Source organism: Chlorocebus sabaeus, chromosome 18 (assembly GCF_047675955.1).
Source record: "Chlorocebus sabaeus isolate Y175 chromosome 18, mChlSab1.0.hap1, whole genome shotgun sequence".
Classification (NCBI taxonomy): Eukaryota; Metazoa; Chordata; class Mammalia; order Primates; family Cercopithecidae; genus Chlorocebus; species Chlorocebus sabaeus.
Window position 1 is genome coordinate 16481688 of NC_132921.1, and position 144179 is coordinate 16625866.

The following is a 144179-nucleotide window of genomic DNA, read 5'->3' on the forward strand; positions in this document are numbered from 1 at the left end:
TTGTATAAAAATCTTACTGATTTTTGTAAGCCAATTTTGTATCCTCCAGCTTCACTGCTTCATTGATCAGTTTTAACAGATATTTGGCGGAGTCTTTAGGTTTTTCTAAGATTATGTCATGTGCAAACAAAGCTAATTTGAGTTTTTCCTTTTCAGTTTGGCTGGCTTTATACTTCTTTCTCTTGCCTAATTTCTCTGGCCAGGACTTCCAGTAAGGTATTAAATAAAGTGGGTGAAATTAGGCATCCTTGTCTTGTTGCAGATCTTATTGAAATGTTTTCAATTTTTCCCCATTCAGTATGATATTAATTGTGGATTTGTCATCTATAGCCTTTATTATTCTGAGGTATATTTGTTCTATACTCAGTTTGTTGAGGGCTTCTATCATAAAGGGATGTAGAATTATATGAAGTACTTTTTTAGCATCTATTGAAATGATCATATAGTTTTTGTTTTTGGTTCTGTTAATGAGCTGTATTGCATGTATTGATTCATGCACATTCAACCATCTTTGCATACCCGGGATGAATCTCACTGAAGAAAGCTTTCCCAGAACTTTCCAGTTTGGTAATTCTACTGCAAAAAATCCCCAATTAAATCTTAGGAAATGGAATTGGGCAGCAATAATTTATAAAGCTCTCCAGGTGATTTCAGTGTGGAATCCTAAAAGTAACTGTTCCCAAGAACATCTCCTCAGTAGTCTTGATGCAGGATTCACCCACATCTTTTCTCCATGATTCTGAAAAGCCCTCTCTGTAGTTGCTAAAGACTCACATTTGAACTCTGCCCAAACTTTCCTGCTCTTACAATTGGAAAATGCCAATATCACTTCCCAGTTGTGTACCAATTACTCCTTGTTGTTCAGATCTAGCTCCAGACTTTGGGCCCAACTTCATTCATCCACTCCTTTTTCTCCTTGACCAGCTCAACAAGTTAAAATATGATAAATACTTTTACCTTATTCCCACTGCCTAGTTGTTTCAAAGTTGTTTATTAAGGACATAATTTGGTAACTGAGAGTTTCATTATAAACACAAGTGTTCCAGGTTGGAAAAATAGTGCATGCAAGTGCAGAGAGGGCTATGATGGCACCATGATGTTGGATAACTGTGACCATTTCAGGCCTTCAGTGGCACAGACAATTGGAATGAGGCACCACAGAAAAGCCTCTGTTGTGTCTACAGGAGCAGATCATGAAGGGCCATGTCAACTCTAGGGGGAGTTTCTTCATTCCCTGTGGACAATGGGAAATCACTAAAATATTTTAAGCTGATGAGAAACATAATCATATTTGTATTTTACAAAGATTCCTTTGACTGCATCATGGAAGATATTGTAGGAGGTTGCCATCGCATGTAGTGAGGTGTTAGGGGGACACAGCATGGGTGAGAGATGAGGGAAGCTGAAATGAGGCAGAGTCAAGGGAAATGGAGAGGAGGGATTTCTAGGACATTGATTAGGCATCACTTCTTGGGCCATGAAAGGAGGAGGGGGTGGGAAGTATCAAAGATGAATCCAAGAAAGAATGAAACTAGTTTTTGTAATAGTGCAATGAAATGTGAAAATGATCAGTCTTCCTAAGTGAGAAATCTGTCTGCAAATCTATATTTATGAGGATTAATTGTATTTATTTTCTGAGTATGGACAATTTAAATGCTGGGCCCTAAAGGGGAACCCATCCCTCTAGGTAACTAGAGGCTAATTTCAGACAACCTGAACAGGATCTCCACTCACAAACCCTTCTGCCTGCCCCACTAGGGAGGTGACAGGTACCTGTTAAGGTTCTGGACTATATCATTCAGTGTCTCAGAAATTGTGCTCAGCTTCATCTTCTGTCTTCCAGCCTCATACCTAATTTTCAGCTCTTCAGTCAGTACTGGGGAGTATCTGCTGGTTCTCAACTACCAACTCAACCTTAACCTAGTTTTGTCTGACTCCCTTGGCTCCGGACTTTGTGGACCTCAGGAAGAGCACACTCCTAGGTTAGTCTCAGGTTGAGCTACCAGCGTCTACAAATTAGACTTCCACTTGTCAAGAGGGAACTAGAGTCCAAATGTAGTTGGAACTTCCTAGCATGGTTTGAGATCTCTGTGCTTCTTATTGTTAAATGAACAAATGCTCCATCTTAAAGAGGCTTCTTGGTCTTAAAAATGTTTCCACTCAGTGACTGACCATATTCACCAGCAACAGCCACTCCTTACACACCCTGCTGCACCTTTCAGTTTCCTCATGAGATTTCCAGCAAGTCTTCACGGTTTTGAGGAAGTGGGAGGTAAAAACAAAAAACAAAAAACGCCACTTGCTTCTGATAATCAAGTCCAGAGACACAGAGAAAAATGTAAGCATTAGAAAGACTCATATTGTGGCTGCTACGTTTACAGAGAAGGATGGTGAAATAGAGGTAGTTTGTGTGATTTGCCAAGAGTCCCATGAAGAATTCATGGAAGAAGTGAGACCAGAGTCTGTATGGCCACATTCCCAGAGCACTGCTTTTTCTGCCATACTCTGCAGTAATATTATAATATTGTTATAATACAACTGAAGAATGTTCCACATATTCAGTGATATAAGAGAATTTTAATTATAATGAACAAATGTCAACAAAGTTAATCTGATTGTTGATAACACTTAAGGAATGGAGTTTTTACTCTCTAGGAGAAGCTGGGCTAAAAGACTAAATAGAGTCTCCTTGTGTGTGATCTGCGATGCTATTTTGCTGAAGGTAAATTCTTATGATTAACTTGAAATTTATTCTGACTGCATTAACGCCAATTCTTTTGAGCCCGGTGTGCCTATCCAGTTGGGTACATTCTGTTTACTCAGATACATTCTCTTTCCAGTACTCCCATCACTTCTCTCTATTCAAACAATTACAAAACTTCTTGAATATTATTTGGCCAGTCCTTTGAGTTAATGAATCACTATATAGGTTCTTCTTCTGTCCCTTTTCATTAACATTCTCCAGCCAAATTACTACTGCTTAGTACCAACACAATCCTAAATTTGATTAGAGTACTGAGACAAGTGGACGTCTAAGTCATTCAGAATACTCTGGCTGTGGCTTAGATATGGTTTGTTTGTTCCCAGCAAAACTCACGTTGAACTTTAATCCCTGGTGTATTGGTGTTGGACCTAGTGAGATGTTTTTGCCTTAAGGGAATGGGTATCTCAAAGAAGGCTTGATGTGCTTCTCCTGGTAGTGAGTGAGTTCTCATTCTGGTGAGGCAGAATTAGTTCTCTCAGAATGGATTAGTTCCCCTGGGAATGGGTTGTTATAAAATGAGGTGCGTCCTCCTGTTTGGTTTCTCTTTGCACACATCCACATCCCTTTTGACCTTCTTCACCATGTTAAGACACAGCACAGAAGCCCCCACCAGAAGCCAGGCACATGCTGGCATCACACTTCTTGAATAGCCTAGAGAACCCTAGGCCAAAGAAGCATCTTTTCTTTATAAAGCACCCACCCTCAGATATTCCTTTATAGCAACACACACACATACTAAGACAATGTTTCTATTAAAATGTCTAGAATATTATCAAAACAAAGGCAAGCAATGAAACATAAGTATTGTAGAGCATCTGCTAACCAAGGATATACAGAACCCAGCAGAATTAAATTTGAAAAGCATTACATTAATCAGTATGCCTGGTTTTGTATTTTAATGAACTTATGAGAGAGAAAAATATCTCCTGATATGGCATTGCCTGGCAACTCTCATTAGGGCCATTAGAGCATCTGCTGACCAAGGATATGGAGAACTAAATAGAATTAAATTTGAAAACCATTACATTAGCAGTATGCCTGGTTTTGTATTGTAATGAAGTTATGAAAGAAAAAACATCTCCTGATATGACATTGCCTGGTAACATTCTCTCCATTAATTTCAAGGCTGTTATCAGGAAGTATTAAAGGATAAGGAACTGAATGTCAATTACGAAGAATTCTTTGGCATTTGAATGCATCTTTTCCTTTCAGGGATTCTTGACTGGTTGTACTGCAGATAGGAAAATTGAATGGGAAATAGAATTTCTGATAAATCCCAGCACTTTGGGAGGCCGAGGCGGGCGGATCACGAGGTCAGGAGATAGAGACCATCCTGGCTAACACAGTGAAACCCCGTCTCTACTAAAAATACAAAATATTAGCCGGGCCTGGTGGCAGGCACCTGTAGTTCCAGCTACTTGGGAGGCTGAGGCAGGAGAATGGTGTGAACCCGGGAGGCAGAGCTTGCAGTGAGCCGAGATTGTGCCACTGCACTCCAGCCTGGGCGACAGCGAGACTCTGTCTCAAAAAAACAAAAAACAAAAAGCAAAAAAAGAATATGGCATATCAGTAGAGTGGCCATGGATGATTTGCCTGAAACTGTGCCAGTTCATTCCAGTTGTCCTAGTGTCCTTTCTGGTGCAGCATTAATCTCAGAATTTTCAGTTTTTAATGGAGTAATTTTTCTAATATCTGTATTAACTCAAGCCAGGATGGGATTGGTAGACCTGCACTTCATACTTCAAGCATCTGTCACAGTCTTTCCTGATAGTGTGTGAGAAGCACATTCTGTTACTCCAGCCAGGGTTCACACTGCAAACAGAAACTAACAGTAAACTGCAAACAAAGCTGCAAACAAAACAAACATCAGTATTTGAACAGGGGAGAGTTTATATAAAGAATTATTAACTAGCAATAGGAGCTTTTTTATTTTTAAAGACTCTAATGAGAGCAGAAATAGAAGATATTAAAGAGAAATTGCTACCTAATGGGTGGGGTGAGTAGAAATGAAAGAACTAAGGGTTTAGAGGGGACATAGGCTATAGACTGATTTGTGTCCCCACAATTTTATTATATGAAAGTCCTAAACCCCAATATGATGGTATTTGGAGAAAGGGCCTTTGGGAGATAATTAGGGTAAAATAAAGTCAAGTGGGTGGGGCCCTCAGAATGGGATTAGTGGTTTTATAAGAAGAGGAAGAAAGAGATTGCTCTCTCTGCCATGTGAGGACACAGCTAGAAGGCAGCCTTCTACAAGCCAGGAAGACAGTCCTCACCAGAAACCAAATCTGCTGGCACCCTGACCTTGGACTTCCCAGCCTCCAAAACTCTGATAAATATCTGTTGTTTAAACTACTCAGTTTGTGATATTTTATTATACCAACCTGAACAAACTAAAATGACTGAATGCCCCAGGGCTGAGATTCGGAGTTCTTTGGAGCTGTGGCTGCCACGGAAACATGCAGTCTGCGGTGGCAATGAAACTTGCCAGAGGGCCAAAGCTGTTCACAGAAGCCATCTGCCCTTGCTGGAGGGTGTGGGCAGGCAGGGGCTGGTCTGTAGAAGTAAATGCCTAGTGGGGATACACTTGCTAGAATTTGGGTCTTGACCAAATGTGGAAATAGCCATTGTGTGGAGAAAGCATGGCCTGAGAATGTGGCTACAGATGACCAAGTGGGCTGCTGGCCACTTACACTGAATACGAAATTCTAGGAGGACCAGAATCTAGAAAGAGCATTTCTACTGCTATCTCCTTAGAGTGTCCCTCCAGCTCCCTCTATTGGCAAAGCCTAACACGGGGCTAACCAGTTCAGTTTTTGCTATAAGATTCAGGTTCATTATCACAAAGTAAGTCCACAAAGGTAGGTTTAGAGCTGACAGACAATAAATTGATACCTGGCACAGTAATGAATAGAGTTCCCAGTTGAACTTGCCATTAAATCTGAAAGGCAACTACTGAATCTGTCTCTCTTTTCCTAACCCTTTGCAGAACCCTCCATTTCAAGGACAATATGTAAGGAACTAAGAAAGCATTATATCCTTTGTCAGAAACAACTAGGGACAGTGAACTCCTTTTGGAGGCAACGCTAGCAAGGGTGGGAAAGGAATCTGATGCTTCTTTCACCAATAGCCACTAGATGTGCCAAACAGGTGTGGATGGTCCATGCCCTGACCTGTGAATGTCAGATCAGGGTCAGCTTGTGCAGCAAACCCACTGGACTGGAAGCCTCCCTCTAGTCCTCTGCCCCCTCCATCACCTTCATTGCAGAAGCTGCAGGTCAGGAAAGGAAAGGTCACCTGCCGCATGCAGAAGGGCATCAGCTCCTTTAGGGGTATTTCCTGCATCCCTGGCTTTGGAACCCTCCTTTGCAACTGTGGTCCTACAGCCTTTTCTTAGAGAATAGTGATGAGAAAGCCTTAAGGTTTCCTCTTATTCATGCTTAGGAAGAAGGAGGGCTCTCAGGACTTCCACCTATGACTCCTGGAGAGGGCAGTAACCCTTGCAGAGTTCGTATAGCCTAGATGAACTTGACCTTAGCTCTCTGTTCCAGGAACCTCATCCCCGGGTCCAGGATGATGTGTTTTTGGTGCTAGGTTTCCAAGCCCCACTTTTTAGATAAGAGTGTTACAGACCTAGAGAAATGAGACTTCATGTCAAAGGGAGAGAGGTTTCTGGTCCCTGCTCCTCCTGCACTGTGGTGACAGCTGCCCTCTGGTAGGACTGAAGTAGCAGCTTGGCCTCTAATACAGAACCCAGTCTTTGGTGGTATTATCATATATTGGATCCAGGTTCTATCCCCTTGCTAGCTACAGGAACTTGCTCAAGCTACTTAACTTCTAAGTCTTAGATTACTCGTGGGTTTATTATCCCCATGGATTAAATAAAGTAATCTATTTAAAATACCCAAATGCAAAGCAGCTATCCAGTAAACATCTATGAATAGGCTTATGGAGAGGTGACATCAACTGTTTCCTAGAATTAAATTCTAAATGGAATTCATTTTGTGGACACTTACAAGAAACACTGCTCAGCATAATGGAAATGTCTTTCGGTGCAATTTCATAATAGACATGGAATCATTATTTGGGTGACTGGATGGTCCACTGAAGTGTAGTTGTTTTGATCATCTCATATTCACCTTGTTGGTGAAGGAGGGATCTCCCCCACTAAATAGTAGGAGAGAACCAGACACACAGCATGAGACACTGGACAGATGAAACTGGCAGCAATTTATTAGTCACATCTGCTCACAGCCCAAGGAGGGAGGTCACCGCATGCCATGCAGGGTCACAGGAGAGCTGCATTTGGGAAAAGAGTGAATCAGCAGGGGCTGTGGAAGGCAGGCTTCATAGTAACAAGAGGAAGAGGCAATTCCTGGTTCCTCCGGATGTGACAGACTTATTTGAATAAGTTTCCAGGCTGGCAGGAAAGTGAGCCAGGTTGAGACCCAGGTGGGGTACAGCTGACTGGCCGATAGGGGAACTTAGAAGGGCAAGGAGGCTTCCTGCTCAGTGGGTGAACAGGGTGCACATATCTGACAAGAGCAGGGGACTGCATGGCCAGGCCTCTGAGGCCCTAAGTCCGTAGATGTCAAGGCAGCACATAGATTTCAGGTCTTACAAGACAGAAATAAAATATTCAGTGATAACTCTTCAAAGAGAATTTGATAAACATATAATTTTACAAGACCCTCTTGGCCAATATGCTTATTGTTACCTTTTATGTATTGTGATTTACATGGCTAAAGTCTGATTGTATTATAGGTCTGTAACAGATCAAACCAATATCATTAACTTTTATAATTCACTATTGATATGATCTGAATATACTCATCCCAGGAACAATTTAAAAAACGTATTCCCGGCCAAGTGCAGTGGCTCACGCCTGTAATCCCAGCACTTTGGCAGGCTGAGGCGGGCGGATCACAAGGTCAGGAGATCGAGATCAACCTGGCCAACATGGTAAAAACCCTTCTCTACTAAAAATACAAAAATTAGCTGGGTGTGGTGGCACGCACCTGTATTCCCAGCTACTCAGGAGGTTAAAGCAGAATTGCTTGAACCCGGGAACCAGAGGTTGCAGTCAGCCGATATTGTGCCACTGTACTCCAGCCTGGTGACAGAGTGAGACTCCGTCAAAAAAAAAAAAAAAGACACATTCCCACATGGATGGTAGGCAGCTACTCTATTTACACTTCCAGCTCCCAACTACTAACCCACTTAACTGGACTTCCTGCAAGGCTGTGCAAGAAGGCATGCCTTTCCATAAGGAACGGGGCGCCAGACTATTGCTCCTGGCTATAACACTCAGAAGCTCTCTCCGCAGTGAAAGAATCACATTAACTGATTATTCCCCACCTAGGATTATTCTTTCCAAGTGCAAGTGTTGGGCAGAGGAGGCAGCAGAATGAGAATGATAAACCCGGCAACCTCTGATACTCCCTCTTTCCTCTCTCAGCCCGCACACAATGTGGATGTTTCCTTGTACTCCTCAGTCCTATTCCCTTCCTGCAGCTAATTCGCCAGCTTGGGTCAAAAGGGAAAAGTGAACTAGCTGTGGAATGCAAATATAAGTGGTGTCAGTGAAATAAGGGGCTGCCCAGGGTTCTTCTAACTGCAAGGGTGTTGATGGAATAAGTCCTTTTTGCTGTCCCCTAGAAAAGAGTACCAATCTCCCTCTTCAATCTAACTAATCAGTGTATTCTCTTAACACTGAACAATGTGATTTCATTTCAAGCTGTAATACAAATGGCAACAGAAACCTGAGGTGCCTTTCCAAACATATTTGAAATAAAATAGAAAGACATGTTCTGTATACCCATGAAGCTGTCTCAAACTGTGAACAGAACATTATCTACTCATCTCTGCCTCCTGATAACAATTGTAAATTTTCAGAGAAAGTGAATAGTTACATGTTTGAACAGGTTTGTGATCTACTGATCCCTATGAATGCAAACTACAAATAAGGCAGAAACATACAGGAAATTGGACTGATTTCTCACTGGTCTGAATTAACTGCTCTCTCATCCTCTGTGCTGGCCTTGGAATTGCTGGTAAAGTTCTAGACTAGAGGTTGCTTGTATGGATTTCTGAGACCTCCTGCCCACATCTTCTACCCATTCTCCATTTCACTCTCTATTCTCTCATTAAAAATGGGTCTACATGTCAATACTATTCAGCAGAGAAGAAAGAAAAGTAGCAACAAAGGAGAGGGAGACAGCTCGGTCCAAGCAGAGTGGTTTGGCTGAATGGTTAGAGGTATCACTGCCGAAGTGACCACAGGATCCTTGGAGAATGTCAACTTCCAACTTTAGAAAACATTTAACCTACAAAAATACACAGAAGGGTTCTGAACAAGGAATTTCAAATTAGGCTCCTAATATCTCATTTTTGACCACTGCAATAATAAAGTCATTTTGGGTTTGCAGGCACACTATGAAGTGTAGAGAAAAAGTCAGTCAGTTAGAGAAAAGAGGACTACATTCAATGACTACTGTTTCCTTATGGAGAAGAAAACCGGCGACAGAAGAGAATACCATTGGTTTTGCTGTGCTGGATGAAGAAAAGGAAGGGATGGTCTGCACAGAACCTGAGGGAGTAACTGGCACAACATAAAACCCTTTTTGGTGTGGTAGCTGCTGCTGCTTCTGTACCTTCCTCATTGACCTCCACAAAGGACTTGTGCATGACCTTGGACAAGTACAGATCCTTCAAGTCTGCCCTGTCCTGTTCTAAGGCATCGACCATGTCCATACTGCGAAGGACATCCTCCATGTTGTAAGTTTCCTCTAGTTTAAATTTAGGAAGGAAAACTTCCATCTCTCGTTCATGCATGTTGTCTGGCTTTGTCCATTCTATCAATCTCTCATAAGAAAGTTCTTTTTCCACCTAAAATAAGAGAGTGGGAGATTTGAAAATCTAATCAGTGTTGTCCAATGGGACTGTTTTCTACGATGTTAACGCGCTCCGGCTGAGTTGCCTAATGTGGTAGCCATGAGCCATATATGGTTACCGAGCACTTGAAATGTGGATAGTGCAATAAAGGCCTGTTTTGTAAATTTAATTTTTTAATGTAAGTGTACATCATCACAAATGGCTAGTGGCTACCATATTGGACAGCACACATATGGAAGAAAGCACCTTCATGCGAAACCATTCGAGATGACTTTACATTTCAATGCCTTGATTCCTGGATTCAAGACACTTAGTCAAACCTTTTCCTTCATGCAGAAACTTACAACTTAGAGTATATTTGTAGGAGAATGACTGTCCTCTTAAAGTGTGGTGTTCTATCTTAATAAAAGCATGCTGGTATCTCAGACCTATCTTCTCTTTTACCCAAATTTCCTTCCAATGAATCCATCACCATTTTCTGTTCTTTTAACTTCCAACATCTTTCGGCCCTTCCTCTGCCTCTGTTGCTGCTGCCTTCATTCAGGCCCTAATTGTGTCTTGTTTAAAATGTCATAGCAGCTTCCTTTCTTATCTCTCTCCATTCTTACTTCTTTCAATTTGTCCGTTGCAGTCGTAAGGATTAGCTTTCGAGAGAAGCAAAATGCTACCCTGCTAAAAGTCTTCACTGACTCTCTAACACCTTGCTACTCAGTGTGCTCCGTGGGTCTGCCACCTCAACATCACCTGGAAGCTTGGTGGAAATGCAGCTTCTCAGGCTCCATCCCAGTCCTACTAAACCAGAATCTGTATTTTAACAAGATCCTTGGGTGATGTATAGACTCAGAACAGCTCTTCCCCATATGACTGCTTTCTGAAGGGAAAACTCACACCTAGTGGGCAAGGCTGGAGTGAAGACTACTAATATTAGTCAATGTCATATTCTGTGCATTGAAACAAATGCCTTATATAGGCAATCTCTTTTATCCTGCAATAACCCTTATAGAGAGGTACGGATATCATTTTCCACAGGAAGGAAAAGGCTAAGAGAAAAAAAAGTCAAAATTGTAAAGCAAGATTTTGAGGGCTGACCTGATATGGCCCCAACCTGAGTCTTTTCTGGAATAAGAGTATTTTCTTTTCTTTTTTCCTTCTTTCTTTCTTTTGTTTTTAATTTGATGGAGTCTTGCTCTGTTGCCAGGCTGGAGTGCAGTGGCACGATCTCGGCTCACTGCAACATCCACTTCCTGGGTTCAAGTGATTCCCCTGCCTCAGCCTCCCTAGTAGTTGGGACTACAGGTGCATGTCACCATGCCCAGATATTTTTTGTATTTTTAGTAGAGACAGGGTTTCACCATGTTGGCCAAGATTGTCTCGATCTCTTGGTCTCATGATCCACCTGCCTTGGCCTCCCAAAGCCCTGGGATTATAGGCGTGAGCTACCGCGCCAGGTCAAGAATTTTCTACATTGTGTTCAGCACTTAGAACAACATCCCGCTGGACATAACCATAAAAAGAGAAAAAGGCATGTGACCAAATATGTCAAGAAAACATTGGTAAAACCAAATTTTCGAAGTTTTTTTTTTTTTCCTAAAAGCTTGTGAGAGCATTCACTATGAGAAAATGCATACTTTGGACTCTCATTACCATTTTCAAATCAGTGTTTTCATCTGGAAGCATATTCAGCTCCTTTCCAACATAAGGAAGCACCAGAATTTTGTTTAATATTTCTTTTGCATAGGTCATTTGAAAAGTTGATTTCTTAAACATCATTTGCACAGGTTTTTCTTTGTTCTATAAAAGAAACAGGTAAAAATTAACTTGAAACACAACCATTAATACACTGTACATACATCAACAGAGCTGGCCACTCTCTGCCCTTGGAAACACTTTCTTCCCTCGGTCTCTAGATTCCCATATTGGCCTCTGCCTTTACCAGCCCTTGATTGTTGCCTCAGTTTCCAAACACTGGGGTGTCCATGGTTCAATCCTTAGTTTACTTTTCTTGGTGGACTTCAAAAGAATCAGAATATATCACTCCAAAATATGCTACTTTCGTTTAAGAATTATTTTGAGGTGAAGGCATTTGAGTTCCTGAAATATGTTATCTGCCTAAAAGCAGAGCCTCCCAAAAGGACTCAGAAGCCCTCAATTGTCATAAATTTGCTTTTTGGGAACAACTTTAATTTTCTCAAAGCTGAGAACTCTGTATACACTCAGCCAGACATTACGACTCGACTATTACATCAGCTATCCATTCTACCCTAAAGGATCCATTGATCTCTTAAAAATGTCAGTTTTTTCCATAAGTTCCCTTTTCCCCCTCCTTTTCCCATCCTAAATTAAGTAAATACACCACCAATTCTAACCACCCATTTGAGTTACTCATAACTGAGGTCTCCCATGTGTATGTGTGACACACAGGTTGATCAATTTCTGTTTGCTTTTCTCTTGTAAATTCTCTTTTGTTACACTATAAGGTCCTAGCCAGTGATCCCAGGAAGATAGAGGAAAAAGGCTTTTTTCTCCCCTATAATTTCATTTAGTCTCTTGAATTGAAATATGAAACCAAATTTGCACCCCTGCCCTGGAACTCACCCCTGTAGTCTAGACTCATCAATTTTGCTGCCTACGCGACATCTGCACCTGAACATACAACGTATAAAAGAAACCTCCAATTTAACATGTAACACTGGGTCCCTCACAATCCATTCCAAATCTGCTCCATCTCTCATCCTCCCTGTCTCAGTTGATGTGGACACCATCCTGTAGGTAACCTTGACTCCCGTCTTTCTCTCACAACACATATCTGACCCATTTAAATTATATCAGCCCCATCTTTAAAATGTAACCAAAATCTAACCCATGCTTCCTTCCTCCACTGCTATCATCCTAGTCCTGGATGTTGCAGTAAACTCCCAAGAGATTGCCCTGTCTCTTCCCTTATCCTCTCCATGATTATTCTCAGCCCAGGAGCCCGAGGGCTACTGTTAAAACACAAGTCACATCATTCTTCAACTGAAAACCCCTTTGACTCAGAGTGAAAGCTAAAATCTTTGAAATGACTTGCAAATCGTACGTCAATATGGTACTCAAAAAGTTTCAGATTTTAGAGCATTTTAGATTTCAAGTTTTCAGATTAGGGACTTGTTCAGATTAGGGACAAATTTTCAGATTAGGGGAGTTGTTTTCCCCTAGCTTTTTCAAAAGGTTTAATGCAAATGTGCCATTTCCTTCTGATAGAGCATCCATGACAGTGAGCCTGAAACAATGGATTTTTAAACAATATTACATTAATATAGGTTTACATGTGTATTTACTTTTCACTCTATCTATTACCAGTTAAATGGATACTTGTTTTCATATACACAAAAACTATACGAGGGCTTTTCTTACAAGATGTCATTTAATCCATACAAGCTGATGAGGTAGGTGCTGTGAGTGAATGTCTGCACTTTACAAGCAAAGAAATTGAGCCTTCACTTTTTAAGTCTGTTTCCCCTGAGATCACTCAACTACAAACAGAAGAGCAGGCATTAGAAACCAGGTCTTTGTGGTTCTAGGGCTCCTCTTAATCACCACAGTATAACGACTTCCAATAAAAGACGCAGCAGAAAGCAAAAAAGATACTTGCTTAAAACATGAAATTTGTAAGTAGAAAAACTATTGATTTCCAATACTGGTAAAATAGGTATTCCTTCCTATATTCCATATGTGATCAAGTAAATTAGGACACCAATATTTTCAGAATGTAACTTAGGACTATGTTTTTATAAACGAAGGAAGGAACACAGGGAAGGTAGAAGGGTAGGAAAAAGAAAATGCCATGAAAATATTTATACCTTTAGGATAAAAAATTCCATTTTAAAGAATTTCACTAAAGATAAAGCTCACAAGTACTGATAAAAACAGTATGCAGGAAGATGACTACTGAAGCACTCTATATGCTGCAGAGAAAATATTTAAATACCCAGCAACAGAGAACCAGTTAGATTCTGTCACATCCATGATTGAATATAAATGGAGATATTAAAAATCACAGTAATGCCATGAGAAAATATTAAGTATAAATTAAGAATAAAGTTACACATAAGTATAATTCATAGATAAAAGACTACAGGGGAGCACTGAACATCACATATTTCTGGATAATGGGTAATTCTAATTTTATTTATATCCTTTGCTACTTTCCCTACAATGTGCCTATATTTGTTGTAGTGTCATTTGGTAATTTTGCTTTTATGAAATTGATGGACTTGCACTTAGTTGAAAAGTGAGATAATACTAGGCAAGATCTTACACAAATCAATAAGTGTCTTCCCACTAGTCCCACCTCCCCAGAAACAATAAACCTCAGTGCACCCCTTCTCTTGGTATTTACTTTCATATTTAGAAATAATTGTGTATACGACTATTTTTAACCCCACAATTTTTGACATTATAAATTGCCTTCCTAATTTAGGGCTGATAATTAATTTTCTTTTATCACTTACCACACTTCACTTCCTCTCTCCAAGTGTTTGCTTTCTTGTGACTAAATAGTATTCACTGCTAAGCCAATGAATGAATAATGGATGTATTTCTTTTCTTACGTGTCTGTTTTTCCTTATGTTACTATTGCTTTCACCCCCTTTTTTGTTTTCATTTTTTAAAAACCTATGGCAAATTCCCCTCCCACTAAATATTCTACAGATCACTCAAGCCCTTTCAGTAACTTCTTCATATGCTCGACCACATATGGTAATCTACCAGTCCCATTTCTCATCTCCCACAGTTTCCCCCCTGCTGGTGAGTGCAGGTTTATTTAGTCTGTTAAGATTTTCATTCCCAAAGCAGAATTTTCATAAACCGAGAACAACTTTTTCTACTATTATACCTTATTTAGTCAATGATCAATTAATTTCTTATTAATTTGGTAAACAAATCGTTTTCCTTAAACTTTAAAGCACACTGCTAATACAGCAAATAGGTTATTTTAAACATTTAAGCATTGATGATAAAGCTTAATGTATCAGATGTTTTAAAGTTGTAATCACTTTAAAGAACAAACTTACGAAGTTAACAACAATATCATTAATATAAGCATTTGTACAATAATAAACTGAATAAATCAACACTTATAAATCTGGTAAACTAAATTCTCCTAAGACTTTCAAACATGTTTTAAAATACACACAACTGTACAACAGTGATTATAAAACTTATTTCTAGCACACCACTAGTAATACTGTGGGTTTTATTCACTTTATCTTCACTCTATCTTTTTATATTTCCTAGGGTGACGGTAATGCTTATTTTAATACTTTTCTGGGGTTAAATTAATAACAGACCATCTCCTATTCACAAAAACAATAGGATGGGGCTGCCAGACTGATGATTAGGACATGGGGTCTGACTGACCTGACACTGCTACTTTTCAGGTCATACTGCTATTTATTTTTATAGCCAAACAATATTTTTAAAGCCAAATAAATGTAAGGACCATTTTATGGTTTGGTCCTATATTGGGATTTCGCAAAGACGACCATGAAATTTCCTTTTTTTTTTTTTTTTTTTTGCCAAATGCCTTTCCTTGAAATGAAATACTATTTGAGGTTTTCGTGCATCTGGTTTGCGTAACACAAAGTTCTATCACACAAGTTGGCTTTCAAGGTCTCCTGGTTTAATACTTAGGCCTTCAGGTTGGTTTATAACCACTATGCCTGTCAACCTATGTGCCTATAGTCACAATTCCTACACAGCAGTCGTATATGAATCATCACACGCATCACACAGCATTTCCTGTAAACATTATTGAAATTATGTCCTGCTTCCTTTAAACTCATCTTCCTCTTCTTTTTTTTTTTTTTTTTTTTTTTGAGACGGAGTCTCGCTTTGTCCCCCAGGCTGGAGTGCAGTGGTGTAATCTTGGCTCACTGCAACCTCTGCCTCCCAGGTTCAAGCCATTCTTCTGCCTCAGCCTCCTGAGTAGCTGGGACTACCCCACGTCATCACGCCCGGCTAATTTTTGTATTTTCAGTAGAGACTAAGTTTCACCATATTGGCCAGGCTGGTCTCGAACTCCTGACCTCGTGATCCGCCCCCCTCAGCCTCTCAAAGTGCTGGGATTACAGGAGTGAGCTACCGCGCCCTGCCCATCTTACTTGTTTTATCTGAATTTACTCAAGGACTCTTTCTTGGCTTTGTAGTAACATGTATTTCAATTAACATATGATGGTTTTCGTTCTTGAGCAAATTCTCTCTACTTATCTACTGGGAATCTCTTTAAATTGGATACTTTCTTTTTACACTATCCCAACATTCTTGCTTTCTGGCAACAGTATCGTCCTCGTTTTGATTTTTTTCCACTCCAAAAACATACCATCAACGCCTCTCCTGGTTTCTTTTAAAGGAGGAGGAATGCCAAGTACAAATTCTGAATACTGAGAGCATATGAGTTTCGGCACCGACAAATAAATACTGTTGCTCTTGTTATTCCTGGAGGTCCCAGGCCTCACAGCCCCCTCCAGCCCCCAGCGGAAACTTCACCAGGGTGGGAGGCCTCATTGTCTGCACCTACTTCCAGCTCCGACAGGAGGCGTGGAGCCCAGGCAGGACTTTCACCCCCCAGCTCCTCGCCCATTCGCCGTGGCCTCTCCTCCCCGCGCCTGGGCCCACAGGGCACACAGCCAGGTGCAGCCAAGTCCCTGCCCTTAGGGAGGCCCCGCCAGAGACCAAGTGAAGAAGGACAGCCCCAGGGAAAAGTCTGGACAACAGGCGCCCTGAGCACTTCACTGGGCTTCCCTTTCGCGGGTTCCAGCCCTTTTCCTGGGCTCAGCAGATAATGGGAATCCCGCGTGTGGGAACCGCTACGAAAGCCAGACACCTACCCCAGTTCTCCGCGCAGCTGCCCGGGAGCGAGGTGAGACCTGGTCGGAGAGGCGGGAATAGAGCTGTCGGAGCGGCGCGGGGTATCTGTTTTTAGTGAGTGGGGAGGCGTGGGGAGGCGTGCGGAGTCGGGCCCCGCCAGGAACCACCCAGCGGGCGCTGGGCAGGAGGGCGGGGCGGGTCCCGCAGGCCGCGGGATTTCCTGATGTGCGCGAAGCGGCCAATCTCTCTGCGGATGAAAAACCGCAACTGCCTGGGAGTTTTCAGTCAAGAAGCGATAATGCGCTTTGGCTATTTGGGGCTTTTCGTGGTTCCGTATAGATTGTAGGATTTTTTTTTTTTCTTCTGTTTCTGTGAAGAATGACGTTGGTATTTTGATAGGGATTGCACTGACTCTAAATTGTTTGGGTGGCGTTGTAATTTTAACATTAATTATTCCAACCCATGAGCATGAATATGTGTCCATTTTCTATGTGTCCTCTTCATGTTTTTCTCATCAGTGTTTTATAGTTGTCCTTGTAGAAGTCTTTCATTTCTTTGATTAAATCGATACTAGGTATTTTATACATTATATTTTTTATAGGTATTGTGAGTGGGATTTCTTTCTTGATTTTTTTTTTCAGATTGTTCACTGTTCATGTATAGAAATCTTACTGATATCTTATATCCATTTTGTATTCTGCAACTTTACTGATTCATTTATTAGTTCTAGCAGTTTTTGAGGGGAGTCTCTTGGTTTTCCCGATTATAAGATTATGCCATTGGTGAGCAAAGCTAATTTTATTTCTTCCTTTGCAGTCTGGGTGTCCTTTGTTTCTTTTTCTTGCCTAATTGCCCCGGCGAGGACTTCCAGTCAGATACTGAATAAAGGGGGCGAAATTGGGCATCCTTGTCTTGTTGCAGATCTTATAGGAAAGGTTTTCAATTTTTCCCCATTCAATATATTAGCAGTGGGTTTTTCATTTTGGTTTTTATTATTTTGAGGTATATTCCTTCTATACCCAATGTGTTAAGGATTTTTATCATAAAGCGATGTAGAATTTTACTGAATACTTTCTCGGCATTTATTGAAATGATCGTGTAGTTTTTGTTGTTGGTTCTGTTAATGTAATGTATCGCATTTATTGATTTGTGTATATTGAAACATACTTGCATACCCTGGTGAATCTCACTTGATCGTGGTGAGTGATCTTTTTAATGTGTTGTTGAATTGGAGTTGCTAGTAATTTTTTGAGGATTTTTTCTGTTTTTACCTGTTGATGTGATGGATTCCTTTATTTGATTTCCAAATGTTGAAGTAGCCTGGTACACCTGCAATCAATCTTACTTAGTCACAATGTATAATCCAACTATTTTACACATAGTTGGATATCGTTTGTGAATATGTTGCTCAGGATTTTACACCTATACTAATGAAAGATACTGGTCATTAAGTTTCTTTTCTTCTCATTTCTTTGTCTGGTTTTGTTATCAGAGTAATTCCAGATATAGAGAATGAATTAGAAAGTGGTTCTTCTGCTTCTATCTTCTGAAAGAGACTTAGAGAATTGGTGTAAATGTTTTCTTATTTATTTTTATTTTTTTAGAATTCACTAGTGAGTCCATCTAGGTCTGGTGATTGTTTTAGAGGGCTATTAATTATTGATTAAATTTTTTAGTAGATATAGGCCTATTCAAATGTTCTATTTCCTGCTGTGTGACTTTTGGTGGATTGTGTCTTTCAAGAAATTGATCCATGTCAGGTAGTTTATCTAATTTGTGGGCACAGAGCTGTCCCGAGTATTCTTTTATGATTTTTTTATTGTACATGGGATTTTTAGCATGTCACCACTTTCATTTCTGAAATTTAGGCTTTTCTTTTTTGTTTAGCCTGGCTACTGTCACATCAATTCATTGATCTTTTAAAATAATTAGCATTTGTTTTCATTGATTTTTCTCTCTGGATTTCATTCATTTCTGCCCCCATTTTTATTATTTATTTTGTTCCGCTTAGTTGGGTTTAATTTACTCTTTTTTTTCTGATGTTCTAAAGTAGAAGCTGTGCTGACTGATTTTAGAGTTTTTAAAACAAAGTTTCTACTTTTTAAATTTATCCATTCAATGCCATGAATTTTTCTGGAGAGGTGACTCACATTGTCCAGTAAGTCAAGAAATGTTAAGTGTCTAAATAGTAAACTCTAACCTTAGGTGAGTAAAATATGGAAACTAGTGGATTAAATAATCTGTGATTGAATCTATTGTTTAACTCACTAAACTAAATTAGTTAAGCAAATATTTACCTTCACTCCTTCATCTTTAACCCCTTCACTTTTTTGAAGTCTTATCCCATAATTATGCTCAATATCTTAAAAACACACTTCTTTACTTAAAGACACACTTCAACACACTTAAAAACACTTAAAAACACACTTCTTAACACACTCAAAAACACACTTCTTAAAACACAATATCTTAAAAACACACTTCTTTACTTAAAAACACACTTTCTTTACTTTTATATATCATATGATTTTATTTACATAAATTTCAAGAACATGCAAACTGATCTATAGTGATATAAGGTAGATCAGTAGTTACATGGAACATGGAACTGAGGACAGGGCAGAGAGAGGTGGGTGAGAGGCAGTATAAAGGAGAAGGGGATACTTTGGAGTGATGGATATGTTCATTATCTAGATTGCTTTTACAGATGTACATATATATACACATAGATCCAAATGTATCAGATTGTATATTTTATTTTTTAATTAATTAATTGATTATTTTTAAATTAATGTTAATTATTATACTTTAAGTTCTGGGGTACATGTGCAGAACGTGCAGGTTTGTTACATAGGTATACATGTGCCATGGTGGTTTGCTGCACCCATCAATCCGTCATCTACATTAGGTATTTATCCTAATGCTACCCTCCGCTAGGCTCCCACCTCCATGACAGGCCCCGGTGTATGATGTTCCCCTCCCTGTGTCCATGTGATCTCATTGTTCAACTCCCACTTATGAGTGAGAACATGTGGCGTTTGGTTTCCTGTTCTTGTGTTAGTTTGCTGAGAATGCTGGCTTCCAGTTTCATCCATGTCCCTGCAAAGGACATGAACTGCATAGTATTCCATGGTGTATATGTGCCACATTTCCTTTATCCAGTCTATCATTGATGGGCATTTGGGTTGGTTCCAAGTCTTTGCCATTGTGAACAGTGCCACAATAATCATACATGTGCATGTGTTTTTATAGTAGAATGATTTTTAATCCTTTGGGTATATACCCAGTAATGGGATTGTTGGCTCATATGGTATCTCTGGTAATAGATCCTTAAGAATCGCCACACTGTCTTCCACAATGGTTGAACTAATTTACACTCCTACCAACAGTGTAAAAGCGTTCCTATTTCTCCACATCCTCTCCAGCACCTGTTGTTTCCTGACTTTTTAATGATTGCCATTCCAACTGGCGTGAGATGGTATCTCATTGTGGTTTCGATTTGCATTTCTCTAATGACCAGTGATGATGAACTTTTTTTCATATGTTTGTTGGCCACATAAATATCTTCTTTTGAGAAATGTCTGTTCATATCTTTCACCCACTTTTTTATGGGTTTTTTTTCTCTTGTAAATTTGTTTAAGTTCTTTGTAGAGTCTGGATATTAGCCCTTTGTCAGATGGATAGATTGCCTAAATTTTTCTCCCATTCTGTAGGTTGCCTGTTCACTCTGATAATAGTTTCTTTTGCTTGCTGAAGCTGGATCCCATTTGCCAATTTTGGCTTTTGTTGCCATTTCTTTTGGTGTTTTATTCATGAAGTCTTTGCCCATGCCTATGTCCTGAATGGTAATGCCTAGGTTTTCTTTTGGGATTTTTATGGTTTTAGGTCTTATGTTTAATACTTTAATACATCTTGAGTTAATTTTTGCATAAGGTGTAAGGAAGGGGTCCAGTTTCAGTTTTCTGCATATGGCTAGCCAGTTTTCCCAACATCATTTATTAAATAGGGAATCCTTTCCCTAGTGCTTGTTTTTGTCAGGTTTGTCAAAGATCAGGTGGATGTAGATGTGTAGTGTTATTTCTGAGGCCTCTATTCTGTTCCATTGGTCTACATCTCTGTTTTGGTACCAGTACCATGCTGTTTTGTTTACTGTAGCCTTGTAGTATAGTTTGAAGTCAGGTAACATGATGCCTCCAGCTTTGTTCTTTTTGCTTAGGATTGTCTTGACAGTGTGGGCTCTTTTTTGGTTCCATATGAACATTAAAGTAGTTTTTTTCTAATTCTGTGAAGAAAGTTGCTGGCAGCTTGATGGGGATAGCATTGAATCTATAAATTACTCTGGGCAGTATAGCCACTTTCACAATATTGATTCTTTCTTTCCATAAGCATGGAATGTTTTTCCATTTGTTTGTGTCCTCTCTTATTTCCTTCAGCAGTGGTTTGTAGTTCTCCTTGAAGAGGTCCTTCACATTACTTGTAAGTTGTATTCCTAGATATTTTATTCTCTTTGTAGCAATTGCGAATGGGAGTTCACTCATGATTTGGCTCCCTGTTTGTCTATTATTGGTGATACGAATGCTTGTGATTTCTGCACACTGACTTTGTATCCTGAGATTGTGCCGAGGTTGCTTATCAGCTTAAGGAGATTTGGGGCTGAGACAATGGAGTTTTCTAAATATACAATCATGTCATCTGCAAACAGAGACAATTTGACTTCCTTTCTTCCTATTTGAATAAGCTTTATTTCTTTCTCTTGCCTGATTGTCCTGGCCAGAACTTCCAATAATATGTTGAATAGGAGTGATGAGAGGGGGCATCCCTGTCTTGTGCCAGTTTTCAAAGGGAATGCTTCCAGTTTTTGCCCATTCAGTATGATATTGGCAGTGGGTTTGTCATAAATAGCTCTTATTATTTTGAGATACGTTCCATCAATATCGAATTTATTGAGAGTTTTTAGCATAAAGGGCTGTTGAATTTTGTCAAGAGCAGTTGCATTTCAAGCCTGTAACACAAATGGCTACAGACAGCTTACCTGCCTTTTCAGTAAATATTTGAAATAAAATAGAAAGACATGCAATGTATACCCATGAAGCTGTCTCAAACTACATTACTGTAATAGAACGTATACAATCACCTCTTCCTCCTTATAGCAGTTTTAAATTTTCAGGGAAATGGGATACTTCCACATTTGAAAAGGTTGTAACCCACCAATTGCTATGAATGCAAACTATGATTAAAACAAAAATACCCAGGAAATTGGACTGAATCCTCATGGTCTGAGTTAACTGCTCTCTCACCCTCTGTAATGGCTTCTGAAGAGCTGGCAACGTTCTGGAATAGAGGACACTTCTGAGAATCTGAGGCCTGCTCACCACACCTCCTCCCTCATCTCCATTTCACTCTCTATTCTCCCTTTAAAAATGGGTTCCTATGTCAATACTATTGAGCAGAGAAGAAGTAACATTTACATCTATCTTGTGCTTGTAAGAAGAACAGCACAGCTGAACATGTGGGTGACACCTTGCACAAAGTAAAGACACAGGACTTAGCTCTGACAGTTGGAATGTGGGAGAATAGTGAGGACGGGGAGACACTTTATTTTAAGGTGAGTCATTTGGGTAAATGTTTAGGAATACCACTGCCAAAGTCACCACAATATCCTTGGGGGATGTCAAGTTCAGGGCCTAGAAAAAATGTAATATGCAAACACACACAAGCATTCTGAACAAGGAATTTCAAAATCAGGTTCCCAATACCTCATTTTCCACCACAATAATAGTAATGTCACTTTGAGTTGCAGGCATACTGTAAAGCATACAGGAAAAGTAGATCAGTTAGAGAAAAGAGAAGGACTATATCCAATGACTACTATTTCCTTATGGAGAGGAAAACTGGCCACAGAAGAGAATACCATTGGTTTTGCTGTGCTGGATAAAGAAAAGGAAGGGATGGTCTGCACGGAATGTGGGGATGATTCGTGAGCCCTGGCGAACTACCCTGCAGACAGTAGCAGCTGCTGCTTCTGTACCTTCCTCATTGACCTCCACAAAGGACTTGTGCGTGACCTTGGACAAGTACAGATCCTTCTTAGATGACATTCCTGAGAAGTCTGCCCTGTCCTGTTCAAAGGCATCGACCATGCCCATACTGCGAAGGACATCCTCCATGTTGTAAGTTTCCTCTAGTTTAAATCTAGGAAGGAAAACTTCCATCTCTCGTTCATGCATCTTGTCTGGCTTTGTCCATTCTATGAATCTCTCATAAGAAAGTTCTTTCTCCACCTAAAACAAGAGAGTTGGAGATTTAAACATCTAGGTCAGTGTTGTCCAATGGGACTGTTTTCTATGATGTTAACACTCTCCAGTTGAGCTGCCTAATGTGCTAGCCATGAGCCTAATATGGCCACTGAGCACTTGAAATGTGGATAGTGCAAGAAAGGCCTGTTTTGTAAATTTAATTTTCGTTAATATAAGTGTACATCATCCCAAGTGGCTAGTGGCTACTATATTGGACAGCACACATATGGAAGAGAGCACGTGAATGCTGAACCATTCAAGTAGGAGATGGCTTTATATTTCAATGCTTTGATTCCTAAATTCCAGAAACTGCCAAACCTTTTCCCCGAGGCAGTAACTTACAACCTGGAGTACATTTGTAAGAGAATGACTGTCCTCTTTAAAGTTGGTTGTTGGCCAGGTGCAGTGGCTCACGCCTGTAATCCCAGCACTTTGGGAGGCCGAGGCAGGCGGATCACGAGGTCAGGAGATCGAGACCATCCTGGCTAACAGGGTGAAACCCCGTCTCTACTAAAAATACAAAGAATTAGCCGGGCGTGGTGGCGGCGCCTGTAGTCCCAGCTACTCGGGAGGCTGAGGCAGGAGAATGGCGTGAACCCGGGAGGCGGAGGTTGCAGTGAGCCGAGATCACGCCACTGCACTCCAGCCTGGGCGACAGAGCGAGACTCCGTCTCAAAAAAAATAAATAAATAAAGTTGGTTGTTGTATCTTAACAAAAGCATGTTGATGTAGGGCATCTCAGACTTGTCTCCGCTTTCACCCAAACTCCCTTTTAATGAATCCATCACCATTTTCTGTTCGTTTAACTTCCAAAACCTCTAGGCCTTTTGGCCTTTCCTCCACCTTTGTTGCTGCTGCCTTCATTCAGGCCTTTGTCATGTCTTGTTTGAAATGCCACAGCACCTGCTTTCTGATATGTCTCCTCCATTCTCGCTCCTTCCAATTTGTCCGTTGTAGCCATAAGGATTAGCTTTCTTTAAAAAGCCAATTACTGCCCTGCTAAAAGTCTTCATTGACTCTCTACAAACTTGGTACTCAGTGTGCTCCATGGGCCAGTAGCTTCAGCATCACCTGGAAGCTTGGTGGAAATGCCGTATCTCAGGCTCCACCCCAGTCCTACTAAACCCAAATCTACATTTTAACAAGATCCTTCGGTGATACATGGAGTCACAGCAGCTCTTCCCCAATGACTGCTTTCTGATGGAAAAACTCACAACTATTGGGCAAGACTGGAGAGAAGACTACTAATATTAGTCAATGTCATATTCTGTGCATTGAAACAAATGCCTTATATAGGCAATCCCCTTTATCCTACAGTAACCCTCACAGAGAAGTACTGACATCAATTTTCATGGAAAGGAAAAGCTAAGAAAGCACACATTTCTAAATTGTAAAGCAGGACCTTGAACTCTGACCTGGTTTGTCCCCAGTCTGAGTCCTTTCTGGAATAAGACTATTTTCTAAAAGGTGTTCAACACTTAGAAACCATCCCACTGAATGTAACCATAAAAACAGAAAAGGGCATGTGGCCAAATATGTCAAGGAAACACTGATCAAAGCACATTTTCAAAGTTTTTCCCTAAAAGGCATCATCTGAAAGCCTTTACTATGATACAATGCATACTTTGAACACTCATTACCGTTTCCAAATCAGTGTTTTCATCTGGAAGCATGATGATCATATTCAGCTCCTTTCCAACATAGGGAAGCACCAGAATTTCGGTGAATATTTCTTTTGCATAGGTAATTTTTAAAGTAGATTTTTGAGACATCATTTGCACAGGTTTTCCTTTGTTCTATAATGAAAACAGTTAACCATTTAAGTTGAAGCACAAGCGTTGAATATTGGACATAATCAACAGAGTTGGCAAGTGTCTGTCTGCAGTAATGCTTTCTTCCCTTGGTCTCTAGAACCTTGTATTAGCCCCTGCCTTTACTGGGTCATGTTCATTACCTCGATCTCCAACCGCTGGGGTTCCCATGGCTCAATCCTTACCTTACTTTCTCTTGGTGATCTTGAAGGGAATCAGGATATGCCACCCCAAAATACACCACTTTGGCTTAAGAATTATTTTGAGCTGAAGGCACTTGAGTTCCTGAAATATCTTAACTACTTAAAAGCAGAGCCTCCCAAAAGGCCTCAAAAGAACTCAATTGTCATAGGTTAATTCCTTGGGAACAACCTTAATTTTCTTAAAGATGAGAACTCTGCACACACCCAGCCAGGCATTGTCACTTGACTGTTATATCTGCCATCTATTCTACTCTGAAAGATCCATTTCTCTTTCCCCAAAGTCATGTCTTTTTCCCTAAGTGCCGTTCCTTCCCCTCCCTTTCCCCTAGTAAGTTAGGTAAATACACCACCAATTCTAACCACCCACTTGAGTTACTCATCACTGAGTTCTCCCATGGGTATGCGGGATGCACATGTTAATAAGTTTCTGTTTGTTTTTCTCTTGTTAATTGTCTTATGTTATTCTAATTTATTAGGGCCCCAGCCAGAGAAGCTGGGAAGATCAAAGAAAAAGATTTCTTTTCTCCCCTATAATTTCATTGAGTGTCATGAATCTAAATAGGAAACCCAAATTTGCACCTCTGGCCTGGAGCTCACCCCAGTAGTTCAGACATTCCATTTTGCTGCCTACTCAACATCTGCATCTGAACATATAAAAGAAACATCCAGTCTAACATGTAACTCTGGGTTCCCCCATTCCCTTCCAGGTCTGCGCCATCTATTTTCTTCCCCATCTCAGTTCACAGGGACACCATCCTTCCAGTTGCCAAAAGCCCTGGGGTTAACCTTGACTCCTGTCTTTCTCTCACACTACAGATCTGACCCATTAGCAAATTATGTCACCCCATTTGTAAAATGTAACCAAAATGTAACCAAAATCTAACCTGTGCTGCCTTCACTGCTATCATCCTAGCCGTGGGTACCCTGTTTCTGTTCTTATCCTCCTTGTGGTTATGCTCAGTACAGTAGTCTGAGGGACTTTTAAAACTTAAGTCACATCACTCCTCAACTGAAAACCTGTCTGAGTTTTTCAGTTGGAAAAAACTCAGAGCAAAAGCCAAAATCCTGGTAAATTGTGCATCATGATGGTATTCAAAGAGTTTCAGATTTTGGAGCATTTCAGATTTCAGATTTTCAGATTCAGGACCCCCAATCTATGCTTAACTCTGCTGTTGTGGGATTAAAACAACCAGAGGCAATATGTAAACATAGGAACATGGTTGTTTGAATAAAATTATATGCATAAAAATAGGTGGTGGACTAGATTTGACCGTGGTCCATAGTTTGCCAACTCCTGGCCTAGAGAATTCCTCTCCTCACCTCCAAACCTCTAGCCTTGCAATAGAAAAGGATCCATTCTTGGTCTTCTATATTAACTGAATTATTTAGTAAATATGCATTTGTGTAGATGTTTTGTTTTATTTAGGAAGAGAAGTACTAACTAGAATTAAAATGAAAGAAGTAATGTCAAATCAAAATCTGTGCTCTTTGAGGAACCAAATAGGTTGGTGTTCTTACACCCATTGCAACTACTTTATATTGCCTTTCTCTAGTATAGAGGCTAGAATGGAAGATATAATTATTCACCTCCTTAAAGCGTAAAACAATTCTGGCCAGTGAAATATAGAAAAAGTTTCCTTTTATGAGTAAAATGGTAGAGCCTCAGGAGGAGAAGACTTTTGCACCACCCCTTTTGTTCTTCTAACTTCTTTATTATTATCATACTTTATGTTCTAGGGTACATGTGCACAACGTGCAGGTTTGTTACATATGTATACATGTGCCATGGTGGTGTGCTGCACCCATTAACTTGTCATTTACATTAGGTATATCTCCTAATGCTATCCCTCCAACCTCCCCCCACCCCACAACAGGCCCTGGTGTGTGATGTTCCCCTTCCTGTGTCCAAGTGTTCTCATTGTTCAGTTCCCACCTATGAGTGAGAACATGCAGTGTTTGGTTTTCTGTTCTTGCAATAGTTTGCTGAGAATGATGGTTTCCACCTGCATCCATGTCCCTACAAAGGACATGAACGCATCCTTTTTTATGACTGCATAGTATTCCATGGTGTATATGTGCCACATTTTCTTAATCTAGTCTGTCATTGATGGACATTTGGGTTGGTTCCAAGTCTTTGCTATTGCAAATAGTGCCACAATAAACATACTTGTCCATGTGTCTTTATAGCAAACAGACAAACGGAGAGCCAAATCATGAGTGAACTCCCATTCACAATTGCTTCAAATAGAATAAAATACCTAGGAATTCAGCTTACAAGGGATGTGAAGGACCTCTTCAAGGAGAACTACAAACCACTGCTCAATTAAATAAAAGAGGACACAAACAAATGGAAGAACATTCCATGCTCATGGATAGGAAGAATCAATATCGTGAAAATGGCCATACTGCCTAAGGTAATTTATAGATTCAATGCCATCCCCATTAAGCTACCAATGACTTTCTTCACAGAATTGGAAAAAAACTACTTTAAAGTTCATATGGAACCAAAAAAGAGTTCACATTGCCAAGACAATCGTAAGCCAAAAGAACAAAACTGAAGGCATCACTCTATCTGACTTCAAACTATACTACAAAGCTACAGTAATCAAAACAGCATGGTACTGGTACCAAAACAGAGATATAGACCAATGGAACAGAACAGAGCCTCAGAAATAATACCACACATCTACAACCATCTGATCTCTGACAAAAACAAGAAATGGGGAAAGGATTCCCTATTTAATAAATGGTGCTGGGAAAACTGGCTAGCCATAAGCAGAAAGTTGAAACTGGATCCCTTCCTTGCACCTTATACAAAAATTAATTCAAGATGGATTAGAGACTTAAATGTTAGACCTAAAACCATAAAAACCCTAGAAGAAACCTAGGCAATACCATTCAGGACATAGGCATGGGCAAGGACTTCATGTCTAAAACACCAAAAGCAATGACAACAAAATCCAAAATTGACAAATGGGATCTAATTAAACCAAAGAGCTTCTGCACAGCAAAAGAAACTACCATCAGAGTGAACAGGCAACCCACAAAATGGGAGAAAATTTTTTCTATCTTGTCATCTGACAAAGGGCTAAGATCCAGAACCTACAAAGAACTCAATCAAATTTACAAGAAAAAAAACAACCCCATCAAAAAGTGGGCAAAGAATATGAATAGACACGTCTCAAAAGAAGACATTTATGCAGCCAACAGACACATGAAAAAATGCTTATCATCACTAGCCATCAGAGAAATGCAAATCAAAACCACAATGAGATACCATCTCACACCAGTTAGAATGGCAATAATTAAAAAGTCAGGAAACAACAGGTGCTGGAGAGGATGTGGAGAAATAGGAACACTTTTACAATGTTGGTGGAACTGTAAACTAGTTCAACCATTGTGGAAGACAGCGTGGCGATTCCTCAAGGATCCAGAACTAGAAATACCATTTGACCCAGCCATCCCATTACTGGGTATATGTTCTTCTAACTTCTTGCCTGCGTTGTGGGCTTAATGCCTGATCTATCATGAGACCATGAGGAAATAGGTAATGTTCTAAAAATGACATAGCGGAAATAGAGAGGTTTGGTCCCTGGAAGTTTCACCAACATCCCACATCAGCCCTGGCCTCTGACCACCTCCAGACTTCCTGTTAAGGGAGATGAACTTCAGGAGTGTAAACACTATGAGCAGGGTTTTCAATGACATCCTAACATACATCTTATTAAAATAAATTTCAAGGAGAGAAATATTTTGCCAGGAGAAAATATGACAGTTCATTTCAAAATAAAGCTAGAAAAAAAATACATTTCTTGAGAAACTGAAGACTTTGGCTTACATTGGCCTGAAAGATTTAACTAATGGTCAATGATCAGTAATTACCTTAATTAACATATTCTGTCTACTTTTGTGTATGTCCAAACACTTCTAGAGTTAAACAAGAAAGAATAAACACGATTTAGAGAAAGATAAAGAGCCTTCTGCAAATAATATATTCAAAATTGGAGGTAGCTAAACTCTGTCTGTCCTGTGTATGTGTTTTTGCTCACTTGGTTTTAAGCAAAAATTTGTGCTTGTTTAATATCTTTATTATTAAAAAAAAGACTGAACATAATTCATTGGTTCAGTACTTACTGAGTACATGTGTGTGTTAGGCACTTGTAGCATTCTCTACACTCAAACAGCAACAAGCAGAGCAGGAAAAGAAGACACCTGATTCAGCCACTCCAATGCCACCAGGGAGACAGGCAGGGGTCACTGTGACAGCTTAGAGGAGGAGACAGCTTGGGGAGGTGCATTGTCAAGAAAGGCATCTCGGAGGGAACGCTGGCAGAAAGAAAGGAGCATGAAGGTACAAAGGGAAATGAAGATAGAGAAACAGGCAGGATCCGGATCATGAAGGATCACATCATACCATGGAGTTTGAACTTTATCTCACAACCTTTGGGAAGCCAGTGGCTATACACTCTGTACACTCAGATTTGTGGTATAGATAGTACCCAGTATAGATGAGATGAGATAGGGTGCTGGACCAGAGGCCTGGGAGTATGTGACCACGTTGGTTGAGACACCAAACAGAGATAAAGGGAAGGAGAAAAGTCTCAAGGTTTGGAGGGGAGTCCAGCTGCTGAACTACCGAAGGGTCATGTCCAGTCAAAGTTATTGAAGTTAAGCTTCTTGCAGGTGTTAAAGCCAATAGGACAGTTTCTAAAATCACCTTTGATAGTGCAAAATACTCACCTTGCTGATTTTAAAAGGCATTTCCCTAGTTTTGTATTTCTCAAATGAATGATCCCAGTTTCCTTTGAAGTAGATGGCATTCACGAGAATCAGCTTAGTCGATGAATCAACTGAACCTCGAGGCAGCACCTCTGTAATTTTACCTGTAAAGAAGAGTTAAAGAACCATTTACCTAAATGTATTCCTTGATGCTTGTATCAGGAGGGATATTCAGATTGTGTGGTCTCTTTGAGAAGGCAACTATGCATGAAAGGAGTTCATGGTGTCATGAAATATAACCATGTAAAGGGATGCTTGTCCTTAAAACAACCAGAGTAACAACACTGCAACAAACAGTTGAAATTGAATATAAGCTCTAGGAAGAAGAATTCCACAACTTGAAAAGAGTGTATAAAACAAACAAGCAGATATTTATAGGCAGAGGATGAACTGATAATAGATTAGGTAGAAAGGAGTAATTGGTGACTATGGCATAAAGAAAGAAACAAAGAATTGTCAAAAAAGTGAGCAGTTGTAGCAAGTGTAAAGAACAGTTTAAATTAAGAAGAAGGAAATTTTATTATTATTAATGAAAATAAAACCTACTTAGTACTAACCAGAAAAGAAGTCAATTGAAATGTAGATTGTTCTAGAAGAAACGTACTGAATATTGAGAAACATCAGATACTTGGTAAGAGTGGGGATAAAGCTAGAGAAAATTTCTATCCATTGGCAATATTTCAGAAGCAAATTTTTAAGATTTGCATAGTTAGAGAAAAAATCACTCCTTTTATATTTGACAATTTTGTAAAGAAACTAACTATAAAACTGTTAAAATATTATTGAAATAGAATAACGATATATTTTCACCTTCAGTCTTATCAGCAACCCAGGCATTTATGTGTCTTCTGCAAGTCTCTTTATCATTAACAAAGTCAAGGTTTTCTATTTTTGCTTGGTAGAATTTGCTGCAAGAATCTGTAAAACACTAGGATAAACCAAGCAACATAATTTTATAGCTACAGAAACAAGACCAACAGCTTACTTCTTCATTGTGCCACATCATAAAATCAATAATATTATGATTTAGCATACATTTACAAATATAAGGAATTAACCAGAAGTTCAAATTCTTTTCAGCAATATTTACTCTTAGCTTGTAAACTAAGTAATATAGTGGTCTGCGTATCAAATAATTTTCATGACCTGCTAGATCCCTGAAGATAATAGCAGTGCATCAGTGACATGATTAAAGACACAGAGAATTATTCAAGAAGACCTAGCAATCCTTACCTGCATGCTCCTAATAATTGAACATCAAAATACTTCAGACAAACACTGATAGAACTAAAAGAAGAAACAAATAAATTCACTTTTATAATTGGAGATTTCAACACTCCTTTATGAGAAATAGACCAATCCTGCAGGCAGAAAATGAGTAAGAACATAGTTGAACTCAACTTTGTTTTTCAAGGCTTTGAGATTCTGTGACTATAAAATCTGACACTCCTACAAACTATTAAATTTGTTGAGTGAGGATTAACACAGCAAGTGCTATGGCTGCCTCTTCATTTTAGAACAACAGAATATAAATATGAGTCTACCGTTCCATAAATTATATTGGAAAAATATACAATTCTAGACCAGCAATCTCCATCTGAACCTTCTGGGATGATGAGAATGGTGTAAATCTGCAATGTCCCAAGTAATGCCACATCAGCTATTGAGCACTTGAAATGTGGCTAGTTGGACTGAGGAGCTAAACATTTAATTTTATTTAATTTTAATTAATTTCATGGAAACCTTAGTAACCACATATAGATAGTGAATGTTTCAGACTACAATCAACTTTGCAAAAAAAGTTCATACTATGCCGGGCGCGGTGGCTCACACCTGTAATCCCAGCACTTTGGGAGGCCAAGGTGGGCAAATCGCGAGGTCAAGAGATCAAGACCATCCTTGCCAACATGGTGAAACCCTGTCTTTACTAAAAATATAAAAAATTAGCCGGGCATGGTGGCAGGCATCTGTAATCCCAGCTACTTGGGAGGCTGAGGCAGGAGAATGGCTTGAACTCCCCTAGGCAGCAGAGGTTGCTGTGAGCCGAGATTGTGCCATTGCAGTCCAGCCTGGGCAACAAGAGCGAAACTCTGTCTCAAAATAAGTAAATAAATAAATAAATAAACTATATTTAGTTACTATAGTCTGTAGGATTATGATATTAACAAAAACCTACATTATGTCATACAAAAGCAGGAAATTTGGTGGAAATTAAATGGACTGAAATAACTAATTTATTGATCATGCACTATAGAATTGTTTTCCAAACTTTCCCTTAAACTACTCACAGCTAACTATTTAATTCCCCTTTTCAGAATTTTGTGGGGTTTTTTTGTTTTGTTTTGTTTTGTTTTTACAGAATTTTCTACTTCTATTTCAGCATAGCATTGGAGAGGAAATGTGACAGTAGTTAGGAACACAATTTCTGCAACTTACTAGCTGTGTGACCTTCAAACATTTTCTTAATCTCTTTATGCCTCCATGTTCTCTCCTGTAGAACAAGGAAGCAGTAATAGCTACACCTCACAAGATAACTGAATTCCTATGAAATATCACCTTTTCATGTAGCATTTTTGAATTCTTGGTATGTTTCAAGCACTACGTAACTGATTTATGTACATTATTTCACGTAACCCTCCCATAATTCATGCCTTGCCAAAATTGCTGGCTCTGCTTGTTTTTCAGTGGTTTGGAAATTGTTTACATCTCTCAATATGAGAAATAATCTGAAAATAAACTGATGAATCTCCCATATTGATGACTTGTTGCACCCCAGGTGATCTTTTTATCTATTAAACATGTTTTAAAATAATTGTTTGCTATTTTAAGTTACTATTTTACAAGCCATCACTAGTCAAAGTAAAATAACGTCTAATTATATATTGCTATTGGTGCCAGATTCTTGGAAATAAGAATAGTTAATTAATTAATTAATGAGAAACAGATGACAAATAATTCTCATCTCTTGATTTTACATTTCAGTATCAAAATAACATTTAAAATATCAATGATTTTCTTAAAATAGTCACCAAAAATGGATATTTGTTTGTTAACATTTTGGTTGTCTTTATATAGAAAACTAATAAAAAGCTGGTAATAAAGTTAATAGTAGCTAAGACTACAAAAATAAGCTGTAAAAATCATAATACCGTACACAAATCTTATAAATATTTGACTTTATGCCTTACAACCTTCACTTTATACCAATTCGTTTTGAAACAATTAATTTAGAGTCTGAAACAAGTTTGAAAAATAATGAATAAAACCATATAACACAGTAAGACTGATATCCTAAACATAAATGATTCTTATAAATCAGTAAGAAAAAGACATCCATCCCCATGGGGAAATGTGTAAAATAATACATAAATAGGTAATTCACAGAAAATATAGAAATGCTCAATAAACATAAGAAAAATTGTTTAGTTCCACTAACAACCAAAAACTTTAAAAGTTAACAATATGTGGTGTTGCTGATGGTGGGTGGAAATGAACACTCTACAAATATGCCTTCGGGATCGTAAAATGGCGACAGTACTGTGGTGAGCAGCTTGGCAGTATTTATTAAAACTTCAAAGCTTCATTCCTTTCCTTCTGCAAATCCATCTTAGACAGTAACTTACACACATATGAACACAACTGTGATATTACTGTCTGTGATGGCCCCGGTTAAATACAGCTGAAATGTTCATCAAGGAAAGAAATGTTTCCTACCTCAAGATACGACCGTACTTAGGAATATCAGACAATGGTTAAAAAGATTGATGCAGATTCACATAGACTGAGGTGGAAAGAATTTAAGACACATTGTTAAGTAAAAGACCACAAAGTATAAAGCAATATGTATAGTATAATAATATTATATGGGGGGAAAACACAAAGCAAAATTTCTGGATGTGAAGGAAGATACACCTCAAATCTACAAAAGCTCTGACATTGAAAAGGAGAGTAATGGGGTTGGAAATATGTTGATGAGGACTCTTGGTTTATATACATTATTTGTGTTTTCATATATCAAGAAATCACTTGAGCAGTTTTGGTTTTTAAAAATAAAAATGTCGTGGCCAGGCGCAGTGGCTCACACCTGTAATCCCAGCACTCTGGGAAGCCAAGGCGGGCGGATCACTTGAGGGCAGGAGTTGAAGACCAGCCTTGCCAACATGGTGGAACACCATCTCTACTAAAAATACAAAACTTAGCCAGGTGTGGTGGCACACACCTGTAATTGCAGTCACTTGAGAATCAGAGGCAGGAGAATCATTGAGCCAGGGAAGTGGAGGCTGCAGTGAGCCGAGATTGTGCCACTGCACTCCAGCCTGGGCAACAGAGTGAGTGAGACTCCATCTCAAAAATAAATAAATAAATAAATACGTTTAAAAAATAAAATTAAAATTTAAATGTCATAAAAGCACTGTCAGCAAATACGACCAGTATAATTAGCCAAAAGTAAGCTTTAAAAGATTTTCAGTGTCTAAAAAGTAAATCAAAATATTAAAATGTGTAAACATTAAGAAAGTGTCACAATGCACAAAAACGTTAACAATATCTGCAAAGCAAATACCAGAAATACTCATTTTGATCATTTCTTTGTTTGGGCTGATTCTTTTCCAATTGTAAATGTGTGTAAATTCTTTTATAAAGATTATCTCATTAAAGCTTCACAAAACTCTGGGCAGTATTTGCTCCAATACCCATTTTATAAATGATAAAATGGAATCAGATGAGTGTGTGAGGTTCCTGAATGGAGTTCTGGATTCAGGCCCACCTGTATGAATTCATAGCCCACATTCTTTCTACTACTGTCCATCACCCATTACTATCTTTATTTTCTCCAATGAAAAACAAGTATGACTTACTGAGAGGAAATCATAAGACTTTTCTCCAAAGAGCTGGTTAGCAGTTCTAAGCAAGTACTGGGTGCCAGTTCTGTTAATTTCAGTGAGAAGTGACTGAAAACCTTGGTGAATATCTCCATCTTCACCTCCAATTTTACTAAAAGAAAGTGCCTGAAATTAAGCAAACAAACAAAAAAACCCAGGAAAATAACATTTTCAGTATTCCCTGACTTCAAGAAATAGGCACAACACTAAACTTAGCACTAAGAGGTTTACAGATCCTTATTGTAGCTTAAATGATGATTAATTACAGATGAAAAGTGTCTTGAAAGCCACCCAGTCTCCCTACCTATAGCTCTTCTCAGTCCTGCCTATAATTACTTCCTAAAGGAAACCAAAGTTTTCTAAGTATTAGTGTGAGTGGAAATGCCTTTTGCAAATCCTAACAAAATGTATCTAGTTATTTGTGCTCACTATTTGTGGTAGTTTGTCTGAAAACACAGCTGCCAACCATATGTTCCATCTCTGCATGCACAGGCTGCTCCTGACATCAAAAGATGGAGTCTCTCTCCCCTCCTGTGGGATCTGGGCTGGTCCTGTGACTTGCGCTGAATAACAGAATGCAGACATGATACTGTCCTTAAAAAGCCTAGCAGCTTCCATTTTTGCTCTCTCATAACCCAGCTACTATGGTGTAAGGAAGCACAAGCTGTCCTAAAGCAAGGATACACAGAAAAGCCTGGAGGAATGGGAAGACTTGCTTGCAGGGAACTAAGGCCCCAGCCACCAAGCAGCACCAAGACCCAGACAAGTGAGTGAGACCTTCCTGGACCTTCTAGCCCAGTAGCCTGCAGAAGCACCCACATGAGTGGCCCCAAGTCACCACGGATGGTCAGGCAGTGGTAACATGCTCCATCCTGCCAACTCTCCATCCACATCCTATGTTACTATCAAAGTTGTCTGTTAAAAGAGGAATTTCTTTGGGACTTGAAATGTAGAAGAAGAGCTCAACTGAGTAGTAGCATTTATTGTTGTCTTGAAGTGGCTCTAGGTACCTGAGACATCTGGGCTGCAGTGTTTCCCTTCGCTCCCATGAAGACCATGGCCAAGGCTGACGACATGCTCATGGGTGAAAAAAATATGTTGTTTGAGTTGTTTTCCCCTAACTTTTTCAAAAGGTTTAATGCAAAGATGCCAGTTGCTTCTGATAGAGCGTCCATGACAGTGAACCTGAAACAATGGATTTTAAAACAACATTACATCAATGTGGGCTTACATATGTATTGTATTTTTACTCTTATTTATTAATAAATATGGTTAGTACTTTTGTTCAGTGAGCAAATAGGTACATATGCAAAAACTACACTAGTGCTTTTCTTGCAAAATTTCATTTAATCCATACAACATGATGAGGTAGGTGCTGTAAATATCTGCATTTTACAAGCAAAGAAATGGGGCATTAGCTGTTTTTCCTTATGTTAATATTGCTTTTTCTTCATTTCTTTAGTTTTCCATGTATCTCTGGCAAATTTTCCCCTAAATTTTCTACAGATCAGTCAAACACTTTTAGTAATTACTTTATATGTTCAACCACATATGAAGAACCTATCAATCCTATTTTTCATCTCTCAGTCTTTCAGTCTGCTGATGAGTGCAGCATTCTTTAAAGTGTAAAATTTTCATTACCAAAAAAGAATTTTCACAAGCAGAGAACAACTTTCCCTACTATTATACTTTAGTTATTGATCAACTTATTGTTTTCCAATATGATAAACCTAATTTTTTTCTTAAACTGTAAAGCATACTGCTTACACAGCAAATAAGTCATGTTTTTAATGTTTAAGCATTAATTACGAAGTCTAATAATCAGATGCTTTATTTATTTATTTATTATTTATTTATGTATTTTGAGACAGAGTTTTGCTCTTGTCACCCAAGCTGGAGTGCAATGGCGTGATTTCGGCTCACTGCAACCTCCACCTCCCGGGTTCAAGTGATTCTCATGCCTCAGCCTCCTGAATAGCTGGGATTAACCGAGGCTGGAGTGCAGTGCTGTGATCATGGCTCACTGCAGCCTTGACCTCACAGGCTCAAGCAATCCTCCTGTCTCAGGTCCCTCCATCCATCTGAGTAGCTGAGGCCACAGGCATGACCACCATATTTGGCTAATTTTTGCATTTTTTGGCAGAGACGGCGTTTCACCATGTTGCCCATGCTGGTCTTGAACTCCTGGGTCTCAAGTGATCTGCCCACCTCAGCCTCCCAAAGTGCTGGAATTACAAGTGTAAGCGACCACACCTGGCCTCTATTAATTTTTAAAATTTAAGCTAGTAAAATTTTGATTTCCAAAAAATCCTACTTATGCCCTGTTATTCCTTTTTCACAGCATTCAGTTTTAATTCCCTAGAGAACGTCAATTATAGTTTTATTGTGCTGGCTTCTGCTTCTGGTGCTGCCTCACTTTCTCAGATGTCTTTGCCATGGTGGTTAGTGTTTGCTCTTACTATTTAGATCTCTCTCTTCATACATGGGCTTTTCCAGAAATGCTGAACTTTCCAGTCCATGTTTACAATGAAAACACTGATTAGAAATTCTCTTTACATGGGTAGGTCATTTTGGTTGTAAGGGTGGAGGCTATGGGAGGGAAAGGTGATTCACTGCAATGCGATTTTGTTAAGGAACCAGGAAATGAAGGTCTTTTTTCTGAGACCAGTGGGTTTTTCGAGACACTAATCTTCTGGTGGTATGGAAGCAGGTGGGGTCGGGGACTGAGGGGACTTTCACTTGGCCATTAGCTGGTTTCCAACCTGGTGCCTTCCTCCTTCCCCTCACAGAACCTGTGGGTCCCTGCGTTTGAGCATCAGATCCTGTAGGGGTGAGACACTGGTCTGCTATTGGGTAGCTGGCTAGGGGAGGGAGGGTGGTTGGTTGCCAAGGTGGGTACTGGCATCAGGGGAATCAAACCATTCTGTAAACAGATTTAGACCAAGGCCCGTATTTCTCAGCCCTGCATTTCCCTCCTGTCATTTCAGGTAATTAGTGCCCCCAACGTGAAGCCTCACAGCTCTTTATAGGTTACTTCCCACCCCCACCCCACAAAAGGCACTGAGGGCACCAGTCTCAGTCTTCTATCCTCTTTCCTCCTCCGAAAATCTGCGAAAATCTCTTGCCCACTGTTTGCTTCCTCTCTTAGTTTCACATCAATCACAGTGCACATTGCGTGACTTAACACATCAGCCCTATGAACTACAACAGGGAGATTACAGCTCTCAGTCACACTTCTGTCGCCAGGCCCAATTAGACCCCTACAGTGCTGAATATTAATTTACTATAACTTATGTTTTCCAAAACTGAGTTTTAAGGGATGGGTGAGAAGAAACTAATTCCAGTGCCAATTTTATCTTACACGACAAAATCTAAATACGATTAAAATGCACCCCCCTTCCCCCCGCCACACACACACCCAATCTTCTCTTAGCTTAAGGATAACGAATTTGGAAATATTTTATCTTGCAATGAGTTCATTTAAAACAGATGTGGAATGTCCCTCACAATTATCTTTGCAGGCCTGGACGACCTCAAAAGTGCTGTGGTGTTCGCCAAACTCTGGAGACCAGAGAGGGCTGTGAAACCCATGCGCTCATTCTTGGAAAAGGTGTTGGGGGAGGCGCAGGGTCCAGGCTGCCTTTGGGACCCGCCACTAGTTCTCTCTCGAGTGTCTCCATTCTTCTCAGAAAGTTCCAACGCACTGCTCTCTGCAGGGTCACCTGTGGCCAGGTGGCCCCAGGCTACAGACCTAGAGGCTCCCCGACGCCCCCATCCCGCAGGCGGCCCTGCCTCCTCCTGGGCCTGCAGGTGCACGGCCCGAGTCCTGGGGTCCTAGTGGTCCGAGGAGTCACAGCCTCCTCCCGCCCCCAGTGAGTACTTCAGCAGGGTGGACTGGGCGGCCTGAATGTCTGCACCTGTTTCCCAGCTCCAGCAGCGTGAGCCGAGACAAACCCAGACAGGCCCTCCCCAGATCCGCACCCATCCTCCCCACTCGCGTCGTTGTCAGGACCGGCAGGGGTCTCAGTCAGGCGCAGCTACGCCCCTGCCGTCCGGAAGCCCCAGGAAAACGTCCCAGGTCCAGGAAGGCGTGCTGGACCTATCCCCGGCTTCACCTTCGCAGCTTCCTGCTCCTTTCTTAGGCGCAATAGCGGATAACCTGGTGCCAGGGTGTGGAAGCCGCTCCCCAAACCAGGCACGTACCCCAATTGTAGGCGCCGCTGCCCAGAAGCGAGGAGAGACCGGGTCGGAGTGGCGGGGACAAGACGTCTGGCCGAGGCGGCTGTCAGATCCTAGCGGGGTAGGGAGTCCAGCACCCGGCCAGGCACCTCCCCAGCCCAGCTGGCGCGTAAGTAGGAGGGCGGTGCGAGTCCCGCAGGCAGCGGGGGCTTCCTGTGCGGCGCATTGAGGACGCTCACGCGAATAAAAGGAAGACGCTGCTCTCTGGGAGTTTTCAATCAGGAAGCAATACGACCCCCCCATTCCCACCCCGAGTTAATGTGTCCTTGAAAATAACTGTCAATTATTACTTCAGTGACCAGAGAAGTGCCAATTCTTGGTACATGGAAGTAAGCAGCACATTGCAGAACGACAATTAAAAATAAACAAATCTATGCAGCTGTCTAGTGATATGAATAAGCTACACGTTGCAGAACGAAAGTCAAAAATAGACAAATCTATGCAGTCGTCTAGTGATATGAATTGGACTTCAGGGCATTGACAAATTATACAAATGACTGTGAAAACCCTGTTTACCTTTTTGGAGCAGGCATGGAGAACAGAAAGGGTTCAGATGACTGGGGGTAGGGAGAATAATAGCTGGATTTTACTTTTTGTTTTTATTTTTTATTGATAGATAAAAGCTGTATATACTTTCAGGTACATGTGATAATTTAATACATTCATACAATTTATAAAGATCAAATCAGTGATGCTGGGATGTCCACCACTTTAAATATTTGTCTTTTCTTTAGGCTAGAAACATTTAAATAATTATCTTCTAGCTATTTTGAAATATGCAATAGACTATTGTAAACCATATTCACCCCACTGAACTATCAAACGCTAGGTCTTATTATTCTATCAAACTGTATATTTCTACCATTAATCTTCCTTCCCAGTCTCTGATAACCACTAATATACTCTCTATTTTAATGAGATACACTTTTTCACTTCTCACATATGAGTGAGAACATCTGATAATGTTTTTCTTTCTGAACCTAACTTATTTCGCTTAACATAATGGCCTCCAGTTCCATCCATGTTGCGGCAAATGACAGGATATCGTTTCATTCTTTTAAAATAATGTTTAGAATATTTATGGCTGAATAATATTCCCTTGTGTCTATATACACCACATGTTCTTTACCCACTCATCCACTGATGGGCACTTAGGTTCATTCCATATTTTGGATATTGTGAGTAGTGCTGAAATAAACATGGAAGTTCAGTTAGCTCTTCAACATATTGATATCCTTTCTTCTGGATATATACCAAGTAGTGGAATTGCTGGGTCATAATGATAGTTCCATTTTTGAGGAACCTCAGTGCAGTTTTCAATAGTGACTGTACTAATTGACATTCCCACTAACAGTATAAGAGGGTTCCCCCTCCTCCACATTCTGAGTAGCATCTGCTATTCCCTGTCTTTTTGATAAAAGACATTTTAACTGGAAGGAGATGATAGCTCATTGTGGCTTTGATTTGCATTTCTTTGATTAGTGATGTTGAGCATTTCTTTATATAGCTATTGGCTGTTTGTATGTCTCTTGAGAAATGTCTATTCAGATCTTTTGCCGATTTTTAAACCAAATTATTATTATGATTATCATTTTTGTTATTAAGTCATTTAAGGTCCTTATACATTCTGGTTATTAATCCCTTGTCAGATGGATAATTTGCAAATACTTTCATTCTGTGGGTTATCTCTTCCTTTTATTGATTGTTTCTTTTGCTGTGCAGAAGCTTTTTAGCTTGATACAATCCCATTTGTCCATTTTTGCTTTGGTTGCCTGTGCTTTTAAGGTCTTATACCTTTGCCCAGACCAATGTACTCCAGCATTTCCCCAATGTTTTCTTCTATTAGTTTCATAGTTTCAGGTCTTACATTAAAGAACTTAATTCATTTTTATTTTATTTTTGTGTATAGTGAGAGATAGGGCTCTAGTTTCATTGTCCTGCCTATGGTTATCCAGTTTCCCGAGCACCATTTATTGAAGACACTCTTTTCTCCATTGTGTATTCTTGGCACCTTTGTAAAAAATGAGTTGCCTGGGCTGGGCACTGTGGCTCCCACCACTTTGAGAGGCCAAGGCAGGTGGATCGCTTGAGGCCAGGAGATCAAGACTAGCCCGGGAAACATGGTGAAAGCCCATCTCAACAAAAAATACAAAAATTAGCCGGTCATGGTGGTGTGCACCTGTAGTTTCAACTACTCAGGAGACTGAGGTGGGAGGATCACCTAATCCCAGGGAGGTCGAGGCTGCACTGAGGCATGATTGCGCCACTGCACTCCAGCCTGGGCAAGAGCAAGACACTATCTTGAAAAAAAAAAAACACAAATGGGTAGGCTATAAATGTGTGGATTCATATCTAGGTTTATATCTAGGTTATTTATATCTAGGTTATGTTCCGTTAGTATGTATGTCTTTATGCCAAACTATGCTGATCTGCTTATTATAGCTTTGCAGTAAATTTTGAAATCAGGTAGTGGTATGCATCCAGCTTTGTTTTCTTTGCTCAGAATTACTTTGCCTATTCTGGCTCTTTGGTAGTTCCATATAAATTTTAGAATTTTTTTTTTCTATTTCTGTGAAGAATTTCATTGGTATTTTGATAGGGATTGCATCGAATCTTTAAATTGCTTTCAGTAGAATGGATATTTTAACAATATTAGTTCTTCCAGTACATAAACATGAATATCTTTCCAGTTTTTGTGTGTTCTTGTCTATGTTTTCATTACTGTTTTGTGGTTTTTCTTGTAGAGATCTTTAACTTATTTGATTAAATTGATTACTAGTCATTTCATATTCTTCGTAGCTATTGTAAATGAGATTATTTTCTTGATTTTTTCAGATTGTTCATTGTTGATGTGTAGAAATGCTATTGAGTTTCGTATGTTGATTTTATATCTTACAACCTTACCAAATTCATTTATCGGTTCTAACTATTGTTTTGCTGGAGTCTTTAGGTTTTTCTAAATATAAGACCATGTCATCTTCAAACAAGGCTAATTTCACTTCTTCCATTCCAATCTGGGTGCCCCTTATTTCTTTCTCTTGCCTAATTGCTAATTGCTCTGGCCAGGACTTCCAGTACTGTATTGAATAAAAGTGATGACATTGGACATATTTGTCTTCTTCCAGATCTTGTAGGAAAAGCTTTCAATTTTTCCTGTTCAGTTTAATATTAGTTGTTTGTTTGTTTATCACATGGCCTTTATTACTTTGAAATATGTTCCTTCTATACCCAATTCATTTTTTTTAATCACAAAGCAATGTTGAATTTTATCATATGCTTTCTCAGCATCTATTGAAATGATCATATGGTTTTTGTTCTTGGTTCTGTTAATGTGGTGTATTGCATTTACTGATTTATATATTATACATTGAACCATCTTTGCATCCCTGAGATGAATTCCCTTTGATAATGGTGAATAATCTTGTTAATGTGTTGTTAAGTCTAGGTTGCTAGTAATTTTTTGAGGATATTTTGATCTATGTTCATCAGTGATATTGGCCTATAATATTAAAACCTTATAGATATAACAAATTATTTTAAAGAGGTGACAACTCAGATTATAAAGGAGAGAATAGATACAAAGAAAATAAAAAAATACACTTTAATTCTATCCCCCAATTTTTAGTTTATGTTGTCTCAATTTACATATTTTTATATTGCCTGTCTTTTAACTGGTTGCTGTAGCTATTGTTGTTTTTGATAGTTTTACCTTTTGGGCTTCATACTAGAGTTATGAATGAATTACACACCACAACTACAGTATTATTCTGAGTTTGTCCATGTACTTAATTTTACCAGTGGGTTTTATATCTTCAAATGTTTTCTTTTTGCATGTTAGTGGTTTTTGGGGTTTTTTTTCCCAGATTGAAGAATTCTCATTAGCTTCCTTTTGTGTGTGTGTGGTGGTGAATTCTCTCAGCTTTTGTTTTTCTGGGAAAGACTTTATCGTTCCTTCATTTTTGAATGATAGCATTGCTGGATATAGTATTCTTAAATGGCAGTGTTTTGAACAATGTCTTTCCACTCCTTCCTGGTCTGTAGTTTTCCATTGAAAAGTCTATTGCCACATGAATTAGAGCTCCTATAAATACTGTTTGCTTTTTTCTTGCTGCTTTTGGGATCCTCTCTTTGTCTTTCACTTTTGAGAGTTTATTATGTGCCTTGGGGTAGTCTTAATTAACTTGAAACTGGCTTTCTCTAACCTTCCTGCATCTGGATGTTGATCTCTTTCTCAAGTATTGGAAAGTTTTCTATTGTAATTTATTTGAATAAACTTTCTACCCCTTGCTCTTGTTCAATTCCCTGTTGAACAACAATAGTTCAGTCATCTTTTTATTGTCTTGAATAGCTTTTCCAGAATGTCATGTAATTAGAATCATACAGTATGTAATTTTTTCATATTAGCTTTTTATACTTAGTAATATGCATTTATATTTCCTCCATTTTGTGACTTGATAGCTCATTTATTTATTGCATGAGTAATATTCAATTGTCTGGATGTAGCAAGCTTTCTTTATCCATTCACCTACTGAAGGATATCTTGGTTGCTTCAAAGTTTTGGCAATTATGAATAAAGCTACTATAAAATCTGTGTGCAGGTTTCTCTGTGAACATAAGTTTTCAAGTCCTTTGCGTAAATACCAAGGAGGATAATGGCTGGAGTGTGTGGTAAGAGTATGTTTAGCTTTGAAAGAAACTGCCAAACTGTCTTCCAAAGTGGATATACCATTTTGCATTCCCACCAACAATGAATGAGAGCTCCCGTTGCTCCACATTTTCACCAGCATTTGGTGATGTCAGTATTCCAGATTTTGGCCATTATATACGTAGTCAATAATGATATATAATGTGGATAATATTTTCTTAACCTTATTTGCCTTCTGTATATCTTCTTTAATGAGGTGTCTGTCAAGATTTTGGCCCCTTTTTTCATTGGGTTGTTATTTCTTTACTGTTGATTTTTAAGAGCTCTTTGTATATTTTGAATAACAGTCCTTCATAAGATGTATCTTTTGCAAATATATTCTCTGAGCCTGTGGTGTGTCTTGTATTCCCTTGATAGTGTCTTTCATGAAACAGAAAATTTTAATTTTAATGAAGTCCAGCTTATCAATTCTTTCTTTTATAAATCATGCCTTTGGAATTGTGTCTAAAAAGTCATCACCAAACTCAGAATTATCTAGATTTTTCCTATGTTATCTTCTAGGCATTTTATAGTGTCGTATTTTGAGTTAATTTTTGTGAAGGGTGTAAAGTCTGTGTCCAGATTCATTTATTTTTGCATGTGGTGTCCAGTTGTTCCAGCGCCATTTGATGAAAAAACTATCTTTACTTCATTGCATTTCCTTTGCCCCTCTTATAAAAGATCAGTTGACTGTAGTTATGTAGGTCTCTTTTTAGATTCTCTATTCTGTTCTGTTGATCTATTTGTTTATTCTTTCACCAATAACACACTGTCTTGCTAACTGTAGCTTTAAAGTAAACCTTGAATTTGCGTAGTGTCAATTCTCCAACATTGTTCTCCTTCAGTGTCATGTTGACTACTTTAGGTTTTTGTCTTTCCACATAATCTTTAGAACCAGTTTGTCAATATCTGTAAAATAACTTGCTAGAATTTTGATTGGGATTGCATCGAATCTATATATCAGGTTAGCGAGGACTGACATCTTGACAATATTGAGTCTTCCTACTCATTAATATGGAATATCTGTTCATTTATATAGTTATTTGATTTCTATCAACAGAGTTTTGTAGTTTTCCTTAAAAACATCTTGTACATATTTTGTTAGATTTGGACCTAAGTATTTCAGTTTTTGATAGCTAATGTAGTGAGTATTGTGCTTTTAATTTCAAATTCCATTTGTTCATAGATAGTATATAGGGAACAGATTCACTTTTATATATTAACTCCTATCCTGCAACCTTGCTATAATCTCTTATTAGTTCTATAATCTCTTATTAGCCTGGCTACAGTCTTATCAACTTTACTGACCTTTTCAAACTTCCAGCAGCTCTTGATTTTCTCTCTTGACTTCATGTTTTTAATTTCATTGATTTATGCCCTGATTTTTATCATTTATTTTGTTTTGCTCACTTTGGGATTAATTTAATCTTTTTTATCTGGTATCCTAAGTTGGAAGCTATCATGAGTCATTTTGGAACTTCCAAACATTCTTCTTTTCTAATATAGGCATTCAATGCTACAAATTTTCCTGCATAGGTGACTCAAATTTCAAATTATCCAAGTAAGGCTAAGTGTCTAAATTGTAAACTATAACCTTAAATGAGTAAAAAATTGACCCTAGTGGATTAAATCATCATGGTTAGATCAATTGCTTAACTAACCCAACTACCTTAGTTAAGCAAATATTTACTACACACATACAGTGCAAAACACTGGGATTGATCTGGAGCTGGAATACCTGCCCTCCAAGAGAAAACATAAAACAAGTTCCCAGGTAACTATCTACACCTATATATTTGGTTTTCCTGTTAGATTAGTTAACATTGCAACGTTTTCAGTGAACAATAGAAACATGATTCAGTGACATATACCAATATCCAATCAGTAATGTTATAATACTTTTAGATTTTCACATTTAATGTCTTAACACTTGCCCCAAAGAAGTCAAGCAGACACTCCCAGTGACTCACCTAAGAAAGCTGTTTGAGTCAAAAAGGACAATTTAGAATGAGATAGTCAAAAGTGGGGGAGATGTAAGAAGCAGAGATCTGGCGAGATTGCAAGCAGTGAGCAAATAAAGGATGAACACTTATTTCCTCAGGGAATTGGCAACCCTCTTTCCTGGAAGAAAAGCATCTAGAAGATTGAGGTCATTAATTTTTCTATCCCAGAAAACCTTCCTCTAAAGAAATACTTAAAAGGTAGCTGATAGGCTGTTCTTTGCCACTCACTGGGCATGTGAGCATAGCTAGAAGGTGGACCTCAGATTTCTCTAGGCTTCCTTTCTAAGGACTATTTGGCTGAAACTCTAATCTCTGAACTCCAGCTGCTATTCTATACTTGTGAGAACAGTCCTGCTGGCTCTTCCACCGGAATCCTGAACTTATTGCAAAGGGCTGGCTTATGTCGGATGTATTCTGGGATTGGGGCAAAGAACCTGCTTAATATCCTCAAATATCTTCTTCTTTTTTTTTTTTTTTTTTTTTTTTTTGAGATGGAGTCTCACTCTGTCACCAGACTGGGGTGCAGTGGCGCGATCTTGGCTCACTGCAACCTCTGCCTCCCGAGTTCAAGCAATTCTCCTGCCTCAGCCTCCCAAGTAGCTGGGATTACAGGCGAACACCACCACGCCCAGCTAATTTTTGTATTTTTAGTAGAGACAGGTTTCGCCATGTTGACCAGGATAGTCTCAGTCTCTTGACCTCATGATCCACCTGCTTCAGGCTCCCAAAGCGCTAGGATTACAGGCGTGAGCCACCGCGCCCGGCCATATCTTCAAATATCTTAGTGGAGGGTCAACCACTGAGGCTGGAACATATTTTTCTGGCACTCAACAAACTGCATCTCTGCTTACAGACTGGTAATGACCAAGTGCTGAAGAAGATTCCTTATCCCTAGTGGCTTCCATTCCCTAAACTGAAATAATAGGTCTGGAATTGAAGTAAATTCACAGTCCTTCAATATAGATGCAACATTGCTTTTTTCTCCCCCTTACTGGGATTCATGGAAAAATTCAGTATAAATTTACCTCTCTTGTTCCCCCAGTTAAAAATCAAAATAATTCATTTTTGAGGGAAAAGGACTCAGTGATGCAATAAGGCCATGCTCTCCTGCTCCACTCTAGATTTCTATTGTACTGTTTTTTAAAAAGAGAAAAAATGATTGTAGTTTTTGAACCACAGGACATTTTTTACATTTAGATGCTTAGATATTTTCTAAACCCTTCCCACATCAAATTTGTTCATCCCTTGAAATCCCTTCTTCACTAAATAACAGATTTGGGAAATGATATAAAACAAACCATTTACTACTTGCCCATAACTTCATTTATCAGACTTTTAGTGTACTGAGCACTGTAACAGGCCATAAGGAAGTTGAGAAACAAAACTAAGTAAAATATGTACCTTCTTTTTCTCTGTATCTCAGATGAATGGGAAAGACAGGTTGTATTTACAACAGAGTGGACAGCATCTCTAATGGAGCAGGTACACAGCAGGATGAGAACAGAATGATGGAAACAGTGGCTCCGGTGACTCAGGATGAATCCATAGTGACATCAGTTGAGATGAGTCTTGTAGGATGAACAATTTTACAGATGGCAAGTGGAGAAAGAATATATTAGTCAGAGATGACATGTTTCTAAAAACATGATTGTGAAAATGTTTGTAGCAGGTGAAGAATGGGTATATTTTGTGGGTAGAATAGAAGGTGTATGCTGGGGAGTGGCCCATGATGACACTGAATGAGGTTAAACCCAATCAATAGGTCAAGGCTAAACTGGAAAATATTCTTCATGCCATTCTAAGAAATTTGGGGCTTATTCTTTGAGCAATGGAAAATCATTATAGAATTAAAACCAGAGAAGTGGCATGATAGCATGATTTATTGATCTCCCTTTCTCTCTGTCTGATTTACTCTAATGTCAATACTTAGGATGCAGGAGGAGACCAGAACACAAGTAATTTGGGCCTAAGCCCAGACAATGGCAATGGTGATGTCAAGAACTCATTAGAAGGCAGAAATCACAGGAGCTAATGACTAAGTTGATTTTGGGGGAGAGGGCAAGGAAAAGAGCAGAGTACCGTATGTCTTAGTTTTTTAACATACATAATTAGATACATGATGACATTATTAACAGAGAGAGAGAGAACATGGTGGGAAGGAGTAGCAGGCAGAAATGTCTGGAGACAGAAGTAAAGACTGAAGTATGCTGTATAGGTGCCAAGTGAACTTTTGGGAGACACAAATAGGTCCAGCGAGCTTGCATATCAAGAAGGCATTGCTCTGATGAAAGAAGCCTAGACGATGCCAATATTTATTTATTTATGTATTATTTATTTATTTATTTATTTACTTTGAGACAAGGTCTCTACTCTGTCTCCCAGGTTGGAGTGCAGTGGCACTATCACGGCTCACTGCAGCTTTGACCTCCTAGGCCTAAGTGATCCTCCCTCAGCCTCCCAAGTAGCTGGGACCACAGACATGCATCACCATGGCCAGCTACTTTTTTTTTCTTTTTTTGTAGAGACAGAGTCTCACTATGTTGCCCAGGCTGGTCTTGAACTCCTGAGCTCAAGTGACCCTCCCACCTTTGCCTCCCAAAGTGCTGGGATTACAGACATGAGCCACCATGCCCAGCAATGCCAACATTTACAATATGGCTTCAGAAAGAGGACATAGCAAAGAGGATGTGAAAAAGGAGAAGATACACAAAAAGCTGGACAAAGGAAAGGAAGGAGGTGAATAGTATCAGCAGCTGATACTAGAGAAAAAGGAGCGTTAAGATTGAAGAGAGGACAATTCTCAGTATTCTAGTCATTACTTACCTTAGTGAGAGTGGTTGGGATAAAAATCAAATCGATTTGGATTGAGATATAAAAGGGAAATGTGGAGACAGCCCTCTTCGACTACTCTTTCAAGAAACCTAGCTGTGAGAAACAAGAGAGAGCATGCTGTCTAGAGATAGAGGGAAGCTGGAACAAGAATGGTGTTGTAAGGACAGATGGCATTTACCATGTCATTTGCCTTCTGAATAGTGACCATCAGAAACAGCAGGTAAAATACTAGGAAATTAGGGAAATGTCTTTCATTTAATGAAAAACCTAAAACTAAAAAATGAATGGAAGAGCTGTTTAAGAAGGAGGATAGACAGGACCTGGGGATTGTTGGGTGGGAGAGTGAGGAAGGAGAAAGCTGGCATGATTTCCAGACTTACTAACTTGGACAAGCCGGTGAATGGCAGTGACAATAAGCAAGATCGGGGAAACAGGAAACTGAATGAATTTGGAGGAGAAAATGAATTTCATTTTTGACATGCTAAGGTTATATGGAAAGTTCAGGAGAAGTTTGGGAGGCAAAGGTGGAAGGGTCACTTGAGCTCAGGAGTTCGAGACCAGCCTGGGTAACATAGTGAGACCCTGTCTCTACAAAAAAGAAAAACTTAGGGGTCCTCAGCAAATCGGTATAGCTAAAGTCACGGGAATGGACAGATTTTCCAGAGATAGCGTAAAGAGCACCCGAGCCCTAAGAACGCCAAAATATAAGCGGTCAATAAAGGGAAAAAAGAGCCGGAGAAAGACACTTAGAGAGGCAAGAGAGGCACAGAAAGAACCAGATAAGAGAGTTATTGAAAACAACTATTGAGGAAGTTGAGCAGTTGGGAAAGATGACAAGGCTCATATGGGGTCATGGAGTACGTGACCATAGTTAAGTGGCAGTAAAAGTGCCTAGAATCCAGCGGGTGTAGAATCTTATGGGTTGGGGGTTAGCCGGGCATCTAGGAGGAACCGAAAGCTGCATGTGTGGACAGATGATGGTGCAGGTGCGGATGACGAGGAAGCTGAGCCAGATGCCGAAATCCGGAGATGTCGGGAAAAGAGCAGAGGCTCCCGTGCGTGCGGACTAGGAGCTGAGTCAGACGGAGAAATACAGGGCTTAGAGTCCCTGAAAGCAACAGGTATCTCCAGGCCCTAAAATTAGGGTAGCCCCGGCCTCGAGGTGATCCCCGCCCGAGCCCAGCGCCATTTCTCGGCCAGGGCGCGTAGGGTGCAGGAGCGATGGGCGAGGCTGCCTGGAGCTCGGCTGAGAGATGGGGTCCGTGAGGCGTCCCGAGGGCCACCCCACCACTCCCGGGGGGAGTTCCTTCCTCCCGGCTCTGAGCACCAGCTGCGGGCCCCCTCCTGCGCCCCTGCCTCCCCACAGCGCGTTCTTCGCTTCCGCGCTGGCCTTGCGGGAACTCGCCCTTCCCGGCTAGGGCTCCGCCCCACTGGCGGGCGTGGGGTTCACTCGGAAGCTCTTTCAAGGATTCTGCGCCACTTGCATCCTGCGGGGCTGGACTGTGTCCGCAGAGTCTCCCCCATCCGCTCAGCCAACCCCGTGCTCCACCCGAGGGCTCCCGGGAGGACTAGGCTGGCAGCGGGGGTGGGGGTCGCAGGACGCCACGGGTAGGAGGTCCTGGGGGGAGGAGTCACCTTGATGTCCACTTCGGGGAGAGAAGGGTCAAGGGACACTTCATACACCCTAAAGAGACCATCTGTTAGTTCCCGGCACAGCGCCCTGTTCATTTCTGTCACCTCACCGGTCACCAGCTGTAATGTTGTTGAGGCTGTGCTTCACTCTCGACGTCACTAGAATTAGTCTCCAGGAGATGGCAGCCGAGGCACACCGCGTTCTGCGCGCTGGACCAGTGTCAGAGGCGACGCGCTCAGGCCTTCTGTGCGGACCCAGAAGGAAGGTCAGGCCCAGGGGCCCGAAAGGAAGCAGCAGCAGCCGAGGATGGGCGCCCAGGATGAGGAGCGCGCGCTGCATTGCGCTCGCCGGGGCTAAGGTTACTGGGAGACGTTGGTTTTAAGTATTTCAGCCATCCACAATGATTATTTTTAATAAAATTTTTATTTTGGAATAATTTTAGATTCACAGAAGAGGTGCAGAGATAATACAGGGAATTCTCATGTACTCCAGTACAGTTTCCCCAAGCACTAACATCCTAACATTAGCAGGGTACATTTGTCAAAACTAGGGCACCAACATTGAGAGATTGCTACTAGCTGAACTACAGATTTAATTTGGATTTCACTAGTTTTTTAAGTTAATGTTAAAGTTAAAAAAATAAGTATTTTTTAAATAGCAGAAAAAGGGGATTTAGTTTTACAATGGTAATTTATGAACCATCAAAATGATCTTTTTGAGACAGGGTCTTGCTCTGTTGCCCAGGTTGGAGTGCAGTGGTGTGATCTTGGCTCACTGCACTCTCAACCTCCTGGGCTCAAGCAATCCTCCCACCTCAGCCTCCTGAGTAGCTGGGACCATAGGTTTGCACCCCCATGCCCGGCTAAAATTTTGATCAAAATGATATTCTTGAGAAACTTCTTATTTATCAATATCATATCACCTTTATAAAGATTTTTTTCATTTAATGATGGATACAAAATATATAATGATAACAAGTATCATGGATATTGCAAGTGATCAAGAATTGTAAGGCATTCAGTTGAATAGCATAGCTCTTCTGAAATGTAAATGAAAGTCACATGAGACAAAATGTTAACATGGTAAAAATAAAACACGTTATTCTCTCCAGCTGTACAGATATGACAGGATCATTAGAATGCATTATTTCAAGATCTATTTACTTATATTCAAATATGAAAAAGGTTTAGACTACAAACTCATTTTTGTGAAAATTGTGCTTTTCCATCTCATGGTACATTTTTCACACTGTAAGATGGCCTTGTTTGTTGAGAGATACGCGGGATTTAGGGAGAGCATAATCTTCCATAAAAAAGAATGCTGTTGGTTTTATTGTGCCTGATGAAGAAGAGGAATGGGTGATTTGCATTGAATTCGATGGATGGGACTCTAATTCGTGAATCTATCTCACTCCCAGTGCCAGCTGTGACTTCAGTACCTTGTTCATTTATTTCCACAAAAGCCTTATGGAAAACATTGGATAAAAATAGGTTTCTCGCTGAAGACATTCCTGAGAAATCAGCTTTGCTCTGGCTGAAAGCATCACTCATCCCCATACTGCTCAGGGTTGACTTGAGATCATAACTGTCTTCCAACTTGAACTTGGGAAGGTGTAGCTGCACTTCATACAACTCCATCATGTCTGCACTGGTCCACTCATTCAGCTTCTCATAGGTGATGTCCTTTTCCAGCTGCCCATTTGGAACCAAGAAAGAAAGAATTAGTAATTCCAAACTGGAATGAAAAACAGTAGTTGAGAGAGCTCCCTAGGAATTACATAGATGAATTATGATCACTCCCATTACTCAGAATGACAACACACACACACCTGGATATCCTTTGGTTGTATAATGTTGACCTTCAAAATCTTTTTTCTGCAGATTAATTGCTATCCAGATATAGGAGAATTACAGTTTAATTCAAAATGGAAGTACTTCTGCTATAGTATACAAGACATCAACTATACACTCAAATACATCAATATAAATATACATTTAGATGTTATCTATACAAAGCATATACTCTAGTTCAAGTTGTAAGCCAAGGCACAAGAAAACCTGTTTGTCAACATGAGAGACAGCTCTTTGAAAACAAAATTTGGAATAAAATAACATGTCTATACTCTAATCAAAACAACGTGAGATTAATAATTATCAACTAAGTCAAAAAAGAAAGAAAAGATAAGAAAATCCCCCAAATCTCAAAAGTAACTATTTTATATTGAGTTTAAGGATGCTTTCCCTCTTCTTTATATTTTGAATTTTTAAAATAATAAATATATGTGTGTGCATACTACATATGTATATATGTATATATTTGCTTTTTTAAATGGCATGTTTGTTTTAATGCACATGCATTTTCTAAACTGAAGTTTTGGCTGTCAATGGCATACCTGTAAACCATTTACATTAATAACATGACAATACCTTCAGCTCAGGAAATTGCACTTCTAGGTTTTTATCTTAAAAGAGCTGACTCTAATGGTTATTTGTCCACACTGGTTTTATTTTTACTATTCTCTCCAGTTTCACAAATGTTATGACATAATTTGGAAATATTTTCTACATACTAGTAGGATCATGGAAACTTACAAGTATTAAGAGTCTGACACATGTGAAAAATTAGACACAGTGCAAAGAAAGACAAGCCATCTGTTGCATGAAACTCATGTTCCATTTAGGCATGCAAATTGCTCAGAAGCATGGTCTAACCAAAGTTGTGTCCAGATTAATAGAAATTTGGCTGGTAAACAGCTTAAATAATTCTTGAAGACAGTATTGATACAGACTTTTTCTCCTGAAGGTTGTTTACTTGATAAAAATGCTCAAAAAATAAGTTTTGGAAGACAGCTTGATATGTGTGTATACTAATGCAAATGATTAAAATATTAATCTCAAATTACATAGATCCTACCAGAGAAAAACCTAGACTGATTGAAAGATGGTTATGATCAATCCACACAGTTCTGTGACTGACAAGGTATATTTGTACCTGTTGTACATGTGGCTCTGTATGTGATGACCCCAGGCTGGAGCTGTCTATACATTGCTTAGCCTTTCTGAGGAACAGTAATATTAACTTTATAGAGTGTTGTAAAGTTTAAATAATATTGTGAAGGTGAAGTGCCTAGGACTCAAGATACATTGGTGACTTTTCTCTATAGGAATTAAATAATAGGGAGACCATTCTTCCTGAGGACAATTGGGAGAAACCTTGGCCAACCAGTTCTTTTAGTAAACACTGGAAACACCCTCACATCGGACACACTGATGTTATTTACCTGTACCAGCCCATTAATGTCTTCTGGCAGTAGGATAAGCAGGCTGAGGTCACGGCTTTTGTAGTAGAGTTGAAGGCCCACTGTTTGTGGCTTTTCTATGTGAAAAATTTGAAGCTTTTTTTTCATAAACATCATTTGCACTGGTTTGCTTGTAGTCTAAAACAAAAAGGTAACAAGGTCATTGAAGAAGTATTCCACTAACTCCTTGATTCTCTACCATCATTGGCTCCCAGTTGGTGAAATTGGTGATTCTCTGCTAAATGCTGAATAAAGTTATCCAGGCCTTCCTTTATGGAAATATCTATCCCACTGAAAAGTATCACCAATAGCAGATATGTGAGTTTCTAACACGACTGTGGTATCCCCTATAAATCACAGCAACATGTATTAAATCAAACTCTTAATATATGCTCTTGTGTAAATTATGGAAATGCCAATAATTCAGAAACTGAGTAAGGCATATTTTACATGAAAATATTTGAGGAAGTATTTTAGTATTATAAAAACTGACATTCACTAAGAGATTGCAAAGACAAGCAATAGATGAGCAGAAAATATTTGCAAAACATATACTTATAAGAGACAATAATAAAAACTCAACAAATAATACAAAACTCAACAATAATAAAACAAACAAGTCAGTTTTTTTTTAAATGGGCAAAAGATCTAAGAAACACCTCACCAGGAAGAGATACAACACATGAAAAATGCTCAGTCATATGTCATTAGGAGATTGCAAATTGCACAAGGTTATTAGAACGGCTAAAATATGAAACACTGACAACACGAAATGCTGATAAAGATATGGAGCAACAGGAACTGTCATTTACTGGTAGAGGGAATGCACAGTGGCACAGTCACTTTGGAAAACAGTTAATTGGGCAGTTTCTTACTAAGTTAACCTAGTCTTACCAAACGATACAGCAATTGTGCTCCTAGGTATTTACTCAAATGTGTTAAAAACAGTGTCCACAGAAAAACTTGCCCACAGTGTGGTGTTTATAGCAGATTTATTTATTATTGCCAAAATTTTGGAAGGAACTAAGATGTGCTTCAATAGGTGAATGGATGACAAACTGTGATACAATTGTACCATGAAATATTATTCAGCAATAAAACAAAAAGATCTACGAAGCCCTGGAAAGACATGGAGGAACCTTAAATTCATAGTGAATGGAGCCATCCTGAAAAGGCTACGTGCTGTATGATTCCAACTATGTGACATTCCAGAAAAAACAAAACTGTACAATCAAAGATCAGTTGTTGTCAGGAATTTAGGGGGAATGGATGAACAGGTGAAGCACAGGGCATTTTTAGGGCAGTGAAACTATTCAGAATGCTATTGTAATGGTGGCTACATGACACTGGGCATTTTCAAAACCCATAGAACTGTACGACATCAAGAGTGGACACATATGTAAACTATAGATTTTAGTTAATAATGATGTATCAATATTGGATCATTAATTAAAACAAATTTGCCACACTAATGCAAGATATTAATAATAAGGGAAACTGTGTGTGTTGAAGGGGGGACATATGAGAGCCCTGTACTTTCTGCATATTTTTTTCTGTAAACCTAAAAATTATCTAAAAAATAAGCTAATTTAAAAATAAGACCAACTGCCAAACAAAAGCAAAACAAACACCCCTGCAACTTAGATGTTGTAGACATATGTTACTTTTCCATTCTATGTGTGGAACTGTCAATCACAAAGCCCCACCATATGCTAAGGTGGTGGCCATATGACAAGGGCTGTTTACTGGGTGTACTCCAGCATACTGTGGTTGTTTCCAGAGAGAGCCCATGAATGGCCCCAACCAGAGCCCTCCTTGTGATCACTGTTTTAGAGCTAATGGCAAACACTTTCTCTGTCTACTAGAGTTGTGAAGCTTGAAGGCTGAATATGAGGCAACCATATTCCCTGATCATAATTAGAGAATGAGAGTAGCAACTAGAGAGAAAAAGAGAAAGAGACAGCATGAGAATGAACTGGGATTATGTGTTAAGACTCTAAATACCCCCAATCACTCACTCCTGGACTTCCCAGTTTTTTTGTTACCTAAGCTAATTCCAATGCAATTCCCATTTTGCCAGAGCTAGTTTGGAATACTTTTCTATCACTTGCAACTGAAAATATCCAGTGAATATACAAACCCAGGTAACTATCCAGCTCACTTCTTGTTAACCTATTGGATTATGTGTTCAGTTCCTTCCCCATCCTCACCACTGATTGAGAAATGCCTATTGCACACATTCATTACAGCCATAGTTCCACAGCAGCCCTGTTTGTGGCCTATCCCTAGACTAAACAACTGTAACAAACCGTGGTCCACTAGTTCCTTTCCTAGGAATTTGGAATGGGATTTTCCAACTGGTCTCTAGAATGGAGAAGGTCCTATGGCTAGCTATGTTCCGTGATTGTGAATGGGGAAGCAGAGCAAGTTAGACTTCAACCTGAGAGAAGAATTATGGTAGAAACAGAGTTGGAAAAAATATACGAAAAAATCCTGACAACATTTGAGTCCTTGTTTCCAATCAGGTCCCAAGGCCCAGCCGCACTGCAGCCCATTCATGAGAATCAGATCTATAACCTTACATTAGTCTCCCTTTTTATTGCTTTTATTATGTAAGGGTAAGAATTTGGTAGAAGTTAGTACTGGTTTAGCAAGGCAGGTACAGAACTTACAGTGAGAACTCTTAGGTTCTTGTTCTGGACTGCTTCTAACTCACGCTTGCCTCCAGTCACTTGGCTACACTGTATTTTTCTCACCTAGGAAATAAATGTGAAAACTACCCTACCCAGCTCACATGGGTAGCAAGGACTGAGTGATTGTATATTCAGAGAAGAACAAGGACAGGGGAATTTCATTGAATTCCCCATAGAACTGGAGGCTTTTAGCCCAGCCATCACTTCCCTAGTAAGAGCCATAGTTCCAAAGAACATATAATCTAAAAGAAGAGTGAATTTATAAGAGAATCACTTTTACAATGCCATGTGAAAATCCAAACTGATCTTTATAAGGTTCCTACCTCGTTTATTCTAAAAGGCTTTTCTGTGGTGTTTTGCACTAAGAATTGATGTTCCCAGATTCCTTTAAAGTACAGGGCGTTCACCAGAATCATCCTGGTTGTGGAATCCACAGAGTCATCAGGTAGGAGATTCTGGATTTTACCTGTAAGAACAAAAGGCAGGTTGCAAATGACTTGTAGAAATATGTCTATTTTAACTAAAGACAACCAGGCTTCTATTTTTTCTGGAACTATACAAGTTTCCTTTAAAAGTCCTGGTTTTTGATTTTCCAGAAATGGACAAGTACTATTCCTGTCCAGAATAGCTGCTGTGAATAAAGAGAGAAACGCTGAAGAAATAATATGCTGAATGGTCAGTAAGCATTATTCCACATAAAGTACAAATTTGCAGTTTAATTATAAAAAGTTCCCTCTAATATGAGTTCATTTGTACCCCTATTTTGAGGGGACTGAAATGCTTCCTTCTTTTTCACTTCCGTTTGTAGCCACAAGCGGTAAGCTGTTCTGATTAACATCTGAAAGGTTGTGCCAATGTTTTCCTGTTGCCCAAAATACTGCTGTGTGCAATTGCTTCGATCAGGTTGTTATAGTTACAACTAAAACTGATATTTGACTATCAACCCCGAATACATTCTCTCCAAACTCTCTACTAAAGCACCTTGAAAGATTTATAAAAATATGTCGAATATAAATCTCTCAAATCAAGTATTATAGGTTTGCTCTAGAGGCACATGTTTGATAACTGAGGTAGATAGAACTGGATTGAGAACCTCGTGGCCAACCCAGTTTCACTCTGCAACAGTCATTGCTTCCAGATCCTCTCAGCAAATGGGGCTAGAAAATGTACATATTATACACACATCTGTATCTATTTTTACATCTATCTATTGAATTATCTTTCTGCATATATATTGAAGAGTAGGGGGTCATATTGGTACTTTCAATTCCAATCTAATAACACAGGGTTCATTGTAGCCTGTTTAATAAAATAAGTCAAGAACTACTTTTAAACACATTTTCTAAAGTCCAATTTAAGTTGCTAGTCTCTTTATTTTCCTATGTTTTATAACTAGAATGATGTTGGGAAAACCTTGACATAAAATTCTCTTATTTTCTATATATCCTTTTTACTCATGGTTGTTTTAAGAAGAATGCTAGGTGTCCAACTGAGATAATCATTTAGACAGTTTAAGTAAAAGCCATAATTATGTGGAAAATTAAGGAATTTTAGTTGTTTTTTTTTCTAAAGTTAAATATATCGTTATATTTTTTAATATAACTTTTATATATTTATATTTATATTTATATTTTTTTAATATAATGTTTTCTTTTTTTAAAGAAATCTAATGAAGTACTAAGCCATCCATTAGTGATATTTAACCCAACAATGAAACAGGGGAGTTAGAACAGTGTTCCCAAGGTGCTAGGAACTCCCAAGAAAAACTGGAAGCTTCCCATGCCCAGAAGGCAAGTTATAAACACAGCACATCAATGTCAGCCCAACAGTCACCATAGACAAGGTATTGTGATCTGTATTATAAACTAAGACTGGTAAAATGGGATCCTCACTCAAAAAGACACACAGAAAACCAAAAGTATTAAACAGTTAAGAAAATCCACCCTATGAGAGAGAAGCACCAACATCAACACATACTAACAGGAAACAGAATTAATACAACAAAAAGACTTAAAAATAAGCAAAATTTACATATTCAGAGAAAGCTGATTGATTTCACTAATGAAAAAGGAATAACCAATAACCGTAAGTCTCGAAGGGAAAAGAAATAATTGTCAAAGCTGAACATACATAACTGTGGAATAAAACTCTTGAATAGATTGACTGCACAGTTGAATGAACATAGCTGGAGAAAAACCATGAGCTGGAAAAGGATAACAGAAGGGCAAAGAGATGAAAAGTAAATATAAATGGAAAATCAAAACAGATAGGATAGATTGGGAAATTTCAAATTTGTTTATTGGAAGTACTGAAGGCAAGAAGGGACAGAATGAAAAGAAGAAAATCATGAAATAAATCATATACACAATTTCCTTTACCTGAAGACCTTTGTATTTAGATTTAAAATGATTGCCAGCAAAATTATAAAGTAAATAAATAAAAAGACCCCTGCCTAGAACATAATGTTGAAACCTCAGAACACCAAAAAGAAAGAAAAATGTTCTAAAATCATCTAGGGAAGGTTCAGGGTGCAGGTGTGTTGTTTTTATTAATGATACTGGATGCTGCTGTCTAAAGGAAAAATGAAGACCTTGGAGAAGACCTGTTGAATTCTCGAGGAAAGAAGTTTCTTTGAGCTGATTCAGGTAGAACCTAGTCATGCCAAACACCCTAGCAACTTTCCCTTAAGGACACACGGAACTCTGCCTCGACAAAGTCTAAGTTCCTGAATAGCTAATTAATTCCTTATTTTATTTGATGTTGAATGCTTCCAAATAGCAGATATTTGTGTCCAAAATAGAAAATACAGAAGGATTACAGCTTTCTCCCTCTCTGGACAATTCCATTTCTGAGGAATAGAATGAGGAGGGTCAGCTGGGGGAATGAAATCATGGGATGTGGCAAACAAGGCTCAGTGAAAGATTTGGACTGTGTCCACCATGAGCTTATTTTTTGGTGCCTCTCATTTGACCGGTGGTATGATAACAGAGAATTTTTTAAAGTGTGAATATTCCATACCGTGGCCATATAGTACTATAATCAGCAGTCTGCCCTTTCTTCCATAAAGTAAAAGATTATTTGCTCAGTTCTTCTTCAAAACCGAAACTTCTAGACTTATGCTGCCTAATATGGTGGCCACTAGATGCATGTGGCTACTTAAATTTAAATTAATTGAAATGAAATAAAGTTGAAAATTCAGTTCCTCAGTCACATTAGCCACATTTCAAATCACCTATGGTCACATGGGAATAGAAGCTACTCCACTGGACAGTGCAGATTTATGACACATTTCCATCTTCATAGGAAGATCTTCTGGACAGCTCTGTAATCCAGACACCTGGATCTTGTCATGTAGCTTGAGTGCATCAGTCTAAGCTGGGGAAGCAAGGCAAGGACCAAGTCCTAAGAGCCGTGCTTATGTGGCATCAGACAACAGCTATCTTCTTGGCTCTAAAAGGCTTTGCTGGGATGCAAAGCTAGCAGATTAGTTGCCCCAGCCTTCCTAACTGTAGGATCCCCACCTGACTTCCAAACAACATAACAGTCGCCAGGCTAGGAATCTAAGACCTAACATTTTGTCCAACTCCAGCACTATTCTTACTCCTACTCCTGCTCTGTTGAATTTGTGTTGCAGGTCACAACATACTTTTGCCTATGCAATCAAATGTGGTCTCACACAAGCTGCAAAAGTGCAAGTACTTAGTAAATGCTAGCTAATCTATAATTCTAAACGAAACAAACTTATTTTCAGATGAATGCAAATAAGGATGGAAGTTGAGTACCATGGTCACTCTTGCTTCACCACGGCTTTTGAGTCACGGGTTCAATGTAAAAGGAACTGAGCACTTAGGGCTGCCAATGTTATCAATTCATTCCAATAAATGTTAATGTTCTGAACAACTGCTATGAGCAGGCCTGTCATGTGTGACTAAAACTGAAGGCAGAGTTATCGCACATGGAGTCCTTGAGTCTAGCAGGGGACGTAGATGTATAAGCAGTTAGTCTTGATAACAGTGTGGTAAGTGTCAAAGTAAAGGTTTGCACAAATGTCATGGGAGCAAAGAAGAGGATGTTTCGCCTGAATGAAGCCCTGAGAAGTTATTTGGGGGCAGAGGAGGGGTTGGGGTGGCAGGGCAGGGAAAGGTATTTCAGATAGAAGAAATAGTATGAGTACAGGGCCATTAAGTAGCACAGGAAGTTCATGACACTCTGACATGTAGAATCCCTGAAATACAGATTTTAATCCAGGGAGTGACAAGAGTTGAAGTGGAGAGACAAGCAAGGCTCCACAGGCACATTGGGCCTTATGTGTCTGGTTAGGGGCTTTGTGCTGATCCCGCAGGTCATGGGGCAGCATGAATCAGTTTTGAGTAGAGGGGTGACATGGCCTATCTGGTCTAATTTATATTTTAGGCAGGTAATTTGGGTGGTAAATGGAGGTTAGATTTGAAGGGAACAAGATTAGAGGCAAATTATTGCATCTGTGCAGATACAAGATAGCAGAGAAAGAAAGACTGGAGGAAGGGATATGAAAGGAAGAGTGAACTCTGAGAAACACTTAAGAGGAAGCAAAGGAAAGGGGAGAATTTAGAATATCTCTCAGATTACTGTTCTGGGCAAGTGTGTGGTTGGTGTACCCATTCACCAAGATGCAGAATACATGAGGAAGACAAGGTCTGGGAAAACCATTCTGAATGTGATTTCAGGTATGTTGAATTTGAAATGCATGGGACGCTTGACAATTATGTCTAGCAGGTATTTGTTATGAGTCCTGAAGTTCAGGGGAGAAGACTGCGAAACATTCCATGTGCTTAGACACAAAGCAAAGGTATCATCATTAATATTCATTAATGACAAATGATAAATTAATCTTCATTAAGTCATGAATGATGAATTAATCTTCATTAATGATGATGCCTTTGTATTTCTTCCTAGATATAATAGAATATCAATTGAAATGTTGATTTAAAAGGCAGCATAATGTGTAGAAATCAGTTCAGACTTTGGAACTAAGCTGACATATTTGAAATCCTATTTCTGAAACTTTAAACTGTGTAATCATAGATAATTTCTCTAAAATCTCAGCTTCCTTATTTCTAAAATAAGGATAATAATAAAAGACTGTTAAATTGCCTGGGAGAATCCGTCTACTATTTCCTTTTAGAAATAAAACCCTGAAATTTAGGTGACAAGTGGCAACCCAGCTGAAAACTCCATTTCGCAGGTCTTTCTTCCAGCAAGTATAGTGACTGGAATGTGGTTGGTCACTCTTGCCTGGAATTAGGGGCTTTTTGATCCTAAAACTAGGAAAGTCACAGGCAAACCAGAAGGTATTGGTCACCCTAGCAGAAAGTATGCCATGAACTACGTTTAGGCCAGTGGAATATGAGTGGAATTGACGTGTGAAACTTCTAGGGCATCCCCTTAAAGACAAGTTAGCTGTTGTTGAAATTTCTTTTCCCCATTTCCTGCTGCTAGTACAACTGGCTATTGTAAGAACCATCTTGCACCTAGAGATGGAAGCCATGTATTGAGGATGGCAGCGCTGAACACCAGCCTGGATCTCTGGATGGTCTTGGGAGACAGAATGCGCTCTCTAACCTAGGATGTCTAACTACCTTTGAACTATTATTTGAGAGAAAGACAAACTTGTGTCTTTTTAAGCCACTATATTTTGGGTCTCTTCTTTAGAGTAGTTTAATCCATACTCTAACTGATACTTGAACATGAACTTATTTTGAAAAGTATTTAAGATTCTGTAGCACATTTAATGCCACATTTCTGTAGATATTTTTCCTTAAAAACCATGCATGCAGCAGTATTTTCAATTTCCTTTTTGCATTTTTCTGCTTGTTACCCTTGGACTCTTCTTTGAAATTAGTGGGAGATGATAATTTTCTTATCTATTTGGTAAAGTGATGACTTGACCTATGTGTTTTAAATAAGACTTATTACTAGGCAGTGAATCTAAAAATTATGTACATGAATAGAAATAATGTTCTGAATATTTACAATGTGTCCACACTTCTATTTAAGGAATATACATACTTACACATGACACAAACTAAAATAAATACAAGGATGTTTGGGAAAAGCACGCTGCCAAGCCCCTTGGTGAAAGCTTACCCTCGGTCTGTCTTTCAACCCAAGAGTTGATCTCCTTTCTGATTTGGTCAGAAGCTTCCACAAAGTTAACAGACTGAGGCTCTGCACCAAAATGTGTTTTCATGTCTTCTAAATATTTCTGAGAGACATAGATAAAATCCTCTTTTGTAGAGTTTGTTCAAAACTGAGAAATCAAATCTATTTAGATTATCAAAAGAACTAGGTAAGCGGGCAATTGCACACTACCACACCGTCACTCCATTCTCTCTTTCCTGACTCCCAGTTTTGGTCAAAAACTAAATACCTCCCTCTCCAAACTTAGCAGGGCACTGGCTAGCTATGCAAAGCTCCAGCTGTGGCAGGAAGTACTGATGCCCACATTTTTGGGGCTTCCACATCCTCTTCCTTTCTATTTTTATCCATGCCTTGAAATGAGGCTAGAATGGAAAGGGACTACAAATAAAAAGAGTGACCCCAGTGGCCAAGAGGTACTGAGCATTGTACTTGACTTTCTATGGTAGGGATGCTTCCAAAGTGAGGCTTCTGATACTGGTAGCTTCCTTCTGTGGATTCTAAACATCAAGAACTTTGTGGAGGGCCCGTGAAGAAAATGATATTCTGCCATGAAAATGGATTTGTAAGCAGAGTCGAATGTTATATTAAGCATTCTGAGGAAAAAAAAAGAAATGAGGCCTCTAACTCCTCCTGGTCCTCTGATGTTCATGCAGTGGCAGTCATCACATGTAGGCTATGACTGAGGTTGCTCTTATGGGGGCACCAGCCTTGGGAACATAATTTATTCTTCAAGACCATGTAGTATTCCTTCAATTTGCTTACTTTATGGAGGGCTTATAGGGAGTAAAAAGTGGTGAGTTAATTCTGTTGCCAGGAAGTGGCTTGAAGATTATGAAGTCTAAATTCTGTGGAATTTAAAATCTAGTGGAAAGAAAACTTAAATATTTATGAGGGACCACTGCCTGTCTTAACTCAGGGCTTGTGGACATATAAAAATATGTTTGTCTCTATCTCTGTGTCCCTCTTGTTTCCAAGTGCCCACTGAGTCAATCATTTCTCCTACTTCTGAATTAAACCGGAGTCCATGAGCCTACGAGAAAGGAAACTGTCTTTAAGATTCCATTTGGCTGGTTTTATATCTTTAGTAGTAACAAAGCTCAAGTCCTGAACTCCCCAGAATTCACTAGATTTGAACAAGGATAGCATTGCTTGAAATCACAAGGTAGCTTTATTTTATCTTATTGCTATTCTTCTACCCTATCTAATTTCCTTACTCTTTGCCCACTGGACACGTGGGTCATCCTGCCCAAGGAGATGATGGACAAAGAAATAAATTATTGACCTTGGTTGTCGTGTGACACTCTTAACTGAGGACAGAGTCATCATGGTCTACATTGGTGGGATTTCAACCATTAGCAAAGAGAAGTTGATATTATTTCATGTTTCATGTTCCCAAAGTCTGTAAAGTCTTGATGTGAAAACTGCTTACTTCTCTCATCCCAAGATCAGTTTTGCTCCCAAGTAGACAGTCTCCAGCCAAGTCTCCATATGTATTTGTAGGCCATTCTCAGGGGTTACCTCTTTATTCTAGACAGAAATATCTGAGTGCTAGATCTGGTTTGATACCTGTTATTGGTTTCCTTTACCACTAGACACTGGTTGGTTGGTCTAATTGATTGTTTACAGGGAAGTACTGACCACATTAAGATTGTCCCTGATTCTTGAACATGAACTTATTTTCAAAAGTATTTAAGATTCTATAGCACATTTAATGCCACATTTCTGTTATTAGTAGATATTTTTCCTTAAGAACCATGCATGCAGCAATATTTTCAATTTCCTTTTTGCATTTTTCTGCTTTTTACCCTTGGACTCTTCTTTGAAATTAGTGGGAGATGATAATTTTCTTATCTATTTGGTAAAGTGATGGCTTGACCTATGTGTTTTAGATAAGACTTATTACTCAGCATATTACTCAGCAGTGAATCTAAAAATTATGTACATGAATAGAAATAAATGTACAGAGTACATAGTACATTTATTTGTATAGAAAGAAATATACAGAGTTTACTGATAGGTCTCACATTGCTTTCTTTTCCATTAGCTTAAAATAAGACATTTGCACTTACATTGTGAAATGGATACGTTTTCTCACCATATATCGCATTGGCTGTTTTAAGTAGGTAGTCATCGTTGGGCTTGAGGATTTCTGAGATAAGCGTATGGAAATCAGAGTGTATTTCTTCCGAGTTGCTCAAGTTGAATTCCTTTAAAATAGAAGGAATTTGTCAAATAAAAATGTTGAACAAGAGTTACGTACATGTTAGCAAACTAAAGCTAAATAAAATTATTTGGTAAATTGCAAACAAAAGTTGAAAATGATCCTAAAGTGGATAAAAATGTTTTCTTTAGTGTTAGTACAAAAGAATGAAATGTTATTGAGGCCATAATTTTCTTCACATTTAGTTTGCAAAAGCAAGCAAGAAAAAAATTTGAAACTAGAGAAATTTTTAAAGAGATTAAAAGGGTATGGGGACAAGAGATCTTTCAAAAAGTGTAGACATTTTATATTCCGAAAAAAAGTTTCTGTAACTTTAATATATGTTTCTAAGAAAAGTTACCTGATAAGAGTTGCTTAAATTATCACTAAAATACATGTGCTAAAAGTACTTTTTCCTTAATTATCAAATGTGTATTAAAGGATAAGATATACCATTTTCCTTTTTTTTTCACTTTCAGGGCTGGATTTGACTCCCTGGTCTCTGTTAAATTGAAGCACCTGTAATTTCAATAAAAAGACAAATGAATAGACTGCAGAGAATTAATCATATAAATTACACATCATCTGTAAATACAAGTCAGTCATTCCTATAATTGCAGAACATATAATTAATTTAAAAAGGGGCTCTGACTTAACTTAAAAAATGTGTTTAATAAATAAGTCAAGAACTACTTTTAAACACATTTTCTAAAGTCCAATTTAAGTTGCTAGTCTCTTTATTTTCCTATGTTTTATAACTAGAATGATGTTGGGAAAACCTTGACATAAAATTCTCTTATTTTCCATATTTCCTTTTTACTCATGGTTGTTTTAAGAAGAATGCTAGGTGTCCAACTGAGACAATCATTTAGACAGTTTCAGTAAAAGCCATAATTATGTGGAAAATTAAGGAATTTTACTTGTTTTTTTTTTTCTAGTTAAATGCTCAGTTCCTGTTGTCTACTACCACTTGACATATATAGGCACAATGTTTGTGTTCACCCCAGCATTTCATTGGAAAGTTAACAGGAAAGACGTAGATACCCTACTTTCCTTGGAATTGTACAACAGTAGAACAGAAGGAAATACTTTTATCTCCCATGCCCTGGACCCAGTTGACAATAAAAAATACAGTATATTGCATCAAGGGTTGCATTGATCTATGGTAATAAAACAAGGGCCACCTGCCATAAAAGGGGTGCACAGCTAATTCATGAGGCTCATTTGCAACTGGGAGTGTTAACATCTGAAACAAGGACAAGCAACATCCAGCCATATATTTACATGAAATAGACTCACTCTGGAATCCATTTAAGATTGTCTATCACATTAATTATTAAGACTTTTGAGCTAATGAACCAATCATTAACAGGTTGTGAACAAGGATTTTGTTGTTGCTGTTGTACTTTTTAAACTACCTGATATCTTGTGAACCACAAGAGTAAGGATGATATCCCAAGTCCAGACTAATAGAGCATGTGTCCTGCCCACATCCTTCAGAATTACCAGCTGTGTTCATATCCATACTTTGCAAGAAAGTCACCTTCTTGGGTGAAAATTCTGTCACTTGGCCTTTTGGTTTTGCAAGATTTAGGGCCAAGTTTACTCTTTCTGTTTTTATTTTTATTTGAAAACACATTTTATATACATATTGTTGCATATATGTATATGCATTCATATATATTTTTACACATATAGCTATTTTGCTATCTATGGCTATATATATGTTTATATACACACAGTGTTTTGAGGATGCTTATTGCAAAAATAGTTCTGTGTACTATAGTATTATGTTGTTATTTTAATGATCTTAATGGGCTCCATTCAGATAACCAGGACTCCATTCAGATAACCAGGGACTAAACAAAGAGAGAATCAAACAAAGCGTGAGAAACAGAATTCTTCTATTTTTCTTTTTTGTGTCTCCAAGAAAATCCTTACGTGATTATAAAGATGCTGAATAATTCTGTTATTTAAAGTTTGACCGATTACTTTTTGAAATAATATCATCAAAATAAAATTGGTTTTGGTGTTGAACAAAAATTGATAACCTCATCCTTTCTCCATTTTATTTTGCTAAAGGACACAGGTTCTCAAATGGTTTTCCCAGCAACAGTTTGAAAACTGATTCCCTTTACCAGGATTTGTTTCATGGTATAGAATTTTTTAATGTCTGTCTTGTTTTAGAGAATGCTATTTTGAAATTTAAATTATTGAGTTGTCAAGAGAAAACTGAAGTTAAAAGGCAATGAAAGCACTTAGTTTACAAGAAACAGAAGATGATTGACCTCTTCCACTCACCTGGGCCATTTGGGCTGCAGTGGTGCCTTTTGTGCCCAAATACACCATGGCCAAGGAAGTTGAGATGCTCCAGGAAGAAAAGAAAATATTTTTACTCTGAGCAGATTCAGCTAGCTTTTTGCTCAACTCCAAGGCAAACTGGTTGATTGATGTTGCTAGAGTGCCCATTGAGGAAACCTAAGAAAAATAAAGCAAAAGTTAGACAGCTTATGAATATTTCTTTCCACCTTTGAAAAAATATGTATTCATATTTGCATACATATCCATGTATGTAGTCGTAAGAGCTGAATAGACTTTAGCAAAATTCTAGTCTGATACTAGTATTTTATATATTAAAACACTGAAGTTTAGAGAATTTAAGGGAATTGTCTCAAATTTTAGTGTTAATGTACATTAGAGAATAAATGGATTCTGGTCAGTTAAAAGCTGAGTCCCATAACATAGTTTTTGCGACTCTTTTGACATTTTTCACACCACTAGTTTGGTTTCCATGTGTTTGTCTCTGTTTTTTCCAACTCCAGCATAAGATTCTTGAGAGCAATATATTCTTCTTACGCTGCTTCATGTACCTAACAGCACCTAGCTAAGGATTTTGCACAAAATGGGTGCTTATAAATTTTTATTACTCATTTACAATATTCATGGTTTGGGCTGTAACTACCATTTTTAATTTATGTAAACATGGAATCATGCACAATTAATTGGAAAATGCTTGTAGAGAAGTTGAGAAGTTAAGACTGTTTGTCTTTATTCTCACTCATTTGAGACCCTCTGAAACTGGTCTTCTGGAACAAGAGTTCTCAGGTTTCCTCATCTTTTTTGATGTTATACTCAGCATTTAAATGTCATCTCTAACGGAAGCAACCAAACAGCTGGCCAGCCTACCACACCTGCATGTACCTGGCCTGAAAACGACAGGTGCCCCAATCCACAGCAAATGTGCACCACCTCCACTCCATCACAAACACTCACAGCCTAGACCACTGAGGCAACTGCAGACATCTTTGATGATGATTACAACTGAGGATACTGCATAGATATTATGCTACTGAGTCCACCCTAAACCAAAGCCAACATACCATACCCAACCGATACAACAATATTTTAATTTAAAAGCCTTTTAAAACTAGGTTTCTATAGTTAATTCCATCTATTTTGATTTTATGGCAAAATAATTTCTCAAATAGGTTAAATGATTTAACCAAGTGCTAAGAGAATCTGTTACTGCTAGACCAGCCTTACAAGAAATCCTTAAAGAAGTTTTAAACATGGAAACAAAAGAATGATACTTGTTACTTAAGTATGTAGTGCACACACTTTATAAAGCAACCACTCAATAGAAACCACAAAGCAACCAGCTAATAACTTCATAATAGGATTGACACCTCACATATCAATATTAACCTTGAATGTAAATGGGCTAAACACTCTATGTAAAAAACACAGAGTGTCAAGTTGGGTTATAAAACAAGACCCATTAATCTGCTGTCTTTAAGAGACCCATCTCACATGTAATAACACCCATAGGCTCAAAGTAAATGGTTGGAGGAAGAGCTATCACACAAATTGAAAACAAAATAGAGCAGTGGGTGCGATTCTTACATCAGATGCAACAGGCTTTAAGCCAACAAAAGTAAAAAGTGACAAAGAAGGGTATTATATAATGGCAAAGGGTTCAATTCAACAAGAAGACTTTACTAAATGTATATGCACCCAACATTGGAGCTCCCAGATTCATAAGACAAGTACTCTTCAACCTACAAAAAGACTTAGATAGACGCACGATAATAGTGGGGGACTTTAACACCCCATTGACAGCATTAGACAGATCATTGAGTCAGAAAACTAACAAAGAAAAACTTGAGCAACTGGACTTATTAATAAACATCTACAAAATACTCCCACCATCAACCACAGAATATACATTCTTCTCATCTGCATATGGAATATACTACAGGATTGATCACATGCTCAGCCATAAAGCAAGTCTCAACAAATTTTTAAAAACTGAATCCAGTAGCACATCAAAAAGTTAATTTACCACCATCAAGTAGGCTTTGTTCCTGGAGTACTATATTGGTTCAACATACACAAGTCAATAAATGTGATTCACCACACACTTAAAAACAAAAAACATCCGATCATCTCAATAGAGGTGGAGAAAGCTTTCAATAAAATCCAATATCCATTCATGATAAAAACCCTCAACAAACTAGGTGTTGAAGGAATATACCTCAAAATAATAAGAGCTATCTGTAACAAACCCACAGCCAATATCATACTGAGCAGGCAAAAGCTGGAAGCATTCCCCTTGAGCACTGGAACAAGACAAGGATGTCTACTCTTACCACTCCTATTCAACATAGTACTAGAAGTCCTGGCCAGAGCAATGAGACAAAGAAAGACATAAAAGGCACCCAAATAGGAAAAGAGGAAGTCAAACTATCTCTCTTCATTGACAATGTAATTCTATACTTACAAAACCCTAAAGACTCCACCAAAAGCCTCCTGGAACCAAAAAATGGCTTCAGTAAAGTTTCAGAACACAAAACCAATGCACAAAAATCAGTAGCATTTCTATACACCAGTAACATTCAAACAGGGAGCCAACTCAAGACTACAATTCCATTTACGATAGTCAAAAATAAATAAATAAATAAAATACCCAGGAATATACCTGATGAAGAAATGGAAAGATCTCTACAAAGTGAGCTAAAAAAACACTGCTAAAAAAATCATAAATAATACAAACAAATGGAAAAACATTCCACGCTCGTGGACAGGAAAAATCAATATTGCTAAAATGACCATACTGCCCAAGGCAAACCTCAGATTAAATGCTATTTCTGTCAAACTACCAACATCATTTTTTCCGCAGAATTGGAAAAAACTATTCTAAATTTCATATGGACCCAGAAAAGAGCCCCAATATCCAAAGCAGCCCTAAGAAAAAAAGAACAAAGCTGGAAGCATCACATTACCCAACTTCAAACTATACTGTAAGCCTACAGTAACCAAAACAGCCTGATGCTGGCACAAAAACAGACACATAGGCCAATGGAACAGAATAGAGAACCCAGAAATAAAGTTGCACACCTACAGACATCTTATCTTTAACAAAGTAAACAAAAACAAGCAATTGGGAAAGGACTCTCTATTCAATAAATGGTGCTGGGATAGTTGGTTAACCATATCCAGAAAAATGAAAGTAGACCCCACTATTCAACATGTACAAAAATGAACTAAAGATAGACTAAAGACTTGAATGTCAGATCTCAGACTATCAGAACCCTAGAAAAAAAATCTAGGAAACACCCTTTTGGATATCAGTGTTGGGGGAAGTATTCATGACTAAGTCTTCAAAAGCAATTATAACAAAAGCAAAGCAGGACCTAATTGAACTGAAGAGCTTCTGCACAGTAAAATAAACTATCAACAGAGTAAACAGACAACTACAGAATGGAAGAAAATATTTGCAAACTATTCCACTGAAAAAAGTGTAATATCCATTATTTATAAGAAACTTAATTCAACAAGCAAAAAACAACCCCATTAAAAAATGCCAAAGGACATCAGCAGATACTTCTCAAAAGAAGACATACAAGTGGGCAACAAACATGAAAAAGTGCTCAACATCGTTAATCATTAGAGAAGTACAAGTCAAATCCATAATGAATACTACCTCATATATGTCAGAATGGCTATTATTAAGAAGTCAAAAAACAAGAGACGCTGGTGAGGCTGTGGAGAAAAGGGTACACTGTTGATGGAAATGTAAATTAGATCAGCCACTATGGAAAGGAGTTTGGAGATTTCCCAAGGAACTTAGAATTACTCTTCAAATCAGCAATTCCATCACTGGGTATACATTAAAAAGAAAATAAATCATTCTACCAAAGAGACACACACATATGTGTTCATCACAGCACTATTCGCAATAGCAAAGACATGAAATCAACCTAGGTGCCCATTAGTGTTGGATTGGGTAAGGATTACATGGTACCTACACACCATGGAATACTGTGCAACCAAAAAAAGGAATTGAATCATGTACCTTTCTGCAACTTGGATGCCCTAGAGGCTGTTATCCTAAGCAAATTACGACAGGAACAAAATACCACATGTTCTCTCTTATAAGTGGGAGATAAACATTGGGTACTCATAGACATAAAGATGGCAAAAATAGACCCTGGGGACTACTAGAGTGGGGAGGCAGAGAAAGGAGAAAAGATTGAAAAACTAACTCTTTGGTACTATGCTCACTACCTAGGTGATGGAATCAGTCAAACCTCAACCTCAACATCACACTTTATACCCTTCTAACAAACCTGCATATGTACCCTCTGAGTCAAAAATAAAAACTGAAATTATTTTAAAAATAAAATAATTCCAATTATTAGGCCTAGGAAATCTCATTAATGCCAAGGTTGTGTAGTGTTAGGCCTTGCATGCACGTCACCTGGCCTTCTGAGAAACCTAGAATGAGAGCTTTGGAAGACATTAGGAATTCTCTATACTCAAATAACTTAATCATGAGAGAGACATGTGTAGACAAAGTTTTGGTTTCATCATAACTTGGAGTTAATAGTGATACTGTGGGAATCCCTCCTAGCCATAAATTTACACTTACCCAAACAGCTTCCCTGCCTCTAAATCATGCCCTAGGTGTGGCTTCTGCCTACTCCAAAAGCTTATGATAATCCCAGGCTGACATGATTTGATTAAACAGTAAACAAAAAAGACTGTAGTTCTGTAGTAATTCTACACCCTCATAAAATATTGAATATTTGCCTGTGACTATTTCTTCCTCAACAGATCAAATGTCATCTTCAAAATAACTCTATACTTCCTTTAAGGCTCTTATTCATTCAACTAACGTTTTGTTACCTGCATACAGTATATATCAAGCTTTGTATTTTTAAAACTCATGAATTAAATTCACATGGAAAGCGTTTGGTTCTTGGCCAAACCACACTCTTCATGAAGTGGGGAGAAAGTACCATTTTAGAGGCTGGGGTTTTTCTACCTCAGTTTATGGTTATTCTAGTGTTTATTTACTTGTAACATGTTCCTGAAAACAGTAATTCTCTATTATAAAAGCTAATTTCTCATGTAAACTTAATATTTAGTTGTATTTGTCTTCATTAATTCCCTTATTAGTATCATTATTTATATATCAGATGTTACCCAGAACATACAAGAGAAACAATTCTTTGTTTTCTTTTTTTAAAGAAATCTAATGAAGTACTAAGCCATCCATTAGTGATATCTAACCCGACAATGAAAAATACTTTCTGAAGGGTATAGAATTCTGAGATGAAATTTTACAGGAAATAATTATTCCATACAAGTGTTGGACAATTATATTTTCAGAGAAGACTGCAAATGTGTAGGTCAGAAGTCTACCATGTCATTTTCAAAATTAATTGCTCTTTTGCAGTTTTCAAGAGCTGTAAACTGATCATCTATGAGCTTAACCTGTAGACAGGCTCGGAGGAGAAGCCAAAGAGAATGAAAAAAGCAAGAAAAAGATGGCGTCATTCATCAAAATGTCTCATCATAGACATTTCATCATCACATGCCCCTAGCATATCAGAGTTGGAAAGACCCTTGGAATCTCCCTAACCCAGTTCCCCCGTTTTGCCTGCTAAGAAACTGAAGCTGAGAGAGGCTGATTGAGCAAAGGATGCACAGCAGAGTCAAAACTGCAACTTCGTTCTCTTGACTCTGAATATACAGTCGCTTTTGCTATTGTATCTCATTGTGTTTAAGATTTTAGTGGCTAAAGAGAGAGATTATGTGATGGAGAACCATCAGGAGGAGAAAGAAGATCTGGAGAGTGGGGAGAAGGATTCTTGTCCCGTTTTCCAGGAGACACTCCCTAAGGCCTCTTGCCTTTCTGACGACAATGATAACATTACCTCCTCATGGAGTTGTGCATATCAGAGAATGACAGCTTCCCTCAATCCCCAGCACCTCTCTATTCACCTAAGGCCTTTTTTAGAGATAGGTAATAGTTTGGGGTGGTTTATAAAGAGCGCCTAGTGTAATGTGGGGGATTCGGAACATTGGTTATTCCACAGAAGAGAAGAAAGCTAATGGCCCATGAAATGGTGGCCCGGAGAGGAGAGTGGGGTTTTGGGTTTGAGGGGGAACAGTTAAAGAATCAAACCATGAGTTCCATATATTAATGACTAGGATCCAAATTCAGGGTGCCAAGCTCACATTTGCTAAAGGGTTAAAGGGTTTTGGCTCAACTGTCCTGAGAGAATATCCTATTTCTCCCCTGCCTATGTTGACAGATACAGAAAAGTGACTGGAGGAAACTCCACTCCTGATTTCACAATGCCAGGTAAAACAAGGAGCAAATTCCACTCCACGATTCCTAGAAAAACAATTTCTCTAACTTTTTTGGGGAATGAATGTTCTTTCTCCCATATCCCTCTTTCTAGTACAAACTTCAAACCAGCTTAGGTTACTCTATGACTTATACAGAAAAATTCTTAAGGGATTGGGCCTTATCTATTATTTCTGGACTTTTTTGGGAGAAGGGGTCTTGATTAGTTGTTACTTAGCTAAGCACTTCAACCAAGAAGAAAAACATAAATAAAATCATTACCCAAAGAAATATTTACAATACCTGGTTTTCTTCCACTGGAGCAGAATAGGCAATTTGCTTCTGTAGTAAGAGATTGTGGCTGAAGAGTTGGGAAACTTTCAACTGAAGAAATTAAAAAAAAAAAAAAAAAAAAGGTTAGCACCTCCCTGTTCTTAGCTCCACCCTTTGATTCAGTTTTACAAGCATATATACTCTTTCTTTCAGGCTTATTTTAGCCAGAAGTTTCAATAAAAAGAGACAGTTAAGGATTTGCCTGAATTATTTAATTACTCACACTTTCCATCTCTGTACACATGTAGAGACCTGGATTCTGACAAATTATAACTCATCCTTTCTTGGCTTAATCCTTTCTCTAGTCTGCCAACAGAGAATATTTGGCATGGTTTTCCCTGGTAGTATTTTTTTTTATAGAACAAAAATAGAAAGCTTCAAATTAGTGGAATAATAATGATCAATGAAATTGAAAATATTACTGAATTATTTATTTATTTTTGTTGTGTTTGTTTTGTTTTTTCTAGAAATAGGGTCTCACTCTGTCACCCAGGCTGAAGTGCAGTGGTGCAATCATATTTCACAGCAGCTTCTAACTCCTGGGATCAACTGATCCTCCCACCTCTGGCCTCTCAAAGTGCTGGGATTTCAGGCATGACCCATCATGCCCGGCCTTTATTGTAAACCTGTTAAAAAACGTCTCTCAGTTATTATGTGAAAGGCACCCCGGAAGATTTTCTGTTCTCGTTTGTAGCATTGGTGTAGAACCCAGAGCATAACTCGAATGAGTGGGATGTCTGTTCTCCCCACTAGCAGGGACAAGGGTTTTGAATCGAAATTTTAGATACCATTTTTGGGTCGGATGTTAGTTCATCATTTTCTGGTTCTCTTTTATTTTTCCCTAGGAATGCTTTTTCACTCCTTATTTATTACAATAGAAAAATAACAGGCCATTTGTTTCATTTGCATGTGTATGGAGGAAGGGGTAGGGGGGTCATGGGGAGAGGGATTGGAACAGGAGGACATCTCCAGGAGGGATTAAGAGAAAGAAGGAGCCTCTCTATTTATAAAGTATTTGGTATATTTTTCTTCATGTAGTTCCTGTTTTTCTCTTCATAGAGGCACACTTATTTTCTGGCAAGATGGCTCAGAGTTTAATATTTGAATGTTGATGTGGAACCCAGGGCAGAATGTTACTCTGGATTTCACTAGGGAATGAGACGTGTGCTGGAAAGTTCCATGATGCCTGCCCAACTTTGCACTGAGCAGTTATGATTATCCAAGGATGCCTCCAGGACTACTGTTAGACAAAAGCATCACATAGAGCCTCCAGAAAGAAGGACTGCTCACCTTGACTGACAGCAGTCCACCACAGTGACTTGGGCTGCAACACCGCACAGCATGAAGACTTCCTTGTGTTGCTTGTGTTATAGTAAAGGCATCAATGAAGATTTTGCGGATTTGTGCAACAAATGGTTTCATCTTCCTTAAAGTCAAAGATTAAGTTTTATTCATTTATTCCCTCAAAACCTTTTCCAGATTTCTTCCTCACTTCTTGATTAAACCCCCTATGTATTAGGCCATTCTTGCATTGCTGTAAGGAAATGCCCGAGGCTGACTAATTTGTAAAGAAAAGAGGTTTAGCTGGCTCACAGTTCTGCAGGCTGTACAGGAAACACAGTGATGGCATCTACTCAGCTTCTGGGGAGGCCTCAGGAAGCTTACAGTCATGGCAAAAGGCAAAGGTGGGGGGCAGGCACATCATATGATAGAAGCAGGAGCAAGAGAGAGAGAGAGTTGGGGGAGTTACCACACACCTTTAAGTGACCAGATCTCATGAGAACTCACTATCATGAAGACAGCACCAAGCCATAAGGGATCAGCGCCTAGGACCCAAACACCTCCCACCAAGCCCTACTTTCAGTATTGGGGATTACAATTCAACATGAGATTTGGCCAGGGACAAATATCCCAACTATATCACCCTACATATAGGTATACTGCCTACAACAGTAAAATCATAGTTGTATGTTATTTTGTTGCCTGTTGAGGGACTAGGAAAGAGAAAGGGATAATCATGTACTCAGTTAATAATATAGTATTATTTGAACAATTTTGTTTGTTTGTTGTTTTCATTTATGACCCTGTGTGTATATTGCAACATGCACATATATTACTAGTAAAGACAGAGTAATAGGAACTAAATGAATAGGGAACAAGAGTGGAAGGAAGACTTTTCACTCTAGTCTTTTTTGTGATATTTGATGTTTGGGTCATGTGAATTTATTAGGTATTCAAAAATTTGGAAACAAAGAGGAGCATCAGATGCATCAATATTATCTTAGTAGGAATCCAGAAGAAGAAAGTAGATCAAATGGCGCCAAGCAATTGAGTAGATAATGGCTGTCTTAGTCAGTTCAGGTTGCTATGACAGAGTACTGTAGATTCTGTGGCTTAAACAACAAACATTTATTTTTCATAGTTCTGGAGACTGGTAGTCTGAGAAGGGCATTCCCGCATGATCAGGTTCTAGTGAGGGCCTCTTCCTGATTCACAGATGACTGCCTTCTTGTTGTAATCCTCACATGATAGACAGAAAAAGATCTGGTGCCTAGAGCTCCTTATAAGGGCAGTAATTCCATCATGGATTCTGCCCTCATGACCTCATCTAACCCTAATTTTCTTCCAAAGGAACCACCTCCAAGTACCATCACATTGGGATTAAAGTTTCAACATATGAATTTTGGGAAGACATACTGAGCCCATTGTGATGGCTGAGGTTTCCCAGAACTGAAACAAGATATAAGTTTCCAGATAGAAAAATCTGCTGATGAACAAGATAAACTTTTTAAAATATAATTTAAAAAATATCCTCAATGTAATGAAGTATCAAAAAAAAAAAACAAAAATATTAAAATTATAAGGAGCAAGAATTATCTTAACATCAACTTTCCTATCAACAATTTTGGATACCAAAAAGACAATAATGTCATACACTCGAAGTGCTGAAAAGGACTTTGAGCCCAGAATTGTATATCCCTACTGTAACTCAATACTGAGAGTTAAATATGGATATGGATATTTTAAGACTCATGATAATTCACAAAGTTACCACCTACCACCTTGCAGAATTATGAAAGCACATAGAAAAATGAAATTAAAAGTAAGTAGAAGAACGCAAGAAACAGCAACTCTTAATTTTCAGGAATGTCTGATTAGAAGAAATATACACCATTATGCAAGCCTTAAAAAGTTAACTGAGTAATTTTCTGGGATTCATGTTTGACCAGCTTACAGTGAGACAGTTTTATTGCTGACAAAGATATGAAAGATCATAATCACTAGTATTTATTAAATATTATATATGCCAAGTATTCTTTTAATTGCTTGATATATAAGAACTCATTTAGTCATTATAGCAATATGACAAAAGCAGTTTTTTCTTTAATTTTCACTGAGAGAAAACTAGAGCAAAAAGAAGCACCATGGTTGGCCTCTGGTTAAGCTACTTGTAAGTGTTACAACTGGGATTTGGAGGCAGAGAGTCTAAGTCTTGAGGCCACTTCTTTAGCTACCATGTTCTAGTGGGTCAAGCATCCCTGCCTGCCATCGAAGGGACTGTAGTACATTTCCAGGATCCAGCCACACTCCTGCAGCCAGACTCTGTTGTTCAGACCCCCAGCCTACAACTTGCCTTATTTCTCAGGTCTTCAATTATGTTCTTCTCCGCCTCTGACTCACTCAAAAGCATTCACTGCTATTAGAAACAAACACCCATGGAAGGAGCCATCTTATGTTTCCCCTCCTGCTCTTGCACCCAGTCCATCTCCCATCTTCACTGCTTGCAACTCTCAGCTCAATGACTGAGGCCTTCTTCTGTGTCTGGACCACTGGAATTGGTCATTAATCCTGGTGTCCTTAATGTTTAGACACTGGTTTCCCCAAAGGACTCTAACTTAGACTATTCTGAATTGCTATGTCTTTGCTGCTGTGAGAAAGCAGCTCTAATCCATTTTTCATACAACCCCATCCCACTCACCCTCAACGTTGGGTCTTTTTGAATGAGGGTGGTTATGCCTTGGATCCTTCATCCTGTCTATTTTTTCTGAGTTCTCACAAGTGAGTCATGGTGCTCAACTCCTAGGTATCAAGGTATAATAGGTCTATGATCTGCAGACCTAATGAAATGACAACAAATGTATTGTTGTTTGGAAGCAGGTTTATTTATTATATACTTGCAATTGAATATATGATACAGACATATGTATGTGGTATGTATTGCTAGAAATGCATATAACATATATTTGCCTATTGTTTAATGTTTTTTCTAGATATTCTATAGAAGGACATGGAGGGATACCTACTTATTCTTCATTATGAGAACAAGTAAAGGCATTTTTTAGATAGGAAATTAACTGATCATCTGCTTCTATAACTTTATTAGCTACATTCAATAGACAGTGAGCAATAATTTAAAAACTCACCATTATATAAAATAATAAATAACAAAGTAAAAGTTAATGTTATAAAAATAAACTGAGAGTAAGGAAAATCTAAAAGGGCTTCATCCCATTTTAGAAGACCAAATGATTAGTGGGGTTGTCATGTTATAATAGACAATTGTCTAATTATTTCCGTGTTTTTATTTAGTGTGTAGCAGAAGTTGTTCAGAAGAACAGAAATACGTAGAAAACATCTCTAAATTTTTGGCGATTTGAAATAGCAATTCTGAGGCACACAGCTCATCTACAAAAATCTTTTGCAGAAACAGCACGTTTTGGTTTTAGGGTGAGGAAAATTTGCCAAAAAATAAAATGCACTTGGTTATTTTATGCGTAATAAGGAAAAGAAAAGGATGATCTGCCACAAACTGTGGGCCTCCATGACCGGTTCTCCCTGACATAACGCCTCCTGTGCCAGCGGCTGCTTCAGTGCCCTCCTCATTCACATCCACCATGGCTTGGTGGAACACTTCAGAAAGAAACAAGTCATTCCGCTCCGACATCCCTGAGAAATTGGCTTGTCCCTTGTCGAAGGCATCCTCCATGCCCATGCTTCTCAGAATGGATTTGAGTTCATAATGCTCTTCTAATTTGAACTGGGGTATATATACCTCAACATCATCTTCAGCCATTGTGTCTTTGCTGGTCCACTTGTTGAGTTTGTCATAGGTTATTTCACTTTCCAGCTGCAAAGCAAAACAAAACAAAGCAAAGAAAATACAGCAAGTATTAGAACAGAAGGAAAACAACTTTAAGTCTAATATTAAAAATCAGTGACTTTATTGTGGGTGATAGAAGAAGTTAACAGATTGGTCAGGTTTTTACAAGAATGTAATATGTATGACATAGTTAAGGCTTTGAGTGAAATGTAGAGGTATGCCACATTTACTATCAACTGTTTTATGTATTTCCATGAGAAATTACCACAGCATTTGTAAGGAGTATATATTCATCTCACGAAAAGTAGGTTTAGCCCCAGAAACTTGAATATCTCAATGTCTTACCAGTTCCAAGCCAGTGGACACATCGGCAATTTCATCTGGAAGCAACAGGAACATGCTAACATCTCCAGCATATGGGAGTTCTAGAATCTGAGCCTTCAGGTCTTCTATGTATCCAATGTTTAGCTTTTCACGCAAGTACATCATCTGTACAGGTGTATGCTGAGTCTAATATTATTAAAAAGTAAAATATGGAAGTTGGTTATAAGATATCAAGAGATTTAAAATTAGACATAAAGGAGGATGGGTTCTACTTTAGTGTTGGATAAATGTGGTTTTTTTAATCAACAAAATAAATTATTTGTACATCCTTAGTGGGTACTCTGATGTTATTAGCTTGTTCAACTTTATACCCTTTATTTAGTAAGATGGACAACAATGGTAATGACAACCATAATTATAAAACACTTGTTTAGTTGTTACTTGGGCCAGGAACTCATGTCTCAATATTTACAGCCCTCTGAACTAAGTGGTAGAGTCAACGTTTGAGTCTGGGCATGTATAATTAAAAAGCCATGGTCTTCCCCTCTACCTATACTGTTTCTTGAAAGAGTCAAATACTTCTAACTAGCAAGTCATGTAGGAAAATGAATGAGCAGTGTCTAATTTTTCTGTCTGTATCTTGTCAAAGGTCCTAAAATATATACTAGGAAGATATATTTTGTTGTCTCATACCGAGTTCACACGGAAAGGATAAAGCCCATTTAGTTTCTTCTCAAATGGAGTTTTCCACTTTCCTTTGAAGTAAACAGCATTCACCAGGACCATCCTGGTATCCCCATCTACAGACCCTTCAGGTAACAAGTTTAGGATTTTGCCTACAGGAAACATAACATATATTTAGGTTTCATAATCAAGAACTGTGAAATTTACTTACTGAATCTTCTGAGTAGCCATCAAACTAAATTCATCAAATTGCAGAGATGTTGATCTTCAAGCTAAAGTTTTTCTTTAGATTTATTTAAAGCAAAATTAAAATTGAAACAAATTTCTCAAAAGGCTTGCAAAATCCAAGAAAAAATGAAGAAATAACGTATTTAAAATTTAGACCTCCTATCAAATTTGGAAAGGAGATTTTCACTTCCTTTTATAATGCTTACTCAAATCTTTGCAGTTGAAAGTTATTCAAATAAGAAGGAAGTGAAAGAGAGGCTCTTAAGGAATATTATAGTGCCTTTCCAAAATGTATCATGTACTGCTAGATCTGGTCTAGACAGTCTGAGGATCTGTCTCACTCATTTATTCAAAAACATTTTTTAAAAAATATGCTAGACCTTAATTAAGAATAGTGCAGATAAAAGAGATGAGAAAGGAATAATTATCCTGGATGAGCCTAGAACACTGGGAAAGACATTCAAAATCAGTTGTGGAACCCTGTGTGGTAACTTCTGTAATTGAGCTAAATAATATAAGTACTTCGACCATACAGAGAAGGGAGTGAAGGAGTGAGCCCGAGAAGATTGACAGAAACAATGACAACTGAGTGTGATCATTTAAAAAAATGAAATTGGCTTAAGAAGCAGTCTGCTTATAGTTAGTACTTGCTCTACAGTATTCCAAGCATCAAAATATATTATTGTGATATTCTATTAGGTGGGTTTTATTAGTGTCATTTTATACCAAAGGACACCACTAGGTTAGCAGTCTTCCCAAGGTTATGATGCTGGTAAGCTTGTAAAAATTCTGCCTCCACAGTCAAAACTACTGATAAATACAAGACTCTTAACAAATTAATAGGTCAATGTGGTTTTGAAGTAGGAGGTGGGACCTGACTCTGGAGGCATGGTTTAGACACCAGACCAAACTGAGGGCTAGCTAAAACAGGGACCAGGGACAGGGTGGAAGCAGTGTGCCATGTCAATTGACCATTGTGATGGCAACACCTTGGAGTTACCACCTCTTTCCGTGTCCGTGGCAATGACCTGATGACCCAAAAGTTACTCTCCCTTCCCTAGAAATTTCTACATAAACTGCCCCTTAATCTACATGTAATTAAAAGTAGGTATAAATATGACTGCAAAACTGCCCTGAGCTGTGCCTCTCAGCACAGTGCCTGGGGTAGCCCTGCTCTGCAGGAGCAATCATGGAGTTCTGACATTGCCACTTCAATAAAGCTGTTTTCTTCTACCCTACCTCCAGCTCACCCTTGAATACTTTCCTGGGTGAAGCCAAGAACCCTTGAAGGCTAAGCCCCACTTTGGAGCTTGCCTGCCTTGCATCAGTTTCACCTTCAATGTATTCATTTAATAGATACATTCAATATATTTCCCAAGCTATTAAAATTTTTGGTTAGTATTGGGGTATAGTAATGTGTGATGTGTATGATAAAACTAGTGTTCGATCATAACATGATGAAACAGACAATTCTCTCCAATTCTTACAAAACCTGGTAAAACAATCTGCCAAAATAGCTGCTTGGCATCTTGGCAAAATAACTGATTGACTTACAGTCATTTAGCACAATGTCTAAAGAGAAAAACAACTCATGCCATTCTTTAAAGAAAGCAAAACTTCTATTTGTCTCTTTAATTTTGTTCTCCATTTTGACTGAACTTTTGTTGATTTAAATCATCTTTCTCTGCTTCCTTTATGTCAATGGTCTGTCGATATTTTAGAACAGTATTTCAAAATCCACAGTGAAAATGAAGAACTAAAAGAAAATCAATTATTTTCAGATAAACAAAAAAATATATATTTTTAAAATCCCATAGAACTTAGTTTATGTGCATTTTCCATTGTGGTAAGTAATAAAGCAAGACACCAAACTATTTCTTGAAACAACGTCTTAAACATAAGAGTTAAATGAAAATCCTTAAAAAAATAAGTTATTAAAATCTTTAAACATCCAATTGAGGAATTCTGGAGTTAGACTAAAGATCAGAAGAAGTAACCCTAGCTTTACCGCTGCCAGTGGCATCTTAGGGGAGCCAGTTAACCTCTTGGAAACATGGTGCTCCAAACACAAATTGATAAGAAGGATAGGAGCTCTCTTAGGACATTTCCAATCCTAACAGATCATACATGAATGAAATACTTACACAATTCTGAATTCATAATCATCTCTATTTCTTAGAAATACATTTATATGTTATTATTCAACGATTGTGTACTGAAGGCCTACAACTCTACCTGGAAATTCAGAAGAATGAAGGATTTTCACTGTCAGCAAAAAATTGTGCAAATTTTTGTGGGGACACAGGACAAGAGTGACACACAGGTCCTACCCAAAAATAATTAGAGCCTGAGAGGAAAAGCAAAGCAAACTAACAAAAATCAGTTCCATAATTGCTTAAGGCCATATATGGCTAACATTAACATGACTTGTGAAACTGAAAAAGCAGATGAGGAGACGAGAAAAAGAAAAGACCAGGAAGTGATTAGGAGACACTTCCAGGAAAGAGTAAGACTTTGGCCGCAACTTAAACTGCAAGTTTAATCCTGTAGTTGAGGCATCCACAGAAGCAAAGTCTAGAGGCAGCAATGAGTGTTTATGGGAGCTCCAGGGGCCAGTGGTAGCCAAGCACAGTCAACTGGATTAGTAAGAACTTGAAAGTCAAGGTAAAGAACGAGACCTTCTCCTGAGGACAGTAGAAGGTCACTGACAGTTTCTAGTGTGGGAATAGCATAATAAGTGTGTTGCATCACCTCTTTAATTTCACCTCCTTCCCTTGGCCCTCTGCATTCCAGTGAGACCAGACTGTATTCTTCTCCTTAGGGTTACCTCTGGACCTTTGCATATTCTGTGCACTTGGTCTAGAAATCTCCCCCCAGGCACATGCCGTCCACCTGGCCAGCTCCAGTCTGTCTTCCCAATTGCAGTTTAAACATTTTTAAATCAAGTCAGATGCCTTTCCTGTGTACTCCCACATAGCACCTGTACTTCTCAATAAAAGCACTGACTACTACTGTATAGCAATTGCCAACATGATTGAACTCCTCTGTAAGCTCTACGGTGGCAGGATTTACCATTTTTATCTTTATCTCCACATATAGTTTCTGGCACATGATGTGTGGTGGATAAATATTTGTTGACTAAGTGAATGAACTTAATTGAACTTAATGAATGAATGAATTTAATGAATAAATGATGCAATGAACTAAATTACAATGAATAAGTGATTCAATTAAATCATTTATTCATTGTAAAATATACAAAGGGAGGTAGGAGCCTGTGAAAGATTTAAGAGCATGAGTTAAAATGGTAGACTCGACTTAGATAATCAAGGAGGGATGAAGCAGAGACCAAAAAACTTGCCCGTGGATTGGCTTTGAATGGTGAAAGAGAAGAAACAGTGAAAATAATTTTATGATTCTTCCCTCCTCCACTGCATGTATTCTTTACAGCTCACACCATTTACTAAGCTCAGGGTCAAGCCTTGTTTTCTTTTTGTCCACAGTGGGCATAGACTCACAATTATTTCAATGCTCATATTTCCTATTTTGAAAGCTTCTGCTTCCTTTCATATTCTATCCTCAAGCAATATCCAAAATCAAATATTTAAGTACTAAACATATGTCTTCTATTCGTAGGTCTCAATTATTTCCTCTCAGTTAAAACATGACTGAGCTAATCAGGAATAAAGTTGCATCCACCAAAGTAACTAAAGCTGGACAAATTGTAAAGGGGTGAGGGCTAAGTTCATGGATGGGAAAAGATAGATCAGAGTTTTCTAACTGGAAAAAAGAAAATAAAATATTTTCTTGGTTTTACCTTGGGTTTGAGTCTTGACCCAGGAATTAATCTTTTTTCTGGCTTCTTCTGCATATTCTAGGAAGTCTACTGCCTGGGGTTCTGAGGAGTAATATTTCTGACAGAGTCGAATATATTCCTTTAAAGCAAGAAAATGATGAAAGTTACATAAAATGCATACCAAACAAGCCATGCGTAATTGTGAATTACGGTCTTCCTATTGAGATTAGGATACCTGGGGTAGGGTGGGAGTGGAGGTTGGCTATGGAAGGCAGGTGCTGAAGGGGGAAAGAGTGCAGACCCCCTTGTCCACACTCCCACCCCAACTCTATCCACCTTCTTGCACTCTTTACATTATAGAGACAGAAAAAAAGGAAAGAGGTTTGGCTTGGGGGATAGTGTCTCTGGAAAACAGTTGTATTTGTTTTCCTGATTTATGATTCTGCAACTGGGACGTTTGCAACAGGAAGAGGAGGAAGCCCCAGAGGGTACAGGAGGGGCAGCTGTTATGCGAGGCCAGCCCTAGGGAGCTGGTGTGGAATTCCAACTCTGCTTTTACGAACTGTAGAATTGTAGAGAACTGCTTTGAAAGTGACTTCATTACTTGTTTGGGATCCAGCCATTTCAATTACAGGTTTCACTTACTTCCCTGAAGCTTGCAGACTTCTCACCAAACAGTTTATTGACACTTTCCAGTAAATAATCCCCTGTGGATGCATTGATTGCAGAGCTGAGAGAGCGGAAGGATGAATGGATTTTATCTGCAGCTTGTGCCTTGAACAGAAAGAAGGGATTCTCTATATATAACACAGGACTACCAAACAAGACCGTTCTTAAGCCATGATAATAGTTTTTGAACACAATCCTGAAATGCTATATTAATACATACTTTATTTTGGTACTTTAGAGGAATCTTTGAGAAAATTATTTCGATAAAGATGTGGTGCATTAAAACTAATAAGGTGAATTTTAATTTCTTTCACATTTTGCTGTGTCTATGGATTGGATTTAACCAGGAGGTGACCAACAGCCTAGAAGAAAGACAGGCCCCTTTTCAGTTTCCTAAACGTCAAGGTCACTAAGGAATTTTTGTTATATTTATAAGATGGATAAGTTCTGGGGATCTAATGTACAGTATAATGGCTATAGTTAAGAAGACTGTGTTCGTTAATAGTTACAGTTAATAAAACTGTTTACCTGAAACTTGTGAAGAATATGTTTTTAAGTGTCCTCCTCACTATACATACATGCATACATACAAATGGTAGTTAAATGTAGTGATGGATGTGTTCATTAATTTGACTAATAATTTCACAATATATAGGTACAGCAAGTCATCACACTGTACATCTTGAACACGTACAATTTTTATTTGTCCATTATACCTCAATAAAGCTGGCAGGAAGGAAATGTTGCCTTAGTAATGATCTTACAAAGTTCATATAGCTTCTCTAGTTACCTATTTTATGGGGCAACCTAGGCAACCTATGCGGTGGAAAATACGGGTTTTAGTAAACCACAAAAGTGAATGGTAATTTCAGTCCTCAACCTGAAGTTTGTAAGCACCATGTCAGACACAGGGGTTGGTCACAGTAGCAGCCTGTCCTAGGGCAGGGGACAGAGCCCTCCCGATGGACTGCCAGGTACTGCAGGACACCTGGCGGAATCTCCACATGATCAGGGTCCTGTCCACCTCCTCTAGCCCATAATTCCCTGGGCAATGGGTAGAAGGAGTGTCAGAGTGCCCAGGAAGAGAGCTGTGGGAGATACCTCTTCATAATCTACCTCATAAGCATGACTGTGGAAGTTGGTTACCAACAGGAGCAGTCTATACTCAGGTTCTATAACTTAACTGGATGGCTGACATTTAAGGAAATGGAGTATTGAGGAAATGTATTACTCCCAGAGATAGCTGATTGATTAATAGATTAGATGAGAGAGAAGACGGATCATAGATGATAGATAACACAGATAGGATTGATAGATGTATGATAGATAAGATAGATGAGAGAGATCAATGACAGATGATAGGTTAGATATATAGAAGGAAAGATATCTGAAGGTCAGTGATTTCTCATGCAATCATTGGGCCTGGCCTTCCGCCATTTCTCAATTAATTGTCAGTCTCTACCCTCTCGCCTCTGGAAATCCTCATCCATACACATGTATTCTAGGAGTCTCTGCTGTGGATTTATAATAAATAACACATACCTCACCAATGGCAAAGGGGCGTGAGAGAATTTAGAAATAAATAGGCTTGACCTAAAACTCATGAAGTCTGGATTCTTTCCTGGCTCTCGTTATGCGTATCACCTTAGGATATGTTTTTCTTAATGACTCTGAGTCTTAGTTTTCTTTCTGTGAATGGGGGAGGGTATATTCGCTTCCTTCCCAGTCTAACACTGTGAATTTAAGACAAGAAGATTGCAAAAATAAACCACAAAAGAAATATGGACCAATAAGTCAGATACCTGCAAAATCGCGTCAGGATAAGTACCCTTCTGGATCTGCTGCATGAACCCACAGCTGGTCAAGTTCTCTGGAGTCACAGGGGTAACTGCATTGGCTCCCACTTCATTAAACTGAAGCACCTACAACCAGAATTAGAGAAAATGGTTACACTTGCCCGAGGATTTACTGAACTTTTAGAACAGATGGCTATCAGGTGGGTCTAAAATGGTCCTAGATCTTTTCCCTGCCCTTATATGTGGGGAACAAGCATAGATACTCAATACTCTTTCTGTGTAATATAAAAGTATCAGCCAACCTAAATTTCCTTTATAGAAAACAGCATGAGGTGTTTTAGATTAATTTATATCCTGGCCATTTTGGAAAACAAATTGTTATGATGAGATGATTTAAAACCTCTTCCCCAAATTATCTAAATTATATCCAACCAATAAATGGCCTTGAAAAAAATGCCAGTATTTTGAAGAAAGTCACAAAGTTAACTCAGAACCTTGTGTGTCTCTCTCTTTTCAGTGGCCTTATACACAGAATCCTTTCAATCTGTCAAAAACTGCAAGCCAGAGTCAGCTAAAGCATAAAAACAGGTCACGTAATAGTAACAGGATTCACCTAAAATATTTACACATACCACATTCATACACGGAGAAATTAATGTCCATGTGAGGGACAAGTTGGTCTGATGACATGTGAATCTCTTTGTATGGTAAGTAGGCAGTTTCGGCTGACACAGGGAAGCTGGCAGCAAGGACTGTCCCCTCTGAAGCTGCCTCAGATCCCCTTCCCACAACACTGCTGCCTGCCCGCCTTGGTCTGCCAGTCTTAACACCTGCAGGCTGGCCCTGCCTTCTAGCCACCCACCCCATCCAACCTTCTTGGGAACCCTTGGTCCTGCAGCATCTCCCTATGGGGTCCCTGAGGAGAAGCCGATCTGGTAAGTGGCTTGATGGTTGGGGTTCTGCTAATAAAGTTAATGAAGGCAGCCTTGTCCAGCAAGTTGGTGAATTTCTGGGCTAGAGGGAGAGGTGTTAGAGTTTGTGAGGTCTTTCTCTGCTCTTTGAGTCATACATGGTAACTCCTGCCTAGTATTCTCTGAAAAGAAGTGGTGCAACTCCGCCCTCACATAAAAGAAGAATATTTCCTGCGACAACTTGGCTGGTTTTCCTCCCTTCCAAGGAAATTGACCCTTGAATCAGGGTTCTCTGGGCTAGCACTAAAGCCTTCCTGAATCAGTGTTAAAGTCACTCAGGGAGATGTCCCTGCGAAAGTGGGACTGTGAGCTGCCCCTAGTCCATGCCAAGGCCACGGAGAAAATAGTGAGGCAGTTTGGCCTGGATGGGTCTGTTTCCTCACTCTAAGGAAAAGAGCTTGTACCCTAATTCCCACAGACCTACGTGTCCAGGAGCTTATGCCTTTTATTTATTCTTTTCTGTCACTACAAATATACCACTTCTAACGGCTACAGCAATTCTCAAATGTGTGGCCTCTTCTTGCCCCGATTTCCTCATCTGTAAAATGAGTATGGTAATCATCCTACCCACCTCATAGTATTTTGTCTTATGTGAGTAAATTTATGAGAAGTTCTTAGAAAGATGCCTGGCTCAGGCACTAATAAGTATTGGTTGTTATTACAATGACGGCTACTAAGTGCCTTACATAGTATCTCTAAGCTTCACAACAGTCTTGCATGCTACACATTTTTATTCCCATTCTGTAGATGAGAAAACTGAGATGCCAATGGTTTCAATGTCCTCACACACACGTAGTAAGGAACAAAGCCATGACTCAAACACAAATACGTCTGTCCCCACAGTCTGTTTCTTTCTCCAAGCCAATCAATGTCTTTTTCTTTTTATTTGGGAAGCAATCATATTAACATTTGAGTTTCAAAATCTATACATGCAACAGAGTTGTAAAAAGACTATATAGAGTCTCAAAAAAACAAAAACAAACAAACACAAAAAAACTATGTCGAATCCTTGCACAGTCCCAAAGGCTTAAAGCACTTCTTAGAGAAAAGCTATCATGTGTCCAGAGTGATCGGTTTATTTTCCCCTAGTACCAAAATCAAGATTTTTACTTTAACAGCCCAGAGCACTTCATTTAGCATTTGCTCCCAAAATATATTGCTACTGATTCCTTTACCTTTAAAAACAAAACAAAACAAACAAACAAAAAAACCTAGGCCGGGTGCAGTGGCTCATGCCTGTAATCCCAGCACTTTGGGAGGCTGAGGCAGGTGGATCATAAGGTCAGGAGTTTCAGAGCAGCGTGACTAAGATGTTGAAACCCCGTCTCTACTAATACAAAAACTAGCTGGGCATCGTGGCAGGCACCTGTAATCCCAGCTACTTTGGGAGGCTGAGGCAGGAGAATGGCTTGAACCTGGGAGGTGGAGGTTGCAGTGAGCCAAGATGGCGCCACTGCACTCCAGCCTGGGTGACAGAGCGAGACTCCGTCTCAAAAAAAAAAAAAAAAAAAAAAGGAAAAAAGAAAAAAACCTAAGACCTGGTGTTTCTAAAGTTTTTTTTTGCCAATTTACTATCTTTATTCTTTCAAGGCAAAAAAGAAAACATAATGGGGAAAGAATATTGCAAAAGACTACTTGTGTCAGGGAGTTGAGCAATTGAGTTTTGTTGTAAGTCTCAATGTTTAAACTGTCACAAACACAGAGAGTGATTCACCCATCCCTTGTCTTCCTGCAGCAAGATTGGCCAATGCTCTGTCTGTGAAACTTCAAACTTCAAATGAGGCCCACCTTACACGGGTCACCATGTGCATGGAAAGAATGTATTTACACTCAGGTACGTTCTTGTGGGAAGCTGGAAACCAGCCGGCAGCCTCTTGGTGTGACTGCATGCACAATGCATACTTGTCCTTAAAGTATTTAATGTTAATGTTTGTGTTTGTGAATGCAAGGGAATTTTAATGATGTGATGGCCACATCGAGATCACTAACCTGGGAAATAACACGATCGCAAGAATTTTGTATGTGCTGAGTGACTACTGCATGATGATTGCCGTGTATAATTGAAGTAGTCCAGTATAATTTCAAGGGCCCAGACTCCGTGGAAAGAGTTTCCTGACTGAGTCCATGTCCATTCACCAAGGAAGGCAGGCAGTGGCCTTGCAGAAATCCCTCATGATGATGTTGTGAATCCCATCCACCTTGGTTTTCAGGTCTGGCCAGGCATAATGCCAGGTCTCATTCTGCTACCATGACCTCACAGGCATGATCTTCTGCAGCTACAACACTATCCATGCATCTCTGTGGGTATAGTGAGCACCACCGTGGTATGTTTTTCTTCCCTTTGTGATACCCTCTTAACATTATTGGGAGGAATTCTTCATAGGAATAGGGAACAAACACCACAGTGGCAGAGCAATGGGAAGGAGCCCAAGCTAGGAGTTAGGAGACAGTGGGGCTTCATTGACACCACCAGGGCTCTCAACTGTAAAATGATATCTGTCTTAAAACTGAATGAGATAACGGGTATGACACACTCACTTTGAAAAACAATAATATTATATTATTAAAATATAAGATGCGGCCACTCATAACTGTTTCCAGCCTTGCAGGCTATTCAACTCCGATATGCCTTCAACAGCTACATCTGAGGGATTTTGGGGTTTGGCTGTCTTATAGATTTGAATCTAAGGAATTCGTGTTGTAAAGATCAGTCCTGCATTACCTGTGGTGATTGCTGACCTCCTGAGTCACATGTCTTTAGCATAAAACAAGAGCAGTTCTCCAATTCCATTCAGGAACCACACGGCCCAAATGTGGAGCTTCAGCTCAAACTCACCTTGGCCATCTGGTCTTGGGTGCTGCCCCTGGAGCCCATGTAGACCATGGCCATGGTGGACGAGATGCTCCATGGGGAGAAGAAGAGGTTCTGGGTGGGGCTTGCTTTTGCCAGATGCTTGAATAAATTGAGGGCAAAGAGTGTGTTTGCTACACAAAGGTCCTCCATTGTTTCAATCTAGAAGCCAAGAGAGGAAGAAAAAAACAGCTCTGAAACACGAGGTAACATTTTGGGTGAGGTCAGCACAGTAGGACAGGCTGCACTCTGTGTAGGGACAGATTCCCTCTCTGTTCTTCCTCATGAAACAACATGAGGCAGGGCGGGGACAGCTTCATGGACATGCCACCTGTGTAGCTGTAAAAAGCCCCTTGTTTGGCCAAATGCCCTCCTATCGCCATCTTGAAATTCTTGATAATTTAAAACAAAAGGCCCACATTTTCACTGTGCACCAGACCCTGTAAATTACATAGCCATTCCTGAGATACATGAAGTGTTTTGTATGATGAGCAGTGACACTTGGTAACATTCCATAGAATAACAATGACAATCAATAGGGACAGGAGTAGGAATTGAAGCCAGGTTGACAGACCCTAGGGTCATGCTCTCAGCTTCTGTGCTGCCCCCACAAGCACACTGCACACATCCACACCACACACAGTGCCACACAGGAAGATACACACATACTGAAATGCATGTCACCTGCATACATACCTTGTTGCATCGGGTAAGATGGTCAATCTTCTTTCTACTTTCCTGCTTCTAAAGTGGCTTTGACTCATTGTTTGAAGGTTTGGACTTTCACCCAGCCCCTATTCCAACACCCCTTCCCTAACTGCACCACACATACCACAGCCTTACTAAAAAAAGACTTCCTGTACTGGGGAGTTCATTACTGGGAGGACTAGAAGACCCCCTTCTTCTGCCACCCCACCAGGTAGAAAGTCAATGCCAGGCAAGATTGCAGGGATAATCCTTAATTCCAGGCCTATGAAACTCATATACACCAAGGTATGAACCATCTGAGACCTTCCCTGACCTCAGGCTTTGCAGGCAACTGAGTGCATGCCCACACCCAAGGTGTGTGTGTTTTTTGGTGCTGACCAATGATCATCTTTCCAGCTGTATGTTTTGCTTTCATCATAGCTTGAAACTTACGCTGTAATTATCAAAATATATCAATATACCAAACAATGCTGATATTCATCATCCCTCAGGAAACCTTCTTATGACAGTGCCTTCCCAGAACTGGGGAGGGGTTGGTACAAGTACCCAGGAGGAAGCATGTCCTCTGGCTCTGGTCTTGGTTGTCTTCACCTGTGGTCTCCCACAGCAGGGCTCTCCAACAAGGACCAGTGATCACTTCTTTCTTGTGTGAACCCTTGCTTCATGAACGCTTTTTTCTTTTTTTTAAGAAAGTGTTTGGAATTTCTTTGTATTAAAATGTCTCATTTGGAATACAACCAGACTACTTTATCAAGACAAAAATAGTAAATTAAATAAAATGTATCCCTAAAACTCTCTCACCTCCTCTCCTCATTTAATCTTTACAGAATCTGTATGAGGTAGAGGTGATTCTCCCTATTTTATAGATTATATCCTGATGCCCAGAGACATTAAGTAACTTGTATAATGTCACACAGCTGGTAGGTAGTGGAGCAGGGATTCAAGCCCAGGTCTGCCTAAGGAAGCCCACCCTTTCCAGTGTTCCACATTGCTTCGTTTGGTGATGCATAGCTTCACTATGAAGTGTAAGAGCTTAAGCAAGTTGTAGTGCAAGAAATGCTAGAAAGAGGAAGTCAAAAGAAAAAAGTAGTAAACCTGTAATTCTACTAGAAGGTTTATTACGAAAAAAAAATTCACTTTTTTTTTCTCTTGCTTCATCATAGATACTAGATTACATTGGATAGCTCAAAAATTTGTTCCTCTTCCTCTTAAAATTTAAAATTGTCTAAATAATTAAATAGATTTATTGTATAGATTTCTAAAATTAATTATCTCAATATCTTTTGGAAACAGAGTATTAATAACATGAATAAAATATTTCTCGATCCCCATGTGAAAAATGTAAATAAGACATCAGAGCCAGAAAAGTAAATTTAGACTTCTCCCATACCTAAATACATGATTCTTTGTAACAATTCATACTGGATTCTTTGTAACAATCCACATAGTAACTTTGATAGTAAAAATATTTAACTCTAAAGACAAACTATCAGAAAGTTCTGTTAATACTAAGTTAGAATTTAAGGTAACTTGATAAAGAAAAAAAGTTAATAAGAACAGAATCACATTGTCCTGGATGCATTTACTTCTTTCAAAAAAATAGTTTCAATTATATTTTTAAATAAGATGTAATTAATTACATTTAATGTAAAAATAATATTTGATGTCTATATGGCAGTTACCAAATTCCTTCAGCTCCCTTTTCAATTTGCATAATTACCTGTCCAGTAAGGCTTAGCAATTTCTGTAATATGAATGAAAATATGAAAATAGAGATTGCACAGCTAGTCCATTTCAGAAGCCTAGACTGGATCACAGACTTCTGATTCCAAGTCTAACGCTTTCCTACAAACTTTTCAAGGAAGGTCTGAGAGTTTCATAATTTTAGAAATCTATGAAGGCACTCATATGCAGTGTTTCCTGACTCTCAGATAAAGCCATACTTTATGTTTGAATGAAAATCTTTCCAAACAATGCAAAATTGAAGTAATGGAGTATTGTGAAATACCACAGCCTCCTGGAACAGGTATATCTGTTGTGAACTTTTTGACCTTATAATAATTTATATGATCTCATTAACTTCCAAATATTATTCTCTTAATTAAGGTTTAATAGTATTACCGGGATGAATTAATGGGAATAATATGCAGGGCTGGGCTTCCTGGCGGTGCTTGTGTTGGTTCCCGCAACACAAGTTGACAAAGGCACCACTGAAACTTGGCACAGGGAAGGAAGAATTTGGGAGGAGTCACCAGGCACATGGACATTGTCTCTCACCCGATTGGCCCTGGACGTTAGATTGGAGTTTGCTGTAGCATTTAAAATAAATTTTGTTTATAATTAGGCAGTGGACATATTTTGAAATTGACCACAAAAATTAATGAGAACTGACAGAAAACAACAGTTTCAAGGGAACATCTCATCAAATACTGCTACATTTTCCCCAACAGAATTAAGATGGTTTTCGTAGTGAATAAGTATCTTTTATGGGGTATTAAGTTATTTACTGAACCATACTTCAGTCAACCCTGCAACTAGTTTGGTTGATTATTCTCTTTCACTAAATTGACCCATGATTGAACTAAACTCAATAAACATATTATTGCTGCTTAATTTTTGCAGTTCCTGCTTTTTCATTTAAGATGCAAATGAAGTCTTCTTTTCCTATTATTTATATACAATGTAGAGATTACATTCAATTGCTTAAATGAAAATATTTTAATGTATCTAGCTGTTTCCATCAAATTTAGTGTCAAAACAGTAGCTGGTAGAGAACATATAAATTCTAACCTGTTCAATAAAATTGACATCACAGTCTGAATGTACATTTTGTTTTGGTTAATGCTACACAGGTATTTGTTGGCTTCTGAGATTCAAAATTAAACCTTATAAATTTAATTTAAATCTTGAAATAAACTGTTTTCAATTAAACAACTAAACAAGAAAACACTACTTACATTTTACTCCCCCTCTACAAACACCCCACATCCAAATTTTCAATCTATTAATGCCAGCATGAGGGAAGAGAAAACATGAAATCCTTTTTCCCATAGAGATGGCATGGAAATCATTGAAATACCTGGTTGTTCTCTGGTTATTCGCTGAGTTGCTGTCTGACGGGCAATGCTCCTCTGAGAGTTGTTACAGTTCAGACATGGTAATGACTGGTTTTATACAGCTCTGCCCCTCCCACATGGCATTTTTTTCTCTCTCTCTTTTGATCTGTGTCCTTTGAGTGATTCAACATTTTACTCAGGAAGACATCATTAGAATAGAAATACTTGTTTGTAAAGGCATAGTTTAAGAAATTTTGGGAGAGGATGAGGTCACTCTGAAACTTAAGAATTTGTCAATATCTACACATGCCTGTCAAAATTAGCTAAAATCTGTCAGCTCCCATTTCAAGATTTCCCCCACTATACTTGTGCTCAAGGATAGTATCAAATTCTGTAATACTCCTTTTAGCTTTGGACAGCCATGGCCTGTGGGCTTCTTCCAATATATACATATCATGAGATTTACTCTCTCTTTTGAGCCTAGGGAGACCCAAGCAATGCTTAGGGCATGGGAGGGAAGAAAAAATCCACCATTGTCTTTCTTAGAAATTCTCTATTTTAAATTGTCTTACATTGTCTCAAGCTGTAATTTTCTAAATAACTCTGTTTCTACCCTAATATCCTGACACAAGAATAATTTTTCATGTTCTCTTGATTATAAAATAGATCTTATGGCCAGGTGCAGTGGCTCATGCCTATAATCCCAGCACTTTGGGAGGCCGAGGCAGGAGGATCACTTGAGGTCGGGAGTTTGAGACCAGCCTGGCCAGCACAGTGAACCCCTGTCTCTACTAAAAATACAAAAATTAGCTGCATGTGTTGGCACACGTCTCCAGTCCCAGCTACTTGGGAGGCTGAGGCAGAAGAATCACTTGAACCTGGGAGGCAGAGGTTGCAGTGAACTCAGATTGTGCCACTGCACTCCAGCCTGGGTGACAGAGTAAGACTCCATCTCAAAAACAGTAAAATAAAATAAAATAAAAACAAAACAGGTCTTATCTTTTATTAGGAGGCATTGACCCTTTTACATGTGTTAATGCCCCTTGGTCCTCAATGCTCTTCTCCTGCCAGTGCTCAGGAGTCTGGTGGTAAGCTAAGTCCCGTCTTTCTTTTCAGCCTCAGTCCAAGAAGACCCCTCTGGAAATGTCTATGTGACCAATAATCTGTTTAACTGTTTTTTGTTTTTATTTTTTTGAGACCGAGTTTCACTCTTGTTGCCCAGGCTGGAGCGCAATGGCACGATCTCTGCTCACTGCAACTCCCGCCTCCTGGGTTCAAGTGATCCTCCTGTCTCAGCCTCCTGAATAGCTGGGATTACAGGTGCCCGCCACTGCACCTAGTTAATTTTTAGTAGAGATGGTGTTTTACCATGTTGGCCAGGCTGGTCTTAAATTCCTGACCTCAGGCAATCTGCCCACCTCGGCCTCCCAAAGTGCTGGGATTACAGGCGTGAGCCACCGTGCCAGGCCTGTTTAACTGTTTTTTAACCACACATTGACAGCTCAACAAGTTGGGACAGATATCAACGTACCTAGAACTTCCGCCACCCTTTCCTTCACTCACTTTTCAGGTGCTGCTCTTTCTCACTGTATTATTTTCATTCCAGTTATTCTCAAGAGGAACGTCATGCTTCTTTCTCACCACTGACTCACCTATGAGGTTTGATTCACACCCCATAACTTCCATGTAGTCCATTCTGACTCCTACAACCCTCAGTGAACTTCTACGTAGAACTGCAACTTTCAGAGTTGAGGATGTAGTATGATAATCGTGTATATTCTGACAATATCATCTCAGTTAGGATCTATCCATAAATATACACTTGGTTTCCCTTGAGCAGCAAGAACAGTGGTGAGCATCAAGCAAATTCTTACCAAATATTTTTAATGGATAGGGTAATATGCTAAAACTCTCTAGAGAGGCCCTATACTGTGGTGAACAAGGATATGAATTCTGAGAGACTCTGAGAAGTCTCAGACTCAGAATCTTCTTTTTGCCACTTACTAGTTGTATAATCTTGCACGTATTTCTCAACTACTCTAACTTTTAATCTCCTAATAATTCTATACAGCTGGTACTGTTGATTGCCTACCCCAACCAATGCCTTTCTGCTACCCTTGTTCCTGATTTTCATCAGGTATTATCCAGAGAGCCCTTGATCTCAGGAAAGGAAAGCCTAGCTGCCAGTCTTGTAGGGGGATGTGCGGGGGGATAGGTGGACATAGAAACCCAATTCTGGACAATGAGTTTTGGGAGAAATCCACTGGGGAATGTTTGGGAAAAGGTTTTCTTTCCTTGATAGAAGGAAGCATGAAGAAAGAACCTCTATATCTTCCTACCCAACTTTGAGCACAGTTGTGTGAGGATGTGATGCCAGAAGATGCCACAGTCATATTTCAACCATGTAGGAAGACTGAGAAATTTGCAGTGATCCCAAACAAGAGCCCTGACATCTGCCAATGCCAGAAACCACCTACCTCTAGTTTTTGCTCTTGCTGTTGTTATCCGAGATGTTATAATACATAAGTCTGTATTGTTTCAGCATCATTCAACACTATGGATTCTCTGTCATTTGCAGCCAAAAGCATTCTAAATAATACAGGTTGCTGTGAATAATCAATGAGATAACACCTGCCAAGTCTTTAGCAGATTCTTCTTGGTAGTGAGTGCTGCATAACGTTAGCTGATATATAACAGGGTGACTGTTGGTGTCAGGTTTGGGAGCTGCCTTTCTGCCTAGATTAGAGCAATTTATGAGTTCAGTATAAGAAGACTAGATTTTCACACCTCAAACAACTAGAGAGACTTGTAAAAGATAATATGTAACTTAAAGCCAAATTGAGTGGTGCTAATAGTATCATAGAAAGAAGGAAAAGGATCGATAATGTGTGTTAGAGCCTTGAGCAAAGAGTTGAGATAAACGAAAAAATTGACAATAGAGAGAGGAAGGCACTAATATTATAGAAGTGGGAAGCAAAGATCATTGAATAGCTTTCTGAGGTCTGTCTAGATCCGAGCTGGTGTTACAGAGGAGGAAAGGAGAAAAGGAACAGATCTGATGGAGCAGCCTTTGATACCAGGCTGAGTTGGGATCTAAGCTAAAGGCAGTCTACTGTAAACTCTCAAGAAGGGAAGTGACTTGTAAAAAGTGGTGTTTTAAGAAGAAAAATCTGAAAATTCAGAACAGAAAGAACCTAAAGGGTGGGAAATGTATTAGGAGACTATAGCAGAACCCAGTCAGCAGGTCAAGTAGAAAAAAAGCACAGTCACTAAAGAGTACTCCTTACCTTTAGAAAATACATAAGATTAAGTTTTCTCAAATAACCTGAAATAGTACATGCAATAATTGCAGAGCAGGTCACTCCTATGGAACATGAGATTACTGAAACAGAAAGTGTCTTATTTTCTAGGAAAATGTGTATGAGATAATCATAAGTGGGAAATGGAAGGAAATAAAATTATATGGGCTGTATGATATTCATTATACAAATAAAATACATGCAGAAGAAATATTACTTAACATAACATTTCTTCAAAACATAAACAGGGTTTATGTCTAAGTGGTAACTGTATAGATTTATCATTGTCTTTCTTTGTACCTTGAAAAATATCCCACATTTTCCATAATAGGCAGCATTACTTTTAAAATCAGAAAAAATTTACTGAGGTTTCTATATTGAGGTGTTTTTTATCTCCCCACTATTACTACAATGAATCATGTTTAAAGGAGAAACAATATCCAAAAGAAGACCATAACTTTATAAGTAATAAAGTTCTAATATCTGATTTGAGACTTGCATACACTGTGCTTTTTCTTTGAAACACCTAAACAACTGTGATTGCATAATCTGTGTAGTTTACACTACAGTGCCCATCTTCCCTGTCAGATGGTAACAACCATGAATTCCAAGACAATAATGGTCTTCCCCAATGGCTAGGACAGGCATTTGGCTCATATTAGGTGTTCACTTAGTATTTGCTGAATGACTTACTCATGTTTGGCACAATTGTAATGCATTTCTATCCTCTCCACTTTGAAGAGCAACCAGTGATACTTCCGTAATTAACTATTTTACATGATTCATGGATATATGGGGAATGTACAAATTAGGAAAATGCATCATTTCTGTATCAGCAAAAAAATATCACCACTGAAATTATCTCAAACACAACATGAATGCAGGTCAAAAAGGAAGTCCTATTATGATATAAAATTCTATATAATAACCTTATTTTTAACTACTTCCATTTAGACATATTGAAACAACATTAATTTATAACAAAGATCATTAGTATTAATTAGCCTTAGTAGTTAGATAGCATGGTTTATTCCAGAAATTTAAGTAGTTGCTGCTGTGAGCAGAACCAACTGGAGGTGAAGGCAGTCACCTCCATGGTGTGAATTTGGGACATCTTGGCTAGAATATTCTCCAATATACACTTTTTGAAATCTCTTTATCAGATAATAAATTAGCAACAACACTTTGTGTGTTAACGGCTTTGGGAGAAATATTACATGTATCTAAATTCCTGTGAAGCGGGTTTTACAGAGAAAGGGGTGGTCCAGGAAGGACTTTCGGGGTGTGTGAAGAGGATAGGAGAATGAGAAGGCTTTGAATAAGGGTAGGCCTAGGCCACAGAGAGGCAAGGTCCCGAGATCCAAGGCAAAGAAAGCAAACCTCACCTATTTTAAGATGTGGCCCTGGTCCAGCTATGAGTGTGAGAAAGTCTGCACATGAAGTTAGCTTTGTTAGGGAGTGTAACACCTCTGTCGGAATATTTATCTTGTTACCAAGTGACAACCTCAACACAGATGCCAGGTGGATAGGCTATCTGAACAAAAATCCAGTGTTCTGTCATTCAGCTATTTGAGAAAGCCGATAAACTTCTTAAGACCTGTCATGACAAAAGCATGCAAGATTGTATGTCCAGAGCAGCCTCAGAACACTGTGAGTCATGAATTCATTCCTTGTACACATCAGTGAAACTCCGTGCTTACAATGGTGTGCTTCCTTGGAGGAGCTAATGATATAATATTAGACTCATATAACCTTGATTCCATGCATCACTCACCTCTCCATTATCCTTGTGGATTAAATATGATTAAATGAATTATTCATATTACTTAACAAGTCTTAATTTAATCTCTCTCTTATCTAGCATGTTCCTAGTGGATCTCAGCCAATGTTCTAGGCCTAGGGGAAGTAGCCTATTTCAGTGTTAATTGCCATAGCACATATGTACTCAGATGATAAACACATAACTAAATAACTCTAAGATACATTCTAGGCTGGGCGCGGTGGCTCACGCCTGTAATCCCAGCACTTTGGGAGGCCGAGGTGGGCGGATCACGAGGTCAGGAGACCGAGACCATCCTGGCTAACACAGTGAAACCCCGTCTCTACTAAAAATACAAAAAATTAGTCGGGCGTGGTGGCGGGCGTCTGTAGTCCCAGCTACTCAGGAGGCTGAGGCAGGAGAATGGTGTGAACCCAGGAGTCGGAGCTTGCAGTGAGCCGAGATTGTGCCACTGCACGCCAGCCTGGGAGACAGAGCGAGACCCCATCTCAAAAAAAAAAAAAAAAAAAAAAAGAAAAGAAAAAAGTACATTCTAAATTCAGATGACAATTATTTTTGTTTTATCTTCTTATGACTTTTTGCTTTTTTGTATCTTTTTTTTATTAAGGGTGGATAAAAGAGCAGAAACAGATTGACACTTGCTACTAAAATACATATATGCATGCCCTGCAGACAGATTCAATTTGATCCTATATAAAATAATGTGGGGAATCCCTTGATTTCTAGGAAGGAAATGGCAAGGAGAAACTAAAGGAGCTCTGTGGTAGTCATGCATTTTATCTTAGGGTTGGACCATAGAATTTGCATTGCTTTCTAATCATGACTGCCTTATTTAGACTTGTAGAAAAATGAGGAGGAGGCAGAAAAAATCATTGCTCAGTTCTTCCCCTGTTGATTAGTCATAGTACACTGAGTGTATGGGCAGGAAGATGAGAATGTGAATCGGATGTGAGTGGTGGGTGGGGGAAAAAAGAAAGAGACAACAAAGATTCCTGCAACTCTATCTCCAGCCATGACCCCTCCCCTCATCATGGCTGCACCCATGTCCATGGTCCAAAGCTGGACACATCATGCTTCCATCATTTTCCCAGACCTGTTTGTCCTCATGTACTTCCCATTTGCCTGTTATTTATTCAAGCTAATATCGAAGAAACATCCTTGAATCTTTTCTTCTTCTCCCTTTCCACATCTACCATTTAACAATAATTTTAGCTTCAAAATATTTTTTGAGTCAGTATGCTCCTCTTTTTTCTCTAAAATTATTGCCCTGGCTCTGGTCTTCATCATCTTAGCCTTGGGTTCTGTGTTTCTAGTGTCTTGTCCCTTAATGCATAAATTTAATCTGATCCAGCAATAACTCTTCTTAAAATCTTTCAATGAGTCTCCATTAAATACAGGACATAGATTAGCTAGGTTCATATGTGTCCAAGGCCATCAGTGATCTGGTGCCTCTCTAATCACAATAACCACTCTAGATATAGTTTTTATCATAATATCTGGCACACAGGTACATAAAAATTGCTAGCATCAATGAATACTATTTCTTTACCTTTATTAATATACTTAGGAAATTGTGTGCAATTCATGCTTTTACTATTTGTTTCCTCATTGAGAGCAGAAAAGGTACATTTTATTTTTTATATACACAGCAGTTAGTAGATTATGTGTTCACTTGGGGATGCCCCACTTAATATTTTTTTAACTCAACTGAAAACAAACTTTTGTACTTCAATTTTGTTCCTCCCCAGCACTACTGAGACACCCTCAAAGTATGGCCTTCCTGCTTTCCCCGCTTTGCTATGAGGATAGAAAACTGTCTTCCAGGACAGGGAGCAGTTAAGGCTGAGTCTCATGAACTGGATTTTAGGTGAATGTTGGGATCCTGGGACTAGGAGCTTAGGGGACTTTAGCAGCAAGTGCTGGGGTGGATCCATAGACAGCGAAACAGAAACCTTGAACTTGACTGATTGCAATAGGCACAGAGTACATCAGGCCAGCAGCAAGAGAGCTCTGTCCCTACTCCTGGATTAGGGTAAGGCCTCACCGGAGACAGGACTCCAAAAGTTCTAAACTGTGAGTACATATTAAGTAGTAAGGAAGAAGACAAAGAGAAAAGAGAAGATGGTAAGGGCTAAAAGCAACAAAAGGAGAAGTCACAAGGGAGGAAGGCTACTCCGCTTATCCTAATGTTCTAAACTTTATATTGGATACTTGGTTATAAACAGAAGTAAACAAAACTTTTAATGACAAAAAAAAATCCCAGTTTTGGAAGGTGCTGCTAAACACTGTGCTCTAGCTCATAGATTGCATATGATCTGCAAGAACATTGACTTCAGAGTAACAGATAATTTAAATGATTTATTTGACATGTAAGTAACTAGGCTAATGAAATCAAACAAAGATCAAGAATATACTGGATTTCCTTCAGGTCAGGACTTGTGATGGCCTATTTTCTTTTTTCCTGACATTTGCTTCTAGATACTGAATCTATCCCTTCAAAGCTTTTGCTTAGACGAAGCCTGAGTCAAAGGAATTAGTACCTCTCAAAGCATATGATTTCTCAGTGATGTTTTATTGCCCTTCCAACACTATATCAATCACATTTCTTGATAATTTCAATATTCACACCCGTATGCTTGTTTCTTTAGTATGAAAGCATTGCTCACTATTCTATGGGCAAAGCTCAAAAGAGTATGATCATTTAACGTTTTTATAGCACTGTCTTCTTAGTGTCCAATGCCTCTTTGACTCAGAACTGACTACATATTAAACTAGTCTCATGCCTCATCAAGCTCTGCTAAGAAACCCAAACACATGGAGAGATAGGTAATAAATGCATACCATTTACTCAAAAAGGTGATAGACTTTTCCCCAGCACATTTACTCAAAAAAGGTGATAGACTTTTCCCCAGCACTCAAGTATACATATCTTTGTGATCATCTCCTAGAGTTACAAATGTGTGAGTACTCTTAACTCTATGACAAATTCCTGTTTTGCTGGACTTGAGCACGTAAAGCCCATTTGAAACATTTTTTTTGGAAGACTTCAGCATCCATAAAGAACCTTTGGTCATCACTTTTCCTAATGAAGAGTCATGACCCCTTGGCCCTTATCTGTGACTCATACTAAAATCACATTGTGTGATTTTTGGTATGGCATCATAATCTTGAAGTAAGATCCTGTTTCTTCTTCTTAATGTGGAAAGATAAGCACAAATCCTGCATGTCCAAAATTTCTTATATTGTTACCTAAAATACAACCATGCTTATGAGTTCCTGTACCTCTTATTAAAATAATGAAGTAGGAGATATTTGAAAAAAGTCATACACTATGTATATAAAACTAAAGCATTGTTGTTATAAATGAAATAATGTAGGTGAAGTGTTGGGCAGAATATGTAATCACAATAAGCACTTGATATTATTATTATTATAGAGGTACTGTTGATACTAACCTCCACGTGAGTGTTAAACTGAAATCTGATAATACCCGTGTAATCTTAGGTGGGTCACTTAACTTCTTCGGGCTTCCCCTTCTTTACATTGTAATGGTCCCATTATAATGTCCTTCAATGTACATTATCTTATTTAATCATTTTAACAATTGTTTGAATAAGATAAATGTTGTACAGCTGAGCAAGAAGACATGTAGAGTGGTCAAGGGAGTTGCCTCATTATTAAGGAATTGTGACAGAGTATATTTGACCCAGATGTTTTAGGCCAATGCTCTTTCCACTGACAATACCTTGCTTGCTCATTCCAACTTTACTATGTGTGATTCCATTTCTGTGATTGCTTAAGGAGCTGTTAGAATCTCAAAGACAGAGATAATCGCTCTTCCTGATTTTGATTTTGATCCTGATTTCCCCAAGGCCTAGCGTTGTCATTAGCAAATGGTAAGTCCTCAAGAAATTTGCTAAACTGAATCTTCTATTAGTCACGTTGCCTCTGATCAGGCATTGTCTGACATCCCACCCCTACTTGTGCCTGGGTTTTGCCCGAAATTGGGTGCTGCCAGAAAGTGGAGTTAAGTCTTTGACTGGTATCTCAGTAAATCTCATATACAGGAAGGAGAAACTAGAAAGAGGATAAGATTATAAATGTTAAAGAAGTAGTAGTCAATCATTTTGGGTGAGACAGTGGATATTTGGTATTTCATGGGTGGTGCAGTGATGTTTTGCACATAGACAAAATTATGAAATGATCTCATTTTATCATGGTCCCAGAGTAACCTTGTCTGAGGTTTGCAATTTGTCTGAGGCTAGTATTCTGTTTATGTGGTTTATGTCTTCTAGGAAAGTACCATGGTCTACCTGTGTCAGTTCAGCTTACAAATATCAGCAGATACTGCTCTTTTTTTTTCCTCTCTCAACTGACAAATAGCATTTTTTTTTTTTTTTTCTGGCGCAACGAACTTCACCAGAATTCAAAGATTGCATAATGTGTTGAAGAGATTACAAAAGATGATATCTCATCTTCGTGGGTTCAAGCAGACTTATTCAATTAATTTTTATTAAGGAAAGGGTCAACTCCAGGTATTACTATATTTGGTTGGTTGGTTGGTTAGACTGGAGGAAGACGATCATATTTAACACACGAACTTTGTTCTACTCTGTTATTGTTGTAATTTGTTTTTAAATTTTAATTAAAACCAGACATGCATGTTATTTTTCTTCTCATTTCTCACTCCTTTAAAAAGACAATTTTTAAAACTACTTCGGCTACTTTTTTGTTTGTTTGTTTGTTTGGTATTTAACTCTATATCTCTAAAGAACATGATTTTATTGCTACTTCTTAAAGAGCTCTAGGCATCAGCTATTCCTCGTACACATGTGAACATTTCCCATCCTGCCATATTTCAAATATGCCTGTAGTAATACTAAACTTCAGTCAATATTTTTGGTTTACATTATCATGATTATGTGCATGGAATTCACTGCTGGGCCATATTCTATAATTTTATTTTCTGCACGTTTTGTTTTCATAGCATTATCTCAGATTTTTAAAAAATTTGCTTAGTGCTATATATACTTATCACCAACTTGACCACAAAGCCTCTCCTAGCCGGACAAGTCTTATTTTAATACATTCAGACACTTGAAATATCTAATCAATTTCATTTTCTTAAAATAATCACACTCTGAGCCTCTGACCGGCTCCAGATTGAACGGTGTTGCTCTTTAGGCCCCTGAAGGTCTGACGGCTAAAGAAAATGCAGAATCCCGAGGTGGATCCCTTTACTTCTCTCTTGGATTGGCTTCTCTTTTTCCTACATCTTTTATCATCCTCTTCATGGTTCCCTGACTCATTTTTAAGCAGCACATGCTCTAGGAGCTACTTGGAAAAAAAAAAAAAAAAAAAAAAAAGCATGGGAAGAAAGCTTTCTGAGATCATAAATGCCTGAAAATGCTTCATCTCCTTCTTTTACCAAATTGGTAATTTGGTGATGCATAGAATTCTAAATTTAAAAATATTATTGCTCCAAATTTGAAGACCTTTACCATCATACTGTAGCCTCTAGTCTTGCTGTTAGAAGTCTAACGTCATTCTAATTTCTGATTTTTGATCTGTGACTTAATTTTGGTCTCTGGAAGCTTACGGACCCTCTGTTTCCAACGTCCTGAAATTTCACAGTGATGTGCCTTGGAATAGACTTACATTTATCCACTCCGCTCACACTTAGTAAGCCCTTTTAGCCTGGAAGCTCATGTCATTTAGTCTCAGGGAACTTTCTCGAATTATTTCCTTTTGTCTTTTTAATTTGTCTATGTTTCTAATATACTGTTTAATGCACAAAAGGGAATATTTCTATTAACTTCCATTTACTATGGATTTCTCCCAAAGAAAGAAATCAGCCTTTCCATCCTTACCTGCAGTAAACACTTTTCTGAATTTATATTCATTATTCTCTAGTTTTATTTTTATATCTTTATCCATGAAAGTCTGCCCAGATAGTATATTGTTTAGTATTGCTTGTGTGTGAACTTTATAAAAATTGGCATTACCTTATAAATGTTCTAGAAAGGGTTCCAGCCAACTTGTTTGGTAAAAGGGTCAGATGGTAAATATCTTAGTCTTTGTTGCCACCGCTCATCTCTGCCCTGTGATAGGCAAGCAGACACAAACAAGTGGATATGACTGTGTTCCAACACAATTTCACGTATGAAAAACATGTGGTGGGCCATATGCTACAGGACACGGACTCCTGTAGAGAAACTCTGAACATGTGCACAGGAAATGCAAGAGTTTCTCCAGCATATATAGAAAACAATGCCATATTGTTTACTAAAATGTTACAAGTCCTCTAGAGCATTCTACATTATATTTTCAAAATTCAGCCAGTTGTTTCTTGTAGGTATGTTTCATTTTTTTCATTGCTACTCCATTGAAATAATTAAAGTATCATAATTTATTCATTCATTTTTTCCTGTCAATACATATTTAGGCTGTTTCTAGTTATTGTTTTCTGATATGCTTTTTAAAATATATATTCCCATCAACAATATACAAAGACATCTCTAATACACACCTCTCCAGCACTTAATTTTGTCAAATGTCTTAATTTTTGACAAGCTATTATAGTATGTGTAAGGTGGCATGTCCTGATTTGCAATTTTCATACTGCTGAAGAGACTGAACAGCTCTTACTATTTCATAATATTATGATGATGTGTATTTCCTCTTCTATGAAATTCTTACTTAAAAGTTTTTGGGGGAGATTTGAGAGGCTTTTTTTGTTGTTATTTGTCTTTTTATTGACTTATGAGACTTCTTTATAAGTACTAGATATTTAACCTTTGCTAGCTATATAGGTTGCAAAAATATTCTAATTTGCCATTTTTAATTTTCATTTAAGATGACTTTTGATGCTGTCACATTAATCTTTCTTAGCATTTTATGTCTTAAAAAAAAGTCTTTTTGGCCAGGTGTGATGGCTCATGCCTATAATCCTAGCAATTTGGGAGATCAAGGCTGGTGGATCACTTGAGGTCAGGATTCGAGACGAGCCTGGCCAACATGGTGAAACCATGTCTCTACTAAAAATACGAAAGTTAGAGCATGGTGGCAGGCACCTGTAATCCAAGCTACTTGGGAGGCTGAGGTGGAAGAATCACTTGAACCTGGGAGGCAGAGGTTGCAGTGAGCTGACATCGGGCCACTGGACTCAGCCTGGGCAACAGATAGAGACTCCGTCTTAAAAATATATATATATTTTCTATCACAAACTCAGAAAAATATTCTGTATTAAGTTACAAAACGTTTGCCTCTAAATAGGACTAGGGATGCTTAAATGATACACTGGGTAAAGAAAATGTGGTATGTAATACAGCATGGTATACAATGCAGCCATAAAAGAAGAATGAGATCATGTCTTTTGCAGGGACATGGACGGATTTGGAGGCCATTATCCTTAGCAAACTAACACAGGAACAGAAAACCAAATACTTCATATTCTCACTTGTAAGTGGGAGTTAAAACAATGAGATCACATGGACACATAGAAGGGAAGAACGCATGCTGGAGCCCCTCAGAGGATGGAAGGTGGGAGGAGGGAGAGGATCAGAAAAAATAACTAATGGGTACTAGGCTTAATACTGGGTGATGAAATAATCTGTACAGCAATAATCCCCATGACATTAGTTTACCTATGTAACAAACCTGTACTTGTACCCCTGAACTTAAAAGTTAAAACAATGAAAAAATTAAATTTAAAATAGAGGATGAGGGATACTTGAAAAAATTATAAATTCAAGGTCTGGCATAGGCAATATAGAAGATAAGTTGGGATCATTCTGTCATACCAGAAAGCAAAGAGGCCATGGAAGACAACTAAAATCTTGTCAAAAGGACCTAGGAGCCAATTGAAAAAGTTCCCAGTGGCCAAAGCTGAGGAACTTTGAGCATGAAAGATAATAATAACTGTAGTGAATTTTAAATTTTTAAATATATTAAAGTCCATGACTTAAAAATGACACAGGGGAAAAAAATATAAAATTCCATTAGTCAAATTCAGATGATACTCTAGACCAGATTATTATTCTGAAAAATGGTAAATGACATAAATTATTAAAATATTCATCATACTTTTCCTTGAGGAGGAAGAGTTTTTCCTCCTAGAAATATAACTAGTAAATGAAGAAGAATTGACAAAATTAAACCATCACCATTTTGCAATCTGTAATAAAGGGTCTACATCATATCTTCAATTTCTGCTAAATACATTAGGTTAAAAGGCTAAAAAGAAATTTCATAATGTCAGGTTTACCACACATGATTTCAATGTTGAATCTTAATATCACAAAAGGAAAGTCAACCAGATATTAATGTCTCTTGATGGACATGTATAATCCCTCTCCCCCATGAAGTATTTTTGATGAAAGAAAGAAAGAAAGAAAGAAAGAAAGAAAGAAAGAAAGAAAGAAAGAAAGAAAGAAAGAAAGAAAGAAAGAAAGAAAGAAAGAAAGAAATTTAAGAAAGAAAGAAAGGAAGGAAGGAGGGAAGGAGGAAAGGAGGGAGGGAAGAAGGGAGGGAGGGAGGGAGGAGATCTGAATCTAATTAAGTCTTTTCCTCACTGCTAGTTTATAGGAAATGCAAGGGAAGAGAGGAATATGTTAAATTACACCACAAAGATGGAATCAACAAACAATGGAAATTTGTGGGAAAATATTTAGAACAAACTATTCATTTTCTTCAAAAAATTACATTGAAAGGACAAAAAGAAAGGGGGAAGATCTAGATAAATGGAAATAAAACCTATATAAAAATGCAGTTTGTGGAACTTATTTGGATTCTGATTTGAATAAACCAACTACAAAAAGACATAATTATAAATCAAGTGGACAAATTTGAATAATTTTTTGATGCTATAGATTTTTTTTAGTTACAATAAAGAATTTTTGTAATAATTTTAAAGAGTCCTTACCTTTAGTGAGTGTATTGAAATATTTGTGGATAAAATGAAGTGATCCTAGGCTTTGATTCGTAATAATCAAAGTTGAGGGAGAAAGAAAATGGTCGTGTAGATAAAATAAGAGAGGTTATGGGGTAATAGTTACTGAAGTTAGTTATGAAGTACCTTGAAGTTAATTAAACTATTAGCTTTTCCTTTGTCTGCATTTGGAAGTTTCCATAATAAAAAGTAAAAACTACCTATCCTTTAATAGAATAAAATGTCATTTTCAATTACTCCATGGTCTAATGGGAGTCAGTAGGCAGAGGATGAGACGTCTGCTCCATGCGTTCATTCGGGTCCCCAAGTATATTATTTTGTGTTACCCAACAAGAGTTCAAGGCAAAGCTGTCATTCTAATGGTTATTTTAGAGTACAATTCCATGGCGTCAAGAGTGAAAGAAGAACAGAAGTGATGCAAAAGAAGGAAAACTGATATCAAGTGGTTCTTACCTAGGTGGCTACAGCTTGAAAAACCAGCCAAATGTTCACACACACAGGACATCTTAGAGAAGCAGCATGGGAATAGAGAACCCTGGAAGAGTCCTTTACAATACAAAGAAGGGTTTATCTCCAGATTTATTCTAGTGTCCTGCGCCTCACTGGTCCACATTTGTTGTGTGGAACACTAACTCTTCCACCCTTCTGGGCTGTGTTTCCTAGCCCCTCTGGCAGCTCCTGGGAGAAGCATCTTCAAACTAAAAAAATACTTTGATATCATACTTCCATTTTATATGTGCTCCTTAAATGCTTCCGCAGTCTACTCATTTTAAAATGGGACACCAAAATGGCAAATTGGAAGTTCTGCTTGGAAAGGAACCTAGGAAGAAGGGAGAAAAGTGTTGAATGTAGGATGATCTAGCTGGGCTGTTTCTTTGGGATATTCCCACTGTTCTTATTTTTGGATCCCTGAGAAGGTTGTTCCAATCTTATCCCTGGAGAATGATGGCTGCCAGATTTCTGCAGCCCAGTAAGGCCTATATAAGAATTCAGAATTTAAACTTTTACTCACTCCTGCTTTTTCAGTATGGCAACCCTGATCCCATCTCTGTCTGTTGCACTGCCATCTGGAGTGTCACCCTCTATTTTACTCTCCCTGGAGAATCAAGCTCCATCACCTGCCTTCCTGCAGGGGAAGGTCACTAAGCTGACTGTGTGGTGTGTGCAAGGGGACCTGACAGTCCAACTGCTTCTCGAACAGAACGCCAATCCTTTTGTTTTTAGCTTGTTTTCAACTCTTCATTCCTGAGGTACTTGATACTAATTCTGCAGTTTTAAAAATATTCCACGGGTAAATTGAATTTATTTTCTACTTTCCAAATAGCTTCCTTTGCAGCATCAAACTTTGTTGGTTCTGCCATTCATAATAACCAATCTGCTTTTCAGCATTCAAAAAGGGATGGCTGTGGTATACTCTTCAATTCCCTTTATCTTCCTAGGTTAATGCTCTAAAACAACGGTAGCAACAATAAGAAAACTTTGCTAATTATTTTCTCATTTTAGAAGGGACCTGAAGTTAAATGAGTGTCTTTAATTTGCCATCTTTAGCCAGATGTTTCCCAAATTTCCTTGTGGTGGCCCTCCCATGACAATGCTATCCCAGTTGACTGACCCCCATTGTGACTAATAGGAATTTCCAACATTGTGGAAGAGACATTTTACTATCTGGGGGGCCTTTTGGTGGCTACCATATTTTACCACAGTCCCTTCTTGTATGAGTTGTGTCATGACTCCTTAATGATGCATATCTAAGTGATTTACTTGTGACTTTCCAAAATGCTTTTCAAGCTTAAATTGTAGGGTCAGCTCTAATTCTAGCCTTATTTTATATTTGCTCTTTCCTGTACCCACACTCAAACCCCTACTCCTCAGCCTCTCTCCACAAAGCCCCCCAACCCTCACCACCTCCAAAAGATATCAGTTCCAAGTGAACTAAAGGAGACCACAAAGTCTTGGAACGTGGGATCTGCAAACCTGGAACAATTGCACTGAGTAGGAAAGGGGGCACCACCCTGCTTTCAGTTGGGAATGCTTTCTCTTCCTCCTGGTTTCATCTGCTAGGCCAAGGAATCTTCGGACTGAGAACTTTCTCAGGCCACCATATTGCAACTCTGGTTTGGAAGCTTATTCTTCCTGCAGTGCAAAAAGTCAGCAAATTATGTTTTCTGATACTCTGGGACTGATCTTCTTAAAAATTAATGTGCACACAAATGTTGGGGAGATCTTATTAATATGAGATTCTGATGAACCAGGTCTTCATAAGACCTCAGATTCTGCATTTTGTTGTTGTTGTTGTTTGGAAAGAGTCTCGCTCTTGTCGCCCAGACGGGAGTGCAGTGGCATGATCTCAGCTCCCAGCAACCTCCGCCCTTCCAGGTTCAAAACGATTCTCCTTCCTCAGCTTCCTGGGTAGCTGGGACTACAGGTGTGCACCCCCACGCCCAGCTAATTTTTGCATTTTTAGTGGAGACAGGGTTTCACCATGTTGGCCAGGCTGATCTTGAACTCCTGACCTCAAGTGATCTGCCCTCCTTGGCTTCCCAAAGTGCTGGGATTACAAGCATGAGCTACTGCACCCAGCCAGATTCTGCATTTCTAACAAGTTTCTGGAAGGTGATAGATCACCGTTCGGCCAGATGTTGCTGATCTGAAAATCACACTTTGAGTAGCAAGTCTCTACCTTTTGTGTGTGTGTGTGTGTGTGTGTGTATGTGTGTGTATTCTTTCTCTTCATCCTATCTACAACTTCCCACACTGTCAGGGTATAGTGGACACTTGGTGCCTTGTCCACGTGCTTCTGTCTGCTTTGTTGCTGTCTTGCACCTGCAACATTCAGAGTATTTCTACTGGGTGCCAGAGCCATGTCTCCGGTATGTGAGTTGGAAGTGCCGGGTGTATTATATCTCCCATGGTAAGCCCATAGCCAATAGTTGACTGGTGTGGGAATTCAAAACCCCAGCTTTTACTCTGGTATGGTATAAACTCTCAAAGATGTTACCCCTAGAGGTCTCAGAGGGATCAGTCCAAGTCTGAGACTTCACCCAAAATCACCCTCATTTGGCTTCTTTTCCTTTCCTGTGCTGCTTCCTTTACACCCTTTCTGGTTTCTCCTGGGGGCACTTCCTTCGTAAAGAACTTCTACATGAATCCTGGGCTTAAGTTGGCTTTCAGGAGAACTCAACCTAAAACAGACAGCCTCCTCCTTAGTTGTTCTTGAATCTAAAGGAACCTAATAAGAGAGTAACTCTCGCAGAAGAATTCTAAATTAAGAGACTGCAGACTGATGTTTCCCAGCACCCAGTGAATACCTGACACACAGTAAGTGATTCATCAACTTAGGCTGAATCATTGATTGCATGATTGAATCAAATTTCTTGATATAATTGACTTAAAACCTTACCTGACTTTCTCATTATGGGGCTAGAGCAATACCTGAGCCCTCATCATACTCAAATACCAGGCTGGACAGGGCTGGCTCCTTTGCTCCCTTACCTCAGAACCACCCAAATACTATTTTCGGATCTCTAGGTGGAATAGAAGGTTCAGTAACAAATGTCCTCACTCCTCCTCCTTTAACCATAGGATCTGTGCACAAGGTATCAGCTGCTGGCCCCCCAGCTCCTTCCCTTTGGCTTGGGGAAGGGCAGCAGAGCATCAGTAATTGCTACATCAAAACAGAGCTGCTGACCCAGGACTCCTCTTTAATACTATATCCTTCCAACCTTGGGGAAAGACCGGATGCTCATTCCACACGCAAACCGCATTTCCTGCCTATTTGTCATGGCAGCACATCACGCAGCTGCTGTGTCATGTCAAAATAGCAGTGCACGCATTCTTGCAACATTTTTGGAATGCAGGCCCAGCAAGTACACATGTGGTAGGAAGCTTCATCATTCTAAGAGCAATGCGTTTACACGGGCCATTTCGAAAAAAACATTTACGAAATCTTATTTTTTATGGTTTCCTCCAAATGATTGCAAAGGATAAGAAGGACTGGAAGAGAAAGTGAACGTGCATTGCGGTGCATACAGACAATACAAAATAACGGAATTATAGATGCAGTTGATATTGGACACACACAAATATAAGCTATAAAAAGGAAAAACAAAAGTTTTGCTCAAGTTTTGCTATTTCCAATCCCAAGGAGAGGTCTGAGGCATCTTATTTTGGCTTTCAAAGGAGTTAAATTAATGACAAAGGATGGTTGTCTGAAACTGTTTCTATCCACTTGGGTGGCAAGGGAGTTTCTATTCTACACCTTGCATTGCTGTCTGCCTCTGCTGATTCTGCAGTTTCCTTTTGTTTCCTAGTTTTTTGTAGCGTTGGCCCATTCTAGTTCATTTCTGCTTATTGTTTCAGAATTTATTTATTTATTTATTTATTTATTTATTTATTTATTGCTGGCACCTGGCTCTGTCACCCAGGCTGGAGTGAAATGGTGCAATCTCGGCTTACTGCAACCTCCGCCTCCCAGGTTCAAGCAATTCTGCCTCAGACTCCTGAGCAGCTGGGACTACAGGTTCACTACAGCCCACTATAATCCACTACAGCCCGGCTAATTTTTGTATATTTTTAAGTAGAGACGGGATTTCACCATGCTGGCTAGGCTGGTTTCGAACTCCTGACTGCAAGTGATCCCCCCGCCTCGGGGTCCTAAAGGGCTGGGATTACAGGCATGACCCACCACACCCAGCCTGCTTCAGGCTTTTATAATAGATTATGAAATCTTGTTAGTATAGAAGTGAAAACTGACACTCTTCCTTGCTTCCAATATAACAAAGCACTTTGATTATGGGGGAAAAAAAAGCATCTTGAGATCATTAATAACATGGTCATTACATCTGGCTATAGTTTCACTCTCAAATAATGAAAACCTTGAATAAACCTGGTCTCCCTAATTAGTCACATCCGAAGCTATGGCATGACCCTTATGAATACAACACAAGTACATGAAAGTCATTGTTTTTTCCACTATCGATGGATTAAAGTAAGTTTGGAAATCTTGGTAATTTTGCACATAGTTTTCTTCTGAGGTTATGTATTCTCTCCTTTTCTAAAGGTTTCTGTCTCTGGATCTTTCTTTGATATCTATTCCCCAAGAGATGAAGCCATCTAAGTTCTACTGCTAACCCCAATGGAAACATGCAGGTTACAATGGGCCTTGTCTGGATAGTCCAGCAAACTAGAAATAATCGAAAAGCAATTCCAATCTTTGCTTCCATCTCTTGGAAGAAAGAGGGTTTCCAGTTGAGACTTCCACAACACCATGTCAAAAATCCCTTTGCAACTCTTTTCCAATTCTATCAACACCCGTCCTGTGCCAGGACCTTTGCCTCTCCCTCCTGTCTTTGCTCCTCAATGTCTCTCTCTGCTCCCTACTCCCACACACCCTCTCAGACACCTAAACCCCTTGCTCTACAAAAATTGCTCAGGCCTCTTCCTTTCCCTTCTTTTTATTAGCTCTTAATTAGATCCGTTAACTTACCCTCTGGGTTATACACATTACTCAGTTTCTCCCGCCTGGAAACTAATCCATGAAGCAAGAAACCTCCCCACATAATAGAAGCAAAGAGAATAGAGAGAGGCCGACCTGTGGTGGAGATTGTGAACATTCATTCATTAACTTAATTTAATGTATTCATTTAACTTCATGAAAAGCCATTCATAATTTTTAATTCAATTTAAAACAAAGATTTATATTATATTAACAAGTGTTATGTTATTTTCATAAAACTCATACATGAGCACAAACAGCTATGCAAAATATTTGCCTCTCCCAATTCCCTACCCCACCCAGTTACTCTCAACTTGTTTCAACACATTGCTAGCTTTCTGACTCCCAGTTTCTGGTTTCATGTCCCAGGTTGAATGATTACTTTCGAGATCCTATGGCTTTGACAATTCTAAAATTTCTCTTTCTGTTTCTTTTTTTCTTTCTTTTTGATAGACTTTTCCATCTAGCTTTTAGTTTGTCTTGCTTCTTTGTTTTGATATTACCATTTCCTGGGATTAGAACTCCACAAAACCCCTCACCACATACACTTGGTTCCCTCACCCCAAATTCAAACAGATACCGGTACACCTGTCTGATTTGTTCACTATACTATAATTCTACAGTCGAAGTTAAATCATATTTATCTCTTCTTTGAGCAATGTAAGTATTCTGCAGATGTTGGCTGAATTAAAAGTAATGGAATTATCTTTCACAGTATGAAACTGACCTCCCCACCTACTCAATGCCATCCTCATCGTTCTCTGCACCATTGCTGTGAACTCTGCAGGATCCACTCCAGCTCTTCTTCCTCCCTCTCCTCCACAGCCCTCTTCTATCAATGTTGGGCTGAGGTAACCACCTCCTTTGCACACTCTTACTTTTGTACTTATATATAGGCGGTGTGTTTAATAGTGAAAAGAACACAAGCTTTGAGTCAATTCATAAAAACATAGTGATGAATAGCGTTCTACATGCATAATGACAATTCTGAAATGGCACATTACCATATGCATTCATGGTAGTAAGCAATTTAGCTATATTATCTAATTTAATTTGTACAATAACCTTATGTACTAGTACTATGATTACCCCATTTTATAGAGGAGAAAAACAAAGCTTAAAGATATTAGAGCACTTGCTCAAGGTTGCACAGCTAGTAAGTCCGGCTGTCAAGGCCCCATTCTTATCAACCGTATCTTAACAAAATCCCAGTCAAGTTTAAATGTCTGCTCCAACTTACCTGGATAACTTTGGACCAATTTATTAAGCTCTCTCATATCTTTATATGTAAAATGGGCTTTAATATGATCTATCATTTAGTTTTTGTGTGAAAATTAAATGCAATAATACGTAAATCATTTATTCATATTTAGTATTGGGCCCATGGAAGTGGCTCCATACATGCAGTCTATCCCTGTTTCCCCCATCATCATCATAATTTATGACATTAATTAAACTTTTAAGTGACCCTCTCCCTGCTTATCTTAATCTCCTGAAAAGATTGTTAATTTTGTATTTATCTCTGTATTTTTAGTGCACTTGAAACATTGTAGGTACCCCAAAAATGGATTCCTGATTCAACAATTGACTAAGTTGCAACAGTCAGAACTAGTAAAGTTTTCAGTTTACAAGTGGTAGGATCATATATCCATTGAAAGTGTATAGCAAATCCACACACAGCGAACTCACTCTTGACAAAGGTGCCAAGAATATACACTGGGGAAAACAGTTTCTTCAGTAAATGGTGCTGGAAAACCTTGATATCCATATGTGGAAGAAAGAAACTAGGCCCCTGTCTCTTGCCGTATACAAAAATTAGTTCAAAGTGAATTAAACATTGACATCTAAGACCTCAAACTGTGGAACTACTGAAAGAAAACTTTGGGGAAATTCTCTAGGACACTGGACTGGGCAAAGATTTCTTAAGTAATAACCCCATAGCACTGGCAACCAAAGCAAAAAATTGACAAACACAATGACATCAAATTTCAAAGCTTCTACACAGCAAAAGGAACAATCAACAAAGTCAAGAGACAATCCGCAGAATGGGAGAGAGTATTTGCAAGTGATCCATCTGACAAAGGATTAATAACCAGAATCTATGCGGAACTCAAACAACTCTATATGAAAAAATATATAATAATCCAGTGAACAAAAGGGCAAAAGATCTGAACAGACATTTCTGAAAAGAAGACATACAAATGGCAAATAGGTATGTGAAAAGGTACTCAACATTAATGATCATCATAGAAATGCAAATCAAAAGTAAAATAAGATATCCATCTCACCTCAGTTAAAATGACTTTCATCCAAAAGACAGGGAACAACAAATGCTGGTGAGGATGTGGACAAAAGGGAGCCTTTATATACTATTGGTGGGGGTGTAAAATAGTACAACCACTATGGAGAATAGTGTGGAGGTTCCTTTAAAAATTAAAAATAGAGCTACCCTATGATCCAGAAATCCCACTGCTGGGCATATACCAAAAGAGAATAAATCAGTATATCAAAGAGATATCTGCACTGCCATGTTTATTGTAGCACTATTCACAATAGCCAAGATTTGGAAACAACCTAAGAGTCCATCAACAGATGAATGAATAAAGAAAATGTGGCCAGGCACATTGACTCATGCCTATAATTGCAGCACTTTGGGAGGCTGAGGTGGGTGGATCACTTGAAACTAGGTGTTTGAGACCAGCCTGGGCAACATGGCATAACTCTGTCACTACAAAAGAAAATACAAAAATTAGCTAGGCATGGTGGCGTGCACCTGCAATCTTAGCCACCAGGGAGGTTGAGGTGGGAGGATCACTTAAGCCCAGGAAGTGGAAGTTGCAGTGAGCCAAGATCAGGCTGGGGACTCCCGGGCCAAGATCAGAGCGAGACTCTGTCTCAAAAAACAAACAAACAAAAAAAAACAAAAGAAAAGACAAAGAAAATGTGATACATACATACAATGGAGTACTATACAGTCATAAGAAATAATGAGAGCCTGTCATTTGCAACAACATGGGTGGAACTGGAGATCATTGTGTTAAGTGAAATAAACCAGGCACAGAAAGACAAACTTTACATGTTCTCTTTTATTTGTGGGAGCTAACAATAAAAACAATTGAATGAGAGAGAGAGAGAGAGAGAGAGAGAGAGAGAGAGAAAGAGATGGTTACCAGAGGCTGGGAAGGTTAGTGAGGTTGGAGGAGTAAAGATGGTTAATCAGTACAAAAATATAGTTAGAAAGAATAAATAAGATTTAGTATTTGATAGTACAACAGGGTGACGACATTCAATAATAATTTATTGTACATTACAAAATAACTAAAAGAGTATATTTGGATTGTTTGTAACACAAAGATGGATGCCCATTTATGTTGATCTGATTATTATGCCTGGTATGCCTGTATCAAAATATCTCATGTACCCTGTAAATACATATACCTTGTACATACCCACGAAAAATTAAAAATTAAAAACATTTTCAAGTTTTCCCCTTATTTTTAGGTATGGATTTTCTTCCTTTTGAGATTTCCTCCAGTCATAGAAACTTCTCTCCCTTCCAAATATCAAATACTTAGTCATCAATTTTTTTTAAATTTACTTTTTATTAAATGAATAACTGACAACTATCTTGGTGTTTGGAGTGGTTTTGAACAATTTTTGAGGAATTGTGGTGAACAGGGGAAACCCAGAAGTTCAAAGATTATGGTGTCCACCATCACTGGGTGGCCCCATGAACAGACAAGGGGGGATGCCAGACCACATCTGGATGTGACCTTCAGTTCTAGCTGGCACAAGAAAAGGGGCATCTCAGGTAGGAATAAAGGTGAAATTAGACAGAACCACGAGGGAAGCAACCCGCATCATGTAATATTGTATTTAGTCTGGAGACAAGAAGACTCAGAGAGGTAGGAATAGCTGTCATTAAATACGTGAAATATTTAACACCAAGAAGAAAGTAGAGAGCAATAAAGGCAAATGAGTAGAAGTTACAGAAGGCAGATTTTGGATAAATATGAAGAAGAACTTTCTAATATTAGAATGTTCTGCCTGGTCAAGTAATGAGCTCTCCTTTACTGTAGGAGGTATTTAGATATTCAAAAATGCTGCTCTACTTGATCTAGCCTTTTTCTTCACCTTCAAACTGACCATCTCCTACTGCGCCTGATAAATATGAACGCTTAAGGGAAGTAGATACACACACACACACACACACACACACAGAGTCTGGAATGAAACATACTAAACCGTTAGCATTAAGGAATTATAGTTAATTATTATTTTTTCTTTATAAAGTTTTACATTTTGCAAGTTTCATACAATGAAGATATATATATATATAATATATATATTATTTTTTATTATTTATTAATTTTTGAGACGGAGTCTCACTCTGTCTCCCAGGCTGGTCTGCAGTGTTGCGATCTCAACTCACTGCATCCTCTGCCTCTCGGTTCAAAGGATTCTCCCTTCCCTGCCTCAGCCTCCCGAGTAGCTGGGATTACAGACGCCCGCCACCATATCTGGCTAATTTTTGAGTTTTTGTTTTGTTTTGTTTTGTTTTTAGTAGAGATGGGATTTCACCATTTGGTGAGGCTGGTCTCAAATTCCTGACCTCAGGTGATCTGCCCGCCTCAGCCTCCCAAAGTGCTGAGACTATAGACCTGAGCCACCACGCCCGGGCAAGACCTATTATTTGTATAAAAAGAAGAAACGTGTTATCAAATATCTCACGACTCCCAACACAAGCCCTGTTTTATCACTCACAATCAACATACAGCAACCGTTTGCCCAATTCTTCCCTATCTTTGGATTCCTAGCTCACCCTCTGACCTTGTCTGCTATTGGTGCTTCCCCGGTGCTAACAGTGGCTTCTCTCCATTAGATACAATAGTTTCTGGCAATCTATACATGATGAGTGCACACCTTGCATTATTCTTGAAAGACAGCATTAGAAATGGGTTCCACCTAAATATACTGTCAATCTCCTGTATAGACTAGATGATGTCTGAAATCTTACCATCAATGCGGCCACAGTCCACTGCCTCTGCTAATCCACGTCTGAATCTATGACGTGACTGTGCGGGCCTCAGTATTACAATCTAAGAGAGTCATCCTGTTCAGCCCACAGATTAAGGCCACACCACTGTAAGAGGGGAAGCAATTTCAATGAACATGCCAATCACTGGAAGATGAAGGAGGTGCTAAAACAGAAAATACAGTTCAGAGGTAACTATGAGTGAGGGGAGAGGGAACTGTATTTCTCTCTAGGCCCAGCGTTGAAGACATTTAAATGCCTGGATTTGTGATTGTGTGTAGTAGGTATTAAGAGACACTCTGACTGTGGAGGAGGGCCCGAGATCAGAATGGGATGTGTTCAAGCTCCAGAGTGCAAGCATATTTTGTAAGACATCATCCAGTTTTACATTGTTCTGTTTGGTTGACTCCACATCCCTTAGTTAAGTCTCCTTAAACAATTTCTATTTTGTCTCATCATACCTCAGAGAATTAAAAGGAAAATGAAATTTGGCAAACAAGAATTATTTTCTATTATCAACCCTAAAGAAGCCAAATTTTATTTTTATTAAGGAAATACAGTACTTCCATACCTGATTCTCAAAGAGCATTTTCTGATTTTTTTCATTGTGTTATCCGACTATAGTCCCCTTGTTTGAAACCTTAAAATATTCTATGATTTTCTATTGTAATATTTGTTATAATAATAGTGGCAGAGTTCATGGTGTTATTTTCTTTATTTCCCTCATTGGCTTGGGAACTATATGCTGTCAGAGACCAAGTCTTCTTCTTTTATTTCCTGCAGCATCTCGGTATTCTCAACTGATGTCAGTAAATAACGAAGTCCCGCATATTGTATAAAGCAGGATTTCTCAACATCAGCACTGTTGACATTTTGGGCTGGGTAATTATTTGTCGTGCGGCTGTCCTTTACACTGTAGCATGTCCAGCAACATCTCTGACTTCTAACCACTGGATGGCAGTAGCAGTCCTTCCCCACAATTCTGACGATCAACGATGTCTGTAGATGTAGCCAAATGTCACCCGGGGCAAAATCACCCATAGTTGAGAATCATGATCAAGAAGATTGCAGCATTCAAAATGCTTTCAGGTTAAAAAATAAAGAATACTGCACCATTCAAACTTCTTTCACAAAAAAGATGATTGTTTAAAGTTGAATGACAGTAGTGATAAATAAAAATCTGGCTTCAATTGGTTGAATCATGTAATTTTCAAACATTTATTTTGGCAATTTCCAAAAGCCTCAAAATAGATGGAAGAAAGGGAAGTAGCATTAATAGATTATACCCACGAGGCACTAGGAACTTACCTTACAGTGATTTGTTTAATGATCCACAAAATGTAGTGAAATAACTTAACATCAGGACTCCAGAGAAGGGCCTGTTTTCTCACGCATTCTCCACTGACTATTCACCACCAATGTAAGAATTTTTAAAATAGCATAATAGTTAAGCCCATGGGCTAGAATGGTAGCTAGAGGGTTCCAGGCCTGGGGTTGCCATCTGTCAACTGTGGGACTAGGGCAAGTTATAAGCACTCTGTGAGCTTCAATTTCTTCACCCATGAAGATGGATTTAATTATAGTACTCCCTTCACAGGTTTTGTGAGAATTAAGTGACATAATGCATACAAAGTGTTTAAAACATTGCCCAAACCTTAGTACACAATAAATATTGCTTCTAAAAATCAAATTAACTTTACATCAAAAGGGGCACACCAATTGCAAGCACCTAAATAGTAAGACATAACCCGATTTCAGAGACACTAAAAATATATTAAGCATTTATCTGATAACTCCTGTTGTTGTCCATCTTTTCATGTGCTTATTGGCCATCTGTATATTTTCTTATGTAAAGTGTCTGCTAGAACATTTTGCATATATTTTAACTGAATATTTGTCTTTGAGTTTGTTTATTATTTTGAATATAGTGTTTTGTCTAAATATATTGAATATATTATTTTGTCTAAAATCTGCTATATGTGTACAAATATTTTCTCCCAATTTCTGATTTGCCTTTTTGTTTACGTGGAAGAGCAAATGTTTTTACTTTTCATAAACTCCAATTATCCTTTTTTTCATTTATTATCTGTGCAATTCATATTTTAAGGAATCCTTGCCCAGCCAGATCTCACAAAGATTTTCTCCCATATTTTCTGCTAGCAGTTCTGACTTTTTACATTTAGGACTATGATCCCTTCCAAGTTAAACAAAATGTGGCATATCCAGACAGTGGAATACTACTCAGCAATTAAAAAGGAGCAAATTACTGATACACACAACTTAATTTCAAAATTATTAGTCTGAGTAAAAGAAGCCAGACACAACAGAGTAGATTCTGTATAATTCCATTCATAAAAACTTTTAGAAACTACAGACTCCTACATAGTGACAGAAAGCTAATTGTTGGTTGTCTGTGGATGGGGATGGAGGCAGGGTGGACTTCAAAAGAGGACGAGGAAACTTTAGGAGGTGATGGAAGTTTGCCATCTTGATTGTGTTTGCTATGTTTACAACCGTCAAACTAACAAAATGGCTTACTATAAATATGTGCAGTTTATTTTATGTAACTTATACCTCAATAAAGTTTTTAAAACCCATTTAAGATCAAGGAGATAAAGAATTTTGCTCAAGCTAGTTGGTGCAGAATTAAGATCCTACATTCACATCATGCCAACCCCAGCACTTGTCTGACTCCATAGCACCTTAATGCTCCACAACTGAGTATCTCATATTGGCTCTTAGTGGGTAACATGCAACTCCTGTCCTCTAGAGGTCAGGCTTGTCCAGAAAAATAATTCCAGAAACTGGAATTTGCTTACTTCAAAGTAGCCTTACACTATGTTGGAGGAAATACTTTGTGTGTGTGTGTGTGTGTAATTTGCATCAAAAATTGGTGTGGTTTAGTATGAGACCCTTTCCCCCCACAAAAAAATCCACATTTCGCTAGAGTAACAATGATGAGAGTTAACATTTTATGGAAAGATAACCTGTTCAAGGAGTCTGAAAAAGACCTTAAATTAGGAAACCCTGGGTTATATGCAGATTTTTAAGCCAGAAGCACTGTAGCAAAAAACAGGTACCCTGAGCTATACAGGTTATTTTCTTCCAGAAGGGAACCTTGGAACAATTTAATAACGAGCAATAACTTATTAAGGGTCTATTAAATGCCTGGGCTTGTAGTAGGTGCCTTACACGTGTCAGCATACTAATCCTTACAACAACCCTCTGAGGCTAACGCTAGCCTTACTACTTTCACTGGGGAGGAAGCAGTGGTCACAGAGGCAATTAACGTATTCATGTTCCCAGTTGGTGGAACCTTGCTGCCTCCAAAACCTAATTCACCACTGTGAGATGCTACATTTTTATTTTAACATGATTAAGCCCTAACTCAATGTATAGTTCATTAATATAAGCAATTTTCAGCCATGGCTGAAGATTTTGGCCAAAGACTTTCTTTCAATGGAACTCAAGAGATAATATTTTATCATTGTTCTTCTATGCTGTACTTAAATCTAAGTGACCAAATGTCATACTAATTTACATTTTGTCACTCTTCAAAATGTTATCTCTTTTACTTCTAACCCTCATGACAGCACTAATGATACATCTTAACCTGAATTTTACACTAAATTTTCGAAAAGAAGCATTTACCCATATTGATATAAATTCTTCTAAAATTGTTTCAGTGGAATGATAATATTCCATCTTGTCGATTCATCATAATTCACTAACCCATATTCCTCTTTCTGTTTTGGATAATTCACTTGTTTTCTTGGTCTTTGCTAGTAAAAATAAATAAATAAAACAAAAACATAAAATGGCATGAATAGTTCATGTAAAGCTGTTTTCAGTTGTAAATTCAGACGTGATAAGAAAGAACAACATTTTAAGCCCCTTTACACTTCTTGACACAATTATTTCCAACACGTTTTACTTACAAAAATATTTAGGATGCGTCATTAAGAGACAGAAACAGTTCCTAAAATATCATCTTTGCACAGGGTTTTTGAAGGCTACTCATATCTCCCTCGGGGTCAAACGGTCACTGGCTATGTTATTTAATGACTTCATTGGAGACAGTGAGGGCAAGTTATTTGAATTTGTAAATGAAAAGAATCTAAGAGGAAAAGTTTGGAATACACATTCAGGATATACCCAATCTGGAAATGTTAAATTTGATAGGTACGGAGTTTTTTGAACCCTTCAGAACTGTGTGAGGATGATTTAGAGAGAGAACGTAAGCATAGAAAAATAGAGAACTGTGTGAGGATGATTTAGAGAGAGAACGTAAGCATAGAAAAATAGAGCCATAGACCTGAGGGTGTGACTACACCCTAGGGGAACTGCTGGCCCGGATTAAAAAGAGATTATCCATGGCTCCAATTCAGGCTACTTAGAGAAAGGGGAGGGCTTAAGTGATAGCAAGAAGTCTCTATGATTTCTATCCTAAAGAGGTTAGGAAGCCTAAGGTAAGTGATGTTGAGACTCCAGTGTCACCCAGATAGACCCAAAGGGTAGACTTACCAAGAACTACATCCCTGGACTTCGGGATGTCGGCTTCTTTGTTCTGCATGAAGCCAGAAGGATGCTAAATTGCTGATTTCCTTTATAAATCTGTAAGGACCTCAAGAATGTAAAAATGACATGCATATTCCACATAATTTAGGATCACAGGGCCCAGGGAATCTGATTATAATGTCTGATTCTTCCCTGGCCACTCTATAAACAGATTTTCTAGTCAAGAATAGCTCCTACCTGAGTCAGCCAAGCCTCCAAAATCCTGATTCCTGAGCTTAGGGTTTTGGCCTCAATAATCTTGTTCTCCTTTATTATTTCTTTTTTAAAACTCTCAAAAAAGAGATTTTTGTTGGTAGTTTTATTTCATCTTCTCTGAGGCAAAAATGATATCACGGTTAACTAAAAATTTAGGAACAAAGACCAAAAATATAATTGCAAGGGCAGTGGTTGCCATAAAGCTTCTCTGATACATGGTTTGGGGGAAATCCCTTATATCTCAAAGCACCTAGGAAATGACCACCTAAATGAGTGAGATTCAGATAAAGGCATTTATTTGTCAACTGATTAATTATATCTCTAACTGTCCATCACCTCTGGGACTCATTGAATGCCCCCCTTAGGACTGGACTGGGGGATTTCTTTTATCATGTAAGTACTCAGAGCTGAAATTCAGCTGGTTTGTACAGCAGACTCAAAGCAAAAGTCTTGCAATACCTTCATAGCAGTAAATTGTGGATGCACCATTTGTCCAAATCCCAATCTGTTCCTGCCCCTGTCCCTTCCTTGGGAGTCCCGGTCACCTCTACACCCAGTAATTTCACTGTGTGTCACAGGAAGGGGCTTCCATCATGCTCGAGTGCTGCATCTGGAGTCGTTCTGATGGATTGACGCCCACTGGCAAAATAATTAAACGATTCAATTAAACAATTTGAATAGCACCTCTCTTCACTGCTATTTTATTCAGTCACTTATTTTAAGCTCTTTAAAGGTATGATTACTTTGTCCTGTAACTCAAAATTAGAACTAAGTGTGGGAAGTCACTAGAAAATCTAAAATAGCTATTTTAGTCACGTCTTCTGCCACAATACACAGGAGAGTCTGTGTGTTCATCACACACTGAGGGGCTACAGCATGGATAAAGTGGGCTGTGGTTCATGCCCAGCTGCAATTCAATCATTGTTTCGATTATTATTTTTGATTATTATGTCCTCTTTTTACTCATATCTGTTATCTGTAGGCATCAGAATTCCTGTTTACCTCCTTTGGTTCACGTTAGTAGTTTGTGTCTTTCTGAGAAGTGATGTCATTCCATTCTGGAGAAAAGAAAAGAGGCAATTCTGTGAGTTGCTCCTGAATTTGTCCTTTATAGCATGACACATTTATATTTCCTGCAGCTTGGTCCCTGCCCATAATATCAGAATAGCCATAACAAAGTTCAATGAAAATATAATGAAGTATGATGTGCTTCCAAACCAAAAAGCAAATTTTTACATGTGCCCTTTGGAGATTAGCCAAACTGACACTCACTGGGAAAATAATCAGTGATAGATCATATTGACCATGCAGCAGAAAAGAGTCCTTCCTAGCTCACTTGTCTATTTGATGATTAAATGGTACTTTGAAGGCATATTCACAATCCACAATTGTTTTTATTTTAAAATTCTTCTGCTTGAAAACCGCCTAACGAATGTCCAAACTCCACATTAACAAATTCCATAATCCTGAGCACCTTGGGAAACACCATTAAATGAATCGAACAAAAAATTCTAGTAATGACTAATTTTCTTTATCAGAGATTTCGATATTCATATTTAGAAAGTATTTGTAATAGCATTTCTCTCTACTGCATGTCTGGGTAGAGCAGTGGTTCTCAACCAGGGATGATTTTGACCCCAAAGGGGTGGTAGCAATGTCTGGAGGCCTTTTTGATGGTCCCAGCTTGGAAGGGCAGAGGAGGGAGTGGTGCTGTTTGCATTTAGTGGATGGAGACAGTGGGCATTGCCAAATACCTTTCGGTTCACAGGACAGCCCACCACAACAAACAATCATTGGCACAAAATGTCAGTCATGCCGAGGCTGAGAAAACCTGATATAGAGCAGGCAACCTCTTTAAGGATAATCCCTTGAAAACTACAAAAGGCAAAAAGTAAACACTAGGGGTCAGTACGAAGTCATGAAATGTTGCTTTCAAAGCACTCTTCAACCTGTCAGAGTCCACGTTGATTCTAAAACTTTTCTTGTATGGATTATAGAAAACAATTAAATGTATTGATGTTAGGAATCAGGGCTTTTCACTATGGGGGAACAGAGATACATACAGGAAATGGGGCTAGGTGAGAATGAACCCTGTGGGACTGGATTTGATTTGTAGGTAGTGTAAATACATTAATATATTGTGTTATATATCACATTTTATCCTATCTTGTCTTATTCTGACATGTTAATTTCCTATCTCTGTTCAAACAAAAGGCTTAGAAATGAGGACTCTAATAAACAAGGAGCAATTCTGGACCCCAAATCTTGTTTTTAGATAATACCATTCTCTATTAAAGGGAACTAGAGCTTCTCAGAAAACTGGCTGATTCCAGAATGAGACAGGATGAGCCTGGGATATCTTGTTGGGTAAGACAGTAAGGAAACACTCAAAGCATGATAGAGACGCCTCAAAAGAACACAGTCTTTTGAAGGGGCTTCTAAATTTGGGGCAATTTGTGCATGATAAAAAAAAATTAAAAAGCTGATGGACATAATATATTGAATTAATTTGAAAGGTACATATTAATGAGGGAGAAAAAAGCTATAATTTATAGGAGAATGTTAGCTAAATAAAATAGAAGAAGGGATAGAATGTTAAGATATGATTTCTTTTTTTTTTTTGAAACGGAGTCTCACTCTGTCGTCTGTCGCCCAGCTGGAGTGCAGTGACACGATCTCGGCTCAATTGCCTCAGCCTTCTGAGTATTTGGGATTACAGGCACGAGCCACCGTGCCCAGCTAATTTTTTATTTTTAGTAGAGATGGGGTCTCACTGTGTTGCTCAGACTGGTCTTGAACTCCTGTCCTCAGGTGATCCACCCGCCTCGACCTCCCAAAGTGCTGGGATTACAGGCGTGAGCCACCGTGCCCGGCCAAGATATGATTTTTAATCCCAAATAGATTTGTTGCTTCTTCAGCAAGAATTATCAACAGAATGCAGAACCACTAGGTGTAATGTTGTTGGGGGAGAGCACTACACTGTTTCAAAACCCCATGGATTACTTATTAACGACAAAGGGAAAATTTTTCTTTTAAAACAGAAAGATTTGCCAGTCATCCCTGCACTGGGTGGTCAAAGTTAGCTCTATCAAGAGCAGACAACCTGACATCATGTGTCCCTAGTTTAATACGCTGAGGATGACACATCACCCATGTAATCATCTTGGCAAAATGTTTAACCTGAATCTCACTATGAGGTAACAATCAGATAAATCTAGGATGTGGAGCTTTATACAAGACTGCTGTCCAAACGTTTCAAAAATGATCAAGGCCAGGAAAAACAAAGGAAAACCAAAAAGTCAGGGACAGATCCAGATCAAAGTGATTAGTGAACTATATAACCAAACGCAATGCGAAAATCTTTGTTGGATCCCAAATTCTCCCAAAATAACTGCAAGTGGAGTTTTTAAGACAATATAGAAAATTTAAGTATGTACTATATTTTATATGAAACATTTAATTAAGGCTTATTTTCTCAAATGAAGTAATGGTATTGTGGTATGAGGGAAATGTTCGTATTCTCAAGAGAGGCATATTATGGTATTTAGGGAAAGTATCATGGTGCATGCAACTTTCATTCAAATTGTTCAGGAGATAGATGACACAGGGATAATAGATATGATATAAACCATATGTAACAACATATTAACAATTGCTGAATCTGGATAAAGTGTGTGCCAGTGTTTACTATATAGTTCTTTCAACTACTCTGCAATTTTAAAACTTTCAAAATAAAGGAAACGCAAGATTTTTACACCATTCAATGCCAATTTTTTAAAATGAAAGTTTTTAACTTTCGTTACCTCCATTACTAGAATGGCATTTTTTTTTTCTTAAGTTCTATAGGCTTTGGAAGAACTTTAGTGTCTACATAAATGCATTTTAACATAGAAGACAGTGCTTTGCCTCTGCCCCATCCTGCCAAAGATGAATGGTCTTAAGTTTTAAAATATGAAATGAGATTTTCAAATTCCTGACCTTTAAGGAAGTTTCAAATGCTCCATTTGAGACACATGGCTTTTCCAGTCATTTTCATGGGTAGTTCATGGCTTGAACAATGACAGTCTGCAGTGACTTACCCAATGGAAGGAAACAGAATGGCCAAAGAAGCTCCAGAAGGGGTCCAGGCACACCTGCAGCCGCTGAGCCAGGATTTATGCTCAACTAAAGCTATCAACTCTGAGGACATTCAAAGTAACTGATTAACATGATCCATTGCTTGCTATGCATGGCTCCCTTTCCACACAGGGGAAGCAATTTTATGGTAATCTTCACACTGTACAAGACAGAATTCAGATATTCACCCAAATTAGGGTCCCATTTCTAATTCATTTATTTTTCTCAGGGAAGGTTCTCTGAGATTTCACTCTGAGAAGATTCCATCTTTGATTTATTTCCTAATACACTTTAATTTTCCTTCATAATGCTTATAAAAATGTACAATTGTATACACATTCCTGTATTTGCTTTATTAAATGTTTCTAAGTTCTTCAAGGGCAGGGGTCAGATCTCTTTCATTCTCACTGTGTATTCAGTCCCCAGCCCTGTGCTGGGACCTATGCCTGGCACCCAACAGGCATAAATAAATATCTGTTGACCGAATGACTTTGGGGGTTGGTCAGGCTGCTCCCAAAGGGGTGTGTTTGAGACCTCAGGTGAGCAGAGACAATAATTTAAAGCTGAAGGGGCTCCAAACTCCCAGATGTGGAAGCCACCTTCAGATATCTATAGCCACAGGATGCAAGTGAAACTGCTGAAACGCAGGGACAGACTCCAAAAGTCAAAGGATCGATAATAAAATTCCATATGATTTTACTCAATATTCAAATGTACCTCTCCGTTCTTCCTTAGGAAATCACTGTTTTCTGTATTTGTTCATTGCTCCTCGGCCGGGCTTTCATAGAAGCTACAATTGCAAAGTAGACCAGTGTATTCTGCAGAAAACTGGCAGTCTTTAAAAATTATCAGAAAACAAACCAGCAAGCCAACGTACATTAAATGCAGGAATAAAACTCTATCAATGTTAAAGTTTTTCTCCTAGAAATGTATACATATATTAACATTTTGGGGTTTATCACTGCCTAAAATAGTAGCAAAGAACTATTAATAAAAGAACTGAGGCAGCCAATTGTATTTAATTCCACTGCTGTTTAGTAATGTAAATGATATAATACATTTTAGTGTATATTTATAATATTGTCATATACATATATATGTACTCATAGTATTCGTTTTTTAGAGTATATGATGGAATACACAGAGAAGATGTCCCACAAAAATTATCATAATGTTCAGATGCACTGCCACCTGGATGGGCTTGAGAACTATGACTACAAATGTATATGTACGCCCTTCAAGACTTCTTAGCCTGGGATCCATGAAGAATTTAAAGAGGTCTGGGAAACCATGTGAGAAGTTGTATGTGAATGTGCATGTGTGCCTTTTATAGCGGGAAAGGTCGATAGCCTCCACAAGACTGTAAAAAGGAGTCTGTGAGTTTAAAAAGTCCATGGGAGTCAAGAGCATTCCACTAATGCATAGCTCCATGTATTTATGCTAAGTGTGTGTTTGATGGTTTAAGCACTTTGCTACACGAATGTGTAGATGCACTGTTTAAGTCACGGAAACTCTTTTTTTTTTTTTTTTTTTTTTTTTTTTTTTTTTGAGACGGAGTCTTGCTCTGTAGCCCGGGCTGGACTGCAGTGGCCGGATCTCAGCTCACTGCAAGCTCCGCCTCCCGGTTTTACGCCATTCTCCTGCCTCAGCCTCCCGAGTAGCTGAGACTACAGGCGCCCGCCACCACGCCTGGCTAGTTTTTTGGTTTTTTTTTTAGTAGAGATGGGGTTTCACTGTGTTAGCCAGGATGGTCTTGATCTCCTGACCTCGTGATCCGCCCATCTCGGCCTCCCAAAGTGCTGGGATTACAGGCTTGAGCCACCGCGCCCGGCCTCACGGAAACTCTTTGAACAAAATATATTGCTGCTCATTGAAATAAAATCATTGTGTCTTTTTGTTACCCTTAAAATAGAAACATTTTAAAATTTTATTATGTACTTGTATTTCAGTCCACCATTGTACACATGGCTGGGTTTTTTTTTTTTTTTATGATTTGGTAAATTTGAAGGATCCTCAGGCTCAGAGGCACTAAAGAATTCCCGGAGTAGGCCATTTTTTTTTTTATGATTTGGTAAATTTGAAGGATCCTCAGGCTCAGAGGCACTAAAGAATTCCCGGAGTAGGCCATTTTTGGGGTGCGAGGTCTCTGCCCGTTTATTCTTTGAGCCTAAGACCATTAAAAAACAAACAAACAAACAAACCCTGCTACATTTCTGGATCTGGCATTTTGCAGGTATCAAATAAATACAATCCATAGTTTATATTCAGTGGGACTGCTATGATAAACAGAAGGAAAATAAGTTAACAGCATAAAGTTTTTGTTTTGTGAATGAAAATGAAAAGTGTGTACACATTCTGGCTTAAAGCCCACAGGATTACTTTTGACACCCTTTCGATTCTCTGTGTATGATGCGCGGAGGGGGAGAAGAGTCCTGACAAGATATTTTACACAGAAGCAGCTTTCTCTTCTTCTGACCCAGATGCTACAACAATACTTCATTAAAGAGAAATCCAGTCTTTAGCTAGTGTTGTCATTCATTTTTCCTAATCTTCCCTAACGTTGTCTGAGTCCAGATTGTGTTTATGAGCAAGTGTGACCACGCCCTACTACTAGGTGATAGACACCTGAAAGATATGATTAAAAACAGGACTACTCTCTGGGCGAGGTGGCACACGCCTCTAGTCCTAGCTACTTGGGAGGCTAAGGCAGGCGGATCACGAGCCCAGGAGTTCAAGGCCACAGTGAGCTATGATCATGCCACTGCACCATAGAAGCCTGGTAAACGAGTGAGATCCTGTCTTCAGAAAACCAAAACAAAGCAAAACAAAACCAGGATTACAGAGATTAGAGCCTGAATAAAAATAAATTGTGTGGCCAGGCGCGGTGGCTCACACCTGTAATCCCAGCACTTTGGGAGGCCAAGGTGGGCGGATCACAAGGTCAGGAGTTGGAGACCAGCCTGAATAACAGGAACATCGTCTCTACTAAAAAAAGAAAAAAAAGAAATTAGCCGGGCAGGGCAGTGCACGCCTGTAATCCTAGCTACTAGGGAGGCTGAGGCAGGAGAATTGCTTGAACCTGGGAGGCAGAGGTTGCAGTGAGCCGAGATCGCACCTCTGCACTCCAGACTGGGTGACAGCAAGATTCCATCTCAAAAAAAGAAATAATAATAATAATAGGAAGATTGTGTATTTGAAAATTCTCTCTCCTCGAATCGCCTGAACTCAGGAGGTATAAGTTGCAGTGAGCCGAGATCATGCCACTGCACTCCAGCCTGGATGACAGAGTGAGACTCTGTCTCAAAAAAGAAAAAAAGAAAAAAGAAAATTATCTCTCCTTCAGTTTCTATATATTCTACAAATAGCATATAAGCTGTAACTGAAATGATTTTTCACATTGAAAAAGGATATGTCTTCAGTTAAAATGGAAGTGGTCATAATTACAAAGAAACAGACCACCTTAAGTATAGCCTTGGTGGATAAATGCTTTGAGAAAAAAATTTTTTACTGGGTTTTCCCACTGATTCCTCTTGTTATACACCTGATTCCACTCAGTTCGCTAACTAATTTGTCAAAAGATATAATACTGTACTAATAAAATACAGATAATATACATATTACATAATTTATATAATATACTATAGTAATAGGTGATATCACAAGATTGAATATATGGATTCTCACAGATTCTACTAGAGCATTTTATAAAAAAGAACCACACAAAAATTAAACCATTTATAAACCAGGAATTATCTCTGAAATCTGTATGCTAAAGGATTCATACTGTAGTTTCAAACCTCTTTCCTCACTTCATTAATTAGCATTTTATTAATTCACTGGGAGTTACAACATAATGAAAAGAACATTGTAACTTAAATAAAGGTCCCTAGTCAGTTTGGAAATTAAACTTAAATGCCTGGGTTCTCTTTAAAAGTGAAGATGACAGGTCACCAACCAAGTGCTTTCACCTCCTCAAGGGAGCTGTACAATCGCAGGATATTTGTTCATTTCACCCTTCTTATTTTATTTCCTCTGTGTCTCTTCAAAAGACTTACCTAGTTTTAGAAAACTGGTGCCAGCCTCTGATCCAAGCAAATCATGACACAGATGAAACTGTTAATTAAAATCAAAAGCAAATAAGTACCATTCCTCTTACTTTTGGTTTATTATCTTTACTGCTTATTCTTATAGTTATTACCTACACTAGAATTGCTCATTAGTATAATGGTAGAATATGTGGCATGGGTTGTCACAATTCCATATCACAGTTACAGGAGTGGAGGGATGGCTTCTAGAAAATTCTATGCTTCATTAGGATAAAAGTGAGGTTGCAATGAAAGCCCATCGCTTTTATGACTCTCTGTTTTAAAGACAATCCTAAATAGACTACTTGTTTCTAGACAATGTACTGTTATTTATTTCTCAAATTGTATTATTCCCTCATACAGAAATACATGATTTTCTACTCTGAACTTTTAATTATTCTCTAAAATTAACTACCAGGGTTTACTACTGATCCTTCAGGAGTCTCTTGGTCTTTGATAGCACCAGGTGAAGCTTGTGTTAAGGGTTCAATTTAATGATTGGTTTATTATGTTGGGCATCTGTTCTCCCCTCATTCCTTCTTCTCAGTCTTTAAATGTCAAGATCAAAGAGATTAATTCATAAAATATTTCATCTCAAATTTTCTCTTTCATCTTATGCCAAAGTTTTCTTAAAACTGAGACACTCACAATGATTCAGCATATATCTGCCAGAACAGAGTTGCCCTCAGGCAGCCTCTGGGCGTTACCCCAGCAATAACAGCTGTTTCAGGGAGCTGAGGCTTTCCTTCCTGGGCGATGAAGTCTCCTGGTGCCATGTTGAAGGCTGAGATCCTTGGGTGGCGCCATGTTCCCTAGAAATGCTCAAACTACAGGATGTGACTGACTGACTTCCCAACAAACTCCATTCACACTTTTATCTGTCATTGTACAGATCCAGGTACAGTTATACATTCAAAGAGTGAGTAGGGTGCATACAAGATGCAGCACCTAAAGAGGTCAATGTTGATAAGGCATTTTTATCAAGTGCAACATAGGAATTTCTCTGAACCACAGGCATGAACTAAAAACATCATGCTGTTATTCTGCTTCATAGCTGCTTTTGCCTGGCTGTGTATTTTTCACACATTTTAAACTCTTTTGAAATATATCTTTTTTTTTTTTTTTCTTTGAGAAGAAGTCTTGCTCTGTCGCCCAGGCTGGAGTGCAGCAGCACCATCTTGGCTCACTGCAAGCTCCTGCCTCCCGGGTTCAAGCCATTCTCCCGTCTCAGCCTTCCAAGTAGCTGGGAGTACAGGCTCCCGCCACCACGCCCAGCTAATTTTTTTGAATTTTTTAGTAGAGACGGGGTTTCACTATGTCAGCCAGGATGGTCTTGATCTCCTGCCCTCGTGATCTGCCCGCCTCAGCCTTCCAAAGTGGTGGGATTATAGGCATGAGCCACCGTGCCCGGCGAAATATATCTTTTTATTTGAAGTAAAGGCATTTTTCCTTAATCTATGCTATCTATCACACACCACTGTTAGTTTTTAAAGAAGCATTTATGTTTAAAAAATCAGTGTTTGTTAGGAATAATACTAAATAATACTTAGCTTTCTAAATTCTCTTTTTTGCTTTTTTGATGGTTGATTTGGGGGTCTGTTCTTTCGCCTTTTATAGATTCTCTCTCTCTTTTACTGGGTGGATACGTTACTTCTGTTTCATTTTACTTGCCCTCATTAGGCAAATTTAATTCACAGAATTCTATTTACAATTTTAGTCTTTGGAAATTAAGAAATTTGGTGTATTCATGTGTGATGGTTAGCTTATGTGACTTTTGGCGTGTCCTGTATGCAACGTTCTTATCTATGCCTGTTTTCAGGAAAGAGAAACTGCAGTCTAATTTTGATTACATTGCGTTTCCTTCTAGTAAATGAATCCCGTGCTGTTTAAAACAAAATATATTAATCAAAGATGTTAAACTACTTATATACTCAGCAATGATTTTGTGATTAAAGTTACACTCTACCAGGTTACAGTGAAAGAAAATTTTCTTATTCTTACGTAAAGTAAAATTTCAGTTTGGAAGATAGGTCCATAAGGGAATTAGTGATATTCGAGTAGACACAGAACAATTTCTTTCTCCTCCAAGGAGAAGCAGAAAAGAAAAAAACAAGGCAAAGCAAGGGAAAATGGAAGAGTGGAGGATGGCAGAAGGAGGATAAAAGATGAAGAGTATGGAAATGTACTGAGAGGGGTGAAGTGAACCAGAGTTTAGAGGGAGAAGGCAGAGGAACTCAAGGAATAAAATCATGAATGTAAAGACAAAATTACAACCCACACTGTCCAATCACCATTGAAATGCAAGTCCAAGGCCAGGCGCAGTGGCTCATGTCTGTAATCCCAAAACTTTGGGAGGCTGAGGCAGGCGGATCACCTGAAGTCTGGAGTTCGAGACCAGCCTGGCCAACATGGTGAAACACCGTCTCTATTAAAAATACAAAAACTAGCCAGGCGTGGTGGCAGGCACTGGTAATTTCAGCTACTCGGGAGGCTGAGTCACAAGAATCACTTGAAACTTGGACTCAGAGGTTGCAATAAGCTAAGATTGCATCACTGCACTCCAGCCTGGGCAACAGAGTGAGACTCTGTCACAAAAAAAAAAAAATAAAAAAGAAAAGAAAAGCAAGTCCAGGAAAAAAATCAGAATGGTTTGAATTTCAGAAGAGAAAAAACTTACTCATGGAATAATACAGCTGATCAGTTAAGTGGTGGCATAGCCCATGTAGAATTCAGATAGAAGATAATCAGTAGATTCATTCAGGGACAAATCTATGCATTTAGGGAATTCATTTATGAAAGAAGTACTAAAATTATTTCAACATCTCTTCTTCTTATCTACAACATTTATGTTTCTGTGACTAGAACCAAAGGCACCACATAAAAAGTCATGGCCAATTAACTTTCATGATTCTACCTGTTGGGAGTAGAAAGGACTGGCATCCTATGACCAACCATATTCCTTTCAGCAGAACTGGCTGCTTCGCCCTCCGGAAACATGTCCCTGGCAATGAAGAGCCTTCGGGAGAAGTATCTAATTTTTCACATCATTCAGTTCTTGAGAATCCGTTTATTCTTTTTTCTTGTTTGTTTTGTTTACATTAGAGAAAGAATGGCTTTGTGCTCAGTCTCTGTGTGTTTTGTTTGAACTAACCATTCCAGAATTTTATTTTTGCAGGAAATAGTTTCTATAATTATATGAGTCTTATTTCCCCCGGTAACATTTTTCTTTTTTCCTTATTTTCCTACAGACTTGACCAGGGACATAGGTAGGTGTAAATTAAAAGTAAATAAATAAAAGCAGAAAGAAAGAAAAAATTTTATCAGCATAAAAATGAGAATATCAAAAAGTTGCAATATTTCAATGTATTATATACTTTCCCCTTGCTTCCCACTCCAATTTTTTTATTTTTATATTTTTAATTTCTTGGCTTGAGCAGCATTAATTGTCATCTTGTATCTCTTTGGCTGCTTCTGGAAGTACTTAGTTTGGAAACTATGGTGACGCAGATATCAGCTTAAGCACTAGGGGGAATTTACAACAAATTCTGGGACTGTGTTATTAGAGTCTACCGAGTCATTTGTATAGCATGGGGCATGCAGAGTTACTCAATGAGAAATACTCTAGGCAACTAGTAAATGTTTAATAGTACAACATTACCAATGCTTCCCAAGTAGTCACACAATACAGATTATTGTTTAGTTATGTCAAAATATAATTGCTATATCCCATCGAAAGCCATTAAAATCTAAATATGAGGTAGAGGAAATTGACAAACAATCTCATTGCATTGCACAGGCATCATTGGAATGATTCACCTGACCAAAGTGACCAATGGAATGGATTAAAGGAAGTGGTTAACATTAAATTTATTGTAGCAGTAAATTTAAAGCCGAATGGTTAAAAAAACTTCTTTAAAGTTCTGATAGGAGCACAGATTGAACTAGCTGTGAGTTGAACTGTGACCCTGCCCCCGAAACTCACTTAAAAGGAGAGCTATAATTCAAATTTTTAAAATCTGGGACAAACACTCAAAACTGTTTCTCTGAATCATTCCCATCTGATAAAATCAGAAATGCAGAATGAAGCAAGATGATATCCCAAGGGTAAGAAAGTAATTGTCGTTAGATAATTAAGCCTGCAGACAACATGACACAGGAATAAAATTCTTCCCGTAGAGATAGAAAGCAAAGAGGAAAAAGGGGAGAGACACAGCAAACGAAGGGATGACCCAAAGAAGATTCTTTGGACTCCTTGTCCGGGACTCCTAGACAGGTGCGCATTTTGGCTGCGTATTATAAAGTTAACAACTTAGCCAGCGTTTTCTTTTATGAGAAAGAAACTTTTGATTCTCCTAACCATCTTGTGAAGGAGGCAATGTTGAATGTCTGTTTTGCAGAGGAGGAAATTCACCTCTGAGAGGTCACTGCCTTGCCCAAATTTGTCAATTACTAAATGAACCAATTCAGGATTTCAACCTGGATCTGCTGACACTAAATCCAGCACTTTTCCCATCATGTTTTTAGTGGGATCCCCTGAGGGGAACCACGAATACCTGGAGGCAAAGGATAAACACAGCTGGATGATAAGAAGGTAGGAAGTGAGAAGAGGAGCACAAGCAAAAAAAGAATGAGCATAAAATAAAAACACATTTTGCCCCTTAAGTGATTTCAAGTATGGAACTTCTTTGTAAACTTGACAGTGTTTCACAAATGTATTTGTAAATGGTGTCCAGTCTTATACAAGGAAAACGAGGGCAACCACTCCCCTGCCTTTTTTTCTGCTTCATCTTCTGCCATAGGAGCCCTGGCTCTGGGCCTCAAAATGAAGGTGGGGGAACTGGTGAATAGAACAGGGCAGGATTGTGGTCACGAGTGGAGGTCTTTTATCCAAACTTCTGAGTTTGACAATTCAGTCTGACCCTTTCCACTTGTGTGTTAAATTATAAACCTAAGTCTCCGTTTCCTATCTTTAAAATGAAAAAAAAAAAAAAAAGAAAATAGTGCCTCTCAGGGTTTGGGTGAGAATTAAATTGGGTCATTTCTGTGACATCCTTTGCAGAGTGCCTGGTAGACACAATACACCCGGTGAGGGCTAGCTTAGGTAAACAAGTTTTTGTGAACTAACTTGGTAATCTAATCACACAATAATATTGTTTTATTGGAAAAGTCATTCTAAATTTTGACAACCTATAAATGAGGTTTTGAGTAAGTTATAAACTGCCTAAGAAATTGTGTTGATCTTAATTTTTAAGTAAATGCAATTAATAGTATGCTCTAATTTTAATCCCTGGAAAATGAACCAAGGAAAAATGAGAGGGCTACCTGCATGAGACAGTTGAAAGAAAAACACTGCTGAGAAGCACAGTTTAGACCGAGTGTGGTGGCTCATGCCTGTAATCCAAGCACTTTGGGAGGCCGAGACCAGAGGATCACTTGAGCCCAGGGGTTTGAGACCTGTCTGGGCAACATGGCAAATCACCGTCCCTATGAAAAAATACAAAAATATCCAGGTGTGGTGGCATGCCTGTGGTACCAGCCACTTGGGAAGGAGGTTGCCCTGTTTCTCGTCCACTCTCCACATGTTATCTTTTCTGGCTTTTCTTCATTCTGTTTGTCCTTACTGGAAGGAGGCTCATGTTTGCAGTGACTCATTTAGACTTTTTTGGGGATGGAATTTACTGGGAGAGAGGCGTTTAGACATTAACCAAAGCAGCATCAAGAAAAAAAAAAACTATTTGCATGGAATTTACATTCACCATATACCAGTGAGTAACTATCTGCAACTCATAATCATTTCAGAAACCAGGGATGACTATCTTCATTTAGAGTGGTGAATCAATGTTAGGCATTCTAACAGGAAAAAATTAGTTGGCCATAAAGATCTATACTCATCTCTCTGCCCTACTCTTCACCCTTTGAGATCATTGTATCAAACTGTACTCACACTTGAGAATTTACCTACTTTTCAGAGATCTTAACATTGTTCTAAAGTGTTCCATTTTCATGACTCAACCCAAGGATATCAAAGTACACCCAGAGTGTTGAGAATGTAATTATGTAGGTAATATGAGTTTGTGGCAAAATTGTGCTCAGATTCCAATTGTGCCACCAACAAATTTAGTGTTCCTATAATAACTATGGGAAAGAAGCCTTCAATAGTAATAATATATCTAACATTAATCATCACTAATTACCAATAATAACTCAAATATCACTTTGTAAAAGAGGTTTTCCCTGATCATCCTACATAAAATAAATGCTTTCCAATCCTGTCACTATCCCATGTCCATGTTTTATTTTCATAGCATATAGCAATCATATTATTTCTACAATTGTTTATTTGCTCGTCTATAAATATGTTTATTTACATATAAGAGCTGAGATTTTGATTTTGTAGCCATGGTCTTAGTAAGTCTGAGCAGACGTTTTAACAGCAAGCCTAGAGGGGGCTGAGAAGCCAGAAACAGGCCTCTAAGATGTCACAGACACTAACTGGTTATGAAAACTTAAGCAAATCATAGAGTTGCCTGGTCTCCAGGTTTCTTTCTCTGCCAAACGAGCTAGTAGTGCCGGCCCAGCCTGCCTTGCAGGCTCAGTGAGGATCCTGTGACCAAAGATGGAGACGGGGTGGAGGGGAGGACGAGATGTTCCCAGCAGGAGAGAAACAGGTGTGAGCAATGAAGAACCCAAGAGAAGCCCAAAAAGCAGAATAAATGAAAGGAAGGCAGGGATTTAAAGAAAGCTGCTGAGGAGGGCTTAGGTTGGTCTAGATCACCACTTCCCAGGGCAAGAACACACAATGTGGCACAGCTGGGGCTACATGAGACTCAGAGGAAAGTGTCAGAGAAACAAGAAAGGGGCAAAGATGAGCATTGCATCTGCACGTTGCAGCCTTGAGTGTTGACGGAAATAGATTCAGTTGGTTGGCAACAGGTCCGAAGGAGATGCCAATATGTAATATGTCAAAAATGCATGTAGAACAACAACAAAAACCTGTGAGGACCAAAGGAGAAAAGCACATGACTATGTTTTGAGCACCTAAGCTTTAAAAAGTACAAGCAACAAATTCTAATATGTGGGCATTTACTTTATTTGGGGGTTCTGCTTATTTTTTTAAATGGACAGGCCACCATAAGAAGTAGGAGTGCACACGGTTACTTTAACCTCAAGCTTTCTGCATGTGTCATTCTCAAGCACAAAGCCTTTCTCTTGTAACTACAGCTGTGGAAGCTCAGTGGTTTATCTGTTCCAGGTGGATGTCCTTGCTGGGTAGGACAGTGACCACATTCAGGTGATCCTCCATGCTGGGCATCTCAAGGACTTATACAGGAAGGTCCTTAATGGAGCCTCCTTTTAAAGTTAAATGGAGCATGCATCATCTCCACAGGTTTGCTCTGAGACTACAAAAGTAAAAACAGTGAAATAATAAAGCCAATCTCTTTTTCTTTTGCCATTTAGGACACAGAAAATTTATGTTTATATTCATCCTCCAAAATTGCCTACAGTTGGTGACAAAACAAAACCATCCATCCATCTTTAGAAATATCTGTGATTGAACGTTATCGTGATGACATAAAGAGGGGAGGAACCTAAACAAAGCTGCTACTAAAGTCCAAAGTATTCAAGTTCCCTTATATATTAATTTCATTCGAGTGTACTTTTTTGACTTCCGGATGCAGTTAATTCACTTCAAAGGGCTGGGAAATACCCACACCATAAGATCTTATCAGGATAACCATTTTTAAAGGACAAATCCGTCCTTTCAAGAACATAATTTAGAAGTCTCTCCAGCTCAAGTAAAATCGGACTCATCTTAACTTGTCTGCAACATTGAGCTGATTCTGATAATGTCTGGAGTTACTAAATAGCTAAGAATGTGACAATGCACTAGGTGAGTTCTCATAATTGGACTACTTTAGGGAAATTTTGTTATGACCATAATGATACTTTGTTTTTCTCTTTGAAATGCTAGTTAACAGGTATATACACCTGCATTGTGTATATAAGCCAAATGGATGAGATTTTTCTGCGAAATAAAATATTCTGTTTTGTTAGCTGCTTTCTCTAGCAAATCTATTTGCTGTGGGGTATGCTGACCCCTTTAAGCATCTCTTTATGAATCCTGCTAAAATACCCCATTTTCTACACGCTATGATTCCCCAACCAGGCTGATCCTTGGAAGGACCTGAAGGGGTTCTTCGAAAATATGTATACTGAAGCTCATCTTACAAATCAGAATCCCCAGGAAGGTGGCCCTAGAATCTGCATTTTCAAAAATCACAGCCATGATATCTATATAATTTATTGTTTATTTTATAACCTCAAAATGTGAATGTGATAGTAATATTATTGGTAAGGGCATTACTACATACTTCCAGGTATGACTCATGTGTTTGGCTAGAGGTTTATGTTTCTCCTTAAAGTAATTTGCTACTTATTTTATATGAAAAGTATTTATTCAGAAATAGAAAGGCTATTCTTACAGCTGACAAGAACAAATGTTAAATTTACCTGTAATTTCAAGCATTCCTTGGTGGGCTGGAATAAATGCGTTTGATAGCACAGTGGCTTAGTCATTACATGCAGATCCATTCTTTCTTGTTAAATAACATGTCTTATTTTGGTTGTGGCCTGATATTTGGGACATTTTTGGACACTCAGAAAAGTTGGGAAACTTGAGGGTGCTAAGTAGAAGAGCAGGGAGCCTGGAACCTTCCACCTTGACTGTGCATTTTGTTCACCAGTTCAGCTTGGCTTTGTAAGGAGATCATACTCATTTTACAAATGACCTGCTGGTGCAGCAAACCACCATGGCACATGTATACCTGGGTAGAAAACCTGCACGTTCTGCACATGTATCCCAGAACTTAAAGTATAATAAAAAAAAGTGACCTGCCTGTTAGTTCCTCAGTTGTCTCTTGTTGTTTTTTCCTATTGCCTGACCTTATTTCCAGTTAGCAAGAAGTAAGTGGCTTGATAGTAGTTTAAGCAGTCTTAACCAAGGCTTATGTTAAATACTTTCAAGTTCTATATTTCATATCATTTTTTAATTGTACAATTGTACTGCTAAAATAGGATTTCTATTTTTATACAGGGTAAAAGACAGTGGAAATTTTTAAAGAAAGATTCAACAACAAAATAAATATTTTATAAATCAAAATCTACTTTTTATTACGTATGTAGCTAGGATAGCCACTTGGAAATTAATTTGCCTCCCTAAGGCCAGAAATAATTTAGCAATTCTTAAGGACAAAAATTTTGAGGATTACTTTTAAGAGATAAACAAATTGAGCTGCAAGACTACAAGAGACCACCTCATCCAACCTGAAAGCCATTGCTTTTGTTTGGTCTTTCTAAGGTGCATTTTTTCTGGTTCTCTCTGAAGGAGATGGCATTAACCAACACCAGCTGATTGGAAGATGTGAGGCTGTTGGGTGATAAGAGATCCTAGATTTCACCCGGGGGAAGTGAAACATATGTGTGCATGCGTCTTTATAGTAGAATGATTTATAATAAACTGTATTTGCCCATTCTTGCATTGCTCTAAAGAAATACCTGAGACTGGGTAATTTATAAAGAAAAGAGATTAATCGGCTCACAGTTCTGAGGCTATACAGGAAGCACAGTGGCTTCTGCTTCTAGGGAGGCCTCAGGAATCTTCCAATCATGGCACAAGACGAAGGGGGAGTGAGGCGTCTCACATGGCAGGAGCAGGAGCAAGAGAGAGAGATGGGGGAAGTGCCACTCACGTTTAAACAATCAGATCTCATGAGAACTCACTATCGCGAGAATAGCACCAAGGGGATGGTGCTAAACCATTCAAGAGAAACTGCCTCCATGATCCAATCACCTCCCACCAGGCTGCACCTCCAACGCTGGGGATTACAATTCTACGTGAGATTTGGTGGAGACACAGATCAAAACTATATCATAAACTATGAAAAATTCATGCTTCAGTTGGGTCTGCCTAAAATACAATTGAAATTGTTACAAACTAGCGCCTGAAAGTTAGAATCCTAAAGTCTTTTGTATTTTATATGAAACAAAATGCATGTGTAAAATATAGTTTATATTCTACATTAGCATGTATTTATCTATCTGTAATATCTTTTTTATTTTCCCACAGTTTTGCATGCATTTATCTATCTGTAATATCTTTTTTTATTCTGCCACAGTTTTGATAGCACAGGCAATTCTAGAGTAGACTAAATAAAGACAGAAACAAAAGGTTTCCACTCTATTTATGGAAACGTGTTTTATTGTAACTTACCAAGAGAAGTGGATGAGCTGCTTCTGCAAAAATTCCACTTGCCATGTGGACTTGATTGCAGCTGGTCTTACTGATTTCAGACAGGAATGCTTGAATATGTGAATAGACTCTTGTATCTTGATCACATAAGATAGAGTTAGAAAATGCTTGAAAATGGGAATTGTGGTATCTAGTACTTTAGTATTAACTGAAGTTGACAAAAAAAAAAAAATCAAATACTGTTAATTCCATTATTTGTACATGCTTATTTTATATGAAAAGTATTTAGTCAGAAATAGAAACTTGAATTTTACACTTGACAAGAACACATTTTAAATTTACCTATAATTTCAGGCATTTCTTGGTGAGCTAGAATGAACATGCTTGACAGCACAGTAACTTAGTTATTACGTACAGATCCATTCTTTCGTATTAAGTAGCATGTCTTATTTTGGCTGTGGCCTGTTATTTAGGACACTTTCTGGGCACTAGAAATAGAAGTTGGGAAGGCTGAGGGTGATAGAAGGGTAGTAAACCTAGAGTGTTTTGTCCATACTGTGGATTTCATTGACCAGTTCTGCTTTACTTCTGAAAGAGATAATGCTCATTTTACAGGTGACCTGCCTGCCAGTTCCTCTCTATATTGTCCATTACTGTTATTTCTCATTACCTGACTTTATTTCCAGTTTGCAATAAGCAACTTAAATTCTTGCTTTTCACCAAAATGTGCAGCCTGACCATCTGAATAAACGTGGAGAGCAGGCATCAGAGCAACCTGTTACAATCACAGAGAAGTAAAGGGCAACTTGGTACATCCCTGCCTTAGACAGAATTCATCCTATCTTCCCCACCAGCTGGCCCAGAGCAAACAATACTGACATATTAATTTTAGTACCATTGACATCAGGAATATGTACTTGCTGTGTGTTTTAATAAGAATTATGAGCCATAAAATTTGGTCTTATCAACCCCCACCATGGATGATACTGGGGAAGCCCACATCTTTTATGAAGTGACAGATGGCTGTAGACAAATGAACATTTATGTTATACATTTCTCCCAGAAATTAACATATATCAATGAAACTCATAAAGTCAAACCATCTTTATATAGTTACAATTTCAAAATATGATATATTTGTCTCTTTGTGGCTAGCATTCCCATATTCATCTATATTTTTGGATCCTTATGTTTGTTGAACACTCACTATCATCTAGGGACTGTTTGAAGCAATTCCACCTTCTGGTTGGCTTTTGGGATTGCATTATGAAATGTCTGTGAGAATATTCTCCCTTTTGCACTTACTGTTCATGGGAGAGAATAGCTCTTTTTCTTCAAGGCATATTGTGTCCAGCTTAACTATTTGAGTTTTTTACTTTGTCACCTCTTATTTCCAAATCTCAACATGATGAATCCCTTTAAAGAAGCATAGTAGGAGTTTGTGTATATATCTACATTCTAGACACAAAGGACAAATACTAGAAGAAACACTGTTTATTTCCATAAACATTTAATCCTCATGGACCGAAGATGGACTGCTGTAATCGAAGTAAAAATGAAAACAGAAACAATATCTACCTCCTCATTTGAAGAACTTGAAGTTCTTGTTAATTCATCCAAGTGGAGCACCTGCAGTAGAAAACAAAGAACCATTTTCAAAGGCTTTGCAAATGTTACACCAGAAGACCAGATAGTGAGATAGCAGGCCATTTTCTTGCCATACATGATATACTTTTTACATTTTTATGAATTTTCTGTTATTCATTCCACCTGTCTTTTTTCTGTTTCTTACTTTTGTTCCTCATTTTAAAAAAAATCATATTATTTTAAAGAAGAAAGGTGAGTTTGAAAACAAAATCCTTCAAGTGCTCTTAGGCAGTGTTCCGAGTGTCAGAAAGTTAAGAATGGGAGGTAGGCATTAGCTCATATATATGTATATTCACCATCATAACCCTTGTGTGAGAAAGCAAACTGAAGGTTTAAAAAGGTTTTAAAATAAATTCAGGCTTGCTTAATTGTATTTCACATTGACCTCAAAATTATATGCTGGGTATAAAAAAACAGGACAGAAGAAAAAGTACTTGCTATATTATTCCATTTATTTGAAATTTTAGAATAGGCAACCCAATATATGATGGTATAGAAAAAGCAAACTGAAGGTTTAAAAAGATGTTTTAAAACCAATTCGGGCTTGCTTATTTGTGTTTCACTTAAATTTGTTCATCTGTGCTTCTCTAGTTGCAAAACATAGTAGGAACCTCATAAATATTTGATGAATGAAGGATGAATAAATATTGAATGGATAAATGAATACATTTTAATATCATTTGCAGGCAGTTAATGTTATTTATTATTCCCTGACCATATACAAATAGTGACTTGAATTCACATAATCGGTAATTATTTTCAGGTTACCTTCACAAATATCTGATTTGCTGTGCACAGTATCCCTTTGAGACTCCAGGAGCTGATATGATTTTTCTTCACTACTATTAACATGCTTCCTGTAGTACTGTAGTCACAAGGCAACTTGGTATGGTTTGGATCTCTGTCGCCACCCAGATCTCACATCAAATTGTAATCCCCAGTGTTGGAGATAGGGCCTGGTGAGAGGTGATTGGATCGATCATGGGGGTGGATTTTCCCCTTTGGTTTTGTTCTTGTGATAGAGTTCTCAGGAGATCTGGTTGTTTAAAAGCGTGTGGCCCCTTCCCCTTCACCCTCTCTTCCTCCTGTTCTGGCCATGCGAAGTGCTGGTTTCCCCTTCGCCTCCCACCATAATGGAAGCCACGCAAATGCTGCCAGGCTTCCTGTACAGCCTGCAGAACTGTAAGCCAATTAAACCTTTTTTAAAAAAGTAAATTGCCCAGTCTCAGGTAATTTTTTTTGGAACTGGAATCTTGCTCTGTCACCCAGACTGGAGCGCAGTGCGTGGTCTGGGCTCACTGCAACCTCCAATACCCGGGTTCAAGCAATTCTCCTGCCTCAGCTTCCCGAGTACCTGGGAT

General features: G+C 38.6%; 4 protein-coding genes across 4 annotated transcripts; all 4 read right to left on the bottom strand.

Moving 5' to 3' along the window:
* Window positions 1-8509: 8509 nt before the first annotated feature.
* Window positions 8510-21777, bottom strand: LOC140709031 (serpin B6-like). Its single transcript, XM_073006501.1, has 4 exons — window positions 21753-21777; window positions 16525-16751; window positions 11303-11449; window positions 8510-9652 (listed from the first exon to the last, which is right to left on the bottom strand). Exons 1-4 carry the CDS (start codon window positions 21775-21777, stop codon window positions 9266-9268), a joined length of 786 nt encoding a protein of 261 aa, XP_072862602.1. The 3' UTR covers window positions 8510-9265.
* LOC103244150 (serpin B6-like) lies at window positions 19326-38778 on the bottom strand. Its single transcript, XM_008013840.3, has 7 exons — window positions 38677-38778; window positions 35484-35658; window positions 34450-34599; window positions 30404-30521; window positions 29555-29697; window positions 24441-24596; window positions 19326-22785 (listed from the first exon to the last, which is right to left on the bottom strand). Exons 2-7 carry the CDS (start codon window positions 35646-35648, stop codon window positions 22381-22383), a joined length of 1137 nt encoding a protein of 378 aa, XP_008012031.2. The 5' UTR covers window positions 35649-35658; window positions 38677-38778; the 3' UTR covers window positions 19326-22380.
* Window positions 38779-50269: 11491 nt separating this feature from the next.
* Window positions 50270-73259, bottom strand: SERPINB10 (serpin family B member 10). The gene is made up of 8 exons (XM_008013839.3): window positions 73177-73259; window positions 66537-66713; window positions 64689-64754; window positions 64105-64242; window positions 61982-62099; window positions 56179-56321; window positions 53145-53300; window positions 50270-51555 (listed from the first exon to the last, which is right to left on the bottom strand). Exons 2-8 carry the CDS (start codon window positions 66702-66704, stop codon window positions 51151-51153), a joined length of 1194 nt encoding a protein of 397 aa, XP_008012030.3. The 5' UTR covers window positions 66705-66713; window positions 73177-73259; the 3' UTR covers window positions 50270-51150.
* A 4088-nt stretch (window positions 73260-77347) lies between these two features.
* SERPINB2 (serpin family B member 2) lies at window positions 77348-93479 on the bottom strand. Its single transcript, XM_008013838.3, has 8 exons — window positions 93414-93479; window positions 89612-89788; window positions 85811-85930; window positions 83985-84113; window positions 83361-83478; window positions 79325-79467; window positions 78653-78817; window positions 77348-78334 (listed from the first exon to the last, which is right to left on the bottom strand). Exons 2-8 carry the CDS (start codon window positions 89777-89779, stop codon window positions 77930-77932), a joined length of 1248 nt encoding a protein of 415 aa, XP_008012029.3. The 5' UTR covers window positions 89780-89788; window positions 93414-93479; the 3' UTR covers window positions 77348-77929.
* Window positions 93480-144179: the final 50700 nt, after the last annotated feature.

Excerpts from the sequence above, each read along its gene's own strand:
- LOC140709031 (XM_073006501.1), bottom strand. The coding sequence starts at position 21,777 with ATGAGGATTCAGTCCAATTTCCTGG. Across the intron at positions 11,450-16,524 it reads CAGCTGCGCGGAGAACTGGG|AACAAAGAAAAACCTGTGCA; the intron begins GTAGGTGTCTGG and ends TTTCTTTTATAG. Across the intron at positions 9,653-11,302 it reads AAAACACTGATTTGAAAATG|GTGGAAAAAGAACTTTCTTA; the intron begins GTAATGAGAGTC and ends CTCTTATTTTAG.
- LOC103244150 (XM_008013840.3), bottom strand. The coding sequence starts at position 35,648 with ATGGACGCTCTATCAGAAGCAACTGGCATCTTTGCATTAAACCTTTTG. Across the intron at positions 29,698-30,403 it reads GGTTGCTGATAAGACTGAAG|GTAAAATTACAGAGGTGCTG; the intron begins GTGAAAATATAT and ends TCTTCTTTACAG. Across the intron at positions 24,597-29,554 it reads TGCCTTTTAAAATCAGCAAG|AACAAAGGAAAACCTGTGCA; the intron begins GTGAGTATTTTG and ends TTTTCATTATAG.
- SERPINB10 (XM_008013839.3), bottom strand. The coding sequence starts at position 66,704 with ATGGGCACTCTAGCAACATCAATCAACCAGTTTGCCTTGGAGTTGAGC. Across the intron at positions 64,755-66,536 it reads CTGCAGCCCAAATGGCCCAG|GTGCTTCAATTTAACAGAGA; the intron begins GTGAGTGGAAGA and ends TTGAAATTACAG. Across the intron at positions 53,301-56,178 it reads AGCCTTTTAGAATAAACGAG|ACTACAAGCAAACCAGTGCA; the intron begins GTAGGAACCTTA and ends TTTTTGTTTTAG.
- SERPINB2 (XM_008013838.3), bottom strand. The coding sequence starts at position 89,779 with ATGGAGGACCTTTGTGTAGCAAACACACTCTTTGCCCTCAATTTATTC. Across the intron at positions 78,818-79,324 it reads ATCCTTTCCGTGTGAACTCG|ACTCAGCATACACCTGTACA; the intron begins GTATGAGACAAC and ends TAATAATATTAG. Across the intron at positions 78,335-78,652 it reads TGTCCACTGGCTTGGAACTG|CTGGAAAGTGAAATAACCTA; the intron begins GTAAGACATTGA and ends TTTGCTTTGCAG.